The following is a 101,862-nucleotide window of genomic DNA, read 5'->3' as shown; positions in this document are numbered from 1 at the left end:
GCTTTGCCCTCAGAACATCACTTGGGGACTTTCGCCACCTGTGGACCTGCTCTGAGCATCACTGCTCAGAGGGCACTTGAACTACATGGGATGAGATTTGTGTTGGTACAGCTCCCAGTATCAACCAGAACTTAGTTGTTCATTTCAATAAAGCAGATTTAGCTCTTAACCCATCTCTAATATCTGTTATCTATGTCTGTTTCTCATAGCCAGATGAATAATGAACAAATATAAATCACAAAGAATTTATCTGATGATGGCAAGGAGAGAAAAGGATGAATAATTTATTTGATGGATATTATTCATCCATCCATAGAGCCAGCCAAGTAATGAAAACATTTATTCACAAATCACTCTGTTGACAGTTGAAAACTTTGTGCAATAAGTTATTCATATATATATATGATTTGACTCCCTAAAAACCCAAAATAGAGAGCTGACCTTGGAGAGGGGGGAAGAAGTGTTAGTGCTGCACCTATCTTAGGCCTGCCTTGTGCCTACCATCTCTGTGGTAGCTCTGGACTATGGAAAATGGGACCTTCATTCACAAGACAACCCCATAACTGGACAGTCACATATGCTTGGAGACCCAGCCTGAGCATGTAGTATCCAAATATCCTTGCTGAGACCATGCACCATGCACTTTGTCAGTTGGCAGCACAGCTGAGGTTCTCCAGATCTGCACTCCAGCTTAGAGACCTTCCAAGCACGACAGTTACTCCCTTGTCTGCGGGGACCACTGCTCCCTGATGCTTCCGAGGGGCCTCCATCTCATCCCAGTAAAAATCATTAAAATGTGGCATGCCACTTTCTGATGAAGGCAAAGAGATGCTCTTCCCACCAGCCCTGCTCTGTTCCAGAGTGCAGGAGCACCCACCCCTCCATAAATAAACCACTAGAAAGGCCTAAAAATATTTTTTTTTTCCCATCAGAGGACATTCAGCTGCCTTTCCAAATCTTGTGCAGTTTATTTCGTTACCAGAACTACTTCCTCCATCCCATCTTACAACTTTCAGATTGATTAAATAAGCCAAATGGGTCCATATTCCCTCTAAATAATATGAACAATAGTCAAGCAAGGTTATAGCTGCCACAGATGTAAATATGATATTTATGTCCCCCTGAATTCTAGTTACTGTTTTATGACCTCAGGTCCTCTAAAGAGGGTCGCAAATCTACATGAAGTCCCCAAGTACAGGGTTGTGCATTTGGAGCCTCCAAGATATTTAAAATTACATGAAGATGGACTGCTCCCTGTTGACCACCACATACAGAGGCACAGAAACACACGTTGTTCCGTCATGACTACAGAATAAATTGCCATCTGCTTTTAAGTAGTAGAAGAGGAGGAATTTCTATGGCCAGACCTCTGGAGCTGGTGAGCCAGAAAACTTGTCACGGTTCAATTAATCTCACAAAAAAGTATCAAAATCACAGCTGCTTCTCTGAAATAGATGAAAACTATCCATTCCCCTTTGGTGAATGAAAGTGGGTGGGTAATCATGTAAAACCAGGTTGCTTATGAGATTTTAGTGCTTCTGGGAAACTCCAATGGAACAACTCTGGGCATATGGCATTTGCAAGGTACTCTCTCTTCCCAGCTGAGGTCATTATTGCAGAAGACATGGAAATGAGAACTAACATAAAAGTTCACGCAGGCTGAACAGATGTCTGCTGTTTCTTTGCAACAAAGACCCTGAAGCAGACCTATGTTTGGGGGGAGATAGGTGGAAGGGAGTAGAGCAACCTGGGTTGACTTAGGACACAGGGCTGGACTTGACCTCACAGACCTTCACATCCACTTCCCTGCTCTATAGTCACTAAAACCAGAAGTGTCCACAGCTGAGAAACTGCTCTTCATACTTATCTCCACCTGCAGCAGGACAGGATCTGAGCAGCAGGACCTTAGCCAACCTCCCAACCCTGCCACAGGCAACCAGCTGTTTGCCCAAACTAAAATACCCTGCTGGCTTCTGCTTACCAGCACTCAAAAGGAGATCACATAGTGGGACCGTCCCCAGCCCTGCTCAGGGGTAGGCACCAGATGATGGTCAGCCTTCACCCTAAGGAGCAGCTCCCTCCTCCCTCATCCTTGGCCAGGGCATGTCTCCCATTAAAGGTTTCACCAGCTGACACATTTCCATGAAAGTTTGCTAATTTTGTGGCCATTGCTGTGGGCCATTGAAAACTTTCATGCAAAAAAGTAACAAACAGTTGGAAATTTCTGACATTGAGCCTTACCTGGAAGCAGAACCTGGGCTGAGACACAAGCAAAGGCTACATGAGCACAACTCCACAATTAAGCTTAGTGCATCAACACACAGGCTCAGTCACACAAGCACCAAAAGCCAGCCAGAGCCTCACCAGCAGAGTCATTTTCCCCATTCAAGAAGCAGCAGTATCTTTTCTGGAGTCTTTCCAGAGGCTCTAGCACCATTTATAAATGGATTTTTTAAGTAAAACCCTTCCTGAGAACATGCCTGCCTGGAAAGCAGGATCTCACTGAGTACCCAAGAACTTCAGAAATGTTTAAAAGCTCCATCATGACCACTCACCTGATGCATTTTTATTCCTTTCCCCTTAATTACCAGGCCCAGTACCTCCTATTAGCTACCACTAAACCTTCACAGGTGTCTACAAAGCCAGACATTTAAGGAGAATTTGAACTACTTGAACCTGCTAGCAAGTTTTATTTAAAGAATCAGTGAAATCTCTACTCTCAAGTAAAATCCTCCAGATTCATTTTTTACTGCTTTTTTCCCCATTACTTCTAGGTATTTCCATATTTTTATATCTGAAGTGAGCTCCCCTTCATTCAATTTTAATCTATGATCTGCAAAACCTCTTCAGCAGCCATGACTACCCCCATGCCCATTTTGCTTGGACAGACAGACGTCCCCTTTGCAAAGATGCAGATGATGCCAGCAGCAGGTGAGCTGAGGGCAAGATCTACCAGCACTTCACTGTCCCAAGACCAAGGAGGATGGCGTGTTACTGCCTCTGACATGGGGCTGACCAAAGAGACGGTTGCTGGTGGAAGAGGGAAGGAGGAGCTGGTATTTTAGATAGCATTTCTGGTCCAGAAAATGGTCCTTGACTCATCCTGCAATGTTTCACTGAGATGGTGGGATAAGATAAGAGCGGTTAATGGAGCAGGTGGGCAGCAAGTGCTTGTGCGGCAAAGGCACTGGACAGCCTCACCCGCTGCGAGTGCAAAGAGCTAACACTGACTTTGCTGAGTCCCAGCTGGCCCAGTGGGAACCGTCATACTTTCCCAGAAAAGACAGATAAATCCAGATGAGTGAAACATCTTCACCTCTGTTGTGGTTTAATGCCAGCCAGCAACTAAGCACCACACAGCCGCTCACTCACTCCTCCCCTCTCCCAGTGGGATGGGGAGGAGAATCAAAAAAACCCCTAAAACTCATGGGTTGAGATAAGAACAGTTTAATAATTTAAATAAAATAAAATAAAATGTAATAATAATAGTAATAATTGTAATGAAAAGGAAGATAACAAAAAGAGAGAAATGAAACCCAAGAAAGACAAGTGATGCACAATGCAATTGCTCACCACCTGCTGACCAACGCCCAGCCAGTCCCCGAGCAGCAATCCACCCCTCCCAGCCAACTCCCCCCAGTTTATATACTGAGCATGACATTCTATGGTATGGAATATCCCTTTGGCTAGTTTGGGTCAGCTGCCCTGGCCATGCTCCTTCCCAGCTTCTTGTGTACCTGCTTGCTGGTAGAGCATGGAAACTGAAAATCCTTAACTTAGGATAAGCACTACTTAGCAACAACTAAAACATCAGTGTTTTATCAACATTATTCTCATACTAAACCCAAAACACAGCACTGTACCAGCTACTAGGAAGAAAATTAACATTGTCCCAGCTGAAACTAGGACAACATCCACTGCTGATTCTTGCTAAAGTGAAAAAAAAGGTATTTGCCTTGGGGTATCTGAAAAATTATTTCCACATTTTTGAGATTTTCCTTTACAGGGAGCAAAAACAGTGAGCAGGCATCAAATGAGATCAGCCTACGGCATGTTGGGGGCCTTGCTGGGGTGGACAGGGTGGCCACCAACATCCCTGGGCAGGTCACCTACTTCAGCTCCCTGTGTCCGGCCACCTTCCACTGCTGGGTTGCGAGTGGCCAGGCGGGCAGTGGGCAGCCAGCTATCCTGTAGCTCCATCTAGTGCGCTGCACCCATGGCATGGCCAGCACCCAGGTTTTATTCCTGTCTCTGCATTTTGGGAAGCCCTGGCTCCTGGAGTCCTGGGATTCCCAGAGACTCGTATTTTATGTTTCTCAAAATCAGTACGTTTTTCAGCTGTTGCCGCTGCAGATGACACCATAAAGCTACAATACAGGTGCATTTACAACCAGAGAGAAAGTAAAAGGACAGTGAGCCTCTATTTTTTTTTAATCCTCTCATTGGTTTTTCCACTTGAAAGTACTTGGGGCTGCCCACGCTGGAAAAGTTTCTGCTGCTCACCAGTGCCACAACCTCCACCTCTGTAAGTGCAGAGCAGAGCAGAACCAGGCATCAGGGCATGGCTGCCTGAAACACAGCTCTGATTTTTCAAAAGGACTCAGATTTTCAAGGTCTCAGCACTTGCCCAATTGTCTTCAAATGTATCCACCATGCCAGAGGTGCTGAGGACTCTAGGAAAAGATGGTTTCCCCCTAAACAACCTCCTGCTGTGACTTGTCAGCAAACAGGGAGCCTGCACCATGAGCACAACAGAGCTGTGAGCTCCTGGTTTTGCTTTAACGATCAGTATCAAAAGGGGGAAAAAAAAAAAAAGAAAAAAAGAAACCTTTCTGAAAAAAAAGAGCAGCATTAATTTCCTAAGGAATGAAGGAAAAAGCAGGATGAGATCCTTCTCACTGCTTTTTCCCAAAATGCACTCCACTTGGCATAAAGACCAAGTATCTTTCCCCCCCAGTACTCCATGCAAACCCATTTTCAAAAGACCCTCTGCTGTCCATGCCCACCACACCAGCCATGGACCCCAGCGTCTCCCCCTCCTGCACAGCTGCTCCTCGGGGAAGCTAAGTAAGACTTTGGTCATGGTATTACACTTTTAACCACACCCAATATTCAAGGAGTTTCAACAGCAAATACGTCTTTGTCTGTTCAGCTATTTCCCCCAGTCACAGAAGTGAGAATTTAATTGCCTCGCTGGGCTGACGAACAACTTGTTTATTTGTCACCTGTCTTAGTGCCGGTTCACAGCCCAGCTGCAGCACTCCACAGTTCAGCGGCACGGGTGGGCTCGGGCTCTCTCCTGTGCTGAAAGGGAGGGGAACTCTAAATGAAGGGAGTTGTATAAATACTTAAATAAAGACATGAATGATTAACAGAAATAATTGTTTTTATTTTTTCCACGACAATTGCTGAAATGCATTATAGAATGCTACAAATGATTTCCAGCTATTAACAGATGAGGCGTCGGCATTAAATGAAGGTCACAGAGTGATTTATACAACATGCTACAACACATTCAATCAATCTTTTATTAAATATCTCTGCAGTACTTTTGACTGCTAACTCCTCATCAAACACATGCTTCATGCAGCTTACAACTGCTTGGCTTTTCCAAGCTTTCTGCTTTGGTCTCTCAGCCCGAACCGCAGTGTGGAGAAAGGGAAATGGCTGTAAAGAAATAGGTTACAAACTCCCAAGGCTAGTGCTTCAGAGCATTAGAGCAGCCCCAAGGCTGCTCTACAATCCCCAGCTGGATGCAGCCCAGTGGCTCCTCAGTGCTGCTGTATCCTAGCTGCTGTATTCTAGCAGTCAGCTTCTCCCACCCCACAGGAGCTGCCGCCTGCTCTGCTGCGTGCCTGCTCTCCTGCCACACCAGGACCATGCACCAGAGATGCAGGCAAACAGCATGGTTTAACTAATGAGACAAAACCTGTGGCCAAAATGTGATTTTTTTTTGCTGTGGCTTACAGCAAGCAGTAGGATCTCCCGCAATGTACAACTCCTGTGGGAGAAATACCAGGGAAAGTCCACGCTGCCAGGCTTGAGAGTTTGAAAACTCCGAAAAAAAAATCAAAGAGCAAATGTGCTTCTTCCTTGGAATAAAACAATTGTGATTTTCCACGCTGGCTCCAGGGCCAGATGCTGCCCCATGGGGATGTGCTTCAGCTGGCCACAGCCCTGCCGTCCCAGGGGCAAAGGATGCATGCACCTTTGTGTGGGCCCATGAGCAGCTGTTTTAATTTGGCCTTGAGTGCCATATGTCTTACAAAAACCTCTTAAAACAACTTCCATAAATGCTTTTATTCCGAGGATGTTCTGGCTTGAATGCATCCGATTCATCTCCCTGCTATAAATGACCCTTTTACAACACAGACTGAGCAGTCGAAGGAAAGCAGAGCTGTTTTCTCCCTGCTATCACAATCAAGTTGTTTGGTATAAAATGTGGCTTGAAAGTGAATCCATAATGTTCCTGGCAATACAAGGAAACTGCTATTACCAGGAGTAAAATGTAGGTAGTAACTCTGTGGGTTTTTCTCCACTGAAACTGTAATTAAAGTGGATCCTGTGTACTAAGTGCAGGGAGAAATACAGTCTTCACAGCAGTTAAAATGCATCTCATTAGCACTGAAACTACTGTATCGTCAAAATGCATTATGTTCAGCGAGGAAAAATTGTGTAATTGAATTCCCACCAAAGCACAGTTCATCTGCATCAAATGGCATTGTGCTCATCGTGGAGCACATTTTGGCTGCTGCTAGAAATGAGGATTAATTAGGATACCTGCTCGTTATTTGAGGGAGTGCGTAGACGCACTGTGGTCAGGCCAGGGGCTGCAGTGAGAGGCTGCGTGCCCAAACCTCGGCCAGGCAGAGCGGGGCTGCAAAGGTCTGGCCACTCCTACAGTCAACTCGTCCTGTTAGCAGGATGCATTAGACACTCAAAAATTTTTTGTCAATGCAGCAAATGCTGGTAAAAAAAGGCCAACGATTCAAATGAAGGCATCCATTTGCTGCATAAATACTTCAGTAATAATTAATAAATTATTTATGCAATTGCTTTTGAATTATTCTAGGCTGGATTGGTACAAGTGGCAGTGATCTGTATAAATCATTTCATGTACAACATCTAACAAGCATGCTGCAAGAGGTGCAAATACACGAGCTAATAAATTCTCCAAAGCAGTACATGCAGGGCTCTTCACCTTGTTCAAGAATAACTCACTGATCTGCAGTATTTTAATGGGTAAATTATTATTAATTTAAATAAACACATTAAAAGCTTCCAAAGACAGTACAATGCCAGGGAGACACTAGGAGCAGACAAGAGACACACAGACAGAGCAGCAGGGAAGTTTCAGAGTCCAAATGTCTATGTTTTCATTCAATAGTTTTTTGGTCAGATCAAATGAGATCAGAGTAGATCTAATCTGTCTCTTTACTACAGCACCTCCTATCCATGAGACCAGACACTGGGGTCTGTATGGGCAGCAAGAGCTGATTAAATGCATTTTATATCATCATATATTTTTCCTTTTTTTTCAGAGTCACGTGTACACCAGAGTCCCAATACACAGGTCTCCTGCATCTCACCAGCACAACAGCCAAGCTGAGAAAACCAGCCAGCAAACCAGAAAAACAGAGTTATTTGGGGGCAGAGGCATTTCGGGACAGAGCGGCACCCAGAGAGGGAGCTCTGCTGCTGCTCACTCCATCCGCTGTTGGGCTGCACTGGTTCAGGCCAGGGATGATCTTGTTCCACGTTCACCCCCGGCTCAGCACCCCAGGCCCTGGGTCCCACGATCCCCCACAGTACAAGTGAGAGTGGATCGGCCCCCTTAGCATCTCCCACCCCCCAGCAGCCCATGTGGACCTTGCTTTGGGCTGTAGGGGAGGCTGTGGGAGCAATCCGTCATCTTCAAACTCTGCAAAACCGAGGGCTGCTGTGATATCATTTTAAGCTGCCACTTGTGTGAATTTTACTTACTGGAGTTGTGAGGGATGCTGAGCTCCAGCTTGCTCCAGCTCCCCAAACACGTGGGTCATGGTCCCACCAGTCCCGGACCCTCGCTCTGCTCGCCTGTGCCTCCGTCCCCTCTAACGTGGCCAGGCACATCCCGTTAATTCTATTCTTCAAATCCCATTATTCAGATCTAACAGGAAATAATTTTAATTAAGGAAATTAAAAATTTATTTGCATTTGAATTTTAAGTAGGTGTTAATTTGAAGGCACTGAAAGGAGCCCTCCGGCAGCATCAGGATCCATTCATGTCAGGAGGAGCAGGGGATGGGCATGGGGGATGGAGGAGGGGAGGAGCCCCACTCCATCACCTGGGGACAGCAATGCTTGTGCAGAGGAGGGTCCCTGTCCCCAGTGAGCAGGGGCAGTGCTGGCAGAGGGGGTACAGTGCCAGCCCAGCTCCAGACCCTCAGCAATTGCTCCTCCTCGGTGAGAGCAATCCTCTCCAACTTAAATGCAGCCCCTGAGCCATCTGTCTGACCTCCCTGCATAGCATTACAGGGCTTATTTGCCTTTTAGCCCCCAGCAGACCTCTGTCAGACAAACTACCATAATGTGGCAATTGCCAAGAAGTTGCCCAATGATGCTGACCGGGACACAACCACTGATGTGACAGTGGCATGGACTGGGTGAGACCCTTCCTGCTACAGCGGGTGACTGCCTCACCCCACACCTGGTCTTTGCTCCAATATGAAATGGGATACCCTGAATAACTATTAAGGCTGCCCACAGCTCCCAGGTCTACCTGACAACAGGCTTTCCCAAGGCAAGAAAAGGGTCCCCAAGGTCCTGGTGACCAGCGCAGCATCAATGTGTCAGGCACTTTCATCCCACCTGTCTCCCTTCAGCTCCTGTTCAAACCCAGTTTGTCCACTAAGCTGGTACCATGCTCTTGGTGAAGCCCAATATGCAGCCAGCTATCAGGATTTCCCAAAATGGAGGTGCCAACCAGCAAAGAGTAAAGCAAACCCCTGGCTAAGGAAGTCTTCTGCTAATTGCATTTCTGCAGTAGGTGGGAAAAGTGGCAAAAAAAAAAAAAAGTTGTCGGAAAATCCTTCAGAGAAGCCCAGAAGCCGTGAGGCTGCAAGGAGGTATGGGCACGTTCCAAAGCTGGCCCAGGTCCCTGTGAGCTGCAGGGGCTTCTTGTCCCCCACATGGACAGCCCTGGAGGACAGACCTGGAGATGCCAGGTCCTGGTTCGGGTCCCTTCCTCCGTTGCTGCTGGTCTCCAACACCACAAGATGCTCCACCACCAGCTTCCCGGGGCTTCCAGAGGTGCCACCAACCAGTGGGCAGCTCAGCTGAATGGTGGTGCCATGAGGAGATTGCTTTTGGCCAAAAAGAAGGAGATGCGTCTCATTTCATCTCTGGGCAAAGACAGCCCAGAGGACAATGCAATTTAAGGTTCAGTTTAACACATCTGGATAATGGTCCTGTTGAAAACAGCAGCTAATTAGTTAAGTAATACCCAGTGTTATTAATTCTGCAGCTCTGCCATCATCAATGTATTTGTAATAATAGTGTTTCCTCTGTAACAGCATTAATCATAATGGATTTAGTAAGAAATTAAGGGGGAAGATATTATCTCCCTCGGGAACACCATTTGACAGCAGCTCTACTTACTGTGCAGATTTTTATTGGTTTAATGCTTAATGTCTTCCTCATTAATCTGCTTTCTAGCATCCCCTCACAAACAACCCTCTGTGAGTGGAAACCACAAGACAGTGAATGCAGCCCCCCTCCCACCAAGCGCAGCTGGGCAAAGGGGGCTCCAAGCAGAGCAGCCCCAGAGAACCCGTTGAGCCTTTATGGAGGGTCAGCCCAGCCACCGGCATTTTCTGCCAGCATGCGAGGGTGGGATTGCATGGTCCTGCCTTGCCTCAACGGGCAAAGTCCACTTCTGGGCAACGTCCACTTCGCCAGCCAGTTTGCTCATTCTCAGCTCCATCCTCAAAAGCCTCTTTTGGCATTTCCAAGGGAGCATGAAATAGTCAGCATCTCTTCCCAACTTTTATACCAAGCATGGGAAGGTTTCATTGACACTTATTTTCCCAAAAACCCTTCTCCTGGCAGCAGGCTTCTGTTGAGGACACTTGCACCACACCAGCCTGTACACCGACAGCAGCTTGTCCGAGCCAGGAAATCAAGCGAGATGCCCAGCAGAGACCCGCGCTCAGCTCGCAGATGCCCAGGCAGGGCAGCGAGCTCGGCTGGGCTGGTGCAGGAGCACCCACGCATCCCCATGCAGCACCTCGGCCACGGCAACATCGCTGCAGGAAACCTCAGTCTTGCCATCCTCACTAGCATCCACCTGTGATCATTGCATTAAGCTTTCACCAGCAGCTCCTTTCTGAGAAAAATTAAAGCCTGATTTATCTGCTACAAATCAGATGATCTGAGAAAAATTAAAGCCAGAAGTCTAAAGCGATCCAGCTCAGGATTTTTACCAAGAGCTCAGCTTTCCTTGATTAGTTTATGGCTGTGCATAAAGACAATGAGGATTTTTAGTGCAGCCTGCATTAAACTCCTTCAATGACTTGCCCAGGAGTTCAGCGATGCCATGGAGGCCGTCCACCCACCAGCAAGAAAACAAGCAGGAGGCAAGAAAATGAGCAGGAGGCAAGAAGTGCAGGACATAACAGAAAGCCCCGGGTGCTGCAGCAGCTGTGGCAGCACTCCCCCAATCTGACCTTCCAACCAGCACGGCCGCCTACGGCTGTCCCCAGCAGTGGCCTCCGAGGAAACACAGGGGTTTCACAGCTAATAAGAACATGGATTTGTTGTCCCTGTGTTTGCTTCTTCCAAAGGACCTGGGGACACCTGGTTCATTTTTTCACCCCAACTTCTTGAAACACAAACACACACATTTTTTTTCTTTTTCTTTGCCCCTTCAATTTTTTTTTTTTTTTTTAATTTTTGCCCCTTTAATTTGCAGCAGTGACTTTCTGACAGTGGAGGAAGCTGAAAAGTCATCCCCTGCGCCCTGGATGAACTGGATGCCTGGGCTCTGTGCTTTTCAAAGCTGTGAGCCTGTTTTTCCTCTCTCTTCATGTTTGCCATGTTTTGGTTCTAATTTGTTAAGCATGAGTTGCAGCCTGGGTAATTACATTTGTCTTAATTAGTATGTATTACCACACACCACCGCGCTGAAAAGACTTTTCTTCTGCGGCCAGCTCCTCGCCACGGCTGTAACCCCACATTTCCATAACCATGAGCCCAAGCTGCTGAAATAACGCAGCCCATTGCCGTCGGGCTGCTGGCAGCGAGTTGATTAAATGCAGAAATGCTTTTTGCACATGTGCCCATAAGTAAGTTATAAAGTTAGTGCAAAGCAGGATGCCCTTACTACTGTTTTATCCTGGTTTTTTGGACCTCACCAGGAGTGAGCCTCACCTGTGGGAGAAGCTGTGATGCTCTGTGGGGTGTGGGAGCAGGGGGGTGTCACAGGGAGGGATGCCTGGAAAGGTGGGGACCAGGTCATGGGCAGGTTGAAGGGAGCCTTTAAAGGTATTTAAGGCGAAGATTTCAAATGACACCTTAAAGCCAGAGTGTACAGCTGGAGATGAAGCCCCAACTGCAGGGTCAGCTTTTCTGCCCATACTGAGAAGCCACCACAGATCGTGGATTGGGCACTGGAGAGCCAGGGGTGGGAGAGGGTGGGGGTGAAGTGTAGAGTAAGATAATTAAATGAGCAGAGATCAGGAAGATTAGTGGTAATACCCAGCATTTTGCCAAGCAACGCTGTGGGACTTGAAAAAGATTATATTATATTACGAGTGTTTCAAGACATGTACCGTAGATAAGCAATGAGATAAATGATCCATCTTAATCGGGGGGACAGAACACAACGCTGGGGAGGGAATAACCAAGGCTGAGATGGCACCGGCCGCTGCCTCCCACCGAGGGGCCTGATCCACCCCATGCTGTGGGTGAGCAGGGTGTAAAAGCACACAAATCCAGAAAGAAACTGAATGCTGTGTCCAGGTCAAACCACAGATGCCATTTGCCCCCATCTCTTTCAGATGTCGAACAGGTTAATCTAGGTCCTGGGTTATGATTAATACCATGTGGAAGAGCATGATTTCTCCATCAGGACTGGGGGATGGCAAGGATGCAGCATGCGGAGCGTGGATGGGGTGCAGGGAAGAGCACAATTTGATTCAAACAACTTATTTTCAGCCCCAGAGCTGCTTATTGAGTTTTGAATTTCCGAGGCAGCTGGCTTTGGGGCTGAGCACCGGAGTTCTGCTGTTAAAAATGAGCTGCCAGGCGCTGCCAACAAGTCACTGACTTTATGAAGTCATTAACCAGTCGATTGAAATCAGCTTTCTCTTCCACTGCCATCCTCCTGCCAGGCGCCCATCCATCCATCACTCCCAGCTCTGCACATCCATCTCGGTGCCCCAGCGCCAATCCCTTGGGTCTGCACTGCAGCAGGATTTGGGTAGGGTGAAGATGCTGCAGATGATGTAGGTAAGAAATTCAGTTGCCTAGCTGCATAAACAGCACGTTTTTTGATGGAGATGGGCTCTTTCTGCAATAGGCTCATCCTGCTGCAACAGGCTTATCCTGCCCTGACTCTGCTTCACTTCTGCGATGGTGCCAGCAGCACTTCCCCTCCATCTGCTAGCCCAGCACTGGCCACAAAGCCCAGCCCCATCCAGCCCAGGGACAGAATTGCTCCTGTGCTGGGCAGGGTATGACGAGCTGATCAGAGAATTAACAGCCCAGGGGACAAAACCACAGCCAAAGTCCCAAAGCAGGGACACAGACATTTGGGTGCACGTCCTGCCCCATTGCAGCCCCCGCAGAGCCATGCAGCTGTGAAGGTCGCCTTTGGCGGTGGTGGGACATGCTGACCCAGAGCAACAGCCGCATGGGTTGGGAGATTGCACCCAGAGTAGGGGGGTTGCAAATACCTGCACCGGGCAGCGAGGCAGTGGGTGACACCACAGCAGCCACCTTAGGAAAGAAGGTCCCTTTTCTTGCAGCTTTGCTGTGGCACCCTGGAGACCAGCTTTGCCATGGGATCCAGGGGACCCCAGCTTTGCCGCAGCACCCCAGGGACCCCAGCTTCGCCACGGCACCCAACAGACTCCAGGTTTCCTATGAGCAGAGCTGGGGCAGGTCTTTCCCATTCAAGTGCTGGGATTTTACCTCCAAGATTCAAGCGCTGGCCCAGCTCTGCCCATCAGGTGCAGCCTGTTGGGGTGCAGAGCAATTCCCAAAAAGGACTCAGCATTTCATGGCACCCCCATGCCCCAGGGACAAGCAGCACATTCTGAACGCTGTTTTGCTATGAGCTTTGCTGAACCAGACATCAGCTTAGCATGAATACTGAGCACCCATTGCCACCTCCATGGGGATAAGCAGAAGAAAGAGACGACCTTCCCCCTGCCTCAGCCAAAACCTCTGGCTCAAGTTCAAGGCAACAGCTTTGAGGCAGTTCACACCCACAAAGTCACTCTTCTCACCAAGCCCCAGAGCCGCAGCAAGGACCATCCCCAGCTCCTCACCGGCCACTGCAGGAGTGATGGGCACCCCAGCAGCACGTGTCCAGGAGAAACTGCAGCGCTTGCTGGGTCTTTATCCCAATGCACCCATCAGTCTCCCTGACCCGGAATTGGTTTTTGATGGATTGGTAAAACAAAAGCGCCCCAAACCTTCCAAGCAATAACATGAGTTGTGGCACTGAGAAGGAGCTGATTTAGCACCTCCCAGCCTCGCTGAGAGACGGTTTGGTAGGGGAGAATAAACCGCAGGCGAGTGATGAAAGCTGTGGGTGTGGGAAGATTTGTCATGCTCTCCAATAGTGAACACTAGAAACTGTCCCAGTAGGAATATCAAAGCAAAACTCTCCCTGCTTGCTCACCTGAGCGATCCTTCCTCCCGTCGTGCTTCACCGCAGCACCGCTCAGCCCCAGACAGGCTCCAGCAGTGGAACATGGCACACAGCCCAGGTGTCCCTTCTGGCCTGGGGTCTGTGAGCTGCAGGTCATCCCCATGTACCGGGTTCTCCACCTGGTCCCCTGCAGACAGCACCATACCTGTGTCCCTGGGAAATGTTACAGAGAGGTTTTCCTCTTGGACGTGCCATGGAGGATTTTGCAGCTGGACCAGGGGACCAGAGCCCCTTGGCGCAGGGGGATGCCCACGAGGAGATGCGCCCGCAGCCACCCAGCCCTGACAGCATGGGGCTGGGCAGACACATGGGAAGTAGCAGCCCCGGTCCCCAAAAAACACTCCCAGCAAACCACATACCCACACAGCCTCTTTGCTCTCCCATCCTTTTGCTCTTTCAATTTAACTTTGTGCCTGTGTCCCTTGGCTCCTGTCCAGGGGATATAGAGGGTACCAAGCATGCTGCAAACAGAATAAAGTTCTCCAGTACTGTACCAGCAGGATTATGTGAGATTTGTCAATATTTGCTCAGGACTGAGGTGAAACTGAACTGAGTGAGGCTAAGAAATAATGTCAGATACTGGATTGTGAAGTGCCGTTGGTAGCCCATGGTGGCAGCTATTGAGGCATCGCCAGCTGTTAAACTGAAAAGGCTTTTCTTTTTCTTTTTCTCCCCCTCCTTTGTATTTTAACTTCAGGTAAATTGATTGTGAATTACCCATTGTACAGCCACAGAGCCGACCGGTGCAGAAAACCAGCAACCTATAATAAGCTCAGCAGGGTGAACTAATCCGCACGCGTGCTTCATACTAACGAAGGGAAAAGCAAGAACCAGAGGGTGGTTCCTCCGCCAGAGGAGGAGGAACCGCCAGAACTGAGGGTGCCACAGCCTGCAGCTCATGCACCCCGTCCTGCACCCCAACAGCTGGGTATGGGGCCCCACTGACCCCCAGGCAGCTCCCTGCTACCCCCTGCCTGCCCCCCAGCACCGACCTCTGCAGCTCAGTCCCACCCAGCTCCATAATCTGCCTCTCAAGCAGCATGAAAAGAGTCAGACGAGCCATGAAAGCAGCAAGTGAGAACCACAGATTTAAAATTTAAACATTTCTTACCCAGATTTGCCCTGAGCGGAGGACAACTTAGTTAAAACATCTGCCACAGCTGCTCCACACAGCTTTTAACTGCTGGCTTTGAGATGCTCCTGCTCCCCTCATGCAAGGGATGAGGCTCACCGAGGCACCGGCAGTGTGGCTGGCCCTACGTGGATCCAGCACAGCCGCCACCCCTCACTCGCCAAAGCCTTCCCGGGGAGAGCAAAGTCAGACCCTTCAAACCACGCAAGGGCTGGTGGAGCCGGTGAAATGCATGAGGACAGGAAGCATGGGGATGGCACCGATGCTTTGGCAGGGCCAGGAGACCATGGTGCCCACCCCAGCCTTATGTGCAACACAGAGCTGCTCCCTGTTGAGGCCATCTGACAAATTTCAATGCAGATGCCTGTTAAAATAAAATAAGTGGCGGCACGTCCTTCCACGGAGCTGCAGGGCTGCCGGCAGCCTCCTGCAGTGCTGCCCTCCACAGTGGGAAGAGGTTGAAGCCGTTCAGGTCCTTCCTGGGAAAGGACATCCCCCACACAGTGCTCTCAGGCTGACATGGTGGCACTGGGCTTTGCTGACACTGTCCCCTGCAGTGCCAACACCCAAGAGGACAGGGTTTGGGGACCCAGAGAGCAGGAGTGGCAGAGTGGGGCAAGAGAGGTCCCACAAAAAACAGTTTCCATGAGTAGCCTCTGCATAGAGGCTGGCTGGCATTTACAGCCCCCAGAGACACAGCCCCCTCGGCTGCTCACAATGGGCGAAGAGGGAATCCCAAGGTTGAACCTGCGCTGAGCAGCTTGGGTATAATGCCAAGAAGGTTGCAGAGACCCCAACCATGCTGTCACAGTCATTGATGGTCCCTCTCTGCTCCACAGGAGTGCTGGAGCAGCCATCCACATCCTTCGGCCACCGCCTCGGTCGCGCTGGCTCCCCAGTCTCCCCATGGCTCCCCTACTGACACTGGCTTTCTCGCAGCTCGTTCAAACACCAGTGCTTTGAAATGCCAGGAAGCTCCTTTGCAGCTGACATTTTGGCAGCACCTGGCAGAGCTGCTCCAGGGTGCCCTGAGAATGAGGCAAATGCTGCCTCACCTTGAGGTGAAGGAGAGCTCCAAAGGCCGGGGTGCCCAGAGCACAGCTCCTCCGGGGCAGCTTGCATTGCACAAAACCCCTGATTTCCAGCACTGTTCTCCTCCCCACTCGCAAGGCTGATGCCCCAGGGTTGCTTTTCCCTCTGGGTCAGTGACCCACTATGGGCAGAGCATCCCTGAGCAGCTTCTCCCAAGCGTGGATGCCTGTGTGGCCATCGGAGCCACGTGCTTGAGCGATCTGGCTGCAGCACCCAGTGGCAACACTGAACACGGTCACAGGTTCGACTTTGCAAGGGGGTGAGTCTCCAGAGCTCCTACTGATGCGGTCAGAGCTGTAAAATTTCGGTGGGAGCAGCCCCTTGTGTTCGTCAATGGATGCTCAAAATTGGGTCATTCATTAGACCCCAGCAGAGCGACAGCCATGCTGCTGCCCCCCACCTTGCCTCCAGCCCCTGCACTGCCTGAGGCAGCCTCAGGATGCACCCCTGGGCCCCTCCTGCACCCTCATCAGAGGGTTGGATGCTCCATGGGGGCACCCATGTGTCCTCATTCCTCCAGCCCTGCACATGCCAGCACATGCCACCAGGATATCTGGGGTGAAGGAGAGCAGCTGCCAACCCCCAGAGCCAGCCCCAACCCCCATGCCAGCACTGCAGGATGTGGAGCTTCCCAAAAAGCCCCCGCTGATGTGGTGGCCTTGGGGACCTGGGGCCGCCTGCTCACCAGCAGCTTTGGCCCCACAGCCAAGTGTGCTGATGAGCCCATCATCACGCTCAGACTCACTGCCCACCAGCTGGCCGCTGGATATCACTCTTGCACAACATGACGACAGTTATCCAAAACATTTTTGTAAATAATTAGCAAAAAATTAATGCAAAAGTCAGATTTAATTATCATATCAAACCCAGTGTTAATTAGAAAGCAGTGACAGATGGCTCTGCCCCCATCTCCCTGTGCCACACATCCTCTCACAAGCACCTCCTCGGTCTGCAGAACACATGTCAGCATTTTCTGCCGGGAACATGTGTCCCATTGCAGAGCTTTAGCACTTGCTCCCCGGCTCATATCTGTGGGCAGCAGACTGTTAATGCAGAAGCTGAAAAAACAAGGATTTTTTTGTTTTGGTTTGGTTTTCGTTTGCTCTCCTTGCACGCAGGGTTATGGGCATGAAACCCTGGCTCCATGCACATCTGACCTGGGGCTGGGAAGTTTCTGCTTCCTCCCTGTGCCCCAAAATGCCAGCAGGTCCCTGTGAAAGTCATTACAAGTGTTTCTGTTCTGCACCTCTGCAGTCAGCAAGGAGCAGACTTAGGCAAGGACAAGGATGGACAAGTGCTTTTGCCACTCATGGGACTCACAGACCTAGCAGAAGAGCTGTTTGGGACAACAGACAGAAAAAGTGATTATGTGTCTCACAAGGCTGCAGAAAGCCCCAGCCCAGCCACAACCACCAGCCCAGCAATCCCTTCTTCTCCCCTGTTGCACACAAGAGCCCCAGAGCTGGGACACCTTGAAGATGCCCAGAGGGAACGGCTCCATCGCTGCAACGGATCCTCAGGGACAGGCAGCAGAGATGCTCCCCTCCCAGGAGCTGCATTCCCATTTTGGGGGAAGCTCAGCACAGCATTTACTGCCTCCAGTGCTCCACCCAAGCCAGCACAAGGTGATTTATGCCTCCCCAGGCAAAGCAAAGTCTTCCTGTTCCAGTGATGCCGAAGTAAAAGTGTCACAGAGGTAAAAAGCATCCCGTTGCCATTGGGTTTCACATTCACTGCTTAAAATTGTTCATTTGCATCTGTAATAGCTCCACTTACAGCAACATTGCTATCAAGAAACCATATGGCAAATTTCCACTTTCTCGTCTTCCAGCACAGGTGAAGTAGAGAAAGTTCCAGGAGCATTAATTGAGTAACAGCAATGCCACGGACACAAGAGGGACGCGCTGCCGGTCAGGATGCCAACACGGCACAAGATGGCCCTGTCTGAAGATGGTGGCCATGCTTCCAGAGACCCTGTCCCACAGGGCAGTGCTGCCACTCTGCGCCTCAGTTTTCCCACCTATAAACCAGTTTAACCACTTGTGCCGACAAGCCCCATCCCCCCCTGTGCCATCAAACATCAGCTGACGGTTTTCTTACTAGAAGTCTGAGAGCCACAACCCAGCCCCAAGCCCATCGAGGTGAAAGCCAGGCAGATACATAAGGCATGCTGGGGCAGAGCACAGCCCAGCTTGGTGAAGCCTCCAACTCACAAGGGCAAGGAAGGACAGGAGAGGCTTCCTGCATCCCCAAATCACAACTGGATCCACCCAGCTTGTAATGAACCTGCCCAGGATTTATTCCACGGACCAGAGTTTGCACCATGGGACTGCTTGCACCACAGCCTCTTTATAGCCCTCCTACCTTCAAGGGGTCATAAATTGTACCATCATTGCCAGCGTGGGAGAGAAAGGCCTTGGACAGTGTCTTCCCTGCAATAAATAAGCACATTTTACATTTTATCTCCATGTCATTGCTGGTCAGGCAGAACTAAGACCCGACCCTCCCTGGCATGGGTGAGCACAAGAGCTGGGAGAGGCTGTGCCAAACTCCAGAGACCCCAACATCGCCCTGCGGCAGTACCCCACGGGCTGGGGAGGGAAAGAAGAGCTGCTCAGACTGGGGCTCAGATACAGCAGCCCAAGGAGGGCTCTGCAAAGGAGGGATTGCATTGCTCAGAGCTTCACAAATGGCTCTGGCACCTTGGAGGTGACAACACCGACAGGGGAAGGACAGGAGGAGGAACATGGACACCAAAAGCTGCCAGCCCTGGCCAGGAGAGGTCCCAGACAAGACCACAGAGACACTGCACCCAGACAAGACACTGCAGAGCAGTGGCCATCAGCCAAGTTCATTCCAACACCCCCATTCAAAACAGGGTTCATAAATAAGTGGTGACATCTCCCACCTACAGCAGATCTCACTTATCCATTCAGCATCACAGGGGCTGAGCACAGCAGTGGGGACCTGCCCAGGGCTTTGCTCCCAAACTGCCAAGGAAGAGCTGAGGACGGTTTACCCCAGGTATTTTCTTACCAGCGAGCAGTCTTCTGACTCCAGCCCTGAACATCAGGGCCAGTAACATTCTTTCTCCATAATTGATGCTGGAGCGGGTGTACTCTTAATAATGAAGATGGGATATATTTTATTTATGATGAGACTGGTCTCCTTGTTCTGACCTGTTTTGGAAGAACGAGGCACACTTCTTCCCTGGAAGCCAAACAAGTGCGATCTTGGAAAATGCAAAGCAGGAACCTGGCCAGGGTCTCCTGGGTGTGGGGACAGGGCTGTGCTTATGGCAGCCTTAGGAGCAGCAGCTTTCCTGGGGGTGAAATAAAAGATGTAAATTTAGAGAGCTGATCTGATCCGTGTTTCTGCAGGGAATGGCTGCAGGATGATGAGTGCCTCTGTGGTGTCCGGAGCAGCATCGCTCTCTAGCTGCAGGAGAGGGTCACCTCCTCTGCTCAGCATTTCAGCTGGCTACAAATTTTCCCTGGCTCTTGTCCTGTTAATAGAGACTAAAGAGACCATTGCGTGCTGCTGCTTGATGAAACAACAGAACAAGGCAAAGCAAGGATGCCGAAGCATCAGCAGCCCCTGGGAAGGTGCTGCTCCTCTGGCTGGGTGCCCATGTGCTGTGGGGCAGGAGTACAGAGCCCAGCACCCAGGAGCTGCGGCAGGCCCCACACAGGGATGCGGGCGGTTGCGCTGCCAAAAAGTTACCGGTCCAGTAGAGGAAGGCATTTGTGCTCCCCAACTGGATGTGACCTCTGTCACCTCCAGAGGTGGCCAGAGTGAGAAAATGCAAGTTGCTTTTCCAGCACACCTTGGTAGGAGAGACGGGGATCACTGGGGCTGCAGAGGACACTGTGATCTGGGCAGAACAAGGGACAGTCAGTGAGCTGTGGGTGCAGAGTTAACTTGAAAAAGAGCATTTAACTTTTTTTTCAGGATCCAATGCATCCCTGCGTGGCCAAGCTGTCACGTTACTGCCTGTCAGCTGAGCCATGAGAACGCACCACAAAACCATCCTGGCACACTGGTATTTCTCTGGTTATTGTAATGGTTTTCTAGTCTCCAAGTCCCTACGTTCAGCCTATTATGTGCAGCTGCGGCTTTTTAGGGTCTTTTGTGCAAAAGCACCTGCTTTTCTGTGCTCCACACCACACGTATTTGGTGTAATCCCACTGCATTTTGCCACTTGTAATCAGATTTTCCCCTTCCCCTACCACAATCACAAGAGACCAAGCTCCCACCAGCCCCATGCGCATCCCACCTGTGTGAGCATGAGCGCTCCTTTCCTCCCCGGACGGCATCGGCATGCCGAGGAGAGCGGCAGCATTTGTCACTGCCTGCTGGAAGGATGCTCTTGTCTCTACTGATAATACAGGTACACAACCCCAGTTAGGATGCTTGCAGCCTCGCAAAGCCAAAGTCAACATTCCTCCCTGTCCTGCTGCAGGTTTGAAGAGTGGTGTGATTGCTTCTCCTCTTGCCTCCCGAATGTTCCACCTTGCCCTCAGGGGAACGGGCCAGCAGCAAAGCCCAAGCTTTGATCTTTGAGAGCAATCAAAATGCTCAGCAAAATCCAAAATCCAAAACCAGGATTTGGCCCACCCTGATTTGGGATACCCTGATCCCGCGGCTGCTTCCTCAGAGCTGCCCACAATGGCACCACGCAGGCAGGGAGGCAGCTCCAGCCATCACCTCCACCCCTCACTGGTGGGACAGGGAGGTACTGGGCAGTTGTGAGCCACCTGCCCCGGCAAGAAGGTGCCGTCCTGCCTGCACCGGGAAACGTCGCCAGCGCTGAGGCAGTTTGAAAGGGCCCGGGGGACTGCGGTCCCAGCATCTGCCACGCTGGACCAGCTCTGGTTTAACACCTCCTGAACTGCACAGAGATGGAAATCCATCACGGCATTGCCCTCTGCTGGTAATCCCTCCCGGATAAGCCTTTCCCCAGCCCCGTCTCCCCAAAATACTCTGGGGAGGAACTCCACTGCCTTTGGCTGCTCATCTGGGCACCCACAGCATCCCCAGGGCCAAATCCCAGCGGCACCACTGGCCTCAGCTGGAGGGACTGAGGAAGACCTTCTTCTGAGGCTTGGCTGCAGGCTTCAGCAGGCTGCTGCGTGCCCAGGAAAGCAGCCAAGCTACTGGAAAAGGGGACTGGAGCCTTTCAGTGGCCAGGCTTCACCCTTGGGGAAACAGGGAGCTGAAGATTAAAGTAGGGAAAAAATGGTTTTCATTAACAGTTGGCAGCCAGTGACCCTGTGGCAGCACTAAAATATTAGTTCCTAATTTACAGAAGTTTAACGCAGTTCAGGAGAGAGACACAGAGGTTATTTTATGGTTGCAAACCTCGTTGGGAGATGCTTTCCAGAGCAGGGAGATGCCTGGCTGACAGGCCACCACTGCTTTTGGGCCGGGGTGACCCTGGCAGGGTGCCCTCAGCAGCATCACCACCAGCACCCCATCACCTCCCACCCCCCAGGCAGCCGGGAGAAGGTCGGCGGCTGGCAGAGCACCACGCAGCCAGACCCCGCTGCTCAGGGCAAAGCGGCTTTGTGCCCATATCTCAACCCATCACAGGGGGACAGAGCCCGCGGGCAGCACCCTGTGCCCTGCTCCCAGGCAGCATCCAGCAACTGGGGTTAGTGCCTCCCTGGAATCTCAAGGGAAGAGCCAGGAAGGGTCAGCAGGAGCCCTGGCCTCGAGCAGGGAGGCAAGAGGCAGCGGCCGCACAGGGCATCACACTGTCAGCACGTCTGTCCAGAAATACAGTTTTGCCTCCAAGCGTTCAAGCAGGATATTGCACAGATGGCGTTAGCTGGTCTCATCCTTCTGCACGCCACAGTACAGATTGCAAATTGTGTTTGCGTGGTCTCTGCAGCAGGCTGAATGGACACGGAGAAGGGGGATGCGTGTGCACACATGTGCAAGCAGAGCAGAGAGGATGGGACAATCCAGGGCAGCAGGACAAGCTTTTTGGTTGTGACTCTGTGCTTGATAGCCCAGTCTAAACTCCATTGGTGCCTAGGACCTTATGGATCCTCAAGCCAGGTGCTGCCTACCCGGGACCCCAAAAAGCCCTAGAAGTCTCAGTTCCACCTAACCCCAAAGCCGTCTTCTCCCTTATACCCATAAGTGAGTCCCTGGGATCAGCTGCCCCCGGCCAGGGACGGCAGCTGCAAAGGCAGCTGATTTTAGAGAACTCACCGTGGACAGGGAAGATCTGTCTGAGCCATTTGGCTCTGCATGTCTGTGTCCCTTCTCCCTGCTGACCACTCTCCGAATGCCTCTGCAAAACCTCCTCACATCACATGCATGGTGCCAGTCATGGAGAAGGATGGGGAACTTCCCCCCTTAGCACAGCACCTAATGAGAACAGGAGCACGAGTGCAGGCTAATAGCTAAGCAAATAGCAAAGGGCAGGAGAAACGCAAGAACAGCAGAAGGGTGACATGAGCTGGCCAGAAGGGTAGCATGAGCTAGCCCCAGACCCAGCTGGATCCAGCCAACCATCCCTCCTTCGCACCCAGGGGACAGCCAACTAGGGATGCTCTCAGCCACAGCTCCGAGATGACATGTAGGAGGACATCACCAGGTTCCCATAGCACAGGCAAGACAAGGCAAAAACTCCGATAATGCCCTAAAAACATGGCCTCAAAGTCCTGCCAGCTGACCAGCTCAGGAAACATCCAGCAGAGCTGAAACGCCTGGAGCCAGGGGAGGGAGGGATGGGGATGGGCTGCCGAGAGCCACAAGACCTGGAAAGCACCACTACAATTCAATGGACCTTGATGTTTGAAAATTAAGTCAAGAGAGCTCTTTTATTTGCCACAGGGCTGAGCATAAGCTGAATGCAAGCAGGATTTAGAGGGGGAAGAGCTTTCCAGATGAGCAGAGTGCAATTTTGTCATAAGAACCAAAATAATGATAAAAATAACTAGCAGAGGAGAAAGGGAGCGTTGAGCATGGCATACAAATGTCAAACTCCAGATCCTCTCAGCAGAGCCATAATAAAAGGGTTTAACCTATTGTATTGATCAGCAGTATTACACCTCTTGAGTGAGAAGAAACTCATTCTTACAGGCAGGCTAATTTCGTAAATTCGCTGCATTCAGAGGCTTCAATAAGCTGATCGGTTTTAATGAAAGGGTTGAGATTTAAATACACGTCTGCGAAGGGATTAGAGTTGCAACTGGTGATGGCATCTCTGGGGATGAAGCCACATCGCCATAGTAACCCAACAGGCCGTCACAGGCTGGTGGTACCCATAGGGGTGCGGAGAAGCCCACTGTGATCCCTGGGGCACCAGCATCCCAGGGGAGCCGTGGAGGGACAGGCTGCCTGGGGAGAGACCCCGTGGCCAGGCAGTGCTGCAGCCTTGGTGTGGCTGAGGGGCTCTCCAGCCCCCTCTGCTTTTTGGATGCTCACGCTGTTAAACACTCACCTGGCACCAGCGACGTGCAGGCTGACAGAGGTGGCCTCGGGACCCCAGGAGGTGATGTGCCTGTGATGGGTTAGCCCTGGCTGGACGCCAGGTGCCCACCAGAGCTGTTCTATCACTCCCCCTCCTTCTCAACTGGACAGGGGAGAGAAAATATAACAAAGAGCTTGTGGGTCGAGATAAGGATAGGAGAGATCACTCACCAATTACCGTCACGGGCAAAACAGACTCAGTTTGGGGAAAAATTAACTTGATTTATTACAAATCAACCGGAGTAGGGTAATGAGAAATAAAACCAAATCTCAGAACACCTTCCCTCCACCCCTCCCTTCTTCCCGGGCACAACTTCACTCCCGGATTCTCTACCACCCCCCCAGCGGCACAGGGGGACGGGGATGGGGTTTACGGTCAGTTCATCACACGTTATTTTCTGCCGCTTCATCCTCCTCAGGGGGAGGACTCCTCACACTCTTCCCCTGCTCCAGCGTGGGGTCCCACCCACGGGAGACAGTCCTCCACGAACTTCTCCAACGTGGGTCCTTCCCACGGGCTGCAGTTCTTCACGAACTGCTCCAGCATGGGTCCTTTCCACGGTGTGCAGTCCTTCAGGCACAGACTGCTCCAGCGTGAGCCCCCCACGGGGTCACAAGTCCTGCCAGAAAACCTGCTCCGTGGGCTCCTCTCTCCACAGATCCGCAGGTCCTGCCAGGAGCCTGCTCCAGCGCGGGGTTCCCACGGGGTCACAGCCTCCTTCGGGAACCCACCTGCTCCGGCGTGGGGTCCTCCACGGGCTGCAGGTGGATATCTGCTCCACCGTGGACCTCCATGGACTGCAGGGGGACAGCCTGCCTCACCATGGTCTTCACCACGGGCTGCAGGGGAATCTCTGCTCCGGCGCCTGGAGCATCTCCTCCCCCTCCTTCTTCACTGACCTTGGTGTCCGCAGGGTTGTTTCTCTTACATGTTCTCACTCCTCTCTCCGGCTGCCGAATACCGCCGTCCCAACTTTTTTTCCTTCTTAAAAATGTTATCACAGAGGCGTTACCACTATCGCTGATTGGCTCGGCCTTGGCCGGCGGCGGGTCTGTCTTAGAGCCGGCTGGTATGGGCTCTGTCGAACACAGGGGAAGCTTCCAGCAGCTTCTTACAGAAGCCACCCCTGTAACCCCACCCGCTACCAAAACCTTGCCACACAAAACCAATACAGTGCCACAGGGGTTGTGCCTAAGAATGGAGGAGCTGCAGCATCACGGGAGCATCCGATGGGTTTCCATGGTGGGGTTTAACAGAGAATGCAGGCAGGGTAGGTCCAAAGTAGAGAAGAGGAGGAAGAAAGAAGCACAAGCAACTTAGCCCAGGCTGTGAACCCCAGGGCCAGGCTGGCCAGAGGACAGTGGTTCTTCAGTACCAAAACACATGGTCGCAGCCCCAACCTCCCTTCAGAGCAAGGGAGGCAGGGGCTCCCAGCTGTAGCAGAGGCACAGCCCAGCGCACGCCCCATAGCACCCGCATCAGCTGCTCCCGAGGGGCCCAGCCTGGTGGCACCCATCCATCCATCCCGCAAGAAAGCCCAGCAGCAAGACCCAAGCAGGAGTCCAGAGCTTGAGGGTCAGTTTAGGGTTGGGAAAGTCAGGGGCAGAAGCAACTGGACAATAACTCACATCAGACAACATGGGGGCAAAGATAGAGCCAGGGAGCTGTAACATGTTGCTGTGAGAGCTGGGAGCAGCGTTTATTTGGCAGTGAAATGATGTCAACTGTACCCCAGATCAGGGGAGGGACAGCTGTACGGGCATAGGGAAGATGCCAGGGGAAGAGAGAGTGTGACAGAGGTGGGGTGGCAGCCAGCACTTCAGACAGGGAAAAGGAAATCCCCAGGGCAAGTGTGGCAGCTGATTTATGCCACTAAGTGACAGCCATGAGCTCTCACTCTTAAATGAAATGTCATGCCCTGTGCATGTGCAGGGTGCAGCAGCTCCTGAAGAGCTGGGGAAGCGTTCCTGCTCCCTCCCATCACAGCGCCAACAAACACGGCTGAGACGGCACCTTGGCCCCTTTGAAAAAGGCCTCCTGCCTCCCACCACTTCTATATTCACCTTCCTGAACTGAGGACACAGGTTCTCCATGCCTGTAGAGAGCAATCACACCTCCATCCATCCATCCCTGAAGCAACCAATGCTAATGAACTGCCACCCCAAGAGCACTCAGAGCAGGTTCAGCCTTGCCCACGCTGTGAAAGTCAGCTACAGCCATGTGCAGGCACTTGAATGCTGACCTCCACTTGCTGCTGAGCGTGGGCAGAGCCAGGCTCCAGCACAACTGCAGGAACCAGCTCCCAAACTTTCTCTCTCCAGAGCCGTAAGCTCCTTTTCTGCCACTGTGGCTGGCATCAAAGCTGCGTCTGATCCCACTGGCATGGACAGTAGCCGTGCACAGCAGGGGACTTCCCCAGACACAGCTTTGCCAAGTTGATGCATGGTGGATGCGAAACGCTCAAACTGAAGCAGGTGGAAAAGACAAATAGCTCTTCCTTCTCTCAGCACTGGAGCTATTCTCCTCACTGACACAAAGTAGGCCATCTAGCCATGACCAATAAGAGCAGACCTATGAACACAAGAACAGTTGTGGCACATCCAGCAGCAAAGCCTTTGGCCCAGAGGGGTTCTGTTAGGGACAGGCAGCTGGGGTACGGCACTCATTCCTGGACAGCACTTCCCTGCAGACAAAGCAAAGACAAGGGTCCAATGACTTTTCCTGGAGAAGTCACACTTTCCTTCAAATGCTTCAAGTACCAAAAAACAGATTATATATTTTAGAGCACATTGCCCCCCACCGCAACCCGAGATGGTTCCTGATATGCTACGTACCTAACTGCCCCCACACGACACACTGCTTTGCTCCTACGGCACCTGGACCCACGTGTGAGGCCAACCGCTCTCCAGCAAGCTCTTCTCACTCGTGCCTGGGAAGTCCCACGAAGCACCTCCCGAGAGCCCATTACTAACATGCATTAACTAACAAGCTAATTTGCTTACAGCTCATCAGTTAAGCAACTGGAGAGTGATTTGCCACACCAGTGGCTAATGGAGCTCCTCTTATTTCCTGCCTATTTAACGTTACACTGAAGGTTCTTGCAGTTAAATGTCTTATCTTAAAACAGTCCCAGAAAGAGCATCTGTTGGAGAGAAGACCAGGAAAGGCACACTGAAAAGCCATTTATACATCTGGAAAGGTAAAGATACAACAACACTGAAGATCTATTTCATAGAAAGCAGTACTGGGCAGAGCTATGGATTTCTGTTATTCCTGGGAGGGAACACCCACCTCGCCTGCTGTACAACACAAGTGCTCTCCAGCCCCGGGGGGAAGATGTCTGCTGAGGTTTATAATCAGCAGCACTGAAAGCAAAGCCACCTCAGCCACTTTCTGGCCCAGCTTTTCCAAGTGCTTTTTGCACGTTTGCCCTGTTCTATAGGTACAAAAGCAGATACCTGGTATGAGTGAAATCCTGAGCCTTTGAGCAGCCACCATGCAGCGATCTCTCCTGACTTCCCCAACCCAAACGCGCAGCATAAACACAAAACGCATCCCTGCCACTCCTGATGAAAGTGTTGTGCTCCCCTAGGGTCAAAGTACAAATGCAATGTCCTGGTTTCCCTGCCTGCATAGCAAAGATAACAGCCATCCCCTCTGTAAAAGGCTGAAAGTGTTCTAAGGGAAAACCAGTAATGAGGTCCATCAGCCCAGACAGTATTTTTGCCCTGCTTTAAATGTGCCAGTCTCATACACGCATGCAACATCAACAATGCTTTGCACCCTCCCTACAGGCAAAAACAAGGATTAACCACAAACTGAAAATACCTGGATCCCAGTTTTCTGCTTGCCTCCTTTAACATGTAACAGCAGCTCTACAAGAAAACACTGATGCAGCTGCAAATTAAGTTGCCCAATGAGGGCAAGTTAATCGAGAATAGTTTTCTAGCAGGAACCAGACTGCCTTTCCTAGGAAGGGGAAACCCTGGGCATTGAGTGCACAGCTACAGAAAGCCTGCCGGCAGTTGGAAGGTCCTTCCTTTTACATTGCACCTCGGTGCTCTTTACAGGTAAGTTCTGCCCACAGAATGAGTCTGAGCAAGGCAGAAAAATGTTTTACTCTAAGCATTGTAGCTATTCACTGATATGCAATACATGAAGGAATTCAGTGATATTCAAAGCAGAAAGGTGATTGGTCCTCAGACTTACTAATAAATTGTAGGATTAAGAAACCACCCCATCATTTATTAAAATAATCAAGAAAAAATAGGTTGTAAGAAATAAGGCTGTTCTGGCTGTCTGGCTAAAAGTAAACAGGAATCACAACACACGCTCATTATTGCATTTCCTTGCTGTGCAGACTAGGTTCTTCCTTTAGTTAAAGCAATTGGCTAAATGAACAGGAAAGAAAACATAACCCAGGAAACAGCTGGGTTGCCAGGTGGTGCCCCTGCCACTTACAGTTTCTGAGCTTCTACGTCAGTAACCTTAAAAGCATTAACAGTGCTTATGGGATTTCTGTTTCCTCTCCCAGCTACACCTGAACACTTCTATTAAGACACTTCACTGCACTTGAGATGTTCACCCATAACTCCTACAATACTACTGCTTTAAAATACAACATTTTTTAGCACAGTGCACAACAGGTATCATTTCTGTGACAAAAAATACAAAGCCAAGGCTCCCAGCTCTGTACCTAAACCTGTTGCTTCTACTTTTAATTCAGCTTTGATTTTTCCTTAGTGTGGGGATTTTGAAATGGTGGACCAGAATATTATTACAATAAGAAAACAGCTACAGCAGCCCTCTGGCAATTTTGCTCAGCTAAGACTGTAGTTTTATACAACTAAGCTACAGTCATACAACCAAAGTTCAGCTAGCTTTGAAGGGTGTATGGCACTCACGTAGAAATAGGCCAAACTGCACCTAAGTTATAGCCAGATTACTAAAACATCACAAAGAATTGACAACAGTAGCCACAGATGAAAATTAATCAAGATATTTAATACAGTGCAATCCATAGTAGTTTCTTAATTAAAATAATTGTGTGCATGTATCTGAATGGGTTATCAATTATCACAAAAAAGCAATAAACATTGTAATGCTAGGTAGAAAAATGTACAACTGAAATTTAAATCTTCCCTATTTCCAAGATAGCATTTGTCAATTGCAAATCATTATCACCAATTAAAATGGGAATAGTGACTACGTTGTTGCGGTGACAAACACAAGGCTGGCCACACATCAGTCAAGGGATATAAATATAACTTGCAAAGAACTAAGAACCTAAAGCATTCTTGCACCTAAACACAATAAGAAGCCGATGGTGGCTTACGACTTTTCCTGTTTTTCAAATGCTTTACAAGACTTCTAGACACACTTAAACGGACTTAAAATTACAGAGTGTTTTTCAGCTTATTTCAATTCAATATGGCCCAAACTTTGAAGATGAAGATCCAGCAGTGGCAGTAGCACAGTCCATAAGCTGAATATGTGATTTTGCAAATACCTTTTTACACAAATTCAACCGTATAAACTGCAGGCAATTCCCCCTGCTCCCCCTTCTTTCCTTTGTGCAGACCATGCTATGCAGAAAACAGCAATGCAGTTCCCACTGCTTTGGGTTAAAATTAAAGATAAAGACATTTTGCTTATGCTTTCTCCTCTACACAACACATTTGCACCCAGAATAGGTAATCAAAGTCTTTTTCCAGCCAGTTACTGCTGTGGTTACATGGTTCCTGCCCAAGCTTCCAGCTCTTTCATGTCATCATCCTCTTCTTCCTCTTTCTTCTTGGCTGCAAAATATCAAAAGAAAACAAATGAGTGGGAATCTTGACAGAACCCTGTCTCGATTCTTTGCAGGAGAGAAGCCTCTGTGCCACTGACCTAACCAATAAATAAAGCACCAAATGACAGTAGAGGAAAAAAATACACAAGACCTTTTTGAAGTAAAAGGTGCCTTCTGAAAAAGCCAGCATGGGCTAAACTTTCTGATATTACCACTTCAAGTGGAAAGAGACAATAGTTCACACGGGAAGAATGCAAATGTGCATAAAGGTTAAGATGTGTGCACCAGCAGTGTCTGTTTTCCATAATCACCAAGCCTCCAAGGAGAAGAACCTGAGCCTTCGGCTTCTGAGCCCCTCTCAGACGGATATAGTTTCTTACAGAAATTCACCTCACATCTCCAGTATTACAGTCTCTCCCCCCATAAAAAATAAATTCCTTATTCAATCATTAAGTCCTCAAAGCGCAACAAATGAGGCTACTGTGTTTTGGTCTAGCCAAGTACAGAATTTGGAGACCTCCAACTCTTGTGTCAGTTCAAGCTCTTCAAGGGGCTGAAGAGCTAACGAGCACTGGGTATGTGCTACTTGCCCTCTTGCCATGCTCACTAGTAGCTGGTTGGATGTGGATGTTAAGCAGCAGGCTACGCGCTCCCTTGTTATCATTTTTGGTCCTTCCAGGGAAGCAAATGCTACTATTTGTCATAATGTGAAAAGTCCAGTTTCTGGAGATGAAAACCATTAACTCAGCAAAAATGTCTTAACAAAGAAATAGCTGCAATAATTTTGGAAAATACCAAAAAAAGATGTCATTTCCTCAGACAGTGTTTTTGGTTGAAAGGGGGGAAACCAAACCAAAAAAAGAGTCAAATAATTCATACTCAAAATGGTTTGTGTCATTCCAAATGAAACATGTACGTAAGAGAGAACTGAGTCAGCTTTAAGTCATACTCAAGACCTATCATTTGTACAAGTTTGGAATTTGTTTTTCTATATTAAGTTCTTCCAGTCTCTGTTAAACAAAAACAGCTTTTGCCTGAATTTCTCCTGACATCAACTTAGCTGACAGGCAACAGCAAAAAATTTCTCATTCAGATCGATTAAGTCAAAATCCAGACAGCTCCTGAGAACCGGAAAAGCAGGAAAGCTCACGATCATCTTCTATTCAATGAATATAAAGGAGGTAATAGAGTCAGCTCTACTGCAGAAGACGCATTACTTATTTCCAAAAGACACATTAAGCATGTACCTGCGTTGTTAGGTAAAGTAGCCCTTTTGAAAGTCCGACCCATGATGACCAGAAGTAAACTCTTAATCCCAGTGTATATTAAGTCAATTTTAAGAGAAAATCAATTTAGGTTAAAACCCCCACCACCACACAAAATCCCCACCCACTACCACCCCAGAATCCCAAGGTTTACCAAATGCTGGTCTTGGAGAGAGTTTTATTTAAGTAAAAAGTAGCATGTCATTTAAATACATTAATGGAATTCTAATTTCCATCCAAAAGCAGCTTAACATAAATCCTATAAAACACTGAGTTTTATTCTCATAGTTTTTACTACAAAAACATTCATAATTTTTATTATTTTTATTATTTTAGGAAGTGCTATGTCTACATAAGTCTTATGCTGTATAGTTACTTAAATATGTGCACAGTTACAATGTCTCTTACTAGTGCGCAGTCACTACTACCTAATATAATTCAAAAAGTATATTTGGGTTCAAGTCAGTATGTTTTAATTTCCATACCCAAAGAATATTTAGAGCACAAACCTCATTAAAACAGCTAGGAAATAAAAAGGTTATGCACACGTTCATTTAATCTGTTTCTCCTGCTGTTGGATCTGAATCTAGATAAAGTCTCAGATTTAAGATACTTTGATATAACTCACTCCCCTCTCATCAACACTTGTCAGCAATTCTGCCTAGCAAAACAGAACTAGAAAAAAACAAAATCAATTATGTCAAAATAAAAGAACTACAATGCACAAGTAGCAGACTTCATAGCATGTCACCTAAAGCAGAACCTTGTTTGGCAGTGTCTGCTGCTTCCCAGGTCCTTTTAAGCCTGGAAAGGCAGCAAGATAATTATAGATACACTGACCAATTGGGACTCTTTTCCACTAGTTTTTTAGACCTTTTTTCCCTAAGCAAGCACATGAAATAGAGTCGCAAAGTCTACAACTTATTCATAATACATTAAGGCAGATTCAGCAAAATAGGCTAGTAAAGCTTCATATCCCATTAATGCATGCCAGAGGTATTCCAACTCCACTATATTTCATGAGGTATCACTTCTAGTTCATATAAGAGTGATTAGTTCAGACTTAACAGCAGCTTTGAACTGTCTGTGTAAATACGAACATTTCTTGCCCATTCTCCACGTAAAATCGTCACACTAACTAAAATTTCCTAGATATATGCACTCTAAGACTGGGATGACCCTAAGTTTGGTACTGTCTGGCTCAAGTACATGCAAACCTTCGAGAGGCAACAGCTGTCCCCAAAGAGGGGGCTCTGAGGTTAGTTCCTCCCAAAAGCCAGAAAAACAGGAATCAAGTTAAAAAACTAAAGCAGCAGCAGCAAGGAAGCACAGTTCAGTGTGGGAATCTGAACCAGCCTGGGACGAATTCCGAGAGCTAATTCACTCTCTGCTTCCTTTTATAGCCTTGGTATGTTTGTCAAGACTACTTCCCTGTTGGGCCAGCAGCAACTGGTAGAAGGCTTCCTTTCTCCACATCTCCACTCTACCCTGAGTGTCATCAATGCTGTAGATAAACTGGTAGCGCTAGAATAGATAATAACCGTTCCTGTGATAACTATTAATTTTCGTGGTTCTTATGAAAGGCAGGTTACCCCCATGGAGAAACGGCACTAGATGTAATTTGTGATTCACAAAGCAATTTCAAGCAAAACGTCTGCATTGCCTGCAGCTAGATCTCTCAAATCTGAGGAGCTGGCAGTTAAATAAGCATACTTTTTAACAATCCAAGGTGTTTCTGGTAAAGCTCCATACATACCTGGCTTTGATGGTATTGATATTGAGGGCACATTTGGTAGTGGTACTGTCTCGGGACCACTTATTTCCAGCAAGTTTTTGTCTAGTTCTTCTTGTTCTAGTTCCTCTAGTTCTGCCATGAGTTCATCCTAGGTTTTTAAAGGAAGAAAAAGAAAAAAAAGGAAGAAACTTTAAGTCATATTTATTTGCAAGTAGATTTAGCTGGTCATATTATTAAAGAAAACAGCTTAAATGCACAGGATCAGAGCAAACTGAGGAGATGAGGAGTCTGATTCTTCTTCTGAATTCCTGTACATGATCTTTTGGAGGGTGAGGAAAGCAGTAAATAGAAGAAATCTAAGTCCAGACATTTTCAGATCAGGCCATTCAGACCATTCTCAGCATAAAGTCAGAGTCACAGCTGCTGTATGCACTGGTAGGAACAGCTTGTAACAAGTTCTAGGAGAGATTTTATATCCTAGTACTACACCTAGACACATGCAATATGCAGATCTTAAAAGAAAGATCTCATATGAGTCAGCATCCCTAGAGGTATTTAAAAGACATGTAGATGTGGTGCTTAGGGACATGGTTTAGTTATGGACTTGGTCGTGTTAGGTTAACAATTGGACTCAAGGATCTTAAGGGTCTTTTCCAACCTAAATGATTCTATGATAAAAACAGAGGCAAATTTAAAGCATACCTCATCAAATTCTTCTCCGAATCCTACTGGCTTTGAGATGGCTGTTGAAATCTCATCTGCCAGCTCTTGCTGTTCTGCAATGTCCTGCATTAATTCATCTACTTTATCAATATCCCTGTAAAAGAAAGTAAAGAGTTCAATATAATCAGCCACTTTCCCAATCAACACTTAAGACTGTATTTCTTGTTTTTTGTAGAAATGCCACACCATGGTGACATTTACAAGGTCCTTTCCCAAAATATACTTCACATGCAAGTCTGAATTTTATCCCCCTGGTCTCAGCAAAATTACGCATGTATTTTTTACTTTTCCCTAAAAGCTTAGCTCATAGCAGTTACACACGGAGACTTCATATGAAGAGGTTTTGTTCTGCATTACTGGTATTAATAATAATTTGCTGTTCCCTGATCCAGCATTATTACATTACATCTACAATATTTGCTTTTGGAGCAAGTACAACATTCCCATAATGCAGTTTACCTTTAATTATTGCTACATACACAAACTCCACTGCACAGAAAGAAGTTTAAGTCTCCCCTTGAGGCTTAAAATTCTTGCTGCTACTAGGTGGATCTGTAACTGGTGCACCCTCCCATTTGCTTTAGACTACACTGGTGCTAGCTGCCTTTTGGACGAAGGCAGTGGCTTTGTGCTGTATAAAATGGTGGCAAACTGAGAAAGCATCAAAACTTGCATATTTTGTTCAATATGAAAGTGTATCTAGTATTTTAGTTTAATTTAAGTTAGAGCCTTTTAGAAGAAGGTTTTGCTACTCTAGTTCTACCTTTGGTTATGAAACACCTGGCATTTAGCAGATCAAACAAATGACAAACTAAAGGTCCTACAGAAAGATGCAGAAGGGAATAACTTACATGTTGTCATGAGCAGCTTTCATAGCTTTAGCAGCAAAACCCATATTCTTAAGCACTTCAGTGTTAGTGTTGGCATTCTCAAGGGCTTCCCTCTGAAATTCGATTGTTGATAATGTGCCATCTATCTGTGCAAGCTGCTTCTCGTACCTCTTCTTACGCTTTAGGGCCTGAAGAGCAGCTGAACAACAAAGAAAAAGGTAGGATTTGTGAGATTTATGCCCAAAACAGCCATTCATGTTTTGCAGCAAATGCCACTCAGTACAGAGAAATATTTCACACATTTTATTGTTTGTTGTCCAGTTTTCTTCCTAGATAAACTAAGTTGCCTAACCCTTGTGTTTGCCTCCTTCAACAAAATTGTTTAAAGGTGGCCAGATGCCTACTGTCCATCGCCTGTCACATGAAGGATGCAAGCCAAGAAGCAACTCAAGGATCGGTAGTCCAGTCACTTCTAACACACTGTAGACCAGAGACTACGCTACAACAAACAGCAGGCTTCAATATGCAAGCTGATCCACTTAAAAATATCTTTGGTCACTATCACTCCCAATATATCAAGGTACAGTTGCTGGTATAGCTCCTGTCAGATGATGTTGTGATGCTGCTGCAGGTCCCTACCAGCCAGCTGAACTCCTGTGCAGCTCCTGGGAGAAGCAGCTCATTCAAATACAAAGCAAGAGAAATGTTTCTTCAGTTTTGCTACTTAATGCTGTGAAATACACGTATCTGTAGATATATTTATATATAAACAAACTTTGTGCATGTTTCATATTAGTCCTACTACAAGGTACTGTCCACACAACAGTCTCTACTGACAGACATGAGAAGAGAGATGCCACCACTTAAATTGGTTTGAGCAATTTGCTGCTCGTAAGCACTTGTACAATGCCTGCTCTTGCAAGAGGAGCCCACCCATGACAGCACCAACACAGAGCTCCACACCCACAGGGATCAGCTGGTGTGGGAGGACTGGTGCAACTCGCTGCACAACTAGGCTTCTCCAGCTCCTTCCGCAATGCTCAGCTCCACCCCACCCAGACAGGTATGCATCCAACGGGTGACAACAGTCAACAGCTAGCTCTTCCCGAGACCCGGACAGACAACAGACCGGTGCACATTCATTTCCGAAACACTGACAGTGAACACAAACTAGATGTACATACAATATTGCCTGTATGCAGCTAAAAGTTTTGGTAAGAGCTGCAGTGTGGGCAAGATCTACCAAGCACTGAGCACTGCTGACTGACGAACCAAGTATCACATGGAGTGAGACATGAGTACAACTTCCCTTCATGGCATTTCTGCCTCCCCTCCCGATACGAACAGACCTGTCCGCTGCATGACAGTCTTGGTCATATAATACACCCGGGTACTTTAAAAACTCAGCTTGGACACAAACTGCTCTCCTAACAGCCTTACTCTCAGTTTCTGAACTCAGCCACATGCACACTTCATTTCTTCAGTGCTCTAATCTCTGAGACTCATAGTAGAAAACAGTTAACATGATACAGGATCAGCTCTGCTAAAAATCAATGTTCTAGACCTCCCAACAGCTCAGTTATCTGCACCAGGAATGGTGGCAAATAAAGGCTTTAAATCTTTAAATCTCTAAAAGACATTATTTCAAACCTTTGCATATTTTTTGGAGGGAGTCGAAAACAAGGAGTAGGAAATCCCAACAGCAGACAGCTTCCCTTATCTACCCTACTAGAGGCATGATAACTTTGTGACACGAGGAGTGTGTTCCTGCAACACACACAAAGTAGCTCCTCTCCTATAAGCAGATTAAGCCTGCAGGCACCCTGCGTATTTTGTCAGATGTCATCTTGAGAAGCTTGACAGTCCTTCAAAATAACGTCCTGGTATCCAGAAGTCCTACATATAGCTTCAGTTCTACAGTTGGTTATGAATATGCTGTATTTGATTGCTTTCAAATTACACTAATGTATTACAGAATAAAAAAGTATTTTGTGAAGGTACAGCTAAGGTTGCCAAGCACGCAAAGTAGCACAGGTTGACTTAGTAAAAGTATTCAAAAACGCAAAAGCACAGATCACAGAAGCCAAAGCACAGAAGCCAAAGACCCAAAACAAACCCCTTCACTGACTTGCACTCCAATAACCAGCAAATCCCACATTTTGGGGCCAGTCCAACATCCATTCTCGTTTGACAGGAGTGGGAACAGGACTGGGTTTTCGTGTAACACAAAGGACAATGTTTGCTCTGCAGAATCGAGCACAACACAAATATCATCTGAAACATTCCAGCTTTATGCCAGATCATAAAGTGATGAGCAACACATTACTGGTATATTTAGTCTGGTTAGTTTTGTGCTAATGGTTTAATTAAGCGTATATAAAGTTTTCTTACTCAGAAAGATAAAACTGTTAATAGGCTGTGTTTATATAGCAACAGATGCTGGGGAAGTGTCAGACAGTGATAGGACATTCTTTATTGAGGATTTTGTGCATCATGAAGAATTACTGGCAAAACCAGAGATTTTATAACCATTATACAAACCCAAGTAAAGCACTACAATTTACGTACAGTTCCCCACTATAGTTTTCTCTGAGAATAGCAACAGTTTATGTACATTTCATGATTATGTACTTTTAAAACAAGCTGTTCAGACACCAAACATTGCAAGCATCATTGTAAAAGAGCTTGTGATCAGAAGTTTTTATCAGGACTGTTGGGTAACCCTATCCCTCCCGTTCCCACACACACCAGTTCAGTGTACCAGAACTGCACTCCCCAGCCTTCACTCTGTTTTATAAAGCCTTGCCTTGACTAATTTCGCACTCGTATATACAGATCAAGGCTCCTGCTTTTACAAATGCATGGCATGTAATCTTCTAGCTTGCCAAACTGAGCAGGGATGGCCCCAGAAGACCTAGAAGATGACACACATCTCCCACCTGGGTGCAGGCTGCAGCACTGCTACCTGCTGAGCTCCTGCTGAACTGCCTTGAGTTCCTGCTGGTCTCAGCCAAGAACCAACCATGCTCATATCTGCTACGGCCAAGAGCCTGACATGCAGACCCCTGCCAAGGAACAGGAATATCAACATGCTCGTTTTAAAACTTGCCTTGTTTCAAGTGAAAACTTAAAATGGATTTGTGGTCTTTTCTAGAAATGATTCCAACTCCTTCAGACCAAAAGTGGCCAAGGAAGATATTTATATTTTCCCCTCTCCTCTGTGCAGCCAATGGAAGGACAAAGCTTCCCATGGCCACAGTGCCCACCTGTACCTACCTGAAGACATTGAAACTAGAAATGCCTGTTTCAGTAGCCTAAAAGGAATAAAGACTGATACACAGCCCCGGCAATAAACACATGGTCATACATAAAGCTTCTGTGTCTGGACATTTCAGCATAAATATTTAGCATAGGTCAATTAACATCAAAGTGATAAATGAGTTTCTGCAATGAAGAAAATCTTACACAAGAGATTGCAATTTTTCACAGCTAGAAGCACTAAGGAATGTAGAACAAGGTATTCAGTGCCTCAAATTAGATGATCACAACTTCCTGCAATTTATTTTCATCTGTGTTTCCCTGCTTAACTATCTTTTAATGTAAAGTCCTTGTTTATAACTAGAAGATTTTATTAAGCTGAGAAGTTAAAAAAATAGCAAGTTAATTTAGGTCACTCGCATTCATTTCATCCTGCAAATTTTGGCAATTCAATTCCCATACTCCTCCCCCCACAGAAGAGGATTTGCACTTTACATTCAGGATTCTCCTTGTTGCAATTAGCAGCGCAGTCCTTTCACGGTGCCCCTTTCACAGATGCTCCCAGGCATCCTCATGTGGATGCAAACGCAACTCAGAGAATGATGCTCTGCACTACACTCCCCCCTGCCTGCCCTCTACCCAGGGTGGTAGAGACTGCTAGGATCTCATGCAGACCCTTCAAATCAGTATTTGTCTCAGCTAGAGAACAGATCACTAAATGATCATTTCTCTGCATCTAATTTTTTATAAACGTTAATAAAAATGCATTTTCTTTCAGAGAAATACTTAAAATCTTGTTTGTGTGTTTAGGATCATTACAGTTAAGTTGGTTTTCCATCTCTCGGGACTGATTTCCCCATTGTCAGATATTTCTGGACGAGCACACCACATCAATACCCACAGCTCTGAGCTCACAAGGAATTTCTAGAGTAAGGGTCCATCTGGAGGCAAAAATAGGAGCCATGCCAACCTCTGCACAGGGGCCAAGGGGCTCACCCAACCAAGCACAGGCAAGGGGGTAGTGCCACAAACTCCTGCTTGAAACGCAGGACCAGCAACAGTCTTTGGTAGCACAAATAATAGGGCTGCAAATTTTCCATATGTTGCTATCACACTTTACAGAGTGGTGGTACTTGACAGAGGTATAGATCCAAGGAGGTGATTCTGTTCTAACTACAGCTACTTTATCTCTACTCTATTTAAGTGTTGATTTCTGAAAACTGATTAGCAGTTGTGCTGCTTTTTTCCTGCAAAAGAGTCTTTACCATGTGCATAAATACCTACTGAAATCTTATGTACTGCCAGAGTAATACATTTTTATTAAGTTTCACTGAAGTCAAAGCTACAAACACTTAATCTGAAGGGAATGACATTGGCTCTTTTTCTCAAAAAAAATTAAAAAAACACAAAAAACCCCCCACCCAACAGTTCCCAGAATTTGAAATAAATATGACACAGAGACAGTAGGCTAGAAATATGTCCTCTAGGATTATACACATGCAAGAAACAGATTTGTGTTTGAAGTCAAAGTGTAACACGGCCCAGGTTTGCTCTTCATGAAGACTGCTATCACATTAGGCAGCTGCAGAAGAGACAGTCCTCAGGACCCACACCCCTAATTACACCTTTACTGCTTTGAAGATAGCAATTACATAGGCAGGCAACATAATTTAATACCCAGCTTTAATTGCTGTGGAACTGCTTCAGCAGGACCTGTAACCATATATTAAGTTTAAAGCATTTATTCTCTAGCCTAGCTAGACAGAGTTCGTTCATGACCCAGAACCTGTTGCTGGACAGATCACCAGCATGTTTTTCTAGAAATGGCTGACTTAAGTTTTACAACAGTGCGATAATTGCCTTATCTTAGAGTAAAAAGCTACACAAGATTGCTGGACCAGACTCTCACAGTAGCTTCTGCAAAGTGCCTGATATTCAGAGGCTTGAACCAACTAAGGACTGATGCTTGCTCTCACCATGTTGCGGCTGTGTATTTTTTACAGATCTCTCTGCCTTTATACAGAATAAAGCACAGAAAGACCCTGACTATGATCTCCATGTGGTACTAATGGCTTAATCACAGCGGGTAAGCCTGGTGTGTTGCAGGTGGTGAGTATGGGGCAAGGCATAGCTCTCGCAGGATCACTCAGTGGGGCACTATTCTTGCACAGAGCTGAAGGAAACCGCTCTGTATAAAAACCTCCCCAGCTCCTATGCACGGGACTTGCAACAAAGGATGCCAGAAACAGGTAGAGAAAAACAACAGGCAGTGTCCCTGATCGGCACTAACTGTCCCAGCAAAGCCTTCCCTCGGTGAGAAGTGACGCTCCAGCGAAGTTGCTCGATAACACCTCAAGTTTCTCCCCCAAGAGCGTCCTGCCTTTGGGTGGGGGTTAACTTACTCTTGAAATATCCCTATTACATATAAAAACAGTTTAGGAGGGGATTTTTTTCTTGCCCCCCCCCTTTTTTAAGCTCAAATCTCCCACGGGTTGCACAGGAGGAAAAGACAGTAGTTGCTGAACCATTTTACGACAACAAACTGACACATTACCCTCCCAACCTGTTATAGCTATGGATTAGACAAAACGATGTGAGAAGAGAAAACTGTTGGTAGACTTAGAATTTACTATTAAAAAAGTTTAACATACAAGATAACCTTCACTTAATGAATCAATGCAGACCCAATGACAGCAAAAAATATGTGATCATTACATGGGAAGTTAGTTTTCACAAGATGACAGCAAGAACCTGCCAATAAACACTCAGTATTTTAGACAGCCTTTACAACCTGTACCTTATCCTTCACAGGCACAGTGTGTGTTTTAGTTTGTAAGTCCAATGTGCATTATGAATTGCATGCACTTAAAATGTCCTCTAAAAAAAACCAGCAGATAACAAAACTTAGTTGTACTTTATTTGAATTTTAGTAAAGTTTTCAGCAGAATACATAAAGAAGTATGCACTGGGGAAAAAGCAGGGCTTTTTATATATATATATTATTGCAATTAAATTAAAGGTAATACATTTATACCGAACTGGGTGACTCCTGCCATCCATTAGGAGACAGTGAGCAGGCTCCAAATTATCTTCTCTGTATGACATTTTGATATATTCATTGTCTTTATCATCAGCTACGACCAGGATGTTGCAGCCAGTTTTTATTCATAAAGATTTCACCACAGAGCTCTGACCAGTTAAAAGTGATATAAATAGTTTATGACCTCTTTTCCATTGGCAAACTAATATAAAATGTCTCAGTGTTAATGAGCATGAACCTCTAATCTCTGCAGTTCCTTTTTACACAGAAATTCTCACAAACATCAGCTTCTTGAGAGGAGGGCAAGTCCAGTAAAACAGCAGCTGAGTCAAAAGCAGTTAAATGTGGACTGTTTCAATTACTTGAACATAAAAACATGTATAAAAGTACATTTGAAGAACATTTTACAGCCTTTTTAAGAACTCAAACTTTTTAATACATAAAAAGCTATTCCTTCCACTGTTGGGTTTTTGAGTGTGGGTTGGGGGGGGGGCTTTGTTGTTGTTGGGTTTTTTATTTATTTACACTCTTCAACTGATGAACTACAAAATACTATTTTTAATCCCCTACTTCTTTGAATTTCTGTGATAGCCCCCCCTGGAAAAACCAGCAGAAGTTTTATACCTACCGTTCAACCACGGTGAATAACAAGAAGCCAAGGGTTTCATTATTATGCCTACCACGGCAGCACCCAGCGCTCTGACAACTGATAAGCAGGAACTCGTGTTACGGTTTTCAGTCACTAGTCCTTCTGACTAATGAACACACAGAAGTAAAGAGCACAGAGTCATTTAGCCAGACTATCCTCCCCTGTCAGCACTCACAGGCTGAAAAGCATGACTGCTCACCCAAATAATTTCACTTTGCTCTCAAAAAATGCTATCTGTAAAAATTTAATTTCATGTATTTTTAAAGTATTTCAACCTGTATATAAGCAAATTACTATTATTAATACTATTATTAAGAGAGCTGTTGTAAGTCTTAAGATTTCCCTTGCAATATTTACAGCAGTTTGCTAGAGAAATAAGAAAAATGTTCACTGTGATAAGAAGTTAGCAGGATAACAAAAATACAATGTTACTACATAGTACTCCATTCAGAGAAGAAAAATTGAGTATGAACGGGTCAGTGATTTTGTTAAAAATCAACAACCCTCCTGCAAATAAGTACTGCTTATACACTTGTAGGACAAATAGTGTTAATGAGATATTTATGCATCCAGCAATTCTATTGAATTAATGCTTTTAAATATCATTATTAGAAAAGTATAGATTAGTAGATAAAAAACAAGGAAGAACTTAAAGACTTCTTTTTCTACACACTTGCAACTCCAAATTTTGCTCGCAAAAACATGTCTCAACTTGAGTGGAGCAGGACAACCAGTTACTTCAAAGAGCACTGGGAACAACTGGGAGTATAATTCAAGAGTTTCACTGAATTAAAAAACATACTTGTACCAAGGTCCACGCGCTTGTGAACCCAGAGAATTTGTCCCAACTGATGGCTCACAATAGGCACGTTTCCTGCCTATCCAACTCCTGCCTCTGCAAAAATCTGCTAAAAAATCACACTGATACCTAAAACAGAAAGGCTTCTCATCCAGAGGAAGACAGATGGGTTAATAGCTCTGATTACTCCAGCTGAGGGGAAAAAAAGTAACTTACTCTCACATCTAATTCTTACATTCTCTCTGGCAAACGAGAAAAGAAATGGCAGCAGCAGAGATACTACTGCGAAAGGATACCAGTTGTATTAATATGGGATGAAGAAGTTCCACAGCAGCCTCAAAAATAACGTACACCAAATGTCAGCCATGCCAAAATAAATAGTGCAAGATAGCTGCAGAGGAGCTTCCCAAATGGGGGTCTGTTGGCCCCCCTGGCAGAAAGCCCAGGCACTAGAGATGATTTGAGATAATCAACTTAATACTGTGTGACTGTCTCGCACGTTATATTGTGTATCCATCTATAACTTGCTCAACAGAAAGAAGTGTCATTATTTTTGCTGCTTCTGAAAATACCCTTTCATCTTTCTGGCACTTGCCTCAGCAGCAAATGTAATCAGGAACAACATCCTCGCCATCCTTGAAATGGGATAGACAAGAGGCACCAGTAGGTGTAAGAAGTAATTGGCTGCCTTGCCTGCCGCAGAGTCTGCAGTAGAGCAGCTTAATCTTAGGCAACAACTGCTCATCTCTCATTCTATTGAGAATTAGCAAACTCCCTACAATATCTAAAAAAAATTCCTAAGCAGCAAAAGGTAATGTAAAGAAGTACACAGAGTATCCTCCAATGCTACAAGCAGATAAAAAGGTAGATATAAATCCCACTACAGTCTTACCAAACTTCTTTCACACCACTGAGTTCAGCCTTGAATAAATATCTTTCTGCAGGGATTTGCTAGCTCAGGAAGCTGTTAACCAGCTGACGAATGCTCGTGTTGGTTCAAACCAAACCAAGTATAAAAGCATCCAAGCGGTATCTTGCCACAGCAGATCTGCAGCACATACCAACGAACACTCGTCCCAGACCAGGCAAGTCTTACAAAATGCAGAAGCTGGTGACTCTTGATTCTCTATTCAGGGTCCCAGAGGTCAGATCTTTTCAGGGTGTTTCCAAAACCTTTCAGGGTATTTCCAAAATCATGTAACTACTCTAGATATAACAGCTAGAGAGCACCCTTGTCCTGCAAGCTTCTGCCTGAGCATTTTTGTTTTGGTGCTGTTTCCCATTCTGCAAACACTTTCTACCCCTCCTGTGCTCCAGCAGAGCCTTGCCCACACCCTGCACGTTAGTGAGATTCCTACCCCTGAAAAGAAACACAAAGCCTTTCAGAGACAGTTACATGCAGGCCTCGTACAAAGGACTGAAGAGGAAGAAAGCAAGCATGGCCACTAAGCTGATACATAAGCATATTCCTAACTGGTCTTCCATTAAATACCCAGCTACACTGAGCCAAGTTGATGGCACAGCACAAAATGTCAGAGGTCCAAGAAGTCAGGTTTGATTTTAAGCATCATGGTGTGAAAGTGGTTGGGAGACAGAGGTACCAAAGCATAGTTAAAAATAAAGTCACATCAACTCCAAGGCTAATACAGTGCAAAGCAGCATGATTTCCTTTCCCGTGAGGATTGCCTACTGAGATCTATGATGTCTAGAGGACATACACAAGTCTAAAAGTCACTTTATCCTGAATGTCTGAAGTCATTATCACACATTTCCCCCAGATGCCAGGGCCTAATGTCTCCAGCGTAGCTCCCAGTGCTCACGGCAGCTTCCTGTGTCTTTCTTTTGGGCGATGCTACGCTTTTAGTGGGGAATCGTGAGCAGAGTTCAGTCTTGGTCCTCCACTTATCTTTCTGTGTCTTTCTACTAAACATCTAATAAAGTTCCCAAACCCTATCCTCAAAGGAAAGCAACTATTCCCAGCTCAGAGATGAACTGACTGATTAAAACTACTTCAAAAAAGCATCCAAACCCAGGTAGAGAATACAAGAAGGTTTCTGTCCTATCTGTATTTAAAACACAAGATTACAACTTCCTCTTGAGCAAAGCAGTGCCAGAACATTTAGTCTATTGTGCAAGAGATTAAACTAAACAATAAGCACTCCTGGTCTAAAAATCTATAAATACACAAAGGTGAAAAAAAAAAGATAAAGAAAAAAGCATCCCACATAACAGCAATCAGAGCTTTGATACATGCAATACCCAAACAGAACAGTAACCACCACCTTCACACCATCACTGACTGTGGCACTGCTCAGTGCTCTGGTCAGCATCGACTCGACCTTTGCACCAGCAATTGTTGACGTTGTTCCACATCCCACAGCCCAGACGTAAGGCAGCTATACTTGAAGCGTAATGCACTTCCTTGTCACGCTCCTTATATTTTCATAAGGAGTGCAGAAAGCGTGTTTCCGAAGGTCAGAATCCATGATTACAGTGCTATTTATTCCTGAAACAGTGAGTAATTCACTCAGGCTGAAAGTTCCAGACGGAAACATATTGCACTTGTGGATGCAGAACCAGCAAGCTGAGTAACCTCCTCCTGGCCTGGCCTTCTTCAGGGAACACAGGTGGCTAGTCTAGAAAGCAAGCAAGCCTTCAGCCTTGGAAGTTGATACCTATGCCCCTTAAACATCAAGGCAACGATCCTCTGGTCAATAATGCTCTGTAAAATAATCTCTAGGTGAGTCTGGGACAGCTTTGTCCAAGAAAAAAAGGAAAAAAACGTCAACTACAGCGAGATTTGAAGCCCAAATGAGAAAACTAGGGAAGAGAGATCCCAATTACAGAGAAGGAGCCAACGGGTTTGTTCCATCCAGTTGGAATGAGCCTAAGAAATGCCAGACTAGCCAAGATCATCTAGGCCTAATGCTTGAAACCATCACACTAAATCTGATCCACCCTCTGAAAGCAAAGCATATACCTTATTTCCCAGTCTTCAGCGTTTCACTTCTTGCGGTCCTGCATGTCATTGGATGACGGCAGGGGACTGCAAGTCATCTCCAAAACTGATTTACCCAAAACACATTTCTTCTTTCCAAATACAACTAGATATTTTCTAAGGCTGCTGGAATAAATTATCCTCCCTTACCCTTTTAAACTGCCCAATAACTCTTCTGTTAAAAACCTGCAGCTTATTTCACATTAGAATTTTATATGTGTATAAAAGAAGATAATTGTTCAGAATTCAACAAAAGTTTAAACTTTTAGCATGAGAAAAATATGTTTCTTAAGCACAACTTGGGATTCTCACAGCCTGCAAATACTCTTTATGGATTTTCTTCTTTATTTTGTGATTGCTGAAGATACCTTGTTAAAGAGAATTCCAGTGAAAAACTATAATCTTCTTCTGTATCCCTGCCAGAAATGCATCAGGTAGAGGGTTCAGCTTTACAAGAACAGAAGTAGCTCTTCTTAAGTATGTCAAAATGTTCTTTTCTCACAGGGAAAAAAACACCCAACCAACCAAATTCCCTATGCTTAACAATATTTTTGTGATTAAGTCACAAAACTCGGAAGATCCTACCTTTAAGTGGCCCATTTCAAGACTTCTCTTCCTGGCAAATTAAACAAGTGTCTGCCTGGGTAATCTATCATGCATTTTCCAGCTTTGGGCAATTATTATTAGAGTGTTGCCAAGTCTAAGAATTTCACTGAGGCTGTCATAATATTTAGCATTTCTCTTAACATCTCATTTGGTGAACTTATGCTATTTTGAGATGTGAAGAATTACTTTTTTCATGAATGCTCAGATTCCAACACTAACAACTAAGGGGGAAAAGTGGAAAACACACCCAAAAGTTATAAAGCAAATAAGACGAACCACATTTATTTAAAGAAAAAAAAAAAAAAAAAAAGTCTGTACTTCTTGAATCAACCTCCAAACACTTAACTGGCAACACTGCAGTACATCTCTTGAGGCCAGAACTAAATTGCATTTTTTTAATGGCAATCCCATACTCTTAGGCAGTGATCAGCTCCAGAAGCCAGGTTTAGCAATAAGCATTGTTACTGTAGTCCTCACATCACAAGTTGATGGTGCTGCCAGGGAAGCACTTACCAGAAGAGGCTTTCTACCACTGTTTCCTCCCAGGACATTGCACATGCTGAGCCCACCACAGGGATCCTGTCAGGACATTTTATTAAGGTACCACCTCCAAGGGAGATGTAATGACTGTGCACAGTTCCTAGTTAGCCCAATATGAAGTTTGCTTTGTATCAAGCTGTTTTATTTCATAACTAACAAAAATCACCTGCATATTTCTGAATATCATTGGTTGATGTTCCTGTCACCCTGACATTTATGTTTCTCTTCAGTTCCACTACATCCGAGCAACGTCTGTGCAGTCACGTGGAAGTAAACATGACTTCCTTAAACCTGAGTAAGTTCCTGCCAAGCCATGAAGAGCACATACAATATGGATGTTTGGTAACACATAACACACCACCACATTAGTGAGACAGTCAGCATGGCTGATGACAGCTTTATCAGAAAGGGGGACTCCAAAAAGACAGGTTTTACAGTGAAAGACATTGCAAGTCTTTCCATGTGTGGAGTAATGTGGCAGCAGGTATCCAAACAAGCTCACGAGGCAGCTACATGGCCAAATTCACTAACGGTCACTACGAGGTTAACCTCAAGGGATTTGCACCAGCAGGATAGTGACTGTGTTACCAAGTCTCTTGGTTTACCTTGTGCCTAAATCAACCCTCGACTTCAACATGTCAGACCTACTGGATGAGGGACGGGGGGACAAAGACCTGTTAATCTTGTATTCTGTTCTGAAGCAATTGCTGTCTGGAAAGCGGTACGATCTGGTTATTGCTCCAGATATGATCCTGAAAGTGGGAATAGCACGGTCCAAGATGGACTATCAGTTGTACCAATATACTTGCTGACTTGGCTTCCCTTATCTGGGGGATGGTAAGGAGCTGGGGAAACAGCTGACTGCAGGAGCATAGGCTGGTGCAGAAGCTCAGAAATGAGAAGGGAGCAGTCATGAAAGTCTGTACTGAGATCAGCCCTTGCTTGCTACGCACAAGGATCAACATGCATATCCCAGTGTGTGCAAGAGAGATGGCTATCCTCGTTATTTGGACAACCCCAAACTTCCATCATTTGCTGCCAATCACTTGAGAGTTACAAGACAACAGCTGTCTGTATAATTACCCTATGCTTGTATTAGCCCCTATAAAAATGGTTATTGGCAAGGCTTCATTTAAACAATGAACCCGAAGGAAGCCATAGCAGACCTTTTCCAACTAGGCTTCCAGCTACAATGACATCACAGGCAGAACTATTATTCCTTTGCCCCAGCCAGGCACTGAGCTCCACCAAGGGGAAATTTCTGCTCTCCCGTGTTCCCACCAGCGCGAGGCCACTGTGGCCATTTCACTGCCCTCGGTACTGGCCCCTAGGAAGGTCTACAGTGCCCACAGGTTCCTCACCTGCAACCTGCCCACATCCTTGCGAGCAGACCTGCGTGCATCTGCCAACATCTTCAGCAACTGTAACACCACTTCTGCTCAAAGACTCAACCAGGATGATTACGTGCAGAACTAACCTCCTTATCATCAGCTACGTGCTACGGCCTTGGGTTGTCTGAGGGAAAGCCAATGGTCTATCAACATCTGATGCGTGGCGTGTTTAGGATTCTCCAACTGCAACCTTTTTGTTTCAAGCACTTTGTGCCAGGAGTTCCAGTTTGCTAGATGCCTGGCTGAAAACTTCATGGAAAGCATGTAAGCTGCTCCAACTTTTAGTTTTGCAAAATCATCTGTTTTTAAGTGGTGTGAGTAAACAGCAAGATTTTACTTTACACCCCACCCCACACCTTTTTCAGAGCCTTGCTGGCTGCAGAAGGTCAGGCCACATCCTCCCCGCTCACATCACATCCCATACAAAGTCTCTGGAACAAGCAGCGCATACTACTCCAAAAAACAGAAAGGGCAATATTAAAAACTTTTTTTCCAAAACAGATGGGGATTTCACAGGGGAGAGCAAAAAGCTGCCAAAATCATCACAGTGGTCTTTTCCCAGCTAGACTCAGAAAGTGCCAGCAGTACATTCCCCAGCCTGCTGCTGCCTCCAGCAAGTACAAGCGCCCAGGAGCAATGCAGAGCACCGTGTGTGGGCAAGAGAGGCTGGGCTGCCAGGAGGGAGACACAGAGGCACATGGACATGCACAGCTGCGGCACACCTCTAGCAAGGGCATCCACTCAATCCAGTAGTACGGCCAACACAGTCTGCACAAGCCCTACAAGAGCTTAGAGGTGGTGGTACCCTCCTAATGTAGGTCATTCCTGAACGCCAAAGAGCAACTGCAAAACAGTTTGGGAAAGGAAAAGAAAAAACCCTTTTCCTGGACAGCACTGGCTGCAGACTCCTCTTGCTGTGCACCGTCCCTCCCCTTTTCCATGCTAAATTAATTCCCTGCTCAGCAATGAAGCACAGTGACCTGTTTTCAGCTGGGATAGAGTTAATTTTCTTTCTAGTAGGTGATATATTGTTATGTCTTGGATTTAGTACAAGAATGATGTTGATAACACACTGATGTTTTCAGTTTTTGCTAAGCAGTGTTTATACTAAAAGTCAAGGATTTTTCAGCTTCTCATGCCCAGCCAGCAAGAAGGCTGGAGGGACACAACAAGTTGGGAGGGGACACAGCCAGGACAGCTGACCCAAACTGGCCAAAGGGGTATTCCATACCATGTGACGTCATGCCCAGTATATAAACTGGGGGGAGTTGGCCTGGGGGGCACGAATCACTGTTCAGGAACTAACTGGGCATCAGTCAGCAAGTGGTGAGCAGTTGCATTGTGCATCACTTGTTTTGTATATTCCAATTCTTTTATTATTATTATTATTATAATTTTATTATTATTATCATCATCATTATTATTTTCTTCCTTTTGGTCCTATTAAACTGTCTTTATCTCCACCCACAAGTTTTACTTATTCCCCAATTCTCTCCCCCATCCCACTGGGTGGGGGGAAGCAAATGAGCAGCTGCGTGGTGCTTAGCTGCTGGCTGGGGTTAAACCACAACACTTGGCCATGTCCTTCACCACCACTTCAGGCCTGGAAGCACCAAGATTCGCCAGGTAAGGAGTACTGACTGCTTTTAATTCCAAGCCCCAGTACAGCACCTTTTCTATGCTGACCCGCCTGCCAAGCAGCATTGTAGATTGCACCACGGAGCGTACCTGAGTGCACAGCGCCTGGCCATCCCCAGTGATCCAGGAGTCCAACTGGGATCCTGCTGCATGCCCCAGGTGACATTCAAGTACGAGCACATGGTTCTTACCAGAATCCAGTCAGAATGAGCAAGAAGGGATTGACAGAGAGGCCTGAGTGATACAAGTGCAAAGCCTAACAACATCCCAGCCCAGATAAACATTGCACAACTCAGCACAAATTCTGCCAGAGAGAAACAACCTGGCAGTTTTCTGCACAAGTCTGAGTAAGTAAAAGAGAGTTAACCCAAATTAACAATTTGCATCACCTGCAAATTACAGTTTTTGAACTAGCACTAGGAGCCCTTAAGCAGGATTCAGTAACTAGGCCTGGAGCTTAATGAGATACTAGAATCCAACATCTAATACATTTGGAGAGAAAAAGTAATAAAAACAAAGTGAGTAGCTGCAAACATGCCAAGTTTCCCTTCTGAAAGGGCTTGACAGAGAACAGGAAAGGATGCATTGCATCAAATACAGTTACAAAAACACATCTGACAGGACCAGAGGGTTTTTGTTTTTATTTATGCCACTTTTTAAAGCTGTTTTAAAAGGTGTCTGTGAATCCCCCCATTCCTCCCAAACTGTTCTATAGTACAGCAATCTGTCTCCAAAAGTCTCTGTTAAACATAGGTAGGGTAGAATTACAAACTAGAAGTTTCCTCTTGTTTTTAAACACCTATTTAAAAAGGGTAATTATCACACTTTTCCCAAGCCAGGTGGTTAATGCTCAACTCATTAATCTCAGGTGAGATGAAGGACTCAGGCCAGCACTGCTATCAGTACTCTTGCACTGAAGCTCTGGTTTACAGTTAAGCACCTGGAACTCAAAGATGCATTTTACATTAGACTGTGACTTGAAACACAGAAAAGGCAGACTGAAGTACAGCAAGAAGGGCTGGATAGTGTTTGCTGTAGGACTCCTGCTTCTGCTACATCAGCATCTTATGATTCATGGAAACAAAACCAGGTTCATGTTATTTGATTCTAGGAGCAGAGATCACTTCTCTTGCCAAATGTCAAGCAGGACCTTAAAAACACGTTCGCAAGCAATGCATTGATGTCTAAGACCTTACATACATGGTCACAGGCCATCTGAGTCTTTGCCTGTACCCAGGCCTGAGGTTGCAGCTTTCTCTTCCTTGAATTCCAGATTGTTGCAACATTTTGAACCACTCAAACTTCTAAACAAAAATGTCCATGCCATCATGCAGGCATGCTTCCATTTTTTAATTAATGATCAGCTGGCCCCCTTGCTGAGGGACTGCACGTCACCCTCAGATTTTATCACGGTTAGTACCTCTAAGCTGACCAAGCAGGGGACTGTTGCCAGGAGAGGCAGAACTGCCCTCCTCCTTCAGTCACACTCCTGACTTCCTCTCCTGCCTGCCAGCTCTAGCATTTGTGTGGTTAAGTGCAGAAAACACTTTTTTTTTTTTTTTTTTTTTTTAAAGAGTTAGGTTTTGGCTGGATCAGCAAACTAATCCAACTCAAGCACTGCCCACACAAATGCTAACACCAGCAGAAGACAAACAGGCGGGACAAGGCACTACCGCTTCTGGCAGCCACATCACTCGAGATCAGCCAGTGCCAGTTCCACAGCCACACCACAATGCACCAGTTGTACGTTTCAGCCAGGTTAACTAAGCTGCTATGGAAAGGGGCAGTTCTGTCTCCTCTCCGGTGCCACAGTAACCCTCCAGCAACAGGCAAATCAGATCAGCAGACTGATGTGACAGGTTAAAAAAAAAGTAGGGGGATGGTAAACAGTTCATTTTCCATCAGATCAGCCAGCTGAACTGACTTACCTGTGGCAGCACTGTGATCTATAGCGAGCTGGAGATGGGCATAAAATCGTGACTTTTGGCTTCAGCCTACACCCAACTTCCCTGTTTGGTTTTGGTGCCGGGTGGAGAATAGGAGTGTTCTCTTTCCAGGAAAAGCCTGAATTATACAGCAGGAATCTAGCAGTGGTTTTGCATCCATTTTGTGTACTCAGTCACCAGTGCTGAAAAAAATAGTGTTATATTTTTTTACAGTGAAAGAGAAACTTTGACTCAGAGAAGAAAAAACAGTAGCTAACAGAAATCAGAGTTGATAGAAAATCCATGAAATGTCAGTCTCCTGCTAAAGCCTGAATATATTTACTGCATATTGGCACGATATTAGGTTTTCACTCATTCCAGTATTTGTGGACCTAGTGTTCATTAACAAAAAGGTAAAATCTAGTGGCAGGCAGGAACATAACTGCATTGATTCACCCTGGATCTAAACTCTAGAATGGACTACTTGTAAAAATTGCACCCTAGGACAGTGTCTGGTTTCTCTCCCTACTGTAATCTTCATATTGAGAAATAACTTGAGCTTTGGGTTTCCACGAGAAACAGATTCTAGAATCATTACACCCAAAGTAGTCAGAGATCAAGGAATTAACACGTTGCTTCTTTGTGTGCACGTGCTATTTCTCTGGCAGCTTGGCTTTGTGCAACCAGGCAAGAGCCACAAGGAAAGGAGAAAAACTGGAGCAGCAGTGATTAAGATCAGGTTGAGCTATCCTGAAACTGAATACTGAGCCCCAGAACTTCATAACCCTTGGCAAGATCTAGCAGTTTCGTTAGTTTCATGAAGTTTGAGTGCCTGATAAAATATCCCAGATTTGATGAAACAATGCCATATTGACAAACTGGAGCGGAATAAAAGGATGCAGCAGCAGCACAGTACTTCCAAACCGTCAAGCTCACAGCTGCGCACTTCTTTTGTTAAAGCAAAATTTATTTTCAGGACAGATTTAAAATCCAGTAAGATACTGGCTGACTGGTGTTCAAACTACACTGTACTACTGCCACTTCCATTAACTTCACTGAGAGGAGTTAAGTCTGCTACTCATGGGCTAGAGCAAAAGTGTGGAGAAGCCTCAGGGAGGGGCGGGGGGGGGAGCAGAGATAAACACCAGAACCCACGCTGTTTTCAAAAGAATAGGCTGAACATTTCCATGAGAACACATAACAAAACACAAGCATAACCCAAGTTCTTCCCAGAAGAGGGAATATTAACTTGCATCTTTTCAAGAAACCTTTCTAAAGATGAGCAGTCTTCTCCTCAGCAGTTTTTCATCTCACGGACAAAAAATGACATGTGCATTAAAGCCATAACTGCTGGTCTAACACTCTCTAGAAGCAGCATAGCTGCCTTCGCACCAACCTAACACTTGGAGACTGTTGCCCTCTCCCTCCCCCAGGAGCTACTTTGATATTGTGGACTAATAAGAAGGAATTGGTAGAGTGAAAGAAAAAAAATAAAAAATTATTAAAATTACTTGAGTTCCTTCAGAATGCATGGTGATCATAAAATTGCCACATCTGTGCAGCCAGAAAAGAACAGAAAGACCCTGAAAAAAGGAACTTTTTACTAAAATTTGAAAGCCTCCCATGCCAAGAAACAACACAGACTAAGGAAATTTATTCCAGATAGTTACTCATTATAACTTCAGAATTTCATGAGGAGTTGTCTGGTTATACAGCCTAGATATCCTAAATCCAGATTATGAAAAATATACATTTATAAGCTCATAAATTAATAAAAACCTGCATGTGCTTGGGGCAGGCAGAGGAACCAGAAGGCCTATAAGTTTCTGTGCTTTCGTTAGACTCCAGAAGTGCTGCAGGAATTAGTCAATGAGCCTTTAGAAACCCCGCTCACTTGGCACCCGAACAATCGCACAGTGTGCTGGAGAGCAGAAAACGTTTCCTTTTGTTACCCCCAGTGTGCCAGATGCCCATCTTTCCTCTGAGAAAACAAAAATATCTTTCCAAGGTGGCTTTAAGCTTTCAGGTAAGCTCCCTGCCCCACTGCTGCAGACACATATATTCTTCTGCCGGCTTTACCACAGCAGCTTCCATTAATGTCGGCACGACTGTCCAGCTGTGCATTACCCATATGCACCATCCACAGTACGCTTCTCTATAAACAGCAGGGATACACAGAAATCTCCAGAATAAAATGCTTAAGTCTTGGAGAACTAAGAAAGCTTAAGGATTCTTCAAGCTGTGTTTTTTAGAAGTTGATTCAACACTACAAAAAAAAAAAAAGTCTACTTAATTCACTTTTGTTTGGTTTTACTTAAAACATTTTAATGGAAAAACTTTGATACAGTTGAAAAGACAGTTTCACATATAAAACCAACACCTTTTTATTTTCACTTAAATTATGGATTTAAGAGATTTTGCACCAAAAATATGTAATTTCTAGATTATACAACAGCCTGAAGTCAGAGAGGAAAAAATCCAAACAACTCCATATAAAAAAAAAATGCAATTTGTTACAGCTCAACTGATGACTGACATCTTGAACCCAGAATAAACAAGCAGGCCCTTAGTCTGTCCTGACAGGAACTCGCTTCCCTCGCAGATAACCAGCTGTCTTTCCTAGCAGCCCAATAATAAAAGTTGGCCTCTTAGTTTCATAAGTCCTCTGGAAAAAAGAGGGTTTGTTTTCCACCAGAAAACCATCCCCAGCCCTTCTCCTTTTCACAGCTCCTTAATTACTCATCAGGATCCGGTCCTTCTGTGAGACCTTAATTAGTCTGACCCAGAATGCTGCTAGTGAATGGGCAGGTTTTTCTCCTTCCTCCACCTCCAAAGCAATTTAATCCCTCCACTATCCAAAGTGCTCCAGAGCACACTGACAGGCAGCATGTACAGAAGGGCATGGAGAGAGATGACATTACAGCAGAGCAAGATAAAGACCTGACCAACCAGCAGCAGAAAGAGTTTAGGAGAAGTTAAACAGGACCAGTGTAAGAAACAGGATGCAGAAACTGCAGAAGAAGAGGAAGGCTAGAAAGTGATGCATTTTAGTTCTCCTTTTAAGCTCATTACCAAGCTAGGCAAAAAACTGCACAAGAAACTCAGACTTACTAAAACTGTTGCCATAAATTTGCTTTAGAAATTAACTCAGTTAAGCCTGAAGCCAGGCTCTGTTGAGGTGCTTCAGAAGACACTTGGGGCAGCAAGTCAGGCCTGTGCCACGCTGCCACTTGCCTACAAACCCAGCAAGCACTCCTGAGCTTGCTCCATTTGCACTATCGCTCAAATACAGGGCAAGTGAGAAGCCCTGATGCAGCACACTGTTCTGAAGTTTGAAAGGAGGCTTGAAATGCTGACTAAAGTAGTGGTATGAAGCAGAAACTGTTATAGGTAATTACTGTAAATTAACCCTTGCTACTTGGCCAACAGTTGTGCATTAGCAACTCTTGGTGCCACAGACAGAGCCATACCACCTGCTTCAAGCCCTGCTGTTCTGCTGTGACCCAGCACAAAAAGGGCAACGTCAACACAAAAATCTAAATATGCTTTCCTGAAAACGCCTCTTTTAATGACTGTTGTAAAACAAGCAAAAAGCTCATCAGAGCACCGAAATACACAGCTGACAACCTGCTGCTTATCTTCAGGCTGACAGACCATTAATGCGTATCAAGCACTGCTTACAAATACATAGCTAGACCTCCTCCGGCGAGCCGAGTTCTACCTGGTGATCACCAATTTCTAATATCCATTTATAAGCCACTTACAGCTTTAGAATACACTGACAACAATAAAAATGTATTTAGCCATAATCCTCAATCTGAGCAGCCGTTTGGTAAAGAGCTTTGTTTGTCAGAAGAAAAAACAACAACATAGTAAAGCAAGGCCTTATTCCACATTGATGCGCTGCTTTTCCAGCTACTCCTGCAAGCAACCAGAAACACCCCGGCTCCTGCTTTGCAATATTTTCCTGGCCTCTCCCTAAAGCAACGCGCACGCGGAACAGAAAGCGAACCTCGCACAGAACAGCCAAGCAACACCGTGACATCGTTATCACGCGGGAGTGATGCGGCGCCCACGTTAGACATAAAGGCTGCCCTTCCCGAGGCGGGGAAAGCCTGCTCCGGTATAAACCTTGCTGGGGAAGGGCAGCAGGCCCTGGAGAGCGGGCTGCCGCAGCCCCCAGGCAGCGCGCTATAAAATAAAGGCAACAAGCTATAAAATACAGGTACACGCGTACGCCTGTGCTATGCGCAGAGCGCAGCCAGCAACCCAACGGGCCGCCCCGGCCCTCCCCACCCCCGGGCAGCCGGGCCCGGTCGACCTGTTGCCATGGGAGGGGGCGGCCCGGCCCAGCCTCCCCCGGCCCGGCCTCTCACCGCGCTTGTTCTTGGTGCCGTGCTTGCGGGCGGCCGCCAGCTCCTGCTCGATCTTCTTCTCCAGGAACTCCTGCTTCTTGCTGAGCATCTCCTCCGTGTCGCGGAGCCGCTGGATCGCCTCCTGCGGGGACGGGCCCTTCCCGGCGCCCTTCCCGCCGGCGCCCGTCCCGAACAGCTTCCCCAGGAGCCCCGACATGGCTGCGCCGGGCCGGGCCGGGCCGCCGAGGCCGCGGTGTGTGGCGGGGGCGGCGAGGACGGCCGTGGAGCACCAGTACCTGCTCCCCTCACTCCGTACCCCCTCCTCACAGACCGGCCGGCCGACCGTCAATCCACCGGCCTAGGCTGCCGCTCGCTCGCTTGCCGGACTCGCTACTCGCCGCACCCCGCCGCCCCGCCTCAGCCCGCCCCGCCACCGCCGCCGCCGCCGCCCCACCGCTCCCCGCCCCCGCGCCGCATACGACTCCCGGCGTGCCCCGCGGCGCCGCGCCGCGCCAGCAGGCGGTAACCGCTTAAGGGTGCTGCTGGGAGATGTAGTCGCGGCCGGCGCGGGGCACGGCGGGAAGGGCGGGGCGACGCTGTCTCCCCAGCAGAACCTGGAAGTGGCGTCACGGGGTGCGCTGACGCGACCAGACGGGGGCGGGGCGGGGTGCCGGCGCCATGGTGGGCCTGGCCGGGACCGGCCCTCGGCCGTGCTCCCTCCGGCCCCAGCGGTGCGCAGGCGGGGGCTGGGGAGGGCAGCAGTCCCGGCGGAGTGCCGCCCCCCGCCGCGCCTCAGCGCCCTCCTCGGGGCGGGGGAAGGCGCCGCCCTGGGCCCGCGGCCCGGCGGGGTCCCGGCCCACGGGGGCTTCGGGCCGCGTGTGCCGCGTCTGGCGGGGAAACGCGGAAGGAGCGTGAGTCGGTGAGGAAGGCGGAGCTGAAACCGCCGCCGAGGGCCGGACAGGGCTGGGGCAGGTGCCTTGGGAAACCGGGCACACGGGGCCACGGTTGAAGAAGTTAACGTGGGAGCCTGCCCTCGGCGGCCATCGCGCAGGCAGAGCTGGGGCACGAGTCTCCTGCCCCCGCTGTGAGCGGGCCCGGGTGCGAATCGTCCTCTAGCGCTAGTCCGCGCAGCAAGTGACGGCAGAGCGCTGTCGCCTACCGGCCTTCACGTACTGCTCAAACTCCGCCACTTGCGCACAGCCCGCTAAGGTGTCGAGGCAACACCTGCTGAAATCTCTTTTTTTTAACTTCCCTTTCTCAGCTTGCCAACTTTACAAAACCGAATATTACAGTCCAGAGTCGGAGTTGCTTAATTGGTGGTGACTAATTGTGAACTCATTTCCTGGAGACTTCAGTCACGCATTCTGATTTGTGGAGGCAGTATGGACATAATTCCATGCTATATGACCACAGTACCTACATACAGAGTCCAAAGTCCAACGAGGAAGTCAAGTTTTAAGTGCCTCAGCCTGGTACCAACCTTTACTGGATACTTTTGACTTGCGTTTGTTTGTGCCTTGGCCTCTATCATCTGTAAAAGTAATAAACACCCCCCTTTCCAGTCACAGTGGTGGTGTGAAAACAAGTTAATTAATAACAGACAATTGTAGTGTTTACCACTGGAAATCACCCAAAAAAATTAATCATTGCGTTTGAGCAGGGTTGGACTAGTTTGTGCTCTGTAAAACAGGCCAGCATATACACACCAAATGGCAGAGAGGAAAAATGAACCAAACAACAGCTTATTGGGCAAGAGATCCTTTTTGTGCCCTCAGCAAGCAGGAAAAAGCACTGCATGGGTAACAGAAAGACAGCCTCCTTATGTACAAGGTGAGAGTTCAGCAACAAAGCTGTGTAACGGATCCTGCCTCATTCTACCTTGCTAATGTCGTAATGGCAGATACGTAAGACAGAAAAAAAAATACATGAGAAAAATCCACTGAGGTTTATAGAAACCTCTCCCAGGGCAGGAGAGCCTCCCCCCTGCCCCCCCAGCTGACAATATTGGAGGCTGAAGAGTACAAGGGGAGGTAGAGCTTTTACCTGCCCTTTTCTCGCTCTCACACAAGCATCTGCTGTCAGAAGTGGAGGCTGAGTACCATAGACCTTCATTCTGATCCAGTATCAGCTCCAGTTCTCCCAGAGGATGGCTCTGGCCCTAGGGTGCTCCAGGGACCTTCCAGAAAATGCCAAGATGCTTCTGATGGTGGGTTTGTAAAGAAAACGATTGTGCCCAGGACACAGGATGGAACCAGTCCTGTGGAAAGACGCTGGGAGAAAATCAGCGCCCTGAGCAGCTTAGATCCGCCTCAGCCCATGCTGCAGCTGAGCAGTGGGCAGGCCCCTGCTAGAGAAACAGAAATGAAGTAGAATTCTGGGTAGAATTCTTCCCTTTTGTCCAGCAGGAAATAGAAGGGCTTGTACACATCTTAACTGACTCCAGGTTTGCAGAGGAGTTTAGGCAGCTGGACAAGACTAGGACAGGGAGGAAGAAAGGGTTTCTGAAGCTCATGGCCTGCTGTGATGAGGCTCCTTCCCGGCACAACCAGTCCCTGCATACAGAATAGCACTGAGGTCTACATGTAACTCACAAGGTCTCAATGATAGCTTTCTAATTAAATTCTCTTTCCCACAACATCTCTCTCCATGTCAAAATTTAATCTGCAGGCAGTATGGCTACAGAGGAAGGGGGGGGGTTCTTGTTGTTCTTTTAAATAACTGCATTTATTTTTCCTTTCCACAGAAAGGGCAGTGAGGCTCCAGGAGCACCTACCGAGCTCTGCAGGGGCTGCCAGGACCTGCTGTTGCTCCTGTGCAGCCAGTCCAGCTGGGAAGCAGGGGACAGCAGCCACCACAATTGCAGGCAGTCACACATCCTTTCCTCTGCCAGTCCCTCTGGCACTGCAGCATCTGTCAGACATGCATAGGACTCAGATCCACAGAGCTTCCAAAGGCCAGAGCCGCACAACCAGCCAGCCCAGCTTCTCTTCTGATCAGGGACCTCTGTTATGTTATCTTACACATAATCACGCTGAGGTTTACTCTAAGAGGTCAGTCGTTATGCTCAAGATAAAACTTGGTAACACCTGTTTCCGTTCAACACTACCACACATGCAAACGTGTATCAAGCAAACAGGGTGGCATCTTTCAGCTCCAATGTCCCACAGTCACGTATGAGGCTGTTTTGTGGCTCTGCTTCCACTCCTTGAATTACACTCAGCGCAGCCAGTGGAAACCAGCTTCCAGCATCTCATTTAGACTGGCTGACCTGTGCGCAGGGCTGGTGGAAAGCTGGGGCCAGGAAGGAAAGGCCAGGCCTCCAGACGGTGCCTCTGAGCTGAAGGAGTGCTGCACCCAGACATCATCGTCTCAAAATAGACCCGACTGCAACGCTGCAGCAAGCGCCAGAGACCACATAATGACACCATACAGTGCGGGTGCAGAGGGGAGGAAAAGTATATTTAGCAAACTATTTCCTGATACTGTTCCCCTCCTGTGAGAACTAAGTATTTAAAACAAACGTTGTGGGCAAATAAACTCTGCCCTTCAAAGCAGACAAGACATTTCACAGAAGCATGGGGAACATGTAAGTAGGAAGGGCCATCAGGAGGTCTCCGGTCCAGCCACCTCCTCCCCAGCACGGCCACTCAGAGCAGGATGCTCTGTTGAATTTTGTACCGAGATTTTCCCTTGACCACCCTCTTGGTAGAAATTTCTTTTCTTTATATCGAGTCAGAAGTTGCCATGTTCCAACATGTCCCTGTTGCCTCTTGTCCCACCCCTGTGTGCCTCTCAGAGTCTGGTTCTACCTTCTCCACCCCCGCCTGTTAGGCAGCTGTAGGCAGCAGCAAGACCTCTCCTTAACCTCTTCTAAAGCCCGAACAACCCCCCTTCTCCCAGCCTCCTCTTGTAAGCCCTGTGCTCCATTTCCTAACACCTGCCAACAGCAGGAGGTACACAAGCATCACCAAAAAAAGTGAAATGGGCAAAAAGTGAGTTAGGAAAGTGAGTGAGCAAAGTGAACTGGTGGCAGGACCCATCCTGACAAGAACCGTGTGACAGTCTTCCAGGGCTGACAGCGTAACCCGTCATTAGATTGGGTGCAGTCGGGGAGCACATGCCACCAGGAGGAGATAGGACGATGGGCATGGCACCAGCACGCTGTCCCTGCAAGCTGCTCTTTTTAAGATTTTAAGATTTGAGCAAGGAGGCAGGAAGAGCACCTTGAGGTCAAGCAATGGGCTGGAGCTCAGGCAGGTTGCAGGCAGGCATCAGAGTCAGGCCAGTCAGACCAGTAACACTGGGCTGACTGCTCCAGCAGCCAGAAACACCCACCATTTCCCAGACAGCAAGGCAGGGGACTCCGCAGCCAGAATTTTGGTATCCAGGACTGACTGGGCCCACACTCTGCTGTGTACCACCTCCAGGGAAGCAGGCTGGAAATACAGCATTTTGCACCTACAATTTAGCAACTCATCACACAAATGTACCAGAGAAAGTTCAGCTCAGCTTGGCTCGCCTACATATGGAGCAGGAAGAAAGCACGGGAGAGCAGAGCATGGGGACAGCACATCCCAGGAGGACCTGGAGGTGGCAGTGATGTTGTGCAGGTCTGGGGTAAGTTCCCTTCCACAACAGTCAGGGCATCCTGTGGCAGCACAAAACCGCAGGCTGAGCCCGGTACAGGAAGGAAGAAGGAGCCTGGCAGGGCAGTAGGGAAGGGAGCAGCACACTTGCCTGCTCTCCTACCTACTCTGGGCTCCAGATGTGCCCGTGCAGCTCCTTTACCAACATCACACAATGGTAATTTTCAGTTCCTGGGTTTGGTACTCCCGTGCTGGCCTTGGGACTCAGGAAATCAGAGAGGAGAAGCCAAGCGGACAACAGAAATTGTTCCAGTCACACCAGACTTTTCTTGCTACCTAACCGCATCAACTCCCCACCTGCCAGGGACCCAGTGAAACTACTAACAACTGGCCCATAGAACTGAGCTAAGGGAATGCGCAGGCTGGGAAGCAGCTGACAGAGAAGTGCACAGAAGTACCCTGCAGCACCTAGTCCAGAGCCGATGCTAGAAAACTGGCTTGTGGATATATCACAGGTTTCCTGTGTGACCCTGGACAGGTCACTTCACCCAGGCCTTAGTCTCCGCCGCTGTACACAGAATGTGTCATGTTTAGCTGTCACAAGGATTGACTCATTGATGTCTAAGGCACTCGGAGATCCTTGGATATGGAGAAAAACCATGAAAAGAACAAACACTGTGGAGAGAATACCAACCAGAGAGAAGAGCAAACACACGCACATGCTCCCACCCACCAAATCCACACGGCACATGAGGTCCATGGTGTTTATAACACATGTAGTACAGACAAGGTTATCTTTCTACTGATAGAGACAGAGAGGAGAAAGATACCAGAGATAAGTCTATCAGGGTATTTCTGAACAGTGTTCCCAAAGGATCTCAGGATGAACTTGCTTCCACTAGGAAGGATCAATTGTTTGCTCTCAGAAAGGCCACCCAAATACTGGGCAATACAGCTTTTAGGCCAGAAAAACCACAGATGGGACAGGCTGTGATTTGCAAAGCCACCTGATTGCAGCAGCTCTGTTTGTTGCAAATTTGCATGCTCCTTCTTCTTACCCTGATTCAGGGATCTTAGTCCTTCTTGCCCTAGGCTGACCAGTGATGCAGAGGGACAAGAAATAATGGAGCCAGTCTCCTCAGTGCCTTGTAGCCATCGGTGGCTTCCAAGCAGTCCTCTGCCCAAGGACGGGAAGAACAAGTGGAGATGAAAGCCATTCTCTCCCATATCCATCTACCTCCCCACAAGAGCTTTGGTCTCTTCAACTGGGATAAATTTCAGCACCAAGTCTGACAGGCCCAGCAGCAGCCCTCAGCCACACAGTGGCTGTACACGTTATCACTCTGTCGTTTGGATGTAAACAGGGACAGCCAGCATGGTGCAGGGGCCATCCGAGGCAGTCTGCAGTTCTGCCAGGGCCAAATTCGATGCAATGCTGTTGGGCTGCCCAGGAACGACAAGGTCCGAGTCAGCAGCTCCCGCCCCACCAACCACGATGGACAGGACTGCGTCTGACTCCTGGAACGGTTCTTTGTTAGGGCCACCTTCGGGCAGGCTTTCCCCAGTGGCACTGTCCTTCAGCTCTGCCAGACCCAGCTGGTTGGGGAGGGAAAGGCCTGCCTTGCGCCCCCGCACCACCCGCTTCTTCTGGGGCTTCCTGAGCTGCAGGTCTTTGTCCTTGGGCGAGCCCAGCCGGCACTTGTGGTCCTTCATGTACTTGTGGCGCGTGAAGCCTTTGCTGCAGGTGGGGCAGCGGTATTTGTAGTTGCCGGTGTGCGAGCGCTGATGCTCTATCATGTGGGCTCGTCGGCTGAAGGACTTGTTACAGTACTGGCACTTGTGGATCTTCATCCCTGCACAGAGCATCGGAGGAGAGAGAGCTCAGTTAGAGACCCTGCATCTCAATGCAGATCTTCAGGAAAATCTGCACCGCACCGAGGGAGTGCATGACAGCTTCATCTCCTCTTCCAAGGAGATGGTTCCCCAATAAAAGCATGAAACAGCCACCTCCCTACCCAAGAAGCCCCATTCTTTTACAGCTTGCTAATTAAAACAAACCAAAAACCCCATGGTCTAAAGAGACATTGTGCCAGGCAAATTTGCAAGAAAAGGGTGAGCACCTACACCTTGAATGTCTGTTTAGGACGGGCTAAAACAATAGTTCTTGCCTCAAATAAGAGGATTAAAATATCACCAGAAAAAAATGTCAGGTAGTTGTGATGAAAATGCAAAAGTGTTAAACTCTGGTGTTTTTAAAGTGTATTTGGTAAGTAAAAAAATTTAACTTCTTTTTTTTTTCTCCCAAGTATGGGGATGTACAGTCTGAAACAAACCATCCATTGCACTGTCAGCACAGTCCCATCTGATGGCACTCTGCAGGGCTTTGGACATGACAGGCACGAGAAAAGATTTTCATTTTTACCCCGAGAGAAAAGTCAGAACACTCCCTAGGGCATGGGAATAAATTATTTGCCTTTATTAGGAGTGGTAGCATTGGTTTTGGAACACAGAGAGAATGGAATCAAATCCCAAAAGATCTCATTTTGGGAAGGAGTGGTCAGAGCACTCTGGATATTCATTTGATAGCAAACACACTGAATAATCCAGCTCTGCTTCTGCATCTTGCCAGCAGGCCCTGCCTACAGATTTATATTGCCTTATAAAACAGCCCAAAGCTTAGACACAGCTGTAAACGCAAGCTCACTTACCAGGCTTGCATCAACAGAGATAAAAAAAATCTAAAGCTAATAAATGATATTAAGAATTTAGGTCTGTATCTGGGAAACACTGTATCACACTCGGTAGAAAATTCTCCCACAGAAAACTACACAGTAGCTGTGTTAGCTGAGCAGTGGGTGGAGGGACACCACAGGGAAAGGACCTGTACGGAACATCCTGCGCTTCTGGGGATATAAAGCAGAAGCACTTTCACAGTTTGCTATCTCCTGTTTCTCAGGCTTACTGCTTCTGTAACATGCTCCTGCAGCACCACAGCAAATCCCAGCCACTTCATTCCCAACCACTGGCAGTATGGGCAGAGCTGCACTTACCCGAATGGGACAGTATGTGAGCCTTCAGCTTGTCAGGCCTGTTGAACTCTTTATTGCAGCCTGTGTGGCTTCTGTAAGAACAACAAAAGCTGGTGAGCAGCATGAATCAGCTGAGGATCGATGTATAAACGGATCCTGGACCATAGAGATTCACAACCCAGGTCCCTGGGTGCAGTCACAGTAGGAGCTCCACTATTTCAGCCCTTCTGGAGAGGGGCAAGAAATAAACAGGGTGCTACAGGGACACGTGGCACCTGCGAGATTACACATGGCCTGTGTCTCACTATGAATGCTCCTAAAAGCAGCAGGTTCAAGATCCCGGCTGGAGACAAATACTTTGGAAGGAGCTACAAGGTGGTTGGAGCAGGGAGAAATCAGTCAGTCTTGGCTATCTCAGAAGGCCCATGGCTGTGCCATGGATTTAGGAATGTACCTTATAAACCTGGGTTTCCCTGGCTCATACATTAGCTCCTATGTTGCCAAGTGCTTTTCAAGACATAGCAATCCAGGAGAGCCCATCATTCAGGCAGCCTTGTGCTTTGTGGTCAAATAATACTCCTTCTCTTCCCTAGTGGTCCCCAGGTGCAACCCCACCAAGCCTCCCATGTAGGCAGGCATTATTTTACAGGGCTTGATGAACTGAGATGAAATGATGTGGCCCCACAGGAAGACAATGACAAAGAACTGGGACTTCTAGGTTCCCAGGTCAACAGCATGCAGCATTCCTACCTCCCCAAGCAGCAGTGGATTGGCACCCTAGGGTACCTGCAAGAGACATTTGTTCCATCCCAAACCCCATCCCAACCCCATTAAGACATGCTGCCACACTGGAGACACACTACGTACGAGAAGGGACATTTATATTTCTTAAAAGGCTCATGGATCAGCATATGTCGCTTGAGTTTGTCTTTCCGATTGAAAGCTGCATCACACACTGAGCACTTAAAGGGCTTTTCACCTGGATAAAAAAAGAGACCAAGAGTCAGAGAGAGTCCAGTCACACAGGATTCACTATGGCAGCTGTGCCACTCTGCTTCTCTACAAACTTCCCCAAGCTTCCCTGCCCTCCCTGATGGGCAAATGGATGAATACAATCCACACTGTGCACTGCTCCTGCTCTCCAGGGCCAGCTTCCTTAGCTTCTGCAACTGCAGGCAGTGGTGAAGCCACCTCTGTGTCCCACTTCTAATTGGTGCAGTACTGAGGCTGAACCAAAACCATACATCTCCTGAACCCATGTTACTACAAATGACTCGTACACTCAACTCTGTTACTCTGGTTATCAGGAAAACAGCCAGGGCATTACAGCATGCAGCTAGGACTGTGATACAGAGATAACGAGCACTGCGGTACCAGGGAAACCCATACCCGAGTGGATGTGGGCGTGCAGCTTGAGATAGTGCTCCCGGCGAAAGAACTTCTTGCAGATCTGGCACTTGAACTTGCTGCCCCCGCCATGCGTAGGGATGTGGCGGCGCAGGTACCTCTCGCAGGGGAACACCTGTTAATGCACAAAAACAAGGCTAAGAGCCAGCAGCACACAAGGGACATCACTGAGCCTGCACGGGCATGGGAGGCTGTATAGAAAGCAGAAGCAGCTCATGGTGACTGCTTTCTCAGAAAGGACGCACTGAGAAAACCTACAGTTTTGTACAAGGAAAATACAGATAGAGCTTTAAAAAACAAAACACAACAAAATAAAAAACAAAAAAACCCAAACAAAACCCAAAACCTTCTTATCCTTAAGAAAAACATAAGCTTAAACCTTGCTGCTAAATTTTGTAACACCATACTGCTGAGGACCAGCACCCCAGATGGATGTCCAGACTCCCACCAAAGCCAGCGGTAGGACAGGCTGGGCAAGTTACCACCTTCCCACAGTGTTAACTTCAGATTGTGTTTCCCAATAATCTGTTACCAAAGGCTCCCATTCATGGTCTTTATAAAGCCAGTATGAATGGTTCCTTTTGCTAATGGGGATACTGGAAATATCCAAGTTAAGTGAATTCCTAACGAGCATGCTTCAAGCACAAATCTGAGGGGAGGACAGGAGAGCCAGGAGTTCTGTACCCAGGACTGTGCTCTCGCATCTCCAGAAAACAGCAATATTAGTAAGAATACAAAGAGAAGTAAAAAATACGGTTGCAGATAATGGACTTTCAAACCCCTATGCTGCGTGCTGAAAGTCCCACCCAGACTCAGAAGGGCATCTGTCACCTGGTGGGGGAAGTGGAGAGAAGACAGGTAAAGAAAGATGGGTTACTAACCATGGCAGGAGTGCGTTTCCCCTTCCTGAGCTACCTCAGTACAGAGTGGTCACTCCTTTGAGATTGTCCCTGCCCCCACTGCAGGATTTTCATTTCCTTTGCTACAAACAGAGGAGCAAGGGTCCAAATTTTAGTCTGGATTTCAAAAAATAATTTATTAGAATTCAAACCCCACAAAATTCTGCCCCTCAAACCCCTTCAGGGGCTGTGCTGAAGAGAGTATTTCCAGCCAAAACCTACTCGGGCATCATTCCAGTCCCAGTCACATCACTCAAACAGGTTTCTCTTTACCAAGGACACAGAGCACTCATCCAAAAGAGAGGAATGAGGGGGAACCCAGAGACATTGTTGCAACAGGAGATGAGGACAGCAATGGAGGTGTACAAGCTCCCACAGGACCCAGGGCTTTCCATGCCCAACCCTTCCAGCCATAGGTAGCCAGGCATGGTGGGTCAAAGGCACTGCCGCCACTTTCTGGATTTCCCAAAACCAGCCTCGCTCCTCCTGGTATGCTTGCTTTTAAGAAATAAGGACAGCAGCCCGGTATGCAGTCCTGTGCTGTCATGGGAATAAGGGAGCTCCCCTGACAAATTCTGTTCAGCAAATGGGACCCAGGAGAAAAGCCAGCACTTGCGGGGAGGAATGTACTCTGCATGGAGAGGCCAGAGAGCTGGAGGCCAGGAGTGCAATCACATCTGTCTCTCCAAAAAGCACCTCACGAGCCTGCCAGTCCGTACTGAGGTAGGAAGGGAGAGGAAAGGGAGCCGAGGGTTCCCATCCCCCTGAGCCCTAGCTACATGTCCAGGACCAGCTCAGGCAGCGGTCACCCACCCACCTTCTGGCAGTGAGGGCAGGGAAAGTTGTGCGTTGCTGTCTGCAGATGGTGCTCCAGGGCTTCCGGGGTGGAGTACTTATTTACACACTTCACACATCTGAATGCAGAGAGAAAGGACAGAGCCTGTGAACAAGGCTACCGCCAGCAAACCCCACACCGCAGGCAGAACCCAGGCAGGACTGCCCAGCCCATTCACCAGCCACCTTCCCAGTTGATTTTTGGTAGGGTCAGTTTGGTACAGACACTAACACCACCACCCAGGTGCTCTGAAACCTCAGCAACCCACATAGCCAGATCACACTCACACTTAGCATCCTTCAGGAGGAGGAGATGCTGGAAAACTGGGTGGAGAAGCCTTTAAATTGCTAGCGCTCTTCCACACAGACTCCCACGGGAGTCTGAGCACATATTCCACAATTCCTTCCTCATGGAGACAAGCCCTAAGTAAGGACTTCACCTTACTTAAAACACCTCCTTCCATCTTCATTGCACAAAGACAGCAGCTCCCAGTGAAAGAGCTGAGAGGGGGGTCACAGCATAACAGCAGTGTTACCCATGGCTGGGGCAGTCACAAGGTGATACGCTTCCACGTGGGGTCTCCTGTGTCTTACAAAGCTTCGGCTTACACCGCCACCTCTCTGAAACCACCTAGGCCCTCTCCACGTAACTCACCTGTTCTCACATATCCTGGCAGTATTTCTGCCAGAGACCTCTGCCAAAGCTGACTGATAATGGGCAATGGGGACATGCACCATCAACAGTGAATACAGAGGCACTCACACCGTGTAATCTGCTGTGAAACCCTTTTTCCTTAGATTAGACTAAAACCTCCTCAGACACAAGCAGAGCTCTGATCTCAAAGATCCCCACTAGCAAGCTGTAGGATGAAGCTCCACAGTGCAAGGATAACTAGAAATCATGGTCTATATGCAAGAAGTAGCAGATACTTATTCCATGAAGCTCCTAGGTGACTTCAGTATCTTCTGGGCTTCCTACTATTCCTCTATGTCCCTACAGGTATTTCAAAAGCTCCAGAGAGCTCTTCGTGGAACTCCTCACCCTTTCCCTCTACACTAGTAGAAAGGCTTTCCCGGGTAATAGATCCTTTTGCAGCAAAGGGATAGGAGACTTTTTCTGGGAACAGCTTCTACAACCCACGCTCCCTTTGCTGCAGGTGTTTAAGAATTGCAGAAAACAGGCTGGGAAGGGGCTTCCTTGGGTCTCTGACCCAGCCCAGCACAGGTTCAGCTGTGCCCATCTCACTCTTGACTGGTGATAAGAGGACTTGCAGTAATGGGATCTTCCCACATAACTGATCCCAGCCTTTCACTGTCTTTCCAAAAGGTTCCTTGCATTCAAAGTGCTTGGCCTTAGCACCCTGGTGGAGGGGTCCCCCATTTGCCACCTGGGTGCCCAAAAGAATCGCGGCTGCTGAACACACGGCCCCCTCTTCCCTCTAACGTCCCCACCACTCTCAGCCAAACACACTCTGCACCCACCCACTCCTACAAGCCTTGTGAGCACCGATTGCTACTGTACTTGTACACGGCCACGTCCTTCTTGGGGCTGTGCTGGGGCAGCAGGCTGTGGGAGTACTGGTGAACGCCCAGCTCATACAGGGAGGGGAAGTCCTTGCTGCAGAGGTGGCAGCGATAACTCAGCTCCTCCTGGTGGCTCTTGATGTGCTCAAGGAAGGACTCCAGCTTCTGGAAGGTCTGAGCACAGGTCTTCACCACACATTTGTACACCTGGGAGAAGAAGGGAGAGCAACTTCAGTGGCACACCATAGAAACAAACAGGGAAAATCCTCTGCCAACAGACAGAGTAGCCTCCCTTTTTCGAAATCGTTGCCATTGGGTAATTTACAGAAAGGGACCACTGCCCCTTGACCCACTGTGCTGGAGAACAGCTGAGCTGATTTAATGAACAAAGCAGCACTGTGGTTCCCAGAGCATCCCACCATGCCCACAGCCACATCAGCGCTCAGTCAGGGCACAGCAGTGAAACCCTGCCCTGCAGCAGGACACAATGTGGCGGTAAAACATCCCCTTCCTCTGCTGCCTTCCTCAGAGGAAGGGTCTTTAAAGAACAGTGCAGAGCAGCTCAGCATCAATATGTGGCCAGCAGCTCCGGGTGAAGACAACGGCAGAACCTGCTAGGAGTCGAATGTTCTGCAAACACGGATTGTCAGGGCACTCCCCTAAGAAAGAAGGGGGGAGAAAGGGGTGTTGGTGTAAGCACCTGAAACCACTCAAGTGGGTGAGACCACAACACCCCAGCGGTGACTGTTCCATGACCTGAGAGCTGCCACCTACACTGAAAACTTTGGACTTTGCTTCTTTGCTTCTTCTCTAGCCACCCAAATCTGCTCAGCTGACTTCTCACTCAGCAGGGTGGAGGCAGCAGAGCTTTTCAAAGCCACCCAGACCACACAGCTGCAACCCAGACATGCAGAGAGCCGAGCTGCACAGTAAGCACTGGCAGCTTTACAAAGCAAGAGACTCAGGACAGACCCTGAGAGCTGGTGCACTATATGAAGCCCATCCCAATCTCACCACCAACACAGGGCACCCTCTGTCCCTACCTGCTCATTCTTGTGCTGTGTCATGTGCGATTTGAGCTGGAAATAGGTGTTGAATTTGCTGGGGCAGAACTGGCACTGGTAAGAGCTATCGATCAAGACAACCTGCTTGGCTTCCAGTTTGCCTGCCTCACTCTCGTCCAAGGGGCTCATGTCTTGGGGTGGTGGTGCAGGGTTCCTTGAGGGCTGAGTCAAACCTGAAGAAAGGGAGAGAGAAAGTCACAGCATACCACGAGACAGCTCTGAAAGCTGCTCTGCAAGCACCATGCTGCCAAGAGACACCAGGCCTGGCTCTGGGTCCAGGCTCTTCCTTCCTTTCAAAGACAGATTCTTTATATCAGATGAATCTTACTCTCTAACAGGGTAGTTTTACATTTGTCTACAGATTATTAAGGGTTCTGACTACATCTTCCTCTCTTTAACCCATCCTCTTTTTCCAGGGACGTAATTGTGCTCTGTGGAGCAGTCAGCAGAACAGGCCTCTGCCAGCGAACTGGACCCAGATTTACTCCCATCTCTGGCAAGAGACGGGAGGTAAGATCCAGCCAGTAGCTCACAGTCCATGATATCTGCAAAGAGCAGCTCCAGTGGGGCCTTGTCCTAGACATGACATTGTCACTGCGTTTCCTCCCCTCCTACCAGGACTGAGGCCACCAGCAGAAAAGGTATCCAGACACCGTCTGCCAGCAAGGAGCTCTTCTCTGCCTCAAGTATTTTCAGTTGGCTGCTGGGGCCAGACCCAGCCCAGGCATGACTTGCACATTGTGAACAAGCCAGAGCACTGGGCTATGCTAAACCACTTGTCTGGCCACTAGACCAGAGCTGTCAAGTGTGGCTCATGCACTGCCAAAGCTGCACCTGCCAGGGAGTGAGAAGGGGGAAGACACCTCACCCTGCCTGCATGCACATACTGGCACAGTTTGGAGCCACTATCTCCACCAGCACCTGAATCCACTGCGTCTGGGGGTACGAAAGGATGCACCTGCCAGCTGGAGTCGAGCAAATGCAACTCGCCTCTCTAGTGTGTGCTGCTAAGCCCCACAGGAGGAATGCAAACAGCATACACAGCTCCTGTCTCCCCTCCCTCCCTGTGTGGAGGTGCAGGAACGTGCAGACTCCTCACATCACTGCTCTGCCCCATGCACATGCCATCCCCAGGCAGCAAACCTGTGTTCTCCTCGTCCTCTGGCTGGTTGGGATTCAAGGCCATGACCTGCACTGTGATGGAGTTGCGGGAGATAGTGCACCCCAGCCCTGGAGGCCACACTTTATGGGTTTGCATGTGCTTCTTCACATTGGACTTCTGGGCAAAGGCTCGACCACATACAATGCACTGGAAGGGCTTCTCGCCTGTGTGACTGAAGGCAGAAGGCACCATATCAGCAGCCGGCAGAGAGAGAAGGCAGCCCTCAGGCATGGACCGTCGTGCGGTGGCTGCTGCAGGACTGCACTAGGCACTCTGCTTGGCAGATCAGCACCTGGGCCAGCCAAACAAGGGCTTTGAGACCTGATTAACCAGAGTAAGTGGATTGTGAGAGGCCTGGGGAAACAAGCCTGGTGCACAGAAAAAAATACTCGCAACAAGGGATCAAAGGATCAAAGGAAGAAGTGGGAGAGGGAAACAGCTCTGCAGCAACATCAGGGCACTCACTGTTGGGGTCTCTGCACGGACCTTAGGGACTCCATCACGTTCTCAGGGGTACAACCCTTTTCTTCCCTGTCACCCCTCCCTCCCCTGCATGCACATCTCTTCTAGCTTGCAGTCCCCTGATCTCCCTGAATGTGCTCTCCCCTGTCCACAGCAGAAAGGCCTTTCTACTCTGCCCTTCTGCTTCAGGAGAAAGAGTGGACTCTAACACATGGAGTACGTCATGTGAAGAGTCCAGACCGGGAAGGGAAGCAAAACCACCACTTGTTCCTTCTCATCTGTCCTGAGTCTGGCAGACTCTGCTGGGAAAAACTCTGAAGATTTCAGCTGCCTCCTGCCAAAGAAAAGCTCTCTTCTAACAGCTCCCTATGTAGGCACTGAGCTTGGCTTATGGTTTGCTAACACCAGCAAACATGAAGGCTGCAGCTTGCTAGGGAGGGAGAGTAGAGGAAAAGGCAGAGGCAAGCAGTGGAGATGCTGCTGCTCCAGTGATCAGGTGACAACAGATTTGGCTTTCAAAGTCTCATCAGCGAGGAAAAGAAGTCTCCAGTCCCAGCCCATAATCAGCAAGAACATTACACCCATAATGCAGCCTTCACCCCAGCCACTGGGGAGAAAGTGTCCTGGAGTGAGGGGGGATGAAGGATCACCTCCCAGCGCAGCACAGATTCTGGGACATGACAAACGCAAGGTCTACTGGACTGTGCAGACTCCCTCAGTAGAGCTGTGCCCACCTCCACCCTAGCCACTCTGCGGTGTCTGGGTTAGCACCACTGTTACCTTCTGATGTGCTGCTGCAGGTCAAAGTTCTTGGTAAAGGCCTTGTCGCAGTAAGTGCATTTCAGCTTGGGGGACTTGGGTTTGCCTGAAAGAGCGAGAGCACACACATGAATGAGATCATGTGGCACAGCCCTATCCCCCCTGTGCCACAGGGCCCTCAACCTAAGACATGTCTATTCAGGACCAAGAATAAAGGGCTTATGGAAGGATAAGATCTGCCTGGCCAGTCTGGGGAGAGGTTATGGGCACAAACATATATTTAACGTAGCCTGAGCTAACTCTAGAAGTACTGAGGAGAGTAGCAGTGGAGGGGACAGGGCACCCCCTTCAGGCATTTAACCACTCCAGGGACCCTTCCAGCTGTGCTACAAAGCACCTACTTTAAAGGCATGTTGGGCATTGGGAAAAGACACAGGATTAGTGAGAAGGGCCCCAGTTCTGTCTCTCTCCTATGCACTCACCAAGGTCAGCCATCAGCCAGAGCACATGCATATTTCTCCCATCCAGAAGTTCAGTCAGTCACATCTTCTATCTACTATGATGGGGTATAAACCAATGGAAAACAGCAGAACTGTGGGCGGCTCTAAGAAATTCTGGACTAAGACCTGCAGCCTGCACGATCATTCACACTTCTGCAAGTAACCTCAAACCCCAGCATCTGTATGGTTGTAACTCCAGAGGCCCAACCTTCCTGGGGAGGAAGGCCATGTGGCTTTCCGCCACCTCACGCCTGGGACCTCCCTTGTCACTGAGCTAGGTGTGCTTGCATCACACTAGCAATGGGCAGGCTCAGCCAGCAGAGAATCTGACACTCCTCCATCCTGTAATGGGGCATGCCCCTGTCCTGCCTCACCTGGGGACAGGCTGTTTTCTTTACAGGCATTGAAACACATGGCAGGGACCAGTCAGCTGGGCCCTTGAGAAGAGAGTCTTCAGGGCCAGGCCACATCTAGCCCACTGGCCTTGTAGCTGGGCAGTCTTCCTTGGGTTAGAACGGACCAAGCTCTAACACCTTACTTTGCAGGATATCCCCATTTCAGGTGTGATCCAATAAGCATGTAGCTGCAGAGATTTAGCACAAGCTCGCCCATGCAGTAGCACAGTGACAGTCCTTTCACGTGCACTCAGAGGTGACAGACATGAAGCACGTCCACACTTTCACATGCTCTTGATAGCTTTGTGCAGGGCATCATGTTCCTCCTCTGGAGCTGCATGCACAGCCAGTGCCACCCCACAGAGCCTGGAGAGCCCATGGCTCAACAGTCCACTACAGGATAAGCACGGTGGCCTACAGGTTAGTGCAGGACAAATGCTATAAGGACACTTACCTTCCTGCAGCCCACTCTCACTTTTGCAGCGCCGACTTTTGGCAGCAGAGGTGGAATCAAAACCAACCACACTGCCTCCTCCTGCACTGGTCAAAGGTGTGGGAGTGCTGGTGCTCTTGGGCTTGAACCCCTGCTTCCCAGGGCTGTACACAGGAGGAGAAGGGTACACAGGACTTTCCACACACTGGCTCGGTACCTGCAACAGTGCAATTTATCAATGGAAACAGGTTTGCTACACAGAGTTATACTGTGCCCTAACCTCCATCTCCAGCAACACTTCCCACACCAGGCTATTGCCTGGCTGAGTTTTCTGCCTCCTGCCAAACTGGATCAAATTTCTGGTTCACCAGTCCAACAACGTCTCTCTAACTAAAACTAACACCCTGCGCAGTGTGAAACTCTCCTGCTGAACATCACAAAGTATCCAGCAGTTATTACAGCAGGAACAGGACAGCAAAGAAACACTTTGAAGGGGCCGTCTAGTCCCTCATTTATTGTCTTATGCCTAGAAGAGTTTCTTATCCCTCCAGAGCAGGTTGCCAGAACAATCACCACTGACCCTGTGGGTTCACACCAACCCTGAAGGCTGGGATCTCCAGGCACTGCTGCCTGCCCTGGCAGGACTGCAGAAGGGAAGGAAAGCACAAGAAAACTCCAGGTGGCAAAGCACAGCCGTTTACGTCAGCACCAATATTAGAAAAGGATGCTTAGAGAAAAAGAGGCATCAGCCTGGGGTGATATGGTTTCAGGGCATTTCTGTTGCCCGCTCTGATAAATTAGCACAGAGCGCTAAGTATCCAACATCCCTGTCTGTTTCTGACCACTGGCACTTCCAGATCAGATGCTAGCTACAAAGATAAGGCCAACAAATCTATCACACCCAGTAGTTTCTGTTGTGAATGGCAATGCTAACCTGGAGGCTGCAAACAGCTGACCCACCCGTAAATCCACCCCTGCCTGTGCCTCCCTTTAGGAAAAGTTGCCTTGTCAAGCTCATTGATATTTAGACTGAATTCTTCTCTCCACTTGAGCCTGCAGTGTGCAGCGCAGTGCTCTGTACCTCTCTGGGAGGTGAGCCCCTCACTTCAGTTCCCTTTCACTCCCAACTCCTGCAGGTATCCCTCAACCACAGCAGACATTCAGGTCTCCTAAGCCTGTGCCAGCCAAGTCCTCCCGTCCCTCTTAACTGTTTCTCTTGCTCTCAGAATCCTCATCTTCTTGCTGATATTCTTCTGTTCAGCACCTTCTCCCAGAGGAAACAATCATTGTCAAATAACCTAACATATCTTCCCAGACTCTAACTCTGCATATCTAGTCCAGGTGACTCCCGAGCAGTCTTGCTTGTTAGAAGAGGCCCAGGAGGACAGAGCCCCTGCAGTCAGCCCCTGGCCTTACCTCCATGGGCGGATAGGGCTGCATCCCCAGCGTCTGGATCTCCACCGTGCTGTTTGCTGCCATAGGAGCAGGTGTGCTGTACACTTCGACCACCCCGCTGCTGCCAGCACTGGGCTGCCCCGGAGCCCCCATGCTCGGCGGGGGAGGTGGTGGAGGCTGAGGAGGCGGTGGTGGCGGGGGAGGCGGAGGCGGGGGGGGCTGAGAGAGATAGCCAGCCCCAGCGTGCATACTCAAGCTGCTCTAAAACCAGAACAGGGAGAGACAGACAAGATGTTGAAAATGCAGCAGTGATGAGCTGCCAATCCCAATTCAAAATGGCACCTGCAGGAACAGCAATGATGTCTTGACAGAATGCAGCACTGTCCAACTGCCAGGTTGGACCAGACTGTGCTGGCTTGCAGAGGCTTGGTGTGACCTGCCAGTAGACATTGTCTCCTCCAAAACCCAAGCGCTCGAGCCCCACTGCTTTTCTTGCTTTGTTTTTAAAGCTTTTAATCCTTCTGGTTACAAAGAACATTTTCAGAGCATGGGGAGTACACACAGTCTGGCCAGCCCCGGGGAGAGCCCAAAACAACCATTCCAGGAGGAGAGGGATCCATGGAGCAAACTGACAAGGGCTCTGGAAGCCAACCATTATACAGGGGCTCAACAAAAAGCTGGAGAGATCACATTACAAAGATTTGAGCATCCAGCACCAAGGACACCAGGAGAGAGCAGGCCCTGGAGCTATTCTGTCATTTATCTTTCGCCCCTTCCCAAGCCTGGCTGTCACATTGGGGTGGTGCCCAGGATTCAGCCTCGAAGCAGATCTCTAGAGTCTGATTGATCAACAGGACTCTCCTGCTGTGCAAGCACGGCCCCATGCAGCGGGACTCCCCTGGCCCAAACGTGCCCCTTACCTGTGCCGGGGGCTGCACCGTTGGCATGGGCTGGTCCAAGGATGTAAAAGCAGACATGGCCGACATCAGTACCTCATCGCTGACTAAGATGTTCCCCTGCACCAGGGTCTGAATCAAAGGTGATGGGGGAACAGTGATGTATGTAGAAATTTGCTGAAAGGAAAAAGGATGCATTGTGGACCACCAACAGGACAAAACAATAAACAAAAAACAATTACACTGCTTTTTACTGAACCTCAGAGTCTCTGCTTTCACAGCCTCTGGTCAGCAGATGAGCCACAGTAATTATCTACTCTCAGCTTCCTGCTGAGTCCTTGGCAGTTTCTGCCATAACAATAAGGCAGCTCCAGAAAAGTTCTTCAGAAAAGGAGGTAAAAAATATCACAGTGACTCGGAGAAAGTGGCCACTGGCTACAATTCAAATCAAGGTTTATTAAACAAGATCTGCAGGACAAACTGGTTACAGACAGGTTCAGGCCTTTCCTGGGTGCTTTCCCCAGCTAGGGAAGGTGGAGAAGTGAGGGAGGTTGCTCTGGCTGCAGATGGTGAACGTCAGGCTCATCTCTTCAGACTGGAGTCGGATTATAGGAGAGGAGGGAGGCTGTCCCATTTTCTGGGTGGAAACAACCCATGTTTGCAGCCCTGGGCAGCACCATCCACTGACGCTACGTTAGCTTGAAAAAAACAGTTGGTTTGAAAGCACTTCAGAAACCATCATGATTGCAGGCACAGTACATGTCATGTACAAGGGACTCGCTCCCGAGTCTGTTGGGAAGGAGACTTACTCCAGAGAGGATATTCCCTTAATGCTCGTCACACCACATTATATGGGCTTGTTTGCAGAAAACTGAGAGGAGGGATGCAGGGATGAAGCTGCCAGACATTGCCCTCCTCTTCTGCCCAAGAGCCAGACCACAGTCCAGGGGACAGCAAGAGCCATTTCACCCTGAGCACTGTGCAGCGTGCACCCAGGCACATGGCCAGCCTTCCAGCCTGTGACAGTGGGGCTCTTCAGTAGAACCAAAGTCTGGCTGTAGCACAGACAATATGAAACCCCTCCTGTCCTGAAAAAAGGGCTATCAGACACTCGTGCTGGAGGACACCTCACTGCAGAGGACCAGACAGCTTTATCCATGAGGTCAAAAGCCAACAGGACCAGAACTGAGCCTCCTAGCAAAGAGGTCAGTCATGAGGCACCACTGGATCTAAAAGCATCACCCAGAGGTCCCCCCCACTCCCAAAACCATCGCGACAGAGCAGTAGAGCCTCTGCCTGCAGCACAGTACCTGCCGGCTGGCGCTTGGAGCCTGCTGCACCGATGTGATGGAGGGGGTGTACACACTGTTGGTGGCCAGTGAGACCGTGGAAAGAGAAGGGGCATTTCCCTGGCACTGCTCTCTCTTGTGGGTCATGAAGGCAGGCAGTGAGTTGAACTGCTTCTTACACTTCCCACAGAGGAACACATCTTCATCATCTGCAATTAAGAGGACCAGATCACTGCTCCAGGCTTTCTTCTGCATTCCCCAGTGCTACACCTAACAACCACAGCCACAGGAAAACAGACGCCTTCTGGATCTTAGCACCTCAAGGACATCATCATCATGAGAGATCAGCTGCAAGGGCCAAACTGTCCCTCTGCACCAATCCCAAGCTATCCCTAAAGCCAACTGATGTGATTGAGCCCATCTCAGCCCTGCTCCCATAAACGAAACCTGCCATCTTCCTGTCATAACCTGAATCCTGTCGTCTGTTTTCTCATCCCCAAGACGTGAAGAACCAACCCAGCCTTGCTCTTGTAGCACCCTCTGCTTTTAGTCAAAACAGCTTCTTCCAAAGCACCTGCGTTATGCTGGCTGAGGCAGATTTTATTACTCAGGTTGCACAAAGGAAGGGAAATAACTTGGATCAGAGCACAGAGTCAATGGCAGCTTGTGTCCGAAAGCCACCCGCCCCGCAAGACTGCTGGTCTTTGGTGCCTCTGCTTGATGTTAGAAGCAGAAAGAAGACAACACAGTTACCATGTCCTAGATGAAATTTGCAGCGTTAGCAAACAACACAAGCACACACCATTTTGCACTTGATCCAGTTGGACTCACAAGGCTGTACCTCCTGTCTGATTCACAGCCTGAAGCAGAACATTTCTGGGGACACAGACTATAACTCCTCCAGGGGATAACTCGGTATCCACCCAGCGAGTCCTAGTCAAGCACTATGAGTGTTCATGTGCACATAAATGACTGGTTCCCATATTCGTTCACACAGACGAGATACTCAATGACTGGAGTAGTTGTACATCCCCAGAGGATAAGGAATGGCTCATTAAATAAAAAATGTGAACAGTAACAAGCACTAGTGGCAGGGACAGCACCTGCTCCTTCCCTTCATGCCTTTATTGGAAACGCATGGTCAAGTCTATTGTCACCACCATCTCCAAAACCACCTCTGCTCACTTGGGCACTTGCCCCCTTCCTCCTGCTCTGCCTAGTCCTGCTGAGGGCTCACAACATTCACAGCAGTACCCTACACGTACAGCTGTTGTCCCAGGTGTTCCAATAATCATAAGTACATGCTGTAGGAAGAGACGTGCAGCCCTCCTGTCCCCCTTCTCTCTCTCCCAGTCCTACCAGGACTCACCCATCGACTGGATGGCGGTGGAGGAGTTGACATTTTGAGCAGATGGATCCGTCACACCTCCTTGACCATCTAGTAAGGACTGCACAGCCAGCACCGTCTGATTATCCATTCCTGAAAGGAGACACAAGCATGGATGGTAAATTGAGCACAGCCCAAACATGGAGTGCTGGGAGCTCGCCCATGAGTCGTGGAGGGAAGCCGCTCGCTGGCTGCTGCTGTCTTCTCCCACACAGCCACTCTCACCTTCTCATCCCCCTCTACTCCATAGCATTAACTGTCATACTAAAGCAACACTCCCACCTGTCTCCATACACTCCTTTGGTACAAGAAGAAAAGAGAAGAAGGGCAAGGAAAGCCAAGAAGGCTTGGTTTCAGGCATTTGCTGCAGAGAGGAAGGACGCTTACAAACAGTGGGTATGAAAAGAGCTAAGAAGTAGATATTTGGGATGTCACGGGCCAGACAGGGTAACAGCCTGGGTGGATCTGCCTGGGACACAGCGTGACACAGCACAGACAAGCACTGAGCTCAGTGAAGACAAAATCCTTGGTATGCAGCAGCTGTGTCTCAGCAGCACTGTTAGAAATGCCTCCCTGTTTTCAAGACAAGCATTCCCAGATCTGATCAGACACAGGTCTATGAACTACAGGAGAATTTAGCTATAGCTTTAAGAAGGAAATATTAAGCGTGGTTTCCTGGGAGAGATGCTGGGGGGGGGGGGGGGCGGTCCACTCAGCCACCAGCTGCCACCCAGGTTTTGGGACATGTGGGAGAGCAGGACCGTGGCTCCCCCAACTCCCAGAACTGTGGTCCTCCACAGGCTCCTCTCAAGCAAAAGCTGCCGGTTGGTCTCTTTTATTTCCATTTCCCTCCGGACTCCATAAGAGCACACACACCCAGCCAGATTTGTTGTCAGAACCGTCTCACTTGCTTTGGCACAAATATTTTTTGCAACAGCTAAAATGTTCTAAAATATTCCAGATAAATACAGGAGATGGGGACTGCTTATTGAGGGAGACAACCTAGCCAGCAGCATGCAACCGGTGGATTAAGCCCAACACACTCTTTCTTTTTATAAATCAGATGTAAAGACACATAGAACAATCTGGCTATGGAAAAAAAATAGGAAAACGGGGTGATTTTTATGCACTCCTCCCTACCGCTCCTTTATGACAAGGAACCCACGAATAAAACAAATGGCATGCCAGAGTTGTATGTTATACCTTGTGGATTAAGGGAGAAAAGAAAGGTGGGGGGTTCTTAGGTTGCTTTTCACTTTTATTCAAGATCTTTGCAAAACAAAACTGTAAAGCTCTGAACTCAGAATTATGTGCAACAGTAAAAAGAAAATCTTTCAGTCTGATCATTTCCAAGCAGTGAGGTAAGGATAGTTCCCAACGAGAGGTCGCTCAACAAACAGCACCAGGAAGGACAGTGAAACGCCATAACAGTTCACAGCATAAAGGAACTGTGCAGCAGTTCAGTGCAGCAGAAGCAACCAGCATTGCAAGTTCCTCTTGTAATTTTAAAATTTCTCCTGGACAACTGGGATGTTACCTTCCTGATGGGGAGTACCCATATAATCCATGGCATTTTAAAGATATCCTAAATACTCATTTCTCCTGCATCTCCAGTGTGAAGCAAGTAACATTAAGACTCTGTGAACACCTTTTTCATCATTTCACCAAGAAGAGGTTGCAAACACTGCACATGCCCCTGGGAGAGAGGAGAGCACCGTTCTTCAGCTGCTGGGGAGCATAGGGCACAAGCAGCTACTGGAAAGCAGCAGATCACACTACTTCACACACTACCATAAAATTACCACCATGCCTATGGGAACCCTTTCACATAAATCACAGGAGGCACAGCAAAGCTGCAGGTCCAGTTCTGCAAGCGTTCCCTTCCGCAGAGCTACAACCAGCCCTGCAGGACAGCCCTGCTGGCAGAATGCCACTGGAGCACTCCTGGGTGGATCTTCTCACACCGACCAAAGCCCTGCTTTAAAATATACCCCCTCTTGTACAAATAACCTCCTGGTCAACTGCAAAGACAGCGCTGCAGGCTCTTGTAGGCACATCCAAACCAAAGAGTGAAATGGAGCAGCCCTTCTTCAGCAGAAGTAAGCTAGCAGGATACAAAAGAAAAAGGGGGATCAAAAATTCAGGCTAAGTATATTATGGGGAGAATTAAGAACCGTTTGCATCAAAAATGCCACTCTTGATGTGCCCAGCACTGGACAACTGGGTTTCCTTCTGACGCGTAGCCAGATCTTCCAAGTAAAAAAGCCAGATGATTGCCTCGATCCCTCTAGCAGGGAGAAGCTTGAGGAGAGGCCAAGACCTGAAGACAGGCGACAACGATGCAGCAACATTTGTCGGTGTTGCATTCAGCCTTCTGCCAGAGAAAAGTGGCTCGGGACAACAGAAATAGTCAGCGCTTCTTTCATTTGGCAATTTGCGCAAATGCCCACAGGCTCCCTGCAGTTTCACAGGGTAAACGCACACCACCACACTTAACACAGAGGGAAATCACAAAGTTCAAGGTTTAGTAACCCATGAAAACAAGCAGGCAGAGTTACTTGGTTACACGGATGCCATTTGCGGCCATCCACAGACTCCAGGAGAAAGCTTTGGATCGATCCTGCACTGATTACAGCTGGCACCGGTCTGCAGGACGTTCTTCACAGTCATGAAACCTAAGAAAAAAGCCATCTCTTCTCTCCTGATGGCAGCAGGCCTTCCCCAGAGCCTGACAAAAACAAGGTGATTTGGGGAAGCCAGGATAAAAGTACAAGACTACTGATTTGTACTTTTTTTTCCCCCTTTCAAATTTCTCTCAGTTAAAGATGAAATAAGACTGTCCATTTTACCCCGGTGCTACTTTTCCCTCATGCCCTGAATTTCATGCATTGAGTTTTTTCTGCTGACACAAGCACCAGGTGCTTTAGTGACAGGCGAAAATGCACCTCTGCCCCACAGCACCCGCTGAGAACACAGCTGCTCTCAGCACCGCACACGAATGCCAAGTCACCATAGACTTGTAATCGAATCAACAAGACAAAACAAACAAGCTCAGCTACTAAAAGCTGCCAACTGTTGTGGGCCTAAAAAAAAAAACCCACGCTTTTTTCTTAATTTGCTAAAATGTTTTGCTCTCCTGAATTCTGCGAGGAAACCCACACAATGAGGAGCTGACACAAAGAGCAAATAGGGAACCTGATTATACACTGAGTGCTGTCAAATGCACCAAGTAACCTGACAAAATAGAGAGAAATATTTCTTCTTTGCTCCTCTTTCTGCTGCTGTGATCGCAGGTGCTGTTTGCAAAGTATAGGGTGACGATCCCGATGCAAGGCCTTCCAGTCAGTGGCATCCCCCCACGTAAAGGAAAATACACGTGTGAGCCAATTTAGGAAATAAATGCCTTGTGAAGCAGTTTTCCTCCAAATGAGCTGACCCTGAGCTCCGTGTCAGCCTGCCACAGCTTAGCACATCCAAGAGTGCCCCTCGGATGGCACCTGCCTGTAACACACCGTGTCCCGGTGCTAAACTGAGATGAATGCGAGTGCGACCCGCTCGCAGGTACGGCGGACAGGAGCCGGGCGATGCCCTGGCTGTAAGCACGGACCCCCCAAGCTAACACACACAGGCAGGGGCCAGCACCCACCCGGGGACCACCCCCAGGGCAGGCGGGGAGCACGGCACATCGGTGGGGCCGGCAGCGTGAGCGCCAGTGTGTGGGGAGGACGGGGAACCCCCGCATGCAGGACACGAGGGTGCCCACCTGCACGGCGGTGTCCCAGCGTGCTGGGCACAAGGACGGGGAGCGACGGGAGGGCGAGGGGCACACGAGCGACGGGGCTGCCCTGGGGACTGGTGATCCCGTCTGCCGGACACAGAGGCGGGGGCGATGGGAGTGCCCCAACGTGCAGGGCACAGGGGCAGGGGGGCGACGGGGAGGCCCGGGGGGGCCCAGCGCAGGGGCAGGGGCGCGACGGGGCGCCCCGGGGCACGGGGCTAACGGGGGCTGCCCGGTGCACAGGGCACCGGGATGGGCGGTGCGGGGATGCCCCGACGCACAGGGAGGGGGTGGCACAGGGCCCGGAGGGGGGGGACGGGACGGGAGGCGACAGGGGTGCCGCCGGGGACGGCGAGGCGAGCCCCGGGCTGCCGGCGGGGGATGCCCGCTGCGGTCCCGCCCCGCCCCCGCCGCCGCGCGGGGCCGCTCGCGCCGCCCGCCTGCCCCGGGGCCGCGCCGGTGCGCGCCGCCCGCCAGGAGAGGGGCGGGGGGCGGGGGGGAAGCGGGGCACGGCCCCACGCTGCCGGCAGCCCCCCGCTGCCCGCCAGGCCAGGCCTCGCGGGGCGGCCCCGCCGCGGCCCCTCGTCCCACGCGGCGGCGGGGGCAGCGGCGCTGGGCGGGGGGGCGGGGGGAGCGAGGAGAGGCGCATCCCCGCTGTCGGCCCGGCGCGGCCCGGCTGGGCCCGGCGCGGCGGCCCCGTTACCTTCCAGCGCCTCGAAGATCGCCTGCGCCATCTTGGAGCCGGGGCGGCCGCGACCCGCCAGCCGGAGCGGGCACCGGGAGCGGCGGCGGCGCTCGCCGCCAGGGGGCGCCCTCCGCCCGCGCCGGGGCGCGGGCGGGGGGAGGGCGGGGGGGGAGGCGGGGAGCGGCCCGGGGGCCGGCCCGCTGCTCTGGGCGGTGACACCCCGGCGCCGGCGGTCGGGCCCGGCGGGGGTCTGGCGTTTAACTCGGGCCGCGGCGGAGCGGCGCCTCTAGCAGCGCCCCGCGGGTCCGCGGAGGCCGGGCCCCGCCGAGAGGGGCGGGAGCGGCCCGGCGGCCGCACCTGCCCCGGTCGGGCTCCCGGCGCGGCGCCTGCGAGGGCCCGCGGAGCCCCCGCCCCGCGCCTCTGCCGCGGGAGGGCCGCGCCCCCCGGCCCCATGACCCGGGCCGGGCCGGGCCGCCCCGCGGGGCCGACAGCGGCGAGCGGGGCCCCGCCGCCGCCCTCAGCGGGAGGGGATGGGCGGGACGCTCCAGGCACCCCCCATTGGCTGCAAGGCAGACGCTCCCCACCCATGAGCTGTTAAGGTGGCGCCGCCTGTTGGCCAAGAGCGCCGATGGACGGCAGGGTGAGCCTATGCGTGCGGCGGGCGGGGTCCCGCCCCCGGAAGTGTGCTCGCTGTCGGCGGCGCGGGCCGGTCCCGGCGGGAGGTCCGCCATGGCCGGCGGCGGGGACGCGCTCCGTGCCCTACTCCGCGCCGCTAACGCCCTCCTGCAGCAGCACCGCTACCGCGCCGCGCTCGCCGTCCTCAAGGGCTTCCGCAACGGGGCCGTGTAAGTGCGGCGGGGGCAGCTGAGGGGAGGGAGGGGGCGCCGGGCCCGGGGCGGGGGTGGGTGCTGTCTCGGTTCCCTCGGGGCCCAGTCGCCCCGAGAGCCGCGGGAAGGCCGCCGTGTGTCCTCCTTGCCTGTAAGGAGGCCGGGGCTGTTGTGGTGGAGGTTCGGGAGAGGCGTTTCCCTCCCCCTCACCCGTAGGTGGGGTTTTAACTGGTTTTGGGGTCCCCTTTGAGCCTGGCTTATTGGGGTGTGTGTTCCCGTAAGCCTGTGGCCTGGGCTCCTTCTGGTTTGGTGTGCTGCTGCTACTGGGCTGACTTACAAGTAAGATGTAGTTGCTTAAGTAGCATCTTTTGGTTATCAGTAGAATAGAAATACAATCATTACATATTATACTACAAAAACTCTGCAATATCTATTTGCTTTTGCAGTTATGGAGCAAAAATTCGTGCCCCACATGCCCTGGTGATGACTTTCCTATTCAAGAGCGGAAGGTATGAACCCTAGTTCTGTATTTCTGCATTACTGCTTAGAGCGCTTTCATTCAAGCATTCAATTTTTCGTGTTACCAGAGGGCTTAAAGAGCAGAAGGATATGTGAGCCATGTTCATAGCCTGTTGTTCTGAGAGCTAAGCAGGACAACTCATATGCATACACAAATATACACAGTCATGGGGGTCAACCACTCATAGAACGGCTGATGAGAACCAGTGGGCAGAGGAGAGGTTACCAGATGCAAACAGCAGCACTCTGCTCTCTGTTCAAATGAGGGAAGCCAAACTATAGCAGTGCGCGTTGTGGCTTTCCCTGCTTGTGCCAGAGGTTTGCACTTAGGCAAAAAATTAAAAAAAAAGGCTGCTTGACTAGTCATAGAATTAGGCAGAAGCACAGTCTGCAGCCTAAGTAGAGCTGTATTCTGACGAGTGAGCCAGAGGTGAAGGGATTTCTCTTCCCTCACAAGATGTCCCGTGGGGTGCCCCAGCTATCCGTCTAGATGGGCAGGCCAGAGGGGCGTAGCATCCAGGCTGAGTGACTGCCGTGGTCCTGCCTTTTTGCTCTGCTAATTGTCTGTTTCTTTTCTTCAGTTTAAGAGAGAAATTGAAATCGATTGCTCAGGCTACGTACACTCATTCCCGGAACTTGGCGTATTTTGTGTCCACCTACAAGGGGCTGATGGCGTTGCAGTCCCGACTACAGGGGAAAAAAATTCCGTTTCATTCTTTCTTTGCAGCCTGCATTGGGGGTTGGCTAGTGTTCGGTGAGAACAATCCCATCAACAGCCAGGTAAATGCGTTCTTTAAAAGTTTCCATGACAAAAAAGCCCGACAGTTGGATGATCATGTGCCAGGAAGTGGTTGGTATAGCCTGGCATGTTTCTGGTGGTTCTTACCATGTAGCATTACTCTTTTACCATATTCCTCTTTGCACAAGTTCTTGTTTTGGCTGCTCTGCACTCAAGTTCTAGAGGTGGTTGTGCGCCTTCGTGAACGGTGTGTGCAGTTTGAGTGCTAAAAGCCCAGGTTTACCTCCAGAGCTGCACTCGTATACCTAGGAAGGCAGGCAGGCAGGCAGTCACACAATCCAAAGCCATTTGTTTACCCCACCTGTCATCTGAGCTGTGGTAACTGACTGTGCGCTCCTACTCTGCTTACTCGCAAGGTTAAACCCTTTAGCTTGAATGTTGTGAGTGTAGAGCACAATCGGTTACTGAGCTACACTTAACTGGTTAACCTGACAAAAGCTGCTCAGGGGATGTTTGATTTAAAGCTGGTTGTTAACATGGTCACAGATTAATCAGTCAGTAACACACACAGATGCAGATTAATCAAAAGTGGTGTTGTGCAATGCCCTGCAAGAACATACCTTCAGTCTGGTTTTAGGATGTGTCCAGACTACCGAGTTTTTATCTGATTGGCAGGTTAGCAGGGCTGTTCTGTGACTAGCATTAACTGAGCAAAGACAAAAGTTGTGCAACTGCAAAGATGTGTTGCATGAAGCGTAACTTGTCCTAAATCAGAGCACCAGCAGAGAAGTAGGAGTTTGAGGATGTAGGGAAGACACAAACATCTCCATTTATAAAGACTGCTTGATATGTGAACCTACAACCTGTTTGCTTTTCAGTTGGGTAAATTGTTTCTGCCCCTCTTGCCTGGCTTATTGTTTCTCAATCACTTAACCTGGCTAGTGTATCTAGTCAGGTTATTGACGTAATGTTCTTTGGGTTTTCTCTTCATGCAGATCATTATGTACCTGCTTTCTCGTATCCTGTTCGGCTTGTCTCGGCTGGCAGTGGAAAAGGGCTATGTCCCACAGCCAAAGCAGGATCCCTTTCCGCTTGTCGCTGCTCTGATATGGGGGACAGTTCTCTGGCTCTTTGAATACCACCGGCAAACTCTGCAGCCTTCTCTGCAGTCCTCCATGACCTACCTATATGACGATAGTAATGTATGGCATGACATTTCTGACTTTCTCATTTATAACAAAAGAACAGACAGCAAGTAGGTGGTTCATTGTAAAACACCTTTGAATGGGATGGTACCTTCCAGCAGCGAAGAGAAAAGGTTATTCTATTGCTCTTGACTGGTGATGTTTTTTTAAATTAACATCTGTCAGGCAGAGTTGCCTCTTGTGTCCTGGCCAAAATGTTCTAATTAGTCTTCTCTGGGCTCTGTTTAGAGCAAGTAAATACTCCACGGAAACTTGTTGCAGTCTTTTTAAAAAAGGAGGCCTTATTTTCCCTGCAAGTATGGCTTTTAGGGGTTTTTGTGTTTGAAGACAGTAAATGTACTTACAAAACAACAGCCTGATGGTAAATGGAGAGTATGTCTAATGATGAAAAATGTTCTGGGGATAGTCTGCATGCTCGCAAGACAGAAGCATTTTTCTGTGCTGCTGTGCTCGCTCGGGTGTGATGGGAGTGGGGGACCTGCTCAGATCTGAAAGCAGGGACATAATTTCTTGATTTCTGTAGCTGACTGGAAATCTTGTTTAAACTATTACAAGAACAGTTGTGTGCTCCTTAAGAGAGTTCCTCTGCAGTTTTCCCTCGGGGAGACAATAAGATGTTTGAGAATAAAACTGTTAAGATTGTCTGGTATGAGCCTGCTAAGTCAGGCGTGGAAGGACTATTTTTGTTCAGTTTCTTTCATGCACTTGGGCTGAATCTGTCCCTCTGCAGAGTGCACTAATTAATACCCTGGAATTATTTTACACTTATTTGTAAAGCTTTTAAAAGCTGCTTGAACTAAATACCAAAAACAGTTACGCAACTTAGACTCCTTTGAAAACAGGCTGAGGCACATTGCACGCCCTCAGATATCACACTGGGTACTTTATATGTAGAAGCGAGCAACGCTTTTAACAAGCACTTTTATTTTGGTGGAAGATAAGCACATGGGTTTCTCTTGGGTCCAGAATCTACCCTCCACAGCAGTGGCATTTGTTAGCTGTATTCAAACTTAAATGTACCTGTAGTTTGTGCAGGCTTGTTGCTGAGCCAGGTTGAGGCTGCAGATGAATATATGAGCAAATCTTCCTCTTAAAAATACACTGCTGAGCCCCAGATGCAGTGCGGCACACACTGGGCTTTAACAGAAGATTGACTAGATAGCTGAGAACAAAAACTGGTTTAAAATTAATAAATTCAAACTGTTAACAGTGCAAAGCACTTACACTGCCTTATAACACTATACCATTCACTGAATGATGTACATTAAAATAATTCCTGACACACTGGTTTTATGTGGTGATATTTGCAAGAGAGTCGTTAAGTTCCCTGTGCTAACCGTTCCCTTTTGGGTCAGTCAGGACTGTTTTGTTTGCTCTTCCTGTACCCATCTGCTTTTCCATCCTGACCTGACCATGTAATTTCATAATCCTGCTGATGCTGTTCTTCATTGTCTTTTGCAGTCTCTTTATCCTCCAGGCTCTAGCAATTTGTCATATTCAATGGTATGACTGAAACAGTACATTTAAGTTCAGGTAGCTTCTGAGCAGAAAAAAATTCTCAATTTCTTAAGTAATTTTTCCTTGTCCTCCTAAGCTCTTTTACTACTACTACACATATTCTGAGCGCTGCTTTGCTCTTTATTTCTCCACTGTCTGTCAGCAAGAGGGAGAGTGAAATGTTCCCCTCCCCATAGTCTGTCTGGTGCTGGAATGTTTGGGATTGAATTGCATCCTGAGTGGCTCAGGTGGAGTAGGAGTAAAGTCTTCTGGCTCTCGAACTGAATCTAAGAGCGAGTCCAACTACATTCACTGTGAGATCTTACAGTATAGAGACAGAAGCTTCGTTGCACTCATGCCATGCAAATCCATGACTTACTCATGTTTGGTGCCCAAACACCAAGATACTGCTTTGCCATAATAACTATCTGTGGTACCTTTACCATTTAACTTCACCTGCTATTACAGTCTGTACTTAACGCTTGAATTTGAACACCGATCAGTATTTAATCAGATAGACCCCAGGAAAGCTATAGAAGTTAGGAATTAGGTTTGTTTCTTCGTGGTTAAATATTTTGCTTGGTGGAGATAAGCTTAAAGATTCAAGTACAGAAAAAATACTGAAGCTACAGGTGAGGTCTGATTGCTTTATAAACATCGTATCATTATTTGCACCACTGCTGGATATCTGAAGCAGTCCTCAATATTGTTCCAAGTAAGAATGTTAGTATTCTGCTAATATTGCTGAATGCCTGCAAGCTTTAGTGGGATTTCAGAAAACCCTTCCACAATCTGACAGCTATGGCTTGAGAATTTCTCCCTAACACTATTAGATTCACAAATCCTTGACCGTGTATAATTATTGTAGCAAAAGATGGTGCAGGCTGGTTATGTGAGCTGTGTGTCTGTAAGAAGTTTTTAACCTTTTTAATTTATAGCTGGCATTCTTTTCTCTGAGAAAGGTTTGTGATTCCTTTAGAGGCAAAATTACTTTCTACTCCTACTAGTTCTACCACTGCAACCATGTGGCTGCTTGTGCAGTGCTTCTCTGGCCACGTGAAGGACAAGTGACCTGTCCTGTCCTTTTTACACTACCGTAGTATCTCTGTCCTCTCTAGATGGCAAAAACAAGCCAATAGCAAGTTTCTAGTATCAACCTGGCAGCAGCGGCCATCAGTCATACTTGGTTCAAAATGCCCTTTTTCTCTTGGGAATCTATCACCAACTTCACTTTCAAAGCAAATTGTGCCCAAGCCTCCAACCATCTGTACTTCTGATCCAGGACCCAGCTGCTGTCCCTGGAAGACAAACTGCAGCTCATCCCAGGAGCAGGTCCCCTATAGCAGCAGCCATTAGCCGGGTGTTTGCAGACGGTTGGTTTTCCTGCTGCGTTGGGGCAGGATGTTAAGCTGCAAGTCACTTCTTTCCCCGGGGGAAGTAATTGGAACAGTTCTTTAATGGCATTAGTCTGCATTGCTGTTTCTGTGACCAGATAGCTGGGGATGAACCCCTTATGCTACCAAGGTGTTGGAACAATGCGGGCGTGTAGTAAGGAAGTGAACTAGAAGTAATTTGTCTGAGTCAGACTTTTCGGATACATAAGTTACACTCCCTGCCCTCCCCCATTGCATTGTGTGGGGAATTGTGTCCCCTGTTTGTGTTCCTTTTTTATTAGCATTAAAACCAGAAGAAATAGAGGCAGTTGGGAAGCCACCTGCGAATCGGCCAAATGCTTAAGAATCACAAAGAAGTGCCCCCAGCCCTGCTCGGTTTTGAATTTTAAGATGAACGTGGGTTGGTTTGTCTACATCGACTTTATTTTCCCTTGTTATTTCTTCCTCGACACCTGGCTGTGAGTTGCTGAGTGCCTCTAAAAAGGAGCAGAGCATCTCAATGCTTAGCTCAGTTTGTCAAAAATTAGGATTACCGGATGAAATTGAAGTGTTCGTTTTAAAATTACGCTTCTCCTTCAGTTTTTAAGCCTCTTTTAGAGGCAGTTTTAAAGGTTAATTAATCAAACTGATCAGAAGTTTTCAGCAAGCCTTGAACAGTAGACTGGCTATAGTGAGCTATTAGTCATTTATTTTATGAAGGAACAAAGCAAGCTCAGGGTTATTTACTGCCGCTGCATGCTGCCATAGCATACCCACTGTGCTTCACTTCTCTTTGGAGGCCGGCTTGTATGCTAGCGCTGCCCATCAGGATTGCTGAAGAACCATTTCCGGGACAATTACATTATTTAACAAAGGTGAAAATTAAATGGGTGCATGACATTTGGTTTAGCTAAGGTTTTCTGTACTGTGTTTGATCCTTCCAGTTAAGGGGAGGATATTTCTGAGAGAAAAACCTGTGCTTGTCCAATTAGTGCCACAGAGAAGTGCTTATGGAGGTTGCTGCTGCTGTAAGATGTGAACCTGTGTTCGCAGCGTGATGGCATGCTTTGTCCTGGTCACCATCGATGTGTCTGGGCAATAACCACCCCTGCTCTGGACCACTGGGCCAGGAGGGACAGGCTGCAAAAGAGCTTTGATATTGGTGTTGCGAGACTTTCTTGCCCTGGTAGCATACGTAGTTCAAGCGCTGCTTTAAACCAAGCTGGGTGAGGAGCAGAAGTGCAGGGATGATCTCTGACTGCTGAAGTAGACCAAAACCGGTGTCTGCGCAGACCCCCTGTGACTGCGAAGGGTCCCCTGTGCATGCCAAGCTCTGCAGCCAGCTGGGAGCTGTCATGGATGGCTGGTGGTAGTGGAGTAACCAGAACCCCATGCAGATACCCGTACACAGGAGAAACTGCTGTGACTCAAATTCCTTTTCAGTGTGTCAGCACAAATATGACCTTCAGATAGTACCCCAAGCCACATGCTGTTTCCTATTTCTCAGGTTGTGTTTGTCTTCCTGGATTATGCCAACCTGAGCAGAACGTATTTGGTTTTCTGAGGCTGGTTTTGAAATCAGCAGATAAGGGTGGAGAGAAAATAAGGCGTAATGCTATCCAGCTTAATGTCTGTCTGCCACTGTTAATATTTTAGGGGTGCTAATCTTGAATTTTCAACCTGTGTGTTCATACCAGATTGTTGGAGGAGGTAACTTTTTTTCTTCACTTAGAGGAATTTTCATCTGTCTCATTTCCTTATGAGACTGGTAGTGAGGAGGGGGAAAAACAAAATTAAATGCTCTATAATACAATATTATTACCTCTGGTTTTGGTATATATTTTGTGTTCATAATTGCTGTGTAATCCAGGCCCTGGTTTTCTGACAGCGTAGAATAAAGTTAAGAACATAAACTCAGGTAACTTGTAATTATGCTGATCAGAATGCTTGTAGGAATGTGTCCATTTTTGATTTTTAAAATGTGTGAAAAGGGGGGTAGTGGTGACTCCTTGTGCAGTCAGTGTAGTACATCAATCCAAGACTTTCTGCTAAACTCATTTGCAGATTATTTCTGTATAATCACTCTTTGAATATTATAATACTGTGCTTTCTATAATAATAAAACCTAATTTTTTGTCTTTTTCTACTGTCATCATTATTAAGCTAAAATATATGAAGTAATGCTTAATTACTGCACGTTACTAGCCCTATATGTAGAGAAGTCATGCACGGAGTGCATTGTTGGCATTGGTTGTGCCCTCCTGTTACCAGCTTGGAGGCAATAGCCAGTGCTGCCTTGACCACACCATCAGATTTAAGCACTGCAACACTGGCCTGCTCGGGTAAGGATCCTAGCTGCAAAGGCAGATTGGGGTGGCTGTTACCTTTTTTTTTTTTTAAGCATGAACTTTCCTATGCCATAGCTGTTTGGATCGCTTAGCGTGCTGTGTCTTCAGACCAAGTGACTCAAATTGGGGCTACACCGGGAGGTTCGTAGCATGTACAGACTGGAGACACTCAAATACAGTGTAAATGGGACGGAGTGTGACCGGCTCTTGCATTGCAGCTAGCAAAGAGTCCGTCTGTCCCATTGGGTATTCCTGGGGTGGCATGGTTACAGGGCAGACTGCTCCTTGGTGCCTTGCAGTCCGCCAGGAATGTGTGCGAGTGGTTGCAGAGAGCATGCAAGTGTTCAAAGAGAAGTCAGCTGGAGGACGCTCTGTTGGTGACTGCCCCACTCAGATGTGGAGTCCTGGCTTCAGCCTGTGTGCCTGGTCCTTGCCCAAATACTCCTCTTTAGGGCAGACAGCTTGCGGCAGGACCATCTGCCAGAGCAGGGCATAGGTACGTGGCACTGGACACAAGTCCGAACCTGCTTTGCTGGTTAGCTGAACAAAATAAGGACATACACAAATAGTTAAGACAAAATAAGGATGTATATAGATGATTTTGCTGTCTCTTCCAAGCTCAGAGCTACAGAGAATATGCTATAGAGGTAACAGCTGTGGTAGTAGAGATAAAGCAGTCCCTGTGTGAAGAGCTCCCTACGGCACAGGCAGGTAAGGGAGGTCCTGATCCCAAGCAGAAGAAGGTCCCTCTGCGAGGGGAGTGCTGAGTAGCTGTAAGACAAAACCTCCTGCCTTGTAGCTGCTGTAATACTGGAGTGTCCAGCCCGGGCCCATGAGAAGCCAAATTAACACCTCCAAACTGATGTCAGCCCTATCGTAAAGTGTTTTTTTTTCCCCCTCTCAAAACATCGTACTGTACCTGAGCTCTTCTTCCGTTCTAAGTGAAGCTCTGAGCGAGCTACAGGTTTTGCTCTGACACTTTATGTGCCTTTTGGGTTCACACTGCCATTGACCGTGCTCTGAACCTGCTGGGAAGTGAACTTGTACTAGCTAGTTACTAAGTCTAGGTAAAGGCTAAAGCACGGAAGGCAACATCAAGGGGCTTATTCCCAAATGTACTGCTTGATGACTCCCAGGCTATTTGCACAACATGCCACTGTGCAAGGAGAGAAACACTTGAGCCTCTCCATTCCTCTGCAGGCCTTGAGTGAAGGAGGTCGAAGAGCCTTGTCGAACAGAGTGGCTTTTAGCAACTGGCGGGGGAAGCTGGCGTTTGTACTGCTCTGTCTTACGGAGGCTGGAACAAGATTGCCCTGTTTGGCTGTGAAGAGCAGAGCAGGGGGTGAGTGGGCTCCATGCCCCTGTTGCTTCTACTTTGTGAGCTCTAATAACAAATGCCATCATACGAGAGAACAAAATAACACTGCTGAATCTGTTGTGCCCAGCATCCAAGAAAGTAGCTGACCTGATTGATGTCTTGGGAGAAGAGCTGCTGGTGTAGTCTTCTGTAACAAGATGCAAGGGAACAGGCAGTTCCTAGCTTTTGGGACCGGGATCTGAGAGAAGACACCCAAAGCAGTGATGGTCTCCCTTGTGCCGCAAGCAAGCTTTAGTTATTTTATTTGCGCTATCAGAAAATCACTTCGGTTCCTGTAGAAAGAAGGCAATGGTTAAGGTGACAGGTGGAGGACAGTAAGGTCAGGATGGCAGGACTGTGGGGGCTCTGGGCTTTCCCCAGCTGCCTGTCCCCTCCGCAGGTCCTCTTGCAGCAAGAGTGTGCCACGCTGTCAGCTCGCCGTCATCTGAACCAAAGCGCTGGGGGCAGAAGCATTGGCAGGAGACCCTGGGGGAAGTCGCGCTTCCCTTCACGGAACGCAGTCATTCCAGTGCAACAGCTCAGCGCAGTCCATATGGGAACTGCTGAAAGTAGGACCTCGCTACAGATGACAAGGACACTAAATGTGCTTCTGGGACACCTACGTGCTAAGGTTAACTGAGCACAGGGATGCAGGTTTGCATCCTGCCAGCTCTCCTCCTGTCTGGTCCCACTGCCAGGAGATGATTTTGCAGCGTAGATACCAGCTCAGCTCCATCTGCAGCCCCGGTCTGTGCTTTTCCTTCAGCACAGGGACCAGCAGACACCCCTTGGCCTGAGCCTGTCCCGATGGGCAAGGCAGCCAAGACCCACCTGAACTCGGTGACTGCTGCGGGGTAAATCCAGCTGGGGTACAAAGTGTATGAATAGCCTTCCTGATCCTCTCATGACCAAGTGCGGCCATGGAGACAGGACTTTATCTTTGTGCAGCACCCACCAGACAGCTAATCTTGGGAGCACGTCTCCACTCCTTAGCAGGGCTGGTGAGACTGGGAGGAGGCTGCAGCTGTGCAGGAGACGGGGTTCATCTGCTTTCCCTCATATGCATGCAAGAAAAGCCCCTGCCCTTCCTTCTCCCACCAACATTTGCCTTTCATTTGTCTTTGCAACTGCCCTTTTTCAGCGCTGCCAGCACTAAAAGCCTTGGAGAAGTTGCAGTGCAGCCAGGCAGTGTGGCAGCTCAGGGGAAAGGGGGGCAAAGCACAGCCTGCTCCCCCCGAATAAGCTCTGGCATGAATTGGGGAGGGGGGTGGGGGGTGGAAACCAGCCTTTGTGAGCAGAGCGAGAGCAGCTGGTGCAGCAGCTGTGTCCCAAACCCTGCGTCACCCCAGGAAGTGCCTGGCCGAGGCTCCCCAGGGACAGGGAGAGCACTGCCAACCATTTGCTCCCGCCCGGCTGTTGGGATTGCCTTTTTCTCCCCTCCCCAGATGGAAGAAACATTAACTGTGTGCAAACATCTGGTCTAACTGTTGCTTATGCTTCACAGTAATGATGATATTGCAGTGCAAGGGCTCCGGAGAGCAGGCCCTTGAATATTAGAAGGGCTAAGCGTTAATTAACTGTATTAATTTCCCTTAAGCAAGGCAGCATTTCTATTTGCTCTTTGCTGATGAAGAAATGAGGCACGGAGAGGTGGTATGATCGGTCACGGACATGCAGTATGTTACTGGCGTATTTAAAGATGTAGGAATCCAGGGAAATCATGGCACTGCTCCGTGCTGGCTGTCCTGCAGGGGAATTGCAGCCACTGCCAAAGTATCCAGCATAAAATCCTTTAAAGCCTGGAACCTGTTAGGCCAGCGCAGGGGCACTGCGTGTCAGGATCTGCTCCGCAGCAAAGGATTTAACTCATCACTGCAAATGCCTCCTGCATCCCACGCACTGGTGGAAAAAACACCGTCTGCTGCATCCCAGGCAGGTCGGGGTTGGCAGCAGCACCAGGCCAGGAGCCAGTGCTGGCCCACAGCCCTGCCCGGCGGCGGCAAGGGGCTGCAGGCCACTGTGCTCAACCACGGGGTCCCCCGGGGATGCATGGGGCAGATCATAGGGGGCATGGAGGGGTTAAACCCTAGGATAGGCTCAGAGGGGTTTTGGGTGCCTGGTGGAGACTCACACTCCAGGCTTTGCCCATGACCTTCAACATCTCTGGGCCCTGGGAAAGGCCTAGTCTTTAAATGTTGGGGGGGGGGGGTAATGGAAGGATTTTTTTTTTTTTTTCCTTTTTAATTATGCTTTCTCATGCAGTAGGAAGGTTATCAGCATCCTGCACGTGGGAGATGCTGATGGCGGGAGCCGCCTGTGCCCGTGTCTCGTGAGTGGACTATCATCTCTCCCGGTGTGGCGGGACCACTCCCAGCTCTGGCTGCCGTCCCCTCTGCCCCTGCCTCCACCCTGGCTGCACAGTCCTGCTGCCGGCACGGTCAAGTGCGGATTTTGCTTCCAGCAGAGCTTTTTCTCCGTGCTGCCCTGCAAGGCGTTATCAACTAGTGCTGAAGAAGCTGCTGAGATCCACAGCTGTTCGGTGTTTGTAAACACAAAATGCCGCGAATCATCCAGCAAACAGACAGAGCGGATTGCAGCATCCCCATCTTTCCGTGCGAGCTGGACCCCTCGAGCAGTATCAGAGCCCAAAGCCTCACGACTTGCCCGATGGCCTCATCCACAGTCTCGGGGCAGCTTTGCAACGAGGGAGATGGCACAATCCTGAACTCATCCCTTCTTCCCTCCACCAGTCTTACAAACACGGTACAAGAGTCCCAACATCCCCCGGAGAACGTTGCCCCCACAGTACAGCAGACTAAGGCTGCACCCCAGCAAGGCTGAGCACCCCGTGACGCCCACCAGCTCCTTGACAAGCATTGCTGCGGGGCTGCCCCTGCGGCGAGGGGATGCTACCAGCCCGGGCAAGGCTGGAGTTACTGTCATCCCCCCCGGGGAAGGGGGACGTCGGGGGGCAGCCTGGGACACCCCCCAGAGCCCCAAATCCCCCGCCTTTTCTCCACCGGTGTCTCATCCGGGCCCCAGGGGTGGGCAGACTCCGCGGGGGAGGGCGATATGAACTTTGCTCGTGGGTGTGGGTGCCAGTACCCCCCCCGCCATCCACAGAACAACTGCACCCGTAGCCGGAAACCCGTCACCTCGACGGGGTAAGAACCGGAGCCCGGGCCCGGGACTCCTCCGTGCACGTCGCTAGGGATGATTCGGAAGGGGGATCCCGGGGGCGGCGGGGTGGCGGGGGGGGGACGGGGACAGCGGCGGTCGCCGCCGTCCCCCCCCGCCTCCGCCGCCGTCCCCCGCACCCACGCGGCGCGTCCCCGAGCCGCCCCCCTATTGGCCCCTGCCTCGGCCCGGCGCCGCCGATTGGCCGCCTGTCAGCGGGTCCGGCGCCGCCGTCCGTCACCAATAAGCGAGCGGCACCGCCCGTCGCTTCGGCGGCGGTGACCAATAGGACGGCGTCCCCGCTTCCCCCCCCTTTACCCGCCGCGGCGCCCGGCGCCGGGCGCAGCCAATGGGCGGGCGGTGGGGAGGCTCGCGCCGCTTTCGCGGCAAAAAGGATTTGGCGCGCAAAGGCGCGCGGGGCCGGCGCGCCGAACAATACGGCGGCGGGCGCGGAGCCGAACCGAGCGGAGCGGCCCCGCGCCCGGCATGGGCCGCGCCCCTGCCCGCGCCCTGCCCGCCGCGCCGCCCGCCGCCCCGGCGGCCATGTGAGCCATGGCGGCGGCGGCGGGCGGCGCGGCGGGGCTGGCGGCGCTGCTGGGCAGCGCCTCCCCGCACCTCCTCATCGTCTCCGCCGCCGAAGAACCCGCGGGCAGCGGCCACCCCGACGCCGACGTCCTGCTCTTTGCCACGCCGCAGCCCGCCCGCCCCGGCGCCGCGCCGAGACGGCCAGCGCTGGGCCGCCCGCCGGTAACCCCGGGGGGCCGGGACGGGGAGGGGGCGGCGCGGGGGCGGGGGAGCCCAGGACCCTGCGGGCTCCGGCGAGGCCGTGATGTATACCGGGCCGCGCTATGTGTCGAGCCGTGCAATACTGGGCCTCCTCGGGCCGGGCTATATGCCGGGCGGGGCTGTGCCATGCCGTGCCCTGCTATACGCTGCTACCCTGTGCTATGCCGTGCTCTGTATCGTGCCATGCTCTGTGCCCAGCTGTGCCATGCTATACCAGCCGTGCCACGCCATACCGTGCCACACAGCACACCTGCCGAGCACGGTTCTTCCCCAGCTGCGGCTCCAGAAACCAGATGCCCGGGAGTTGGGCCGTGCTTTGCCTTCCCCTCCTGAGGCCCACACCTGCTTTGGGGTGCTCCCTGCAGTGTGGTGGGGCCCCTCGCAGCTGGGCCAGCCCCCCATTCCCGCTGGCATGCGTGGCAGCCGGGGTGCGGCTCCCGTCAACCCGTTCCTGTCAGGAGCAGGAGCTTCCATACCCTGTGGTGCTATGCCCCTGGCGGAGGGGGGATCCCTTGGGGGTCTATCGCGGCTGCACTCTTGTCATGAGCACTGTGGGGGGCTGTGGCGGTGGCCATCCCTCTGATGAGCCCCATCCCTTGCAGGTGAAGAGGAAGCTGAACTTGGAGACGGATCACCAGTACATAGCGGAGAGCCTGCCGGTGGGCCGGGGCAAGGCCAGAAACCCTGCTAAAGGTACTGGCTGTGCTCCCCCAACTCCCCACCCCAAACCAGCCCAGCCCAGAGCTGGGTGTCCGGGAGCCCCACTCTGCTGCCCACAGGCTGGGCTGCAACTCTGGGCTTGTCCCTGGCAGCTTCTCCCCGTCCCTTTGTGTCAGTTTGGAGAGGGTGTTTCTGGGACCAGGCTGGTTTTGGCCACTCTTTCCAGCCCGTGCTGCTGTCCCCCTGGGCTGGTGGCATGGTTGTCCTGCCTGTCTGCTGGGCACCACACTGGCTCCATCCCTCCCTGTGGGATGGAGCTGTAGCCACCGGCATGGTGTCAGTGCAGGCCCAGGTGGACCCTCCATTATCTCCCCCCTGACCCTTGCCTGGCACCTTGGTGTCACAACTGAGCTTGCGGTCACGGCTGAGCACAGGTGTCAGAGCCCGTGCCAGGTCCTGCAGCATCCTTCCCATGGAGGATGTGAAGAGCACACCCCATTGCCCTGAGAAACCAGATGGGTTTCAGGGTGCTGGTCTTGGTCCGCGAGCCATCTGTGAGCGTGGGGGGATGTTTTGGGACTTCTCAGCTCCAGCACTGGGTTTCTCTTGTGGCTAAATCACACTTGTCCTCGGCGGCTGGCAGGGGCAAAGTCTCCTGGGGAGAAGTCCCGCTATGAAACCTCGCTGAACCTCACCACCAAGCGCTTCCTGGAGCTGCTGAGCCAGTCACCTGATGGCGTGGTGGACCTCAACTGGGCGGCCGAGGTCCTGAAGGTGCAGAAGAGGCGCATCTACGACATCACCAATGTCCTGGAGGGCATCCAGCTCATCACCAAGAAGTCCAAGAACAACATCCAGTGGCTGTACGTCCCTGGGCTGGGCTTGTGGGGCTGTGCCTGGCTGTCCGCTGGGATGGGGGAGCTGCCTGGGCCAGGCTTGGAGTGGAGCAGGGTCTTGCTGGGATGGAGAAGCGTAGAGTGGTGTCACTGGAGCATCTGCTCTGGGTTCGAGTGGGGTCCCCCTTCACATGGTCCACAGCCCTGGGCGAAGGCTGTGCTCAATTGCAGGTGGCTCCCAAGCAGCATTGGTATTCCTGTGTTGTCTGTGAGTTTCCCTCAGGCTCCCTGGGCTGATTCCCTGGGTATGGGGTGGGATTTAGCCTGGTCCGGGTGGGGGCAGTCACAGTGTGGGGCAGAGGGAGCTGTGGCGTTAGGCTTCTGATGGCTGCGGTGCTCCTCAGGGGCAACCAGGCCACCGTGGGGGCCCCCGGCCGGCACCGGCTGCTGGAGAAGGAGCTGCGGGAGCTGCAGGCAGCCGAGCGGCAGCTGGACGACCTCATCCAGACGTGCACGGTGCAGCTGCGCCTGCTCACTGAGGACCCTGCCAACCAGCAATATCCTTTGGTGCAGGGCCGGGATGGGGCCGGCTGGGGGGGGGGAGCAGTTGAGCCCCGAGGTGCACCCAGCAGCATTGCAAGTCAGGGCGTTTTGCTGCCTGCCCCGCTGCTGCGTGAAAGCATCCCTGTGTCTGCTCCTTGACCCGCCACACCGCAGCCTACGTTACCTGCCAGGATCTCCGCAGCATTGTGGACCCCTCAGAGCAAATGGTGATGGTTATCAAAGCCCCCCCGGAGACCCAGTTGCAGGTCTCGGACCCAGCGGAGGTAAGCTGGGGCCACCCTCTGCTCCTCATGTCTGCACAGCCCTCAGCAAAGCCCAGCCCAGGCTCCCCAGGCATCCTTGCACCTCCTTATCTCACTCCTCTCCCCTTATACCAGGCTTTCCAGGTCTCCGTGCGAAGCACTCAGGGCCCCATCGACGTCTTCCTCTGCCCCGAGGACAGCTCGGGGGTCTGTAGCCCCGTCAAGAGCCCCTTCAAAGCCCCCGCAGAGGAGTCATCTCCCAGCCATTCGCAGGCCAGAGCTTCCCCGCTCCTGCATCCTGCCCAGGATGTGAACATGCCGCTGCTGCCCGGAGAGCAAGGTGGGCGGCTGGGGCTGGGGACAGGAGTGCTGGCGTGATGGCAGGGTGGCTCTGGCCAGGGGTTCTTGCTGTGTTTGCAGCTGTGAGCCCCTCTGCTGTCAGCACAAGCAAGGAGCTGGGGTGATGCTTGGGCACCTCAGCAAGGCAGGAAGGCAGGTTCGCCTGCATAGCCAAAACCTGCTTTTTTGGGTTTTTTTGGCAAGTATTGTGGGATTTACAGCTGCTTCCCATCCTCACAGAAACACTGCTGCCAGGGACGAGCGCACTGCCCAGCAAGTGCCCGGTAGAGGAGGTGAGCCTGTCGCCACTGGCCTCCATGGACGCCCTCCTGGAGCAGAGCAGGGAGGACTTTTCGGGCTTCTTGGCAGACGAGTTCATCAACCTGTCGCCGCCGCAGGCGCAGGACTACCACTTTGGCCTGGAGGAGGGTGAGGGCATCAGCGAGCTCTTCGACTGCGACTTTGGGGACTTCACGCCCTTGGACTTCTGAGGCTCTGCCCAGGTGTTCACAGGGGAGTTGCCAGGTTGGGGGGGCACCCCCGGGCTCCTGCCCTCACAGGCAGGGCGTGCAGGGCAGGCAGCCCTTCCAGCTGCAGCACCTGCAGCTCCTCTCCCTGTCCCTTTTTGCAATATTTTCTTCTTGCCCCTCCAAGACTGGCAGGGGCCGGTGGCGTTCCCAGCTCCAGCCCTGTAAGGGGGATGCCCGGGTGGGGATCCCATCTTGGGAGACTCCCCACAGGGCCCTGATCACGGGGGGGCTGCCCAGGGCAGAGCCGCTGCCCCCCTCCCCTGGCTGCCCGTTACAGAGCTTTAAGCAGTCCTGTGTATAGATTTGATTAATTTATTATTGTCCCCTGGGGACAGCGTTTAATTTCCCAAGGGGGTTGGGGGGGGGCCATGCAGCAGAGTGGGGGTGCCGAGAGGTTTTGTTGTGCTGGGAAGGGGGTGGTGGAGATGCGGGGGGGCACTGGGTTGGAGCTGTCCCCCTGCATGGGGGGCTGCCCACAGCCTGGCTGAGCGTGGGGTATTTATTTATTATTTATGGCGTGTAGGAGCTCTCCCGGGACACGGGGGGCGGGAGGGAGCAGGGGGACGGTGCTGGTGCGGGGGGGACATGGAGGGCCCCACTGGGGGCTCACTGGCACATCCCAGCTTTGCTCGCGGCCAAAACAGGGCTGCTGGCAAGGCCACCGTGGTGGCAGGTGGCTGCGGGAGGGGGGCTGGGGCTGGGGCTGGCAGCCCTGGGACCATGTGCGTGTCCCTTTGGGGGGACAAAGGGGTGTCCTGGGGGGGTGTGCATCTCTGCGGGCGAGGACCCAATGCTGTCTCCAGGCTTTTCTTCCCCTCCCCATGCAGCCGTTCAGCCTTTCGGCTCTGTCTCCCCCTCTCTGGCCCACTGGGGCTGGGAGAGGCAGAGGGGAAGAGAGGGGGGTCCCAGGGCCCCCCGGGGCCAGGCTGGAGACGCACTTTCACTTTTACTGCCTTTTAACAAGCTTGTGTTTCTCTGGGCTTTGTGTTTAATAAAGGTTTCTACTGACTGGCCTTTGGTGCAGGGCTGTGCTCAGGTGGCTGGGGGCACGAGGGGTGGTGGGGACCCCAACCTGAGAAACCAAGGGGTTTTGGGTTATTCTGGAGTGGGGGTGTTCCATTTTGAACTTGAAATGCACAAGCGTTTGTCGCTGCCTGGGGTTGCAGGATGTGCTTTGGTCCTTGGAGGGGTGGGGGTTTTTTTTTCCCCTTCTGCAACTCCACGCATTCCCACGTGTGAGATGGGAGCTGGGGCTGATCCTGCCACCCTCTGCTCCTCCAAAGAGGCCGTGCCCCAGGGGGCTGGGGCGATGGGTCTGGATGGGATCGCTTCTCCTTTCAGCATCCCCCGTCCCCACTCGGCTCCTCTCCTGCCTGGCCCCCTCCCCTGCCTTCCCCCTGGTTTTGGGGCAGTGTTTGCAGGGGGGGTGCCTGCGGTTGCAGCTCCTGTGCAGGGAGGAGGAAGGCAGTGTGGGGCCAATGTGAAACCAGTCCATGCATCCACCACACCAGCAGGCTCCCAGTGACTTCCCAGCTCCCCCATTCACCCCAGCACCTCTTGGTCCTGCCTGAACGCAGCTGCTGGCACCAGTTTGTGGCCCAAAGTTCGAGGTTCCCTGTGTCCCTGCTCAGTAGGGAAGAGCCAGCTGCAAGCTGCAGCCCTGACCCTGAGTGCCCCAGCCCCCTCTGCGGCACAAGGTCCCCTTCCTGGGGAGCAAGGGACATCGAGGACTCCCTGGAGAGGGATGCTTGGAGACTCCAGGGACCCCCCTGGCAGGCTGGAGAGGGCCCGGGGGGGCCATTGCTCCCACCCCAGTGGCAGGCAGGGACGTGTCACTTCCTTCCCATGTTTGTGTGCTCGCTCCCCTCCTCCTCCCAGCCGGCCTCCTGCCTGTTTCTCTGTTAAACAGCCTGATAAATATTTCACCCTGGACCATGTTGCATAAGCTGACCCTGCTCCTGTGCCAGCCTTTGCAGGGAATAGGAGCCCAGGTTCTGACCGGGCTGCTGGTGGGTGCTGGGGTGGCACGGCGAGCCCATCGCCGCTGCCTAGCATCCCACCTCTGTCCTCACGCCTCCATCCCTGCACCTGAGCGCAGTCCCCAGCTCGTTGTGCTGCCACAGGATTGTGCTTACCGCAGGACACACATGGATAGCAGTGTGCTGGTGGAGGGTGGCAAACTCCACAGCTCTGCCCCATCCGTGATGCCAGCTCCCTGCACCGTCCCTGCTTTCAGCCCTCCTCCTTGCAGCTCCCTGGGACCGGCCAGGGCTCGGGAGGGGGGCTGGCGAGGACCCTGATGAGGAGGGGTGTGTGCCATGCTGTCCCAAAACCCAGCGAACAGAAGGGCGATGGCACACAGCCTGTCTGTCCTCTGTGTTTGAGTGGGATGAGCTGGTGGCTTGCTGTCACGCTGTTGCCCCATCAAATGGGGCTTTTTCAGGCAATTAAACTGAAAGACCTCTTCTGCTGCTCCAGTCCATGAGGATCCTGCTCCATAGAGCCGGTGGCAGGAGGACGGGGAGTCCAGGGTGGGTGGGCATGTGCCCTGGTCCTGTGCCTGCTGCATTGTTCTTTACAAGGTCAACATTTGTCACCTGAGGTGACAGAGGTGCTGAAGCTTTTATTATTTACTGCAGGGTGCCCAGCCCAGCCATATGTCAATCCATCCTCATCCCTGTGCTTAGCAAGATCCAGCCCTTCTCCTCTCCCCCTTTTAGTTTTGTTTTTGTGGAGGGTGACGGTGGTCTACAGTGCTGCCTAAAGGGGTGAGACCCCGGCAAAGGGAAAGTGGCCATTGGCTTTCATGGGAGCCAGCGGGCACAGGGAGAGGGGAGAGGACTCAACGCCAACGTCCTGAGCAATGCTGGGCTATTTCCATGAGCAAGCTAACCCCCGGTAGCAGCACAGCTTTTCCCTTTTCCCCCAAGCAAAGGCAATCCTCTCTGATGGCATTCACCATCACATTCCCCTAATAGGGAACCTCATGGGATGATGAGCCCTTGGGAGTCCCAGTCCCCATGAAGCAGGCCCCCCAGCAGGGACAGGACTGTGTCCCCCACTGTGGCAGTGTAGCCCATCTCAGGGGGCGATGCGTTGGCAGCTCCACGTGAGCCAGAGCACTGTAAAAATAACCACTCTGCCTCCCAGGGATGATTCATGATGCAGCTGAAGGGCTTCCCTCCTGCTATTTCGAATCACTGGAGAA

At 49.7% G+C, this 101,862-nt stretch overlaps 4 protein-coding genes across 7 annotated transcripts; 2 read left to right on the top strand and 2 right to left on the bottom strand.

Annotated features, from left to right (window-relative positions):
- Nucleotides 1-28,611: 28,611 nt before the first annotated feature.
- On the bottom strand, nt 28,612-55,536 carry CHMP4B (charged multivesicular body protein 4B). The gene is made up of 5 exons (XM_052790160.1): nt 55,193-55,536; nt 33,994-34,171; nt 33,122-33,236; nt 32,441-32,567; nt 28,612-29,426 (listed from the first exon to the last, which is right to left on the bottom strand). The coding sequence occupies exons 1-5, from the start codon at nt 55,386-55,388 to the stop codon at nt 29,359-29,361; spliced, it is 684 nt and encodes a 227-aa protein (XP_052646120.1). The 5' UTR covers nt 55,389-55,536; the 3' UTR covers nt 28,612-29,358.
- A 4,971-nt stretch (nt 55,537-60,507) lies between these two features.
- Nucleotides 60,508-81,792, bottom strand: ZNF341 (zinc finger protein 341). Of its 4 annotated transcripts, XM_052790113.1 has the most exons (16): nt 81,674-81,739; nt 79,184-79,296; nt 77,175-77,285; nt 75,827-76,014; nt 74,541-74,693; nt 73,642-73,881; nt 72,247-72,442; nt 70,919-71,003; nt 69,658-69,848; nt 68,494-68,687; nt 67,449-67,657; nt 65,910-66,006; nt 64,176-64,308; nt 63,654-63,765; nt 62,808-62,878; nt 60,508-61,610 (listed from the first exon to the last, which is right to left on the bottom strand). In XM_052790113.1, exons 3-16 carry the CDS (start codon nt 77,281-77,283, stop codon nt 61,096-61,098), a joined length of 2,493 nt encoding a protein of 830 aa, XP_052646073.1. In that variant the 5' UTR covers nt 77,284-77,285; nt 79,184-79,296; nt 81,674-81,739; the 3' UTR covers nt 60,508-61,095. The 4 variants fall into 4 exon arrangements, with proteins under 4 accessions (XP_052646073.1, XP_052646065.1, XP_052646056.1 ...); XM_052790105.1 differs by lacking the exon at nt 79,184-79,296 and having other exon boundaries at nt 81,674-81,792; XM_052790096.1 differs by lacking the exons at nt 79,184-79,296; nt 81,674-81,739 and having other exon boundaries at nt 77,175-78,009.
- A 488-nt stretch (nt 81,793-82,280) lies between these two features.
- PXMP4 (peroxisomal membrane protein 4) lies at nt 82,281-86,227 on the top strand. The gene is made up of 4 exons (XM_052790132.1): nt 82,281-82,500; nt 82,929-82,991; nt 83,583-83,781; nt 84,736-86,227. Exons 1-4 carry the CDS (start codon nt 82,304-82,306, stop codon nt 84,997-84,999), a joined length of 723 nt encoding a protein of 240 aa, XP_052646092.1. The 5' UTR covers nt 82,281-82,303; the 3' UTR covers nt 85,000-86,227.
- A 9,022-nt stretch (nt 86,228-95,249) lies between these two features.
- E2F1 (E2F transcription factor 1) lies at nt 95,250-98,779 on the top strand. Its single transcript, XM_052790146.1, has 7 exons — nt 95,250-95,444; nt 96,086-96,176; nt 96,787-97,006; nt 97,384-97,536; nt 97,692-97,806; nt 97,921-98,125; nt 98,365-98,779. Exons 1-7 carry the CDS (start codon nt 95,250-95,252, stop codon nt 98,613-98,615), a joined length of 1,230 nt encoding a protein of 409 aa, XP_052646106.1. The 3' UTR covers nt 98,616-98,779.
- Nucleotides 98,780-101,862: the final 3,083 nt, after the last annotated feature.

The sequence above is a fragment of the Harpia harpyja genome, chromosome 1, assembly GCF_026419915.1.
Source record: "Harpia harpyja isolate bHarHar1 chromosome 1, bHarHar1 primary haplotype, whole genome shotgun sequence".
NCBI lineage: Eukaryota > Metazoa > Chordata > Aves > Accipitriformes > Accipitridae > Harpia > Harpia harpyja.
Note: the sequence above shows the minus strand (reverse complement) of the source record. Positions and strands in the feature narration are given on the sequence as shown.

Excerpts from the sequence above, each read along its gene's own strand:
- E2F1 (XM_052790146.1), top strand. The coding sequence starts at position 95,250 with ATGGCGGCGGCGGCGGGCGGCGCGGCGGGGCTGGCGGCGCTGCTGGGC. Across the intron at positions 96,177-96,786 it reads GGCCAGAAACCCTGCTAAAG|GGGCAAAGTCTCCTGGGGAG; the intron begins GTACTGGCTGTG and ends GGCGGCTGGCAG. Across the intron at positions 98,126-98,364 it reads GCTGCTGCCCGGAGAGCAAG|AAACACTGCTGCCAGGGACG; the intron begins GTGGGCGGCTGG and ends CCATCCTCACAG.
- PXMP4 (XM_052790132.1), top strand. The coding sequence starts at position 82,304 with ATGCGTGCGGCGGGCGGGGTCCCGCCCCCGGAAGTGTGCTCGCTGTCG. Across the intron at positions 82,501-82,928 it reads GGCTTCCGCAACGGGGCCGT|TTATGGAGCAAAAATTCGTG; the intron begins GTAAGTGCGGCG and ends TTGCTTTTGCAG. Across the intron at positions 82,992-83,582 it reads TTCCTATTCAAGAGCGGAAG|TTTAAGAGAGAAATTGAAAT; the intron begins GTATGAACCCTA and ends TCTTTTCTTCAG.
- ZNF341 (XM_052790096.1), bottom strand. The coding sequence starts at position 77,334 with ATGTTTGGGCTGTGCTCAATTTACCATCCATGCTTGTGTCTCCTTTCA. Across the intron at positions 74,694-75,826 it reads CTCCAAGCGCCAGCCGGCAG|CAAATTTCTACATACATCAC; the intron begins GTACTGTGCTGC and ends TTTTCCTTTCAG. Across the intron at positions 72,443-73,641 it reads AGCCCTATCCGCCCATGGAG|GTACCGAGCCAGTGTGTGGA; the intron begins GTAAGGCCAGGG and ends GCACTGTTGCAG.
- CHMP4B (XM_052790160.1), bottom strand. The coding sequence starts at position 55,388 with ATGTCGGGGCTCCTGGGGAAGCTGTTCGGGACGGGCGCCGGCGGGAAG. Across the intron at positions 34,172-55,192 it reads CGGCACCAAGAACAAGCGCG|CTGCTCTTCAGGCCCTAAAG; the intron begins GTGAGAGGCCGG and ends TTTGTTGTTCAG. Across the intron at positions 29,427-32,440 it reads ATCAATACCATCAAAGCCAG|CCAAGAAGAAAGAGGAAGAA; the intron begins GTATGTATGGAG and ends GATATTTTGCAG.